The sequence below is a fragment of the Cyprinus carpio genome, chromosome B7 (genome assembly GCF_018340385.1).
Source record: "Cyprinus carpio isolate SPL01 chromosome B7, ASM1834038v1, whole genome shotgun sequence".
Taxonomy (NCBI): Eukaryota; Metazoa; Chordata; class Actinopteri; order Cypriniformes; family Cyprinidae; genus Cyprinus; species Cyprinus carpio.
This window is the reverse complement of record NC_056603.1, coordinates 5,347,553-5,491,731: the sequence shown is the minus strand read 5'-3', so window position 1 is coordinate 5,491,731 and position 144,179 is coordinate 5,347,553. Positions and strand designations below refer to the sequence as shown.

The following is a 144,179-nucleotide window of genomic DNA, read 5'->3' as shown; positions in this document are numbered from 1 at the left end:
GAGTTTGTAGCTCGATGTAAACAGTGTAGAGTCAGAGTATCTCCCTCAATCACAGGATCAACAGAACTCTCCAGAATCACATCACCATCTACACAACACAAGACATACATGCATGGAGGAAGATGATGGTGATACATATTGTACAGACTGTTGGGGACTGCCCCACTAATGCCGGTTCTTTGATGGTGTTAACCACTTCAGTACTCTGATCAGGGAGTCGGAGTCATCTAATGTCTTTCCACCATTTATTTAGGTGCAGGGTTTCACCATATACACACTGATATGCATTGAAGTTATGCATTGAAGGTATGCATTGAAGGTATTTTTTCGTCAGTAACTTTTCCCTGCACTTAGCGATGCTGCACAGGTGGAAACCATGTCACATTTGTGTAAGCTCTGCATGCGTAAACAATGACGCCTCACTTGCGCCAAACACGAATCACACTACCGGTTGCGTAGTGCATATTTACATAAAACAAGCTCTCACCAGATATAAAATAAAAGTATTATTATTAATAATAATAATAATCTAAATAGTATTAAAAGATATATGAAGAATTCACAACAACCGCCCCCACATTTGAGCAGCAAATGTGCAAGTTAAGGGAATTCTTTAGGAGTCTTTGGTTTCATCCTCAAAGGCTGGCAATCTAATGAGGCGAGCTACTGGCCTGGTATACACTTTGCCTTGAACACTGACGTCTGCTGTTCTCACACATCCATCATTGCTGACCACAGTCTTGGTAACTTTACCAATGGGCCACTGAGCCCTGGGAAGTTGTGGATCAATTATCAAAACCACTGATCCCACTGACAGAGAGTCTGATGTTCTGTGCCACGTCTGGCGTGTCTGTAGTGTGGGTAAGTAATTCCTTGTAAATTGAGTCCAAAACTGGTCCACAAGATTTTGACAATGGCGCCATCTGCGCCGCCCCATTTCTCCTGGAGCATATGCTACCTGTGGAAGTGATGCATCCCGCCGCCCCATGAGGAGAATGTTTGGTGTAATGGCGTCTAGATCTGCAACATCTGTGGAGACGTATCCAAGGGGCTTTGCATTTAAAATGCCCTCTACCTCTACTAATACTGTCGACAGGACATCTTCTGAGACAGACTGACTTCCAACTGCGACCTGTAGAGCAGCTTTGATGGAGCGGACCTCTCGCTCCCAAACACCACCAAAATGAGGAGCATTAGGCGGATTGAATTTGAAGGAGATCTGATAATCAGCTAGCTGCTCTTTTAAGTGGGATTCCATAGCAGTAAAGGCTTCACGCAGTTCTCGATCGGCACCACGAAAGTTTGTACCACAATCTGACCTGATCTCTTTTGGTCTGCCACGTCTGGCTATGAATCTTCGAAGAGCCAGCAGGAAGGCATCCACATCCAAGGAGTTGAGAAGCTCTATGTGAACAGCTCTAGTGGTGAGGCATTTGAAAATGACGCCCCAACGTTTCTCAACCCTTCTGCCTATTTTAACATGATAAGGACCGAAGCAGTCTACTCCAGTAGAATAGAACGGTGGACAGAGAAGTCTGAGCCGCTCTGGCGGCAGGTCTGCCATTTGTGGTACCTTAGGCTGAGATCTCCACCTTTGACAGGATGAACAATTAAGCTGGTGGTGTCTAACAGCTTGCCGCCCTCTCAAGATCCAGTATTGTCTCCGTAGTTCTGCATACACTCTTTCTGCACCTGGGTGCAATAAGCGTTCGTCAAAATCTTTAATGAGAAGCTTTGATGCTGGATGCCGTGAATCTAGCACAATAGGGTGAATCTGTTCAACATTTGGGCTTTCCAGTCTCCGTAAACGTCCTCCAACTCTGATTACATTAGTTACTGGATCCCACTCTGGAGCAAGACATATTAGTCGGCTGTGGTTTGGTATAGGTTTGTGTGCTTTGAGGGCTTTTGTCTCCTCTGGGAAGCTCTGAGCCTGACACTTCCTTAGTAGGATCAACTCTGCTTCACGAGGATCAATAAGCTGAGTGTTTGCTGAATCATCTGTCACTTGTTGCCATACCTGACGCATTGCTTCCACTAACTCTTTCCATGTGCTAAACTGACTGGCATCAGGAAGGGTATGATCTGGTTCCACAATGGTTAGGCCGCAGATAGTGGCACCTTTCAGTTCAGGTAACTCTTCTGACCTTGCCGGTTCAGGTCTCTTTGGCCAGTGCTCAGAACTCAGTTTTAGAAATGACGGTCCCTGACTCCAGAGTCCAGGCACAGTAGAACTTGAAAGAGGTTTACCTCTGGTGATATCATCCGCTGGGTTTTGCTGTGTGTTCACGTACCGCCAAGTACTGTGTTCTGTCAACTCCTGGATTTCTGAGACTCGTGTTCCAACAAAGACTTTAAACCTACAAGAGTCGGACTGAAGCCACTCCAGCACAGTTGTAGAATCTGTCCACAAAATTGTCTGCTGAATTGAGAGAGTGATCTCATCTTTCAGAAGCTTTGCTAACTGGGCTCCTGCTAGTGCTGCGCAGAGCTCCAAGTGAGGCATGGACTGTTGCCTCCTGGGAGCTACTCGTGATCTAGCCATAACGAAAGTGGTATGAATGGCATCTTGTGTGTACGCTACCAAGTAAGCCACAGCCCCATAGGCTCGTTCTGATGCGTCACAAAACACATGGAGGTCGTATTTTCGTCGTACATCATTGGGAACTGATGAGTAACAACGAGGAATTGTTATGGTGCTGAGATACTTTAACTCACTTTCCCATGTGTCCCAGGCAGCATAAAGATCTTGTGGCAGATTTGGGTCATCCCAATCTCTTCTTTTGGACCATGGTTGTTGAATGAGCACTTTTGCCCATGTGGTGAAAGGCACAGTGAACCTCAATGGGTCATACTGTGTTGCTAGCACTTGAAAGGCTGTTCTCATTGTTAGTGTGGCATGTTCGATGGGACAATATTGGTATACTAGTGTATCCACAGCAAAATTCCACCTGAGACCCAAAGTTGGCTCCATTGGATTAGTCCTGTTCTGTTCAAGCCATTGTTCTGCAGCTGAAGACCTTGCATCTGTAGGTAGATGAGAGATCACTGATGGCTGGTTGCTAGCCCATTCTCTGAGGTCAAATCCACCCAGAGCTAGCAGACTGTGCAGTTGATCAACTGTTAGCTTGGCCTCAGATGTGGTTGGAAAGCTTGCCAGATAGTTGTCCACATAAAAACTCCGCTGCACTACTTGTAAAGCACCTGGGTAACTCTCTTGGTTATTGCGAGCATGTTGTTGCACAGCAAAAATGGCACAACATGGGCTGCTGGTTGTACCAAACGGCAAGACTTCCCATTCATAGACCTCTGGACTGTTCTGATAGTGCAGATCTCGCCAGATGAAGCGGAGAAGAGGTCTGTCCTCAGGCAGCAAGCGGATCTGATGGAACATTCCACGGATATCTGCACTTACAGCCACATGGTGCTGACGGAATCTCAAGAGAACGCCCAACAATGATGGGCCAAGTGCAGGCCCTGGCAGAAGCTGATCATTCAGAGACAGACCTTGGTACCTGAATGAGCAATTGAAGACCAATCTTGATTTATCATTGTGACACACCAGATGATGGGGAATGTACCAGGCCTCCTCTGATTTGGTGACTTCTTCGGGTTGAAGCTCTGAAACATAGCCTGCCTTAATGAGCTTATTAATCTCACCAGAGTAGATAGCAGCTTTCTCGGGGTCTCTCTGAAGTTTCCTCTCTGTACTCCTCAGACTAGGCATGACAGACTGAATTGTGCTTTTGAGTTTCGGAGTACCAGGTTTGCACAGGAGGGGGGTGGCATAACGCTGAACATCATTTACCTGAATCCTCTGTGTCCTGCATTCGAGAAGTTTAATTGCTTCTTGATCTTCCCTGGATCGAACCACCAGTTTCTCATTCCGATAAGACAGGATGTCAAGTTGCCATAACTTCTTAACATTACAGTAAAGCAAGTCATTGGGACAGGCAGTTGACACGAAAAGACACTGATGCACTGAGCTGTGGCTTGGGGTTCTCTCCTCAGCCCCTTGTAGGGCCCATCCAAGGGCTGTGTGCACTGCAACGGGACCACCTTTGGTTCCTTGACGGACTGGCTTATCTGCTGTGATAAGATGGACATGGTCTGATCCTATTAGTACCAGTGGACGTACATTGTGGAAGGACTGTAACGGGAGCCCTCTGAGATGAGCGTACCATCTCTGAAGCCTCTGTACTGGATACGATTGCTCTACCAAGTCCAGACCTGAAGCTGTGAAGGCCCCCAGTATCTGGAAGCGCCTCTCTGGTTCACTCTTTGGGGAGATTTGCAAGTTAATCTTGGACCCCGAAAGGTGAGTGATGTCAGAATGTACCGTGCGCAGAGCCAATGTTTCAGGTTCACCTCTCAGCTGAAGCATTTGTACGGCCATTGGTAAGATCATGGTTCGCTGCGCTCCATCGTCCAGTACAGCGTAAGTCTCCACTGACCTGAATTTGCTGTGTAGCAACACTGGTACCACTTTAAGAAATACTCTGCAGGTTGCACTAGTAGGTGTGAGGTAAATACGACTCTCTGACATACCTGCTGTGTTAGTTGGATCATCACGTGCTATACGGTGTAGCACCTGTAGATGTATTCCACCACAGTCACTGCATGGCTTTTTGAGGTTACACATCTCTGGTTCATGTAGTCTCGCACATCGCCAGCATCGCTTCCCATCAGAAATCCACTTTTGCAGATCTACAACTGACTGCTCTTTGATGTTGTCACAGCGTGTGATGTAGTGCTCTTTACTGTTACAAAAGAGGCAGTGTACCTTGAGTGGTTTCCTTTGCTTGGGGTCTTTTGGACGGGTAGAGAGTGCAGTCTCAGCCGGAGATGCACCATGGTAAAGAACTAAACTTGGCACCTTTGGTTTTGCTGAGGGTTTCTCTTTCCCGACACCTGGAAGCCTCTCATGCTGGTAGCGCTGCACTAGTCGAATAGACAGTCTCTGCTGCTGTGCTTTGACTTGTAGCCATCCAGAAAAGTCTTGCAGATTGTAGGGGTTAAGACTTATGGAGTTGAGCTTCCCCTGCAGTTGAAGGAACTCAATGAAGCCATCTCGAAGATACTTTGGCAGCTTGCTAAGTAGTCGGTCCACGTGTGAACAACAATTGAGCTCCATCCCTCTGGGTCCCTCTAATGACAGCAGCATACTGACCAGGAGATGCACTCGCAAGGGAAAGCTCTGAAAGCTGTGACTATCATTGGGCTTAACATCTGGTGACGTAAGGATGGCTGCGATCTCACTTTGAGCCAGCTGATGTGGCTGACCGTACTGTAACTGAAGTGCTTGCATAGCTGCTGAATACGGATATGGATGATGCCGGCAAGACTGCCCTATCATTTGAGCTTCAGGCAGTTTAAGATGTTCCAGTAGTACATGGTATTTGTACTTCTCTGTTAGCTCTGGGTAAGGCTCAAGTAAATTGTCCAATGCCAGTTTCATATTAGCAAATTCTCTTTCACTGTCACTTGTGAAGTCAGGAATTTTAGGTTTAGGGGGACTATACAATGTTCGTTGGGATATACTACCACCTGGTGGAGCTGCAGGCTGGGCTGGCATCAGCTGTGGTGCAGCTGCTGCTGTGTTCACTGAAGGAACTAAACCAGGGATCACATTCTGAGAGGGTAATGTTGATGGCATCATTGTTTGGTATGGAGGGACATACGGTGTTGCATGATAGCCATACTGTGCCATGAGATGTTGATAGACAGGTGCTGGCGAAATCAGCTGTTGTGGCTTAAGGGGCTGGAATGATCGTTCAGTGTCATGAGTTAAAGCTTGTTCCTGACTGGGCAGGATTCTGTGAGAATGAGATGGGACAGGCTCATATAGTTGTGGTTGTGAGAGATGCGAAACAGGAGATGCTATGCCAGAGGAGACAGGGGAATACAGCAAATCTGTAGTTCGTGGATGACTTAGTTGGACTGGAGCAAATCCATGATTTCGACTCTGCATCTCTGCCTCAGGAACCGCATCTGTCCTATGTGACCTTTCCTCATGTCTCACTAATACGCTTACAGCATCCTGATCCACAACGTGTGGCACTGTGTGCCGTGAGAGTAAGGGTGGAGGGCTTGAAGTACAAGAAGGTGCAGGAGAAGACTGTGGTGATGATGCAACTGTCTGTACCCGTTCATTGTCCTCGTTTTCCTGTTCCTCCCTCAAGAATGATTTGATGTGTTCCATCATTTCGTCTCGGCGGTGCTTTCGTTTCTTAAGCTGATCTAATTTCCTGAGAAGATTGTCCATTTCATCTGTCTCCTCTTTCTCCTTCTCACTCATGGATTCCATTAATTTTGTTAATGAGTCCATACTCAATAAGCCTGCTTGACTTGGACTAGGCGTGGCTCGACGTATACCTTGACTGGATGCTGCATCTGCTTGACTTGTATACACTGCGGCTGCTGCTCCTCTATGCTCCTCCGACTCCCTCTGAACAGGACTGGAGGAAAGGGCAGGTCGGTGATGGAAGTCAAGGATGTAATCCTCAATGTGCCTGGGGGCTTGACATCGCCGTGATGGTCTAGCTTGAGGAGGAGATGTTTGTTTGCTATCTGATGACATTCTGAAGCAGTCAAGTTCCGGCTCGAAGGACCATATGTTGGGGACTGCCCCACTAATGCCGGTTCTTTAATGGTGTTAACCACTTCAGTACTCTGATCAGGGAGTCGGAGTCATCTAATGTCTCTCCACCATTTATTTAGGTGCAGGGTTTCACCATATACACACTGATATGCATTGAAGTTATGCATTGAAGGTATGCATTGAAGGTATTTTTTCGTCAGTAACTTTTCCCTGCACTTAGCGATGCTGCACAGGTGGAAACCGTGTCACATTTGTGTAAGCTCTGCATGCGTAAACAAATAAGCGTCACTTGCGCCAAACACGAATCACACTACCGGTTGCGTAGTGCATATTTACATAAAACAAGCTCTCACCAGATATAAAATAAAAGTATTATTATTAATAATAATAATAATAATCTAATAGTATTAAAAGATATATGAAGAATTCACAACACAGACATAGAAACATCTATTAAGATAAGGAAGGTAATATGTGTATTTTCTATTATTATTGATTTGAAATCTCGATATTTAGTGTTCAGAATAAGTGAAAATATGCTTCCAGAACCACAGAATAATCCACAACTACTCAGAATTAAAGCAGCCAATGTCTTTCTATTGTACCTAAACACATAACTAAATTCTTAAATATAGTTTAATCTAAAACAGATCATCTATTATATTTGATCTAGTTTGATATGTCATTCGACTCACCGTGAACAGTGATGTTGAGAGGATGACGTTTCTCTCCAGATTCAGACTGACACCAGTAAACTCCAGAGTCAGATGTGCTGAGAGAGACGATTTGACATGTAGATCCTGTTTGTTTTGAACAATCTTCTGTGTTTCTGTCTGTGTATCTTCTCACGGTCCATCCAGCAGAGTTCCTCTGATCCTCACAGCTCAGAGAGAGAGATTCAGACGAGAAGTGTTGACTTCTGCTGGGACTGACCACCAGAGAGACCTGCGACCACTGACCTGAGAAGAAGAAAACCCCACTCAGAATCAACAGCACACGTGTTGTGTAATAAAATCTGAAATTAAATAAAATTAAGATGAAATCGAGCTCTACATTTTATATCATGCATATATTATGAGTTTATTTGTTAGTGCTTTTGATCTGATCTAGACTGAGAAATAGAGGGAAGTGTTTCTGATGTTTTTTCACACCTTGTGTCAGAGACTGTACTGAAACACAAATACAGATGAACACAATCATAAATGCTGTGACACAGACTCACCAGTGATCCACAGTGTCTGTGTGCTACTGTTCTTTGTGTAATAGGCCGGTCGTCCTCTCTCTGCTCTGCACGTATAAACTCCTGTGTGCTGTAGAGCAGCAGGACTGAGAGTGTAAGAGCCTCCAGCTCCTCTGCTGCTGTCTGACAGACGATCGTCATCTCTGAACCAGCTGAACGTCCAGCCTGTAGAGGAGCCTGTAACCTCACAGATCAGAGTCACTGAGTCTCCTTCAGTCAGCCACGGCTGTGGAGACACTCGCACTGCTGCCTGAGCTTCAGCTGAACACAACATGAGATGAGTTATAGAGAGAGAAGCTGTTCACACTGATGATAATGAACACACACACAAACTCACCTGATACAGTCAGTGTAACAGCATCACTGCGCTGAGAGCGTTGTGTTCCCGTCTGTCCTGTACAGGTGTATTTACCGCTGTGAAAGACTTCAACACTCTGGTTCAACTCTTGTGTTGAGACTGAGTTATATTGGTAGTTTGTTCCCTCTGTTTCCCATCTGTACGTCCACTCAGTGTCTCCTCCCCACTTTATATCACATCTGAGAGTGACTGTTTCTCCTCTGAACACTCGTTCATCAGGTCGAACCGTCACCACAGCTTTAGGACTCACTGCACAAACACAGATTATTGCATTTATTTTTGATTCAAAGTTTTAGAAGTTCTGCAGATATAGTCTCTGATCTGTATGTTGTGTCAGATACTATGTTCTCTCTCACCTGTAACATTTACCCACAGTGCATCACTGTATTGTGTGTAGTAGACTGGTTTCCCTCTTCCAGCTCTACACCAGTACTGGCCTCCATCAGACACTGAATCAATCTTCACTCTGTAGGAGTTTGTTTGTGTCTTTGTCTCAGAGTTCAGTGTGTGTCTGTACCAGTAAAAGTCCCATCCAGTGGCTGGATTCATGCGACAGATCAAAGTCACTGTGTTTCCTGTCAGTACAGCTCCTGCAGGATCTGATGTGAGTTCAGGCTTTGGCTTCAGATCTGCAGGAGAACAAGAACACACTCAGATCCTGAAGAGTCAGAGTTCAGCTGTGTGGGACGAATCATTGAGTATGAGCCTCATGTAAGAGTTACAAACACAGTGTATTAACAAACAGGCATCTGTTTCCACATCTCACTGAGAGAAGATGCTGGACAAACTCCTTTCTCACCTATACATCTGTTCCTTTTCACCCATCCTTCACTTCACTCAGCTCTCTCAGAATGGTCATGACCAATATATAATATTCTAGATGACTGCAAGTGATATTCACAATCATGTTTGGTATCATTTGAAATATGTCAGTGTGACTGATACGATAATCTCAATCTTACAAGAAGTAGACTCTCAGTGTCTTTCAATCAAATCACCATCTGTCCCCAAAAGGTGTAAACTCTCCACGTATAGGCCTTGATCAATGCAAATTCCAATTTTTAGTTCCTGTCTCCATTTGGAGGATGTTTGTCTTGGTCTGAGTACTTAAGGACATGTTAAAAGTAGATCAGGGTGATTCTGTAGACAGATGAGCCTGCAGTGTGGAGTGTGTCTATATTCTTCATACCAAGGTTATTATAGCTTTGAATTTTTAAATTCGTTTTATTTTAATATCGTTTTCAAATTTGCTATAAAATTCAGATTAGTTTTTATTAGTTTCATTAATAATGTTGTTAGTTTTAGTTTAGTTTTTATTTTGTGAACGCATTTTTATTTAGTTTTTATATAGTTTAGTTTCAGTTTTAATCAAAGTTTATCAGAATTAACAGATCACTTCCAGAGTGCAGGCCAAAGAAAGACTTGGGCATAATTTATTCATTGTGAGGCAAACATCTAAATAGAGTGAGCCTCAACCTCTGATTATTGTAATATTATTCTAATTAAGTGTACATGGCATGATTATATAAAGTTTCCATTAGATGAAGTTAAGTTGGTCAGCTTAATTCTGTGGTCATGACCTCTGGTTAGATATTCTTATCTTAAGTGTGTTCAGATCTATGGGGACTAAATAATATATTCTAGATCGATATATTCTAGGTCCGGCCTTTTAGAATATGAGTCAGTCGCCTCTGTCTAATGACCAAGACTGACGAGTTTGTGAGTATGAGATCCGTATATCCAGCTGGTACAAGACTCATATTGTTATATGAATACGATTAAAAAGATACGATAAGATTAAAGAGTTAAATAGAATAATCAGATGTCTAGATATATTATACTATGAATGATCAATAATAATTGGCTTTCTAACCTAAAATCGAGGTAATAATAAAATGGAGTCAGATTAGAATTTAATTAAAATTAAATTTATTTGCGCACTGAAAAGACTGAATACACAGGAAACCTTCAGCCACCATTGGATACCTTTATTGGGCCAATAACTTCTGCTTTCCCGCAAAGCAGTGTACAGTATCTGTACTTCCGTTATTCCTTTACACCGGAGACTTCTCGGGAAAATATGGGAAAAACTTGAAATATGAAAGGCGTTAGTTAGGAGTTCAGACAAATAATGTTAATCTACTTACATTCGGGTTCTTTTGCGAGGGTTTTTCTGCATCTGCTTTAGATGGTGGCTTGCTCGCCGCAACTGCGATTATGTGTCCACACAAAATACATAACTGAAACATTTTCACTTAATATTTCGGTTTATGTCATTCCTTGGATAATTTGTGAGTACAATGTGTAAATTAAATCCCCGTATAGTTCAGCAATAAAAAGAGAAACAACGTGATTTTGTTTTTTATTTATATGGGGAAATGACATGGGCACAATGGACACAAGTCATTTTTTATATTAAATCTTTTTTACTACATGACAAATTTCACATCCATAAAGGCAAGTGGTCTGAAAAGAAACTAATTATCCAGTTCAAGAATAAAATGGCTTAATATTGAAACAATACAAAAAGCACAGCCGCGTAGTTCTACAGAACTTGAACTTCTACAATTATTTAAATTCCTCCATTCAGTTTCGCTTTAACTACATGTATACAGTGTTTTTACTTTGTGAATTATTTTTGATTATTTATGATTGATCATATTTTATTTTCGTTATAGGCTATATGCAATGTGATCTTTAAAAAATAGCTATGACCTGCGTTTTATATATACACACAAAAACTCTCACATACACTCAAAACAAAAATCTTTATATAAAAACAAAATATATAAAATTTTTTTTCTGAATAACAACAAAAAATAAAAAAACGGAAAATTATAGATCCCATTTTATTGATATTTCAATAGTAGCCTACAAGCTTATGTTGAACTATTCTTGTACATACAGGCGCTGTATGAAACAGGACATAAATTACTGAAGGAAAAGGCTTTCTGTTACTGTGGTGGTCACAAAATATAAAATATATTAGTAAATAATAGTTGAAATGTTATGTGTGTCAAGATGAGAGAATGTCTTTCTAAAATGTATTTTACATTGACGATTGATGTTCCCTGCTCAATCGATCGGTGTTTGATTGTTTTTCCCTTTTGGAGTGTTCGCCTGTTTGGGGAGGGGGCGCGCGCGCTGCTCAAACAATACACAGACTCTGATGATAGAAGCAGCAGCGGCTCCGTGTCCTGTGTATTATTTATACTTTTATCTCCCCTCATCAGGTATTGTACACATTAATGTTATAAGAATATGTTCTTGATATGTCAGAGAGTTATGACGAATGTAAATGAGAGTTTAAAGTGTTTAATGAGTTGTGTAAAAGTTCGCTTCAAGTTACGTCTGTGTGTCGCGTGTGCTAGGTATGCATTTCATGCTAATGATGGAGACCATGCGGTCTCAGGAAAGACGCGATATTAGAGGGAATCCACCAGTATGATTTGTTTTAGTGTAATAATGTGATTATTACAATTGTAAGTCTGCATATGAGCGTGAAGATAAGTGTGTTTGCACTCAAAATGTGTTCAAGAGAATAATTTTTGCTGACATATGAACACGTTGCATTGTCAGGGTTTATTTAAGTGTAAAACACAGGAAGAGTGGAAAATGTCACGTGTATATTATATGTTAGAGATTAGTATTTTATAGTGTTTAATTTGTGAACACAGTAGTCAGTGAAAGACTGTATATATGTACTTTTTTTTCTATATTGTGACTTCTCTTGAAGTGATGCTCTGTCATTTATTGACATATAAATGTATTTGAACTGTTTTAAATGGTAAAAAAACAATACACAGACTCTGATGATTGAAGCAGCAGTGGCTCCGTGTCCTGTGTATTATTTATACTTTTATTTCCCCTCATCAGGCGGTGAGGGTACTACATTACCACATGTAAATGTCTAAAACGTTTGTTTATTTTTTTAAATATATCTAACCAACTTCATCTAACTGCAATACAGACAGCAGACAGTGCACGAGAGACGTGGAATCAGTGACTGCAGTGCTCTGTTTTTAACTCCTTCCTCGAGATCAAGCGGCAAATCTGGCTGATTGGTATTCGGTAAGTTCATCTGAGATGCCAGACGCCTCTCCCAGAATGAGGACAAGGACAGACAGCAGCAGTCATCCTCTAATCGTGTTTGTGGCAGCTGTACAAGCGTCTGAGTGAACTCCATGCTGGTAGCGATAGCGCTTTACTATGCTGGCGGAAGTAAGAATACCCTGCTTCGTGTCAGAACGGAAGTTGTGTGACGTCATGTGAAAAGGGCCTATTGGGTGGACTTTACAGTCATTTGTGTAAAAAATAGAAATGTTTGCTCAGAAAAAGAATAAGCACATGGCACTGCACTTGTTAGATTATTTTATGCTCTCTGCCAGATGTTTTGTGCCTCTCTGCAATCCCTCTCCCCTTCTTACCCCTTTTCTTCTGTCTTGCTCCCTCCTCCCTTCTGTGTTCTCTTTCTATACCTCAATGTATGCGCACACATGCATATTTCCTCATGAGTTCAGATGTTCAGCCCAGGACGGGGGCTATAGGCCCGAAGGTTATTGAGTTCAGTCTGTCCTTCTGCTCAGAGTTGAAGTATCCTTGCCCAAGTGTATGCCTAATATGTCCAGAACTTCCTGGCCATACTTCCATTCTATATAACATACAGATGTACGGACTCTAGAGGCAGCAGGAGGGAAAACCCCTTGTTTGCTAGACATTCCTATATGATGTAGTGTACAATGCCTACTGGATAAACCACTACACCACCCCTTGCAATGCAACTATATAATGTGTGAATGTAATAATAAACGGGGAAGAAGTCTTGTGAGCAGACTAAAAGGCTTCATGTTCATTTACTTCTTTCCATGAGCTCATGCAAGGACTGAGAATGGTCGGACGGCATCGAAAAGATAAAGACAGAATTATGTGTTATTTAACAACACTAAATCACAGCATAAACTGTTTGGTCAAATAAGTTTGAATGCTGGTTGTTTGTGCAAAATATACATGAAATACTGAAACAGTGAACTTGCTACATACTATTAAAAGGTATTAGGAAGAAAAAGTATATACTAAGTTATGTTAAATAAACAAGAACAAAACTACAGTCATCATAATAAAGTAAGTTCAGGAGGACAATGAAATTCAACTCACCCTTCACTGAGAGAAAAACAGAGTCTGACTGTGATGAGTTTGGTCTCTCATCTCTCTGTCCTCTACACCAGTACTGACCCTGATCAGATGTAATTACTCCTCTGATAGTGAGAGTGTCTCTGTTTTCAGTGTAACGATCAGACGTCTGTAACATTACACTGTCTTTATACCACTCATATCTCCAGTTACTGTGAGACTCAATCACACACTTCAGAGTGACTGTCTCTCCAGTGAATACAGGACTGTCTGGAGTCACAGTCAGTGAAGATCTGGGTAAATCTGTGAAGAAAGAAGACGGAGCTCTTTCAGTGAACTCGTCAGAAACATGATCTGATCATCTGAGTTCCTGTATTTGTGTGACACTGATGTTAAAGAGGAGAGATGTGGAGAGGAGAGTGAAGGTCTCTCTTTCGTCTGATTCACTACAGGTTTAATGTGATTAGATCATTTTTATCTCTAATTTAATGGTGTTTTATATGTTATTCTGAGAACTTTGGGAGCTTGTAGATTCAATGTGTCTCATCTGAATAAATGATCACATATAGAGTTAAGTAGGACAATGATATTCAACTCACCCTTCACTGAGAGAAAAACAGCAAAGTTTGATTGTGATGAGACTGATCTTATCTGTCCTCTACACCAGTACTGACCCTGATCAGATGTAATTACTCCTCTGATAGTGAGAGTGTCTCTTTTTATAGTGTAACGATCAGACGTCTGTAACATTACACTGCTGTATGCACTGCCTATATACCACTCATATTTCCAGTCACTGTAATAAGGTTTTATCACACAGGTCAGGTTGACTGTCTCTCCAGTGAATACAGGACTGCCTGGAGTCACAGTCACTGTAGATCTGGGTAAATCTGTGAAGAAACACAAAAATATAGTGAGTCAAACAGTTTTTTTTTCTTATTCTGATTATAGTGAATATCCCCTGTAGAAACGGTCCATGTACGTTTTGATAGTTTGTTTTTCATTTGAAATGAAACCCGAAAAATTCCATTTTGTAAAAAAAAAAAAAAAAAAAAAAAAAAAAAAAGAACAAAACAGAAACGATTTTGCCTTGATTTTGCTCTTTTTTTTTTTTTTTTTTTTTGGTTCATGGGTAAACCACTCAAAATTCGTTTTCCCCTCGTCGGCGGTCATGACACGCCCCTTTCCGTCGATTGATCAACCAAATATGAGCCTGTGACGTCATCCTCTGTCCGTTCACCAAAATAATATCCCTCTACTGCTATATCAATATATCGTCTTTCTTCTGTGGGGGGGGGGGGGTGGCACCCGCTGGCAGACGAGCCACGAACACTTTTTTTTTATATGTTCTATATTTCATATATTTATATAATATATATTCGACAGTAAAATACATAATAAATAAATAAATAAAACTTTTTTCCCGAGGGTACGCACAGTTTTTTTTATTTATTTTTTTATGGAGGACCAAATGATCAGTGAGAGCAGAATGAATGTGCCACACGTTTCAAACTCAACTAAATGGTAAAATACATATATCAAGAGCATGCTCACAGATGAAAACAGAGAACAAAACAGCATTGGATGAAGTGGATTAGAGCCCTGAAGGGTCCTCAAATATAGGCCCTAGCCAGTCTTTTTTCCCCATTTCCACAAAACAGCTTATACTACTCTTTCAGCTATTAAAGTAGTTCAGTTTTGTATGTAATGGAAAAGTGAATATATTTCGTTTAGTTTTTTATAAATTTAATTTAGATAAACGTTTGGAGCATTTTTTTGTTCCTTAAATGTAAGGTCCTGTTTGAACTGTGTCCTGGCACAGGGCAGCGTTGTGTAGCTCACAAAGGGCAACTGAAAGATGTCAACAATGTTAAGAGTTGTCTAAAACTACTGAATGAGGTTGGTGAGAATGTTCCTCGCTTTGTGTCCTATCACTTGGATGATTTGCCATCAGTGACTTTTAATAACCTTGATGTCTCTTGCCTGGTTAGTAAGATTGATCGTCTAAGTGTAGAGTTGGTCTCCATGAAAAATACTGTGAGTAAGCAGTCGACTGAATGTGAGAACCTTCGTGGAATAACTACTGACATTAGTAAACGACTGTGTGTGTTTGAGCAACCCAGTGCCAGCAAGGGGAATGCAGCCACAACCATGTCCAGTGAAGAGGCCCAGCTCCATGGACCAAGTCACAGAGAGCCTGCACCCGGACCCTTGGACTTGCCCGTCATTGGGAGAGCTGGCGGGGGGAGTGAGGTAGCGATGTCACCTGCATGGAGCCGTGTAGTAAAGCATGGCAAGCGCAAGCAACGCTATGGAAAACCATCTACTGCTGCAGTACAGATCAAGACTAGTATGAATCCTCCCAGAGATAAGAAGACCTATGGAATAGTTGGAACTGGTGCAGTGGAAAACATACATGCAGTGACAACTAAGCGGGTGAGTGTGTTCGTGACAAAGCTTCCTCCTGACCTAGACTCAGAGACTCTGGTTAGATATTTAAAAGAACAACTGTCCAGAGATGTGACTTGTCAGAAGATTGGCACTGAGTATACTCGTTACAGTTCCTTCAAAGTTACAGCTGAATGCAAGGAAGTAGCAGAGATGTATGCACCGCAGCTGTGGCCAAAAGGGACCTATGTAAGGCGCTTCTATGAGAATCGCAAGCCTAGGGCTGCGGTAGGGGCAGGTATTGAAGCACCACTTGATGTAGAGATGAGTGCGCCTGAGTCAAGGGCATCCCATGCATCTTAAACAATGATAAACTGCTATGAGAGTTGTGTTTTATAACTCCCGCGGTCTGCAGCTTGGACAGGATGCTGGAGCGAGAGCCCAACGCACTGTTATTGACAAGCTCTTTGAGAATGCTGAAGTGGTGTGTTTGCAAGAGACTTTTTTAGCTATTCAAGATCTGGATAAACTTAACTCTGTGCATAATGATTTCCATGGTGCAGGGGAATCCACGACAGACCTAAATACCAGAATTCTGCGTGGCAGGATCCCAGGAGGTGTAGCCATATTCTGGCAAAAGAAATTTGACCCTTTTGTCACTGTGATCAGGTTAGATGTGGACTGGTGCATAGGAATTAAGGTGGTGCATAATAAGAATGTTTTTATAATCTTAAATATATACACTCCATATGAATGTCACAAAAATGAAAATGAGTACTTGAATAAGCTTGATTTTATAGGTTCTTACATAAGGGAAACTGAATATACATCCATATTTGTCTTGGGGGATCTGAATGCGGATATATCAGATATTAATTCACTTTTTGGTCAACACTTGACACAATTTTGCAAAGATAACAAGGTTATTTTGTCCACTAAGGAATTACTGCCAGCTGATAGCTATACACATGTGAGTGAAGCTTGGCATACTACATCCTGGTTGGACCACTGTATATCTACAGCTGATGCACATGATTGTATAAAGGAGGCTGAGATCCTATATGGTCTGGCCACGGCAAGTTACAATAATGACCTATGTGCAATGTATGATAGAATTGTGAACTGTTTAGTTGATGGAAGTGAACCACTAAGAAGTAAAGTGGGGAAACAACATATTGTAAGACCAGGGTGGAATGAATATGTCCATGATGTTCATATGGAGGCAAGAGATGCATTTAGAAGATGGGTCTTAGCAGGCAAACCTAGGCATGGCCCAGTCTGTGAGCACAAGGTACGGTCTAATGCTAGGTTCAAATATGCTGTGCGTTTTATAAAAAGAAATGAGCAGACTATGAGGGCAAACTCCATGGCGAAAAAGCTACAAACTAATGATGTTTATGAGTTCTGGAAGGAGGTGAAAGTGGTTAACAACAGCAAGATGCCACTGCCTTCTAGTATTGAGGGTATTACTGAACCTGAAAACATTGTAGAGCGATGGAGGAGACACTACGAGAACATTTTTAACTGTGTGAAGAGTGATGTATTTAACATAGGTGAGATACCTTACAGTGATGGTGTAGTCATCGGGCCGGAGGAAGTATGGTATGCTTTTGACAAACTTAAAATGAACAAAGCCTGTGGGCTGGATAGAATAACAGCAGAACATCTGAAATACGCTAGTCAAAGTATTTCAGTTTTACTTGCATTATGCTTTTCTGGGTTAATGAAGCATGGCATACTTCCTGGATCCATGTTATCTGTCTTGTTGGTTCCTGTAGTTAAAAATAAGACTGGTAAATTAACAAGTATAGATAACTATAGACCTATTTCACTTGCAAGTGTACTATCCAAGGTATTAGAGGGGATCCTTATGGATAGTCTTGCAGAATACATAGTATCAACAGATAATCAGTTTGGTTTTAAGAACAAGCATGGAACTGATCTGTGTATTTATGCACTTAAAGAAATTGTCCATAGGTACAGATCACGCAATAGCACAGTTTTTATGTGTTTCCTGGATGCGTCAAAGGCTTTTGATCGTATCAATCATGGGAAACTGTTTGGTAAACTACATGAGCGTGGTGTCCCCTCTTACCTAATCAGGATACTGCAGTTCTGGTACTCTCACCAAACTATGCAAGTCAGGTGGGGGATGAGTTTGTCATCACCCTTCTATGTCTCCAATGGAGTGCGGCAGGGCCTGTATATGTTTTAATGATGCCTCGTCTGCATCGTTCTTAAATGTTTAAGAACGATGGCTTATGTGGCTTATGATATGATTGGTTGAATGGTAAGCTCGCATCTGATTGGCTAAAGAGTACGACAGACCCACGTGGGAAGAGAGCTCTGCCAGGAAAGTCTCAAAAACACACACACACAAATCCGAGTGGATTCGTAGTAAATGACGATTTGTACATTCAGACACTCTCACATTTTAAACATTCAAAGGTTTTTGTGCACAGTTGTATATCTACGAATTGTGTTTTGCATTTGTGAAATGTATTTTATGAATATATAATTTTATTTTGCGCATGTGAATTGCTTTTTGTGAATATATTTTTTATTTCACGCACGGGAATTTTTTTTGTGTGTACGTGAATTAGGTTTCATGCATGTGAAATTGTCTACGCATGTGTGAATCGTGTTTTTTTGCGTGAATTATATTTGAGACTAATCTGCTTCCATACTTATGGCTCCACTAAACAATTACAACGAATAAGGAGAAGAAGAACGACAGCTCAAACCAACGTAGTTTGAACGATGGAGCTGCGACACAGGTAAGATGGTTTCGGGAAACAGTCGTGACTAGCTAGTTCGTTTCCATAACGATGCATCATACTATGGTGGTTAATCTGCGAGTTACGTAGTTGTACGGGAAACGCACCCCTGATTGGTTCGATCGTCTTTCATAGACATACATGATAGGAAATGTGTGTGTAGTTGGTGTAGGACGGAGTATGCAGCTCCTCCCCAGATGCAGCCCCGCCTCGATCTGCAGGCTGCAGCAGGGTGTACTTGGGCTGGACAGCAAATTTCTCAAAGTTTTTTTTTATTTTTATTTTTTTACAAATATTCTCTTTGTCGATAAATAAACTGGATGGAAACTTGGCAGTGGTTAAAGTAAATATCAAAGATGTCGATGGAAAGCCTTGTTACAATTTACATGACATTATAATAAACCAGAACCTCCACAAAAACACACTCAAGATCTGTAGGACTGTATCTTACAGAATAATGACAGAATAATGATATATGAACTGATTCAGTCCTCTTATAAGAACAGATGCTGCTGCTACAGAAGAGTACATGAAAAGTGTTGAGCCAAAAAATATTGTTTTAATGATCATTAAACAGATGTGAACATGAACACTCACCTGATACAGCCAGTGTAACAGCAGCACTGATGTGTGATCTCTGTGAGTCTGATCTCTCTCCTCTACAGCTGTATTTACCACTGTAAGACTCATAATCAGCTCTGAAACTGAACTCTGCTGTTGTTGTTGTTGTTGTTGTGTATGGATTGTGAGTGTCTCCATCTTTAAACCATCTGTATGTCCACTGAATGTTTCCTGCTCTCTGTATGTCACATGTGAGAGTGACTGTCTCTCCACTGAACACACGCTCATCTGGACTCACCTTCACTACAGGTTTTGGTCTCTCTGTATTAATACACATATGAGTAAATATTGATAAAAACAGCATCACAGTATCATGATCACTATTATAAACCTATGATAAAAATACTGCATTAAATTTAAGATCTGGTTTGATATTATATTAAATAAATCAAAACAAAACTTAATTAAATTAAAAAACTTAACAAAACATTGATATCCAGACTTAGACATAATTTATGTTCTTTTGTATTCACATATCACACTTATGGATTGTACAATATTTACATAATTTAAGAGCGTATAAAGAGTGCTGAACGTGACGTGATCATGAGACAGATTGAACTGTTTGTGTTTTGTTTTTAATACCATAAAGCAGCAGGCAGAATACAGCACTCCAAAAATGGTAAAAATGCATTTTATTAATTTGAAGGAATTTTCTGTATTTTTTTTTTTTACCTGTACTTTGTATTTTACACTGCATTGTGTTGTGTTCTAGGGTTAACAGAAATGCTGTTAAATTACTGGATAATGTCCTGACAGAAAATTACTAGTATCTCTCTCTCCCTCTCTCTCTCTCTCTAATGATGTTAAAAATATAAATATTGACAGCCAATCAAAACCTACTTATGAGAAACATACTGCATTCAATTAAAGATCTGGTTTACTTGTAAGTTTGTGTTGATTACATTAAAAAAAAAAAAAACTAAAAAAAACTAAAAACTTTGTAAAAACTACATAAAACATTATTCACATATTTTAAGAATGTCATAAACTCAGACTCAATCACACACTTCAGATTGACTCTCTTGAAATAAATAAATTTTCAGGAAAAATAATTATGTAAATGTTTTTACTAAACTATAGTTTATACATTATTTTAACTCATCTTTCATAACAGTGAAAATAATGACAAACTAATCCTGTTGTCCAGTAATGTTTATGATGAATCTGCAGATGTCAATCATTTAAATTATGACAATATTAAATTGTTTTAGACAAAATATTTCCTATTCCTTTTAGTAAACCCCTAAAACGTTGATGCATTAACTATCAAACATGTACTAACATGAAGTTAAGACTGTTGTTACAGCAGCTCCTATAGCTGCCGACGGGTTGGTTATACAACGCACTTTTTACACACATCAGCAATCTTGTAGTCCATGTCTACTTTTCTGTTTCTTTATTCACCAAATGCAAACATTAAACATACTTGAGAGACGGTGAACATCTACCTTGTGTGTGTGGTAAAAACTGTATGCGTTCCCCCACCAAGCCTACCTCCCTCTACGTGTAAAACACCGGTTTAAAAACACTCTGTGCACCTACTGCCCCCACCTGGTGACAGCCCGAAATACATTTACATTGACAATGGCTCCAACAACTGTTCCCTTTCAAGGGAACGAGACACTGCGTCCTCTAGGGGTCACTATGGGAACACCTCGTCGTGACCCGTGTCTGAAGCATACAAATGAAAAAACACCAACGAGTTGGCCGGCGACAGCCTCTGACGTCACTACCGGTGCGACTATAAAACAGGCACTGGGAAAACACGTCATTCTCTTCTTCGTCTTCACTGACTGTTTTGTTTGAAGCGTGCATCTGAAAGAACCGGTAAGAGCGCTCTTTCTCTGTCTATCATGGCGACTACTAGCAAGCGTTTAGACAATGTATGCATCCGTGTCGGCATTATTTGACACCCGATGACACACACGATCTTTACGTGATTTGTTTGGGTAAAGAGCACGCACGCGATGTCTTTGAGGAGGCAATCTGCGTGCATTGCGAGCGTTTATTCAAGGAAAAAGCTCCGCTCTCGTTCGTCTCTCTTTCCGAAAAAAAAAAGGCAGAAAAAAGGGCAGCCATCTGCTTCCCGCGGTTCAGGACCCGCCGCTGCTGAGGCACGAAGGAGAATGAGCTCGTGAGAATTTCAGGTGGATCTGTCTGAATGGTTTTAAAGAGGGACTTTCCCTTTCGCGCTCATAATGGCGTCGGACGAGAGAGAGCCTCGGGAGGATGATGTTATATCTTTAACACTTTCTGATACTGAGGTTAGTGCTCTGCTGGGTTTTTACCCAGGAAAAGCAGGAGATATTTGAGGATGGTGAAGAAGCTGAGGCTGAGCCTTTCTCAATTCTCCTGCTCTGCGTATGTAGAGCTGTTGGAGTTTATGGATCGCGCCTCGATGAGCGTTATCTTTCCGACCATAACCCTTCCAGCTCAGGTGAGCCTTCCATTTCTGCCTGATCTCCATACAGAGATCGAAAGGAAATGAAAGAGGCCGTTTTCTTCTCACATCCATCGGTTTCAGCATAAGAGTTTTGCCGACATCAAGGCGATGCGCGAAAACGGCTATGAGAGGATGCCCCCTGCAGAAAGAGCTTTCTTTCTGCAGGAGACATCCTCTCTTAATCTCCCTCCTTGCCATCTAAGCCCCTTCAAGCAATGCATCTTGCTTAAATGGCAGGGCATACGCAGCAGCAGGTCAGGCTGTGGCTTTATTACAAAATAAATGCTTCAAGCATATCAGACTGATCTGCTAAGAGACCTGGATAGAGGCGAAAGCCTTTTTCCTGATCAGGTAGCCAAGCTGCGCCGCACCACAGGCCTCTCTCAGGGCTACCAAGCAGGCCACCTCTGCCAAGCGCAGGACTATGGCGGCCATGGTGGTGGCGGAGAGACATCTGTGGATGAACCTGGCAGACATCGGGAAGAAAAAAAAAAAAAAAAAAGGCTTACTTCTCGATGCTCAGGTTTCGCCTTCTAAACTTTTCGGTATTTCCGTTGAGACGGTGATCGAGAAGTTCGGGGAGACGAAGGCGCACTCCGCTGCTTTCAGATCCTTCGTTCCACGAAGGTCCAGGTCTGAGCCCGAACAACATAGGGGTCCTGGCCTGTCTCGATCTGAGGATCAAAGACGGGCACAGAAGGCTAGTGTCGCGACTCACGCTCCTCCCCCACCTGCGGGCAGGGTTAAGAGGAATTGTGGGTCACAAGGGGGTAAGCAGAACCTAAGGGATGTGATCCAGACGAGGCAGCGTTCTCGTCTGAGTCAGAGTGATACTGAGGTATCTACTCGTTCCCTTTAGGGATTTTTAACTTCTGCTTTTATCCTCCCCTTCCTAATTCCCCTGTAACCACCAGCTCTCCACCTGATCGAGGTTAGGTGGAAACCTCTAACGCATAACAGTCTCCTATGCTGGACCTATAATGTTTTTGGCTGGTTCTATGTTCATAGCAAACCACCTTACTGATGGTCCGGACTAAAAGGAGGCGCCCCTTGAGCGGGGCTCCAGCGCAGGAGGGTGGGAGTATAAAAATAACCCTTTCTGTATATACTTATGTGTAAATTGCTGGTGGTTATGTCTACTAATAAACTCTGTGAGTTTCCTTTGCAGTGCTCAGTTACAGTGTTTACTAAATACTCGTCAGCACCAGCCATCCGGTTTCATGTTCCGGTATTAGGCGGCTGAGATCACAGGTTTCTGCGGGAGCCTCCTTGATCATCAGGCCTGGCACAGCACTGCAGGGAATTTCATGGATGTCCAGCCAGGTCACCCTGAGGGGTCTCCTGGCCGCTTAGGTGCTGTCGCATCCAGCGGGAAGTGAAGGTGGCAGTTACAGAAGTCTTCTTGTAAATGCTGCCTCAGGTGATGCTCCCCTCGCTAGAGGTTTATAAAATTTGAGCTTGCCTCTCCCGTGCGGTTCAGCGCCTCTGCGATGCTTAGGAACCTTTAGGTACACACGCTAAGCTCTGTGTACTTTCTGAAAACCACATGGTGGTCAGTGTGCACGTGAACACTTTGCGCACTTTCTAAAAATCCACATATTGGTAAGTGTGCACGCAAGACTCTGCGCACTTTCTGAAATCCTGTATGGTAAGGGTTACACGCTCCGCCTCGTTCCCTTCCTTGAGATGATTAGACCTTGGTTCCTTGGGCTCCATTCAGCCAGTGTGTATTTGTTTATACACTTCAAGCATCGCTTCCCTCAACATGAGGGGCTATTCGGGCGATTCTCGTGGTAGTTTAGCAGCGCTCCCCTTTTCCAAGAAGGGTCGCCTATGAGCGTGCTACTCTGGATTCAGGAGTTCTCCTCTCATATGAGACTGAGTTCACTGTTTTTCCCAGAGCGCTCCAGCATTATTTCCACAGATCGAGTTGATGACTCTCAAACATACTTTTTTGAGATGCACGATTCCATCTATGAGCTGCTCTATCAGAGTGCCACGAGAGCCCTTCCCTAGAACAGTATTTGAAAATCCATGATATGGTAAGTGTGCACGTGAAGTCTTTGCACACTTTCTGAAATCCACACTGTGGTAAGTTCGCACGCTAGTACTCTGCGTTCTTTCTAAAATCCTATATGGTGAGGGCTTCGCGCGGTTGCTTCGTGCCCTTTCTTGAGTTGGTAAAAGCCCCGTTTCATCTTGGGCGCCACTCCACCCATGTATCTTTGGATACCTATCTAAACAAGGTGTTGCTACTGGAGATCTGTTGAGACAGCTCCTTCAGCAAGCTTTTGCGGAAGCAAGCTGTAGCCCCTGTGTGACAGGCAAGACTTAGTATAAAATGCTAGGTTCCTAGCCGTATCCCTTTAAAGGAATCTTTCCTGATTCCAAGCCTTTAGCTCTACCACCGGGCCGAGGCCCTAACAATTAAGTTGGGTATGTAGCTTAGGCCTTTGGCCGTAAGGGGTATTGTCACAGACAGCCGTCTAAACGTCCCGGGGGCAACTCCCATTGAAATGGTAGAGTTGGTACTTAGTGTTCGCCATGATTCTGGCCTGCACTCCCCTCAGCATGGCGGAGTGGGTATACTGTTCCCCATAGCGACCCCTAGAGGACGCAGTTCGAAGTTCCCTTGAAAGGGAACGTCTCAGGTTACGAATGTAACCATGGTTCCCTGAGTAGGGAACGAGACACTGCGTCCTCTAGCTCCCTGCCATGCTTCGGACGCAAGCTTCAGACGAAGAAGTGAATGACATGTTTTCCCAGTGCCTGTCTTATAGTCGCACCGGTAGTGACGTCAGAGGCTGTCGCCGGCCAACTCGTTGGTGTTTTTTTCATTTGTATGCTTCAGACACGGGTCACGACGAGGTGTTCCCCATAGCGACCCCTAGAGGACGCAGTGTCTCGTTCCCTACTCAGGGAACCATGGTTACATTCGTAACCTGAGACGTTCTTCATGAATCCATATGATTTCAGTCATAGTTAAGATGCTCTTGATTAATAATTTGCTCATGTCTTCACTAATCATGAGTTCATGTTGAAGTAAGTATTAATTCAAGTGTTAGTACATTATTATTCATGTACCTTTATTGTAGTGTTACCTAGAGAGAGTTCAGTACAATGATATTCAACTCACCCTCCACAGTGAGAGAAACAGAGTTTGATTGTGATGAGATTGTTCCTTCATCTGTCCGTCCTTTACACATGTACTGACCCTGATCAGATGTAATTACTCCTCTGATAGTGAGAGTGTCTCTGTTTACAGTGTAACGATCAGACGTCTGTAACATTACACTGTCTTTATACCACTCATATATCCAGTCACTGTGATTAGACTCAATCACACAGGTCAGGTTGACTGTCTCTCCAGTGAATACAGGACTGTCTGGAGTCACAGTCAGTGAAGGTAAATCTGTGAACAGAAGAAAACAGGCTCTGAACTGAAAATCTGATGTAGCTGATAGTGATGCCATTATGATTAAAAGTAGATATGATATGATAAAAGTTGAAATAAATGTAAAATGTTTAATTCATTTCTTTGTTTTGTCAATTGTATTTTGAAATGAGAAAGTTATTAAAACATTATTGAACAGTTCCTGTTCTGGCGGTAGGTGGGATTGTTTTCAGTCAGAGGTTTCAATAAAGCATCTACATTTACATTTAATTATTTAGCAGAAGTTTTAGTCCAAAGCCACTTACAAATGAGAACCATCGAAGCAACAAAAGAGCATCAGTGTAAGAGATGTGACAAGTCCTGGTTAGTCTAACAAGACAAGTCTAACCAGAAAACAAGGAGACAGAAGAGAGAAAAAATAAATAAATAAATAAATAAATAAAAGACAACGCTAGTGTTAGAATTTTGTTTGTTTGTTTGTTTTTAAGAGCTCACGAAGCATATATATTATTTGTAATGGTGCAACATTGTAATTCTGACTATGGGTCACGAGGTCTACTACAGCTGTGCAGTTTTTGAATGTTTTTTGGTATTTAATTTTGCATAAATAGAATATCTTTTTGAATAGGTTTATTTATTTATTTTTGTTTATCTTTTGATGTACATTCTGTCTTTCATTCATGGAGATAACATGGACAATGAGTCTGTGTTGGTTTAGTGGTAGATTGCTGCCATAAAATAAAATAACATGAAATTTCAACTATAGCCACTAGATGACTGCAATGATCACTCCATGACTCTTTTAGCTTTATGTTGTGACATTATTAAAAATCATTTTTATAATAAGAAAAACAAAATTAATCTGTGTCAAAGTTCATTTTTTATTCATTTATGTATTTCAATTGTACTAAAGTAGCATTTTTGCAATTTTGTCACAATATTACTCTGTTGTGGATGTGTTACAATGTCACTCCTTCACTTATGTTCTCCACTGTAGGTTTTTTTTTTTTTTTGTTTGTTTGGTTTTCTTTTTTTTCAGCTCACTAGTGCTCTACATTGTGAATGTTTTATAGTTTTAACTTCCTTATGGACTTTTATTTGGTTTTGTTTCATGACTGTTGTCTTTGTTCTAGTTTCCTGCTCTCTTTACGTAGTTACACTGACAGTTCATTTGATCATCACACCTGTTCACCTTTTACTTCATTATCTGTGTAAACTTCAGTTCCTTTGTTTTCTCAGTTCATTGTCGGTTGTTGTTTGTGTTAAAGTGCACACTGTTATATGGACTTGGATACCCTTAAAAAAAATCTTGTGTTGAAACCTTGAGACTGTGACAGAGGGGAACTTTATTTATTTATTTATTTATTTATTTATCCACCCACCCATCATTTGGCATCTAAAATGACCCTGAACTGCACATTAGTCATTAATTACAGTGCACAGAGATTTTTACAATTTTACAACAAACTAACATTTTAAACTATTTTTTTTTTTTTATCAGTGTTTTAGCAGCATGAGGAACTGCACAGACAAATGATTCTGAGAGAAGGTGACTGACAGCAAAATATAGACATAAATCATCAGCAAAGAGATAAATGTGGGATCCTCATATGATCCATGTAGACAAATAAAGTACTACAACACAATTCACATTTGTTTAATAAATCAAATACTGCAGTACAGCACAGTACCTCGAGTGAGTCCAGCGTGGATGAAGGACATCAGCACTAAAAACCAGAAGAAACACAGATATGAAGCATTTCCATTCATTCAACACAATGCCGATCACTGAAACATGTCTAGAGTTTGAACTGAAAGTGTTTTTCTGTGTTTTGAAGCTCATCATGAGAACTGATGGTGGAGATTCTCCATCATTTAACATCAACACACACAATGACGTCACAGGACTCATGAACCGATACGAGAGTCGATTCACTGATGGATTCACTGCTGCCCAGAGAAGCACTTTCAACGAGAAGCACCCGGCTGCAGCCTGCATCTGGGGCGGGGCTGCACGTGTTGCCCCTAGTGATGGGTCGTTTGAACGATTCGTTCATTTTGAACGAATCTTTAATGTGACTCGTGAAGAACGAGTCGTCTTGGGGAGTGATTTGTTCAGTCGCGCACGCGCAAAAATCTATATGTTCTGTACTGGAATTAGTCTAGTTCACCTGTTTCAGTCAATGCAGTCTGAGCCGGAAAGAAAATTGATTAGTTCTTTTTTTATTTTATTTTATTAATGCCAAGGTACCAAAGATAAAAGTACAGAGAATCTCAATATTGCATACAAAGAAGTGGCATTACATGCAAAGCACCATTTACAGACGTATGTATATGTAGCAGTACTGTTTATTTCTGTCGGGTTATTTAATATGTAGGGGGAGTGCCCTTTAATTGCGTCCCTTCCGTATATAGGTTTTTTTTTATTTTTTTATTTTTTATTAATAGCAAATGAACAAATGTACATACAAAGTAGGTACTGAACAAATAATATTAGCAATTCTCCGAGGCAGACATATTGCAATTATAATCTGTAATACTGATGATATACATTAAATGTACAATCACGAATTGCAATAAGGGATAAAATAAAAATAAATAATAATAATAAAAAAACATTACAATAAAATAAAAGGAAAAAAATAAAAACAATAGAAGCAATTATAGATAAGTAATTTCTTACAAGGGGTAGCAAGGAGTTATAAGGCACTTAGCTCACTGAAGAACCTGGCAACTGTAGTAGCTTTTTTGTTTGAAAGAGCATCAAGAGAAGCAGCAAAAAAATTAAGTTCATTAGAAAAGTGAGGAAAGGATGGAGGGGTTTTCAGAAATCCGCATTTATAAATGAAGTATTTAGCAACTTCAAAAAGGTTGTTAACCAAGTAATGTTGTAAACAATCTTTCTTAAGCACACCAAACTTAATTTGTTTGTATTCAAGGGGATTTACCCATGTAATTATACATGACATTTTACTGCACAATTGAGTCCAAAACAACTTTGAGTAATTACAATAAAAAAATATATGTTCAGTGGTTTCAATATCAATTTCACAGAATTGACAAGAGTTTTCTCCAATATCAAATTTTGATTTGAGAAGTTCTTTAGATGGGTATATATCATTTATAATTTTAAACATGAAGTTCTTTCACTTTAGGGAGACTTGGAAAGGTAAGATAATTCATTCTCATTTCCTTCACCTCTTTATGGTTAAATTCTTTGAAAACATAATATCGTTTAATTCTATTTGGATGAAGTTTATTAATGAAGACACTTCTAATATATTTGTTGTTACATTTATGATCTCTAATAAACAATTCACCCAGACAAGGAGATGGGAGAGAGAATGTCACAGAGTAATGTGAAAGAATCCCTTTTACTAACAATACCATGTTTTTTGGTATGGCATTTACAACATTGTAAAACTCTTTAGGATGACATACAAATCCATGTTTTAAACAGAAATCCTTGTAATTGAGAACATTTCCATAACTATCCGTCAGGTCCAATAGGGAAATTATATTGAAACCAGTTTTCATAAAATAAAGATTTGTTATGGTGCAAAATAAAACGATTGTTCCAAATACAAGTTTTGTGTGGACTAAAATTGTGAGAAAATGCTAATTTCCAACATAGGAGGACTTGTTGATGGAACGCAGACAATTTAAGAGTCTTCCGTATATAGGGGTGTCGCTATGGGTTTTGTTCTGTCTGCATCATTTGAGCGAGACACCGTGTTTCCGGCGGGACGCGTTATTAGGCTTGTTTGAGATGAGCAAAATCTGCGCAGAACCGATTCACCGGTGATCACCGCGAGATGCATGCCGGTTAGAAAAGTGTCCGAATTACGTCCGCCTTGCTCTGATGTCATGCTGACGTGTGCCAAAAAACTCTCGCGACGGCGAGGCGGCTGTGCCGGATTGAGCAGTCGAGCGCTTTTATTTTTTTATCTGATTTGATGATCAAAAGCATGATGGGAAACAACTGACTGACGACACAGCTTAAAGCTCATTGGTTCAGACAACTGTGATGCTGCGTCCTCTTCTAAAATATTTTATTTTTTTATCTGATTTCATGTGATTATGTATTTAAATTATTCATGAATCTTCCCAAACACTATTACAGTGCGATATATGTGTGAGATATGTGATTGTTGTCATATTTCTATAAAAATCTAAAATACATGTTTGTATTAAAGTAAAAACTGATGATAAATACTGCTTTCGTATGGAATTAAATAGCAAGCACCTTGAGTGTCTTGTTCATCATATTTATTTTCATATAAAAGCAACAGAACTGAAATTATATCATGTTTATTAGCAACACAGCACGTGAGTGAGAATAACGCGATAGCTGCCTTTGATCTCGTAGGTATCTGTTCCACTTCGAGAGCTCAGAACTGTCCGTCTTGACTGCGTTTATTTCACTCCTACCCTCACTGCAGCCGCCTACTCTCGCCTACATTTCAGGCGAGGCGAGGCGCATCTCAAACAAGCCTAATGTTTGTATGGTAAGAGCTGTTGGCAGTGACTGTAGCATGATTTGCTCGTGGGCTTGTCTCACAGGGATTACATGGGTTTTCTTATTAAAGGTTGGACAGGGGGACTTTGTGGGATGCCGTCGATTTGATGCGTGTTTAGTACACAGCAGTTTTGGTGCCGTGTGGATCGCACTAACCGTTAACGAATATATGATTGCTAGTAGCCGGGCTGGCCAAATTCATATTTTGTTATATTTTTATATTTAAGGTGCGGGCCAACGTGCAAAGGGACGTTACAGTGGGCTCTGGGTTCATCTAAACCTCTATGCGGATGTTCCTTGTGCTGTCTGCATTGTTTTTGCTGCCGATTTCGACATCATCGGATTTGTCGCAGTGATAATATCCTGTTTTCAGGATCTAAAGTGAGACGGGACTGTATGAGTTTGTCTGCTCTATTGAACCGGCAGACGAGCATCATTAACTCTTTCAGCTCGCGTGTCGACGCGCTGTGCTTGTTCTCTCGTCCACTGGTCATGTTCATGGTGTTGAACGCGCTACATCAGCTGGACTATCGCAAGCCGTTTTAGCATTTAAAACTTGTTTTTGACTATCCATAAATATAATTTCGGATAGTCACAATTGTAATTCCAGATATCTATATTGCAATTATGACTCGTCGTAATTGGAATTAAGATATCTACAGTGTGATTATGACTAGCCGTAATATGCATTGAAGATATCTACAATGTCATTTTGACTAGTCACAATACACATTCCAGATATCTACAATGCTATTACGACTAGTCATAATCTTCCATTGACTTCCATTGAAAAATATTTGCAGATATCTTCAAATTAGTTTTGACTAGTCATAATCACAATTCAAGATATCTTTAAATATGATTTGCCTAGTCAAAACTCTAATTAAAGATATCTCAAACTACAATTTGACTAGTGATAATTCAATTAGAGATATCTTCAAATAAGTTTTTGACTAGTCGTAATCCCAATTCAAGATATCTTTAAATATGATTTGACTAGTCAAAATACAATTTAAGATATCTTTAATTCAAAATTTTTAAAGATATCCAAAATACATTTGTAGATATCTGCAATTCATTTATGACTAGTCAAATTACAGTTGTAGATATCTTGAATTGGAATTTTGACTAGGCAAATCATATTTAAAGATATCTTGAAATGGAATTATGACTATTCAAAACACATTTAAAGATATCTGCAATTTAATAATGGATATCCAAATCAGATTTTTGACTAGGAAGAATTATATTTAGAGATATCTGCATTTAGCCTTGTGACTAGGCGTAATTGCAATGTAGATATCTGGAATTAACAATTTGACTATTCAAAATACGTTTATAGATATCTACAATGTGCATGCAAATACACCTTTGTTGAGCCCCACCTTAAACATTTTATTTTACCAATCCTGGCTTGGAAACTGTTGTCATCCGCAGTTTTGTCTAAGAGTTGTATAATAAAGGTGCTGCGTCTTTGGGTGATTTTAAACTGTTTTATACAGAAGTAATTCAAAAGTATGGAAATAAAAATGTAGCTGGAGCATGTGTAAAAGTGGTAGGCTATACAGAGAGGACTTAAATAGGCTTTTGAACCTGTTTTATATCGTAATGTTGAGACGTGTGTGCTGTGGATTAAATTTTGTTAGCCTTTATTTACAAACAAACACATGTATAAACCTCATGTCAGCCGTTGCAACATTTAATATAATGTTAAAAGAATCAGTGTCTATTTACACTTAGTGCAATCCTGTCTTGTTGCCAGAGGCTAGTTACACTATCGCCCACCAACATGTGATTGAGATAGTTAACACTGATAAACGACGTAAACTCAGTATCAATTGTACTGGATTAGTGGTTAAAGTGTGTGCGTTTTGACGCAATCGACCCGAATTCGCGTCCGCCTTTTGCCAAATATTTTTTGTCCTTTTTCAAATCTCATATCGTATCGGAAAGGCATTTATTTTCAATAAAAATTAAGGAAACAATTAAAAGGTTGAAAAGAAATATTTGGTAGGGTTAGGGTAGGTGTAGGGAGGGCTTTATTGTCCCAGTAAGGTGGCATCTATTTAAAAAATTTAATTAAAATGATCATTTACACTCACCAAGTTATTATTGTGTACTGTTTTATAATGTACTACAATACTGAGGTGCAGATAATTGCCATTATTTGAAATAAGTAGTATAAATAGCAGAAAATCTTGCTATTTAAACATAGTGTAAATATAATCTATAATTATTTGCACTTAGTGTAAATGGCACATCGTTAAAAAAATACTGCTATTTTTACTTAGTGTAAAAAAAAATTCATTACTATTTACACTTAGTGTAAATAGCATCTATCGCTAAGAAAATATGCTATTTACACCTAGTGCAAATAGCCGCTGCATAAAAGAATACATTGGCGCTCATCACTGAACACAGCAGAATATCATCATCATGGACCTCTTGCTAAAATACAATACAATATTCCCACCTTGTGGGCTATTTATGGAAGCTCGTTTCCGCCACTACATAAAGAAATTAATAAATTAATTAATAAAGAAATAGCTACTTTCTATCTCAGTTATATATATATATATATATATATATATATATATATATATATATATATATATATATTGTCTCGCATTGTCTATATAGCTATCGCAATTCTGAGGAAAAACAGTCAGAATGAATGGTAAGATAAAATCTGCAAATTAGGCCTACCTTCATTTTTTTAAAGGTAGGACTATCTTTCTTTAAATAAATAAATAAATAAACATTGTTTTTCATTGTCTAAATATATAATAAATAAATTCAGATGAGCAGTTTGTGATTTTCTGCCTTTATTGAACATTACACTACATTTGGTCTGTTTTGCAACATGATTCAGTTAAAACGCAGCGCTATACATACATGCACGCTGGAGAACTTTTACCACACAAGGCTGCATCCAGATTCATTTAATAATCCACGAAGCACTTCATCCAGTATCTTTTCTCTCCGTGACAACAAAAGCAGACTTTTTTTATGTTATTAGCAGTTAGCAGACTAGGTGGGGAGGAGATGAGTAAATTTATTCTGATGTCACACAACAGCATTTCGATTAGGTGCAATTTCAATTCAGATATTTTAAACTATAATTGTGACTAGCCGAAACTGAATTAGAGATATCTCTAATTACATTTGTGGATGTATGACGCGTCTGTTGAAGATATCTATAAAGTAATTACAGATATCTTAAATGGAGTTTTGACTAGTCATAAAGTATTTAGAGATATCTTTAATCCTATTTCTTACTAGTGCAATTATAATTGCAGATATCTCTAATTGTCATTGTGACTAGTCGAATTATAATTATTACTATCCGAATTAGAATTGTGACCTATCCGAAATTATATTTATGGATAGTCAAACCAAGTTTTAAATGCTAAAACGGCTTGCGATAGCTGGACCGATGATTGCGGGCCGTTGGCGTGGTGCTTGTATCATCGATTATGTGCTGTGAGTAACCAATTTGAATCAAAAGCCTCCAGTGGCGTCCAAATATTAGATCAGCCACCTAACTGTCACCATTCCTTTCTGCAGTTTGTTTTCTTTAAACATTGATTTTCCTGTGAGTTGATTGTTGTTGTGTGGTTTATATTTTTCCTATTGATTTGAGTTGTGCTGGGTAAATTATCCATATATAATATATTTTGTGTGATTCAAGTTTATTTTTGTTTGTTTATTTCTTATGTGTGTGCAACCTAAGGGCAGCCTATAGAATGTGTTTTTCTTTGTGATATTGTTAGCGGTGTTTGCCCATTTCTGTCCATCCTAGCATTGTCGGGTGACCGGACGCGGCACCTTGATTCAACGAGTCAAACTGATGTGGCGAACTCTTTTAAAATTGTTTTAGATTGTCTGGGGCTCTGTTTAATGTTGTGGATATGATTGGTTTACTGCGTGTTTTGTTACTTTTTGTTTCTCTTACTTTCAGAATTGGGGCAGCTAGTTGCAGAAGATTAGCGTCTCTTCCCGATTGTGGTGGTGGGTTCTTTTCGCTCGAGTGCTGTGCTCACAGTGCGGTGTGGCGTGAGTGTGCACATATGATTGCTTTATCATTTCTGCCAAGGAGAGCCAGCGCCCCATTCTGAAGTGAGCGTTTGTGTGTCATTTTGTGTGTAGATTCTTTTGATTTATCGGTGTTGTCGTGTTAAATAAAATTTGATATTTTTCTCATTAATGAGAAAGTAGTTTTTTTTTGTTTTGTTTTTGTTTTACACTCAACCCATGTCTGATACCTGACTCTGATATAACGAACCTCTGAGCCTTGTTCTTGTTTAAAGGGTATTTTCCCCGGAAAGAGGCCCCGGGGTGGCGTAGTCAGTGACTCTCCTAAATTTTTAGTGTACCTCTAGTCTCAAGCCGCCACATATACATAAAAATGAATAATACTAAACGAAAGCTTCAACAAAATAAATTAAAAAGATTAAACCGCCTTAAAAAGATTAAACAGTTTTATCTGCTTTAAGATTTTTGGAAGATTAAATAGTTTGGATATACTGTTGAACCTCTTTTTTAAAAAAAAAACAATATATAAAGGGTTTTGACGAGTGAATTTACTGTGGTGAATATGAAATTTTGCAAGAAGTCATATTAGGTTAATAATAAAATATTCATTTAAATATTGGAGCACACTGCGATGGATATCATTAGAGAATTCAATCCAAAATAGCTGTGTGTGAGGACAGTCCCAAAAGATATGTATAGCAGTTTCATTAGGGTCACCACAAAAACAACAGCTTGTATCTATGTCTGATTTAAACCTTTTCTTTGTAACAATTTGAATGAGATTTCTCTAACCTTGTTAGTTATTATGAATTCCAAAGACAGAGTCCATACTTTTTTCCAATCAATACGATCAAACACATTCCTCCAATAAGACACCACATATGGAGTTGTTACAAGCTCCTTTTGAAAAAGATATCTTATCTTACAGTTACGTGATGAAGTATGTGACAAAAAGCATAGTTTTCTTCCTGGGATTTCAAATGGGTCTAAAGATAAAGATAAAGTGCTGGATGATCTAACAGAGTCCCTTAAAAGCAGAACAGCTCCTTTAGGAATAGCGTCCATGACAATGGTGAATTCTTTGGGAGTTACTGGAAAATTACATTTACATAAAAATTCTTTGTAACTTAAAATAATATCTTCCGAGTTAAATAATTGGGAAACAACCAAAAAAAAAATTCTCAAACCAGTTATTAAAAAACAAAGATTTTCTCTTATATAAAATGTCTTAATTGTTCCAAATGAAGTACCGGTGAGGGGTGCTTAAAAATTAATGACCATGCAAGTAATGCCTGTTTATGATATTTAGATAAATTGTAAGGGATTCTAGCAATATTATAATTACAGATCAATAGGAAAGTGAGACCACCTAATTTGGAAAAGTAGTAATTGGGGATAAAATTCCAGGTTGAGTTTGGACTACACAAAAACTGTCTAATCCAATTCATTTTGAAAGTGTTGTTCAAAGAAGAGAAATCAAGGAAATTAAACCCACCATAATCATATGTGTTCATTAATAAATACTCTTTATTACCTTTGTTACAACATTCAGTGTATAGAAAATAACCATCATGACAGAAATTCATACATTTATAAACTGTACGAAGTAAAAAGCTACAATTTGAGACCAGAAATGCAGTAACCATAAGAGTAAATAATAATTGATGATGATGATGACAATAATAATGACTATGCACCCGTTTGTAAGCAAGCTTGTAAATTAATTTCTCTATCCAATGCTGTCACGTGACAAAAGAACGAACGATAGGTTAAAGCCTTTTATACAGTCTTATTATTATTATTATTATTATTATTATTATTATTATTATTATTATTATTAATAAACAATACAAAAATTAAAACATTAAGGGAGTACACTTAAAATCATAAAGACAAAAAAATTAAAAATAATAGTACAGAGATTTGTTGCCAGGGTAACTCCAGTCTATGGTAAAAGCTTATGGGTCTGTCACGTGATTAAGGAACGACTCAAACCCGAAAGACTCATGAGATGAACTAATCAATTCTCTTTCTGGCTCAGACTGCATTGGTTACGCGTATGGGTCTGTCACGTGAAAAAGGAACGACTCAAACCCGAAGACTTGTCAGACAAGAGGTGAGATGAGCTAATCATAAGCTGCGTTTCCACCGCTGGAACTTTATCCAGGAACTAGGGACTTTGGGATGGTACTTGGTGTGTAAGGAACCAGGATCTAAATAAAGTTCTGGGTAAAAAAAATGCCCCTCAGAAAGTCCCTGCTGGCGAGGTACTTGTTCAAAGTTCCGGAACTTTCGGGGGCGGGCCTTGGGCGCTAAACAACATGCTGATTGGTTGAGTTTCACACAGCACACTGTGATTTCAACCACCATTTATTTGGATCATTTTCAAAATATTACTGTTATTGTGTCATGAAATGTAGTGTTAAAAGTATTTCAGGCGAGAATGTTGTTGTAAAAACTCAAATCTGTGGTTTATTTATAAAGACAACGCCTATTTAAAAATGTGTTTCGTCGATTTCGGAGACGGTCAGCTCCACGTGATCAGCAGGAGCTCAGTGCTCATGTATCCGCCTAGAGCAGTCTCAACTCGGCTAGACCTTCTGATATGTGCCGCTGGCTCTGATGTCTCTTTAATGGTTAAACATAAAATATAATTCATTTTGGGTAAATCTAACAGGTAATCTTTGGTCTGTATTCAATTTATCTATATGTTAAAATGAAAAAAAAAAGAAAATTGATATAATATTTCGTTTCATTGTTATGTAGGCTGTAATATACACATTACCATGAACTAAGTACATTTCTGCGGTTATTATATGTTTAAATGAAAACGAAAGGAGGCAGTGGTATTTCATATTCTATTTCGTCTTATTGTAAATATACAGTGAGGAAAACTTGAAGTAGCCAAGGCGAGCTGACTGATGTTATAAAGTACGCTGCTGTTTGCAGAATTACTGGACTTGCGTCCTCCCGTCCGCGGGAGATCACACTCCCGAGTCGAACTCGCAGAGTCCGAACTACCGAGGATGCAAGTCTGAAATTTGCATACATTGTATTGAGAAACACGCGCAGACCTACGTCACCAGACTATTTTCCTAATCTTCCCGGTACTTTAACAAAATAGCATGGCCCTGTGTGAAGAAGTGTTTGTCCCCCTGTTAAAACTGTGGTTTATCACACCTGAGTTCAATTTCTCTAGCCACACCCAGACCTGATTACTGCCACACCTGTTCACAATCAAGAAATCTCTTATATAGGACCTGCCTGACAAAGTGAAGTAGACCAAAAGATCCTCAAAAGCTAGACATCATGCTGAGATCCAAAGAAATTCAGAAACAAATGAGAAAGAAAGTAATTGAGATCTATCAGTCTGGAAAAGGTTATAAAGCCATTTCTAAAGCTTTGGGACTCCAGTGAACCACAGTGAGAGCCATTATTCACAAATGATAAAACATGGAACAGTGAAGAACCTTCCCAGGAATGGCCGGCCGACCAAAATTACCCCAAGAGCACAGCGACGACTTATCCAAGAGGTCACAAAAGACCCCACAACAACATTCGAAGAACCGCAGGCCTCACTTGCCTCAGTTAAGGTCAGTGTTCATGACTCCACCATAAGAAAGAGACTGGGCAAAAATGGTCTGCATGGCAGAGTTCCAAGACGAAAACTGCTGCTGAGCAAAAAGAACATAAAGGCCAGTTTTGCCAGAAAACATCTTGATGGGAAAATACTTTTGGGAAAATACTCTGTTTAAGTTTAACTTTTTGGAAGGTATGTGTCCCATTACGTCTGGTGTAAAAGTAACACATTTCAGAAAAAGAACATCATACCAACAGTAAAATATGGTGGTGGTAGTGTGATGGTCTGGGGCTGTTTTGCTGCTTCAGGACCTGGAAGACTTGCTGTGATAAATGAAACCATGAATTCTGCTATTTACCAAAAAATCCTGAAGGAGAATGTCCGGCCATCTGTTCGTGACCTCAAGCTGAAGCGAACTTGGGTTCTGCAGCAGGACAATGATCTGAAACACTCCAGCAAGTCCACCTCTGGATGGCTGAAGAAAAACAAAATGAAAACTTTGGAGTGGCCTAGTCAAAGTCCTGACCTGAATCCTATTGAGATGCTGTGGCATGAACTTAAAAAGGCGGTTCATGCTCCCAAACCCTCCAATGTGGCTGAATTACAACAATTCTGCATAGATGAGTGGACCAAAATTCCTCCACAGCGCTGTAACAGACTCATTGCAAATTATCGCAAACGCTTGATTGCAGTTGTTGCTGCTAAGGGTGGCCCAACCAGTTATTAGGTTTAGGGGCAAACACTTTTTCACACAGGGCCATGCAGTTTTGGATTTAGTTTTCCCTTAATAATAAAAACCTTCATTGCTGCCCAGAGAAGCACTTTCAACCACAACATACAACACATGGCCATATTCTCATCAACCAATGTGACGTCACACAGTCAAGCGCTGTCTCTTTAAGTCTTTGCTTGTTTTGAGTTTTCTTTTTAAATGAAACCTGAGCAATTTTCAATCTGGTTTCTGACCGCATCACAGCACAGAGACAGCGCTCATGAAGATAATCAATGATATTCAATTAAATACGATTCTGACAAAATATCAGTGCTGGTAAAACTCAATCTCAGTGCTGTGTTTGCAGAGCCGATCCTAGACTTCTGGGGGCCCAGCTCCTCAACTCCTTAACCTTTTCTTTCAGAGCAGTTTCACATGAACATGCTTGATAAATCATATCATATTTAATGAAAAACATTAGTTCTCACACTGAATAGCTGCGTTTCCACTGTGGGGCCAAAAGCGGGCGTGCTAGTGCGTGCCAGGGCCAGTCACGTTTCCACTGTCACTTCCGGGGCTTGATCGTACCTCGCCAGGGCTTCCTCGGGGCCAACGGCCAGGGTTTTTTGGCCCGACGAAAACCTTGGGCCAAAGCAGGCCAGCTGGGGCTAGAGGAGTGGTTATGAACAAAGGCAAAGTTTCTCCGCGTCTGGAGAGTGTCAGCGCCGCGGATCATTTCATAAAGCTACAGCTATAACACCAGCATTTAAAACTTTTTTAAATAAGTTGAGCTCAAAACTCACTCTTAGTCGGCAGCGAGTGTTTGAAATAACTTGATCCGATCCGATGTGGATTATAATCACCATAAAAGGCAGAAATATTTATAAGCGATGCAAAAGAATATGCACGCTAGGTATTAACGTTACCATAGTAAACATGGTAAATGCAACCACTTGAAGAAATCAGACGTCAGCTTCTTATTCTCATTAGTAGTAGTGTAGTAACATATTTTATCTGTCGTAAGTCTCATCTCAAGAGTTTAGCTCCACGTAGCCTATGTCATAAAAATATAATAATGGTTTTTGTTCGGGAGCTTTTATAAAAATAGATAAATTATCATTCATTCTAAATGTGATGTATGTGACTACAAATAAACAGAAACAGTCTCGACTGAATAAGCAGGCTATGTTCATAACGCTTCAGCGTTAAAAATAAATAAAATAGAAATACATTTATTTCTGACAAATTTTCAAGCCTGATAAATTAATTCATTATGCTCAATGTATCACTTATAGTAAAACATTGATGCTTTTAACAAAGCATGCAAACAAAAGGCCACTGTTATCATGTTCGTTTTGTGATGCCGCATGTTCCAGTGATTTATTTCTCATTAGTTTTCTGATAACTTCTTTTTGTAGGTGAAATGATTGGATTGCATGACATTGGAACTTTCGGGGGCGGGCCTTGGGCGCTAAACATGCTGATTGGTTGAGTTCACACAGCACTGTGATTTCAACCACCATTTATTTGGATCATTTTCAAAATATTACTGTTATTGTGTCATGAAATGTAGTTTTAAAAGTATTTCAGGCGAGAATGTTGTTTTAAAACTCAAATCTGTGGTTTATTTATAAAGACAACGCCTATTTAAAAATGTGTTTCGTCGATTTCATATACAAACATAAAAAATAAATCATCAGGAGCTCAGTGATCATGTATCCGCCTAGAACAGTCTCAACTCGGCTAGTCCTTCTGATATGTGCCGCTGGCTCTGATGTCTCTTTAATGTTTAAATATAAAATATAATTCATTTTGGGTAAATCTAACAGGTAATCTTTGGTCTGTATTCAATATGCTTTTAACAAAGCATGCAAACAAAAGGCCACTGTTATCATGTTCGTTTTGTGATGCCGCATGTTCCAGTGATTTATTTCTCATTAGTTTTCTGATAACTTCTTTTTGTAGGTGAAATGATTGGATTGCATGACATTGTTCCTGAGAGGCGTGTAAAGGGCAGGTTTTAGTGAAGCGCAGAGGAGCTTCTGGCCCAACTGTGGAAACGCAGCTCTATTTTGGCCTCGTGCCATTGGCCCGAGGCTATTAGCCCTGCCCGGCCCGTTTTAAGCCCTGGCTCGCACTGGCCCGACAGTGGAAAAGCGGCTAATGATATCCTGTTCTAGCCTGTATGCATGCATGAGGTAATGTAGATTTTTGTATATTTCTTTAATAATTCAAGTAGTCTTACGTGCACAAAATAATGCTTTTTTTGAATCATGTAGGGTGAATTCAGGTAGAGTGGGACATCAGGTTGAGTGGGACACTTAAGCTTTTGGGTACTGTAAAGGGTTAATTTTGTAAGCCAATCACAACAATTGTTACTGTGTTGTAGCTGAATGTCTATTGGATATGAAATAAAGGTTGTGATTGGTGTGACATCACAGATGTGGTCCGGTTGTTATTTTTCAAATTGCTTGACTCCTGGGACCTCACGGTAAGCCACCTGGCAAGTGTAAATCTATTTCAGAATAATAAGGTTGATAATTCTGTCACTTATGATGTAACAATAAAACTTTTACTTTTACATACATTTATACTGTCTGTGTATTAGAGATTAATAACAATGAGCATCTAACTGTATAAAATATTTGTGAAAATTAGATTCACAGCACTGTCCCACTCAACCTGACAGTGTTAGGTTGAGTGGGACAGTGCATTTCGGGTTGAGTGGGGACAGTTTTAGGGCTAATGCTAGCAAACAAAGTGCAGCCATTTCATGAACAAGAAGATAACATTTTAAAGTTATAAGTAATAATAATGTGTCTGAATATAAAATTTTTAGAATTTTTTTATTTTTCAATATACACAAGATGGCACCCATACAGAGAGGAGAGGGACAGAAAGAGAGAGAAAAAGGAGTGACAGGGCAATACAGAAAAGGAAAAGACAGCAAAGTAGGAAAGGAAGAAAACTAAACCAGTGGAGTGAAGAGAGAATGGCAGGGGCTATTGAAGAATATGAGCAGGAGGGTGACTGAAGGACACAAACCAAAATTAAGGTTTCTAGCCAGGGCATGGAACATCCCAAAATCAACACTGCAAAGGAGAGTGAAAGGGCTGGTGAGTGGCTACCGCCATGCCTCAGGTAAGAGCCCCCTGCTCTCAGCTCAGGCTGAGAGTGAATTGGCTAGCCTTGTTAAAATGTTAGCTGAAAGGCAGGAACGCAGTGATATACGGCGTATTGCGTTTCAGTACGCCAAAATTAATGGCATCCCTGGTTTTTCTGCCGGTCACTACTGGTTTGAGGGGTTCATGAAAAGGATTCCAAACCTGAGCCTCCGCAAGCCAGAATCACTGTCAGCTGCAAGGGCCTCTGGGATGAATCTCACAGTAGTTGAGCAATGGTTTCAGACCTACACGTCACTCCTCCACCACCTACAGATGCAGGAGATGCCATCTCACCTGTGGAACTGCGATGAATCCGGACTGCAGGACCATTTCATCTCAATAAAGGTTGTTGGGGTGACTGGCAAGTCCTGCTTCCAGGTAACATCAGGGGAAAAAGGAGAAACGACAACAGTCCTGGCTGGGTTCAATGCGGTTGGGACTTACACCCCCACAATGGTCATTTTTAAGGGAAAGAGGCTCAGGGCAGAGTGGCTGGAGGAACGACCAGAAAAAGCAATTATCCGCGTGTCAGATAATGGCTGGATAAACTCCCAGCTGTTTCTGGAGTGGGGCCAGCAGTTTGTCCAGCAGCTGCCTAAGGAGGATCCAAGACCCCATGTCCTGCTCTTAGATGGCCACTACAGCCATGTCTTCAATCTGGAATTCTTGGAGCTTATGAAGAAAAATAATATCCATGTAGTGAGCTATCCTCCCCACACCACCCACGCCCTCCAGCCAGCAGACAGATCGCTGTTTCGAAGCCTGAAAAACACACCATGGCAGGAACTGGGACGCAAGTGGACAAGGAAGACAGGCGGGAAGAAGCTTCCAAAACAGCTCTTCTTTTCTGTGTTCAGCCCCGCGTGGAAGAAGGCCCCCACTGTTAAGAATGCCCAAGCAGGTTTGACTCTTTTTAATCAGTTGTCTTGAATTATTTGTATAAAAAGATTAGCAGTAAGTGGATCATTGTTTTTACTGTCTTATTAACATTGCATCATTACATTATACATATTGCTCTTCTACAGGTTTCCGAGCCTCAGGGATGTTTCCTGTCTCCATGAAAGTCATTCCAACTGACCTTTTCTTGCCAAGCCAAACCACTGAAAGGGTGATTGAGGAAACATCAGAAACCCTTCTGTTGTCAGAGAAGGACATTTATTTTGGTGTGGAAGAAGTGCTGGCCTGATGAGGACGCGCATACCTCCACCCACGCAAAGGGGCCAGCCGCGCATACCTCCACCCTCACAAAGGGGCCAGCCCCCCTTGTCTCCACCCTCACAACTAGGCCAGCCCCCCATGCCTCAACCCTCACAACTAGACCAGCCCTTCATGCCTCCACCCTCACAACTGGGCCAGCCCCCCATGCCTCGACCCTCACAACTGGGACAGCCCCCCATGCCTCCACCCTCACAACTGGACCACCCTCTCTACCCAGCACTTCAACAGCTGAGTGGGCTTCCGTTGTGTAAGGTTCTCAGACCTTATTGAAGTACCTACAAGAGAGAGAGGGGAAAGAAGAGGATGATGGCGAGGCCACCCAGCTACCACCTAACAAGCCAGGAACACTTCAACTTTGTCCAGGCCAAAAGCAGACAAAAAGAAACCAAAAAACAACCAAAGTGCGTAAGCCTGCTGGTGTTCGCCCCCAAAAAGCTGCCGTTCCTGCCCTGCAAACAGTTCAGGGAAGTGACCCATGTACTGGTTGCAAGGGGGTCTATGGGGATGCAAGCGACCCAAAGGCCAATGAGGAATGGGTGGCTTGCTGCCACTGCCAACGGTGGTATCATGAGTCCTGCGGAGAGCTCAACGGACTTATGGATGACGATGACTTCATCTGTCTTGGATGTGTTCACTGAAGTTGTTAAAAGGTGGTAAAAGGATGTAGGCTTAATGAAAGTTCCATTCATTGAATGTAGAGTGAAGTTTACAATGTTACAATTTTTTGCATTAGTTCCAGAAATGCATTTTTTAAAAAATCCTTCCAAGTATTATTTAATTGAAGGTCTCCGTTGTTGTATTTTGCGCTTCATAATGCGCCACACATTTTCAATGCATATATTCTGGTTTTATTTACGTTTAACACAACGTCCCAACTTCATTGGAATTGGGGTTGTATTTCTCATGTTCATTTTAACCATAAAATAGTGTCCCACTTTCCCTAACAAAGTGTCCCACTCAACCTGATTGCTTCCAGTTTGCTGAAGAGGGTGTCAGATGGTGTTTAAAGATGAACAGTTTGTTAATAAATACATAAATTTGGAAAAAAATTTCACCATAGTGGCCTTCATTACAATCTATTTAAACAAAACACATACAATATTAATACATTCTAACTGATTTAGGTTGTTTAAAATACAATTTACCAAAAAGTGTCCCACTTTACCTGACTTCACCCTACCATAAGCATAGCTTTATCCACAATGGATAGTAGGCTAAAGACCTTGTTTTTTGTGAACAAAGAAAACATCATGATCATGTGTAATAAATCATGATGATGTACTCACCTACTTAATGTCTTAATTAAAGTGTTGTTCATCCATGAAGTCATGAATGAAAGACTATGAACTCATGTTAGTTCCTGATAATTCATGAGATATTAATGCATGAAGTAATGCATAATTCACACATTAATTTATGCATATATTCATGGTAATTCATGTTCCCTTGCCATAAAGTGTTACCAATGCATCCTTTCATATATCTCTGTGTGTGTGTGTGTGTGCATTGTGTGTGCATTGTCCATGTGTCAGTGTCACCAATTTATTTTTGTGGTGGTTCGGAATTTTGGAGTATTTTATTTGACAAATTATTAGAGCTGTTTTTTTTTTTTGTCTCAGAAATGTATTCCTGTGTGTGCGTGTGTGTGTGTGTGTGTGTGTGTGCTTGTGTGTGTGAGCATGATCATTTTGCATTGTGGATGTTTTTTTGCATTGTTGGAAGTGGCACATACAGACAGTGAGAGAAAGAGATGAAAGGATGCATTCTGATGTTCATGTCGTGTATTGGTACTCAATACAGAAAAAAAAAATAAACTGCTAATTTCTGTTAATTTTTGTTCTCTTACAGTTAGTAACTGAAGTGTAGATTAAATTTGTAGAATTATATGAAAAATAGATGATTGAAATAAATGATAAACTCTAAAGACTCCAACTTTTCTCTTTGTAACATCTTGTTCAGGTTTGATTCTATAATCATACTGTAACATTATTGAAAAAAAAGTTATTTTTTTTCAGAACCAAAATGGCTAAATTTTGACAAAAAGTAATTTTAATTGTTATAATTGTGATTTCAGAATATGTAGATATGAATCCAAAAATATATCTTTTAGTTAGTCAAATAGCAAACGGCAGATAGTAGGGCTCTGCAGCCATCTTGTGGTAAAAGTGATAATTTGTTATTTTTAAAACTCCATTTCCCAAAAGATGGGCAAAAATCTTACACTAAACCATGTCAAATTATCCATGTTATCATCATGAATAAAAGTTAGAAATCTGGGTCTTTTATTAAGTAAAAACATTAATAAACAGAGTAAAATTATGCTCGTTTTTTATTATTATTTTTTTAAGCATTATTTTGTTACAAAATTACATTTTGTTGCCTGGGATCTCTAGAGACCCCAAAGACCATGAGTGTACACCCCAAACGAAGACTGCATAAGGGTTAAACAATCCAAACCAACCAAACAACAAACAAAATGTACATTCAGCCCACCCAACATAATACACCCTCAGGAAAGGTAAAAAAAAAAATCAAAAAATAAAAGAACCGCCCAAGATAAACCATAATCCCCAGCTCCTTAACTAAGCAATACCAATGTAGAGCAAGACAAAGAAATGGTACACAACCAAATTATAATTTATATAGATCTTTTCTATAAGCACTCAAAAGTACTCTACATCGTGAGGGGGTCTCTCCTCGTCCACCACACCAGTGTGCAGCATACACCTGGATGATGTGACGGCAGCCATAGTGCGCCAGAACACCCCCCCACACACCAGCTTATTGGTGGAGAGGCAGAGTGATGAAGACAATCAGTAGATATGGGGATTATTAGGAGGCCCTGATGCTCAGAGGTCAATGGGTGAATTTGGCCGGGATGCTGAGGTCACAACTCTACTCTTTTCAAAACACATCCTGGGATTTTTAATGACCACAGAGAGTCAGGACCTCAGTTTAACGTCTCATCCGAAGGACAGTGCTTTTTGACAGTATAGTTTCCCCATTACTACACTGGGGCGTTAGGACCCACACAGACCACAGGCTGAGCACCCCCTGCTGGCCTCACTAACCCCTCTTCCAGCAGCAACCTAGTTTTCCAGGAGTCTCCGATCCAGCTACTGACCAGCTCAACCCTGCTTAGCTTCAGTGGGTGACCAGTCTTGGGCTGCAAGGGTGATATGGCTGCAAACCACCATAACCAACCCCAATAACAAACATTCAAACAAACACCTAAACCAAATCAACTTACAATAAAGCCAAATAATAATAATCAAAAAAAAAAAAAAAAAAAATCTAGCTCAAATACACACGTACACAAGTTACGAAGATACAGACACAACAGACGGACAACACAAATCAACAATGTACATTTACATTATTTACAGTTCAGCATTTATCAGACACTTTAATCCAAAACGACTTACAAATGAGGACAATGGAGCAAAAAATCAACAAAAGAGCAATGATATACAAGTGCTATAAAAAGTCTTAGTTAGTTTAACACAGAACACGCAGCGAGGGTTTTTTAAATAATAAATAAAAAGAAAGGGAAAAAAACAGAATAGAATAAGAATAGAGCAAGTTAGTGTTAGAGTGTTAGTGTTGTAAATTGTATAATAAATGAAAAGAAAACAGATATAATACAAAAAGATTAGAAAGCTAGTGTGTGTTTTTTTTTTAAAGAAAACAAGCAACAAATGAATAGAGTGCAAGTCTAAAAGGGACGTGTTTTTTTTAAGAATAGAATTACAATATAGAGTGCTAGAGTTAGAGGGTCAAATAAAGATGGAAGAGATGTGTTTTTAGTCGATTCTTGAAGATGGCTAAGGACTCAGCTGCTGGGATTGAGTTGGGCAGGTCATTCCACCAGGAGGGAAGAATTAATTTAAAAGTCCGTAAAAGTGAAGTGTGCTTCTTTGGGATGCACAATCAAGCAACGTTCACTTGCAGAACACAAGCTTCTAGAAGCACATAACTCTGAAGTAATGAATTCAGGTAAAGGGTGGCAGAACCAGTGGTGGTTTTGTATGCAAACCATCAATGCCTTGAATTTTATGCGAGCAGAGCTATTGTAGGCCAGTGCTAATTGATAAACAGAGGTGTGACGTGTATTCTTTTTGGTTCATTAAAAATTAATCTAGCTGCCGTGTTCTGGATTAACTGTAAAGGTTTGATAGAACTGGCTGGAAGACCTGCCAAGAGAGCATTGCAATAGTCCAGCCTGGACCAGAACAAGAGTTTGAACAAGGAGTTGTGAAGCATGTTCCGAAAAAGAAAGGGCCTGATCTTCTTGATGTTGAATAAAGCAAATCTGCAGGAGGCCCGGACCAGTTTTAGCAATGTGGTCTGAGAAAGTCAGCTGATAATCAATCATAACTCCAAGGTTTCTGGCTGTTTTTGAAGGAGTTATGGTGGATGTGTCTAACTGGATGCTGAAATTGTGATGAAACGAAAGGTTTGCTGGAACCACAAGCAGTTCTGTCTTGGCAAGGTTGAGTTTGAAGGGTGATGGTCCTTCATCCAGCAAGAAATGTCTGTTAGACAAGCTGAGATGCGAGCAGCTACCGTCGGATCATCAGGATGGAATGAGAGGTAGAGCTGAGTGTCATCAGCATAACAGTGATATGAAAACCCATGTTTCTGAATGACAGAACCTAACGATGCCATGTAGACAGAGAAGAGAAGTGGTCCAAGAACTGAGCTCTGAGGCACCCCAGTAGTTAGATGTTGCGACTTGGACACCTCACCTCTCCAAGATACTTTGAAGGACCTATCTGATAGGTAAAACTTTGTGTACTAACACAAATGACCAGCAGGTGGCCTCGGAACAAGAGACAACGGTTTTGTGTCTGCAAGGCAAGTGGTATTCAGAAAATAGCAAATTGAGGGCGTTCAAAGTGACAGTGCGCGATTGTGACCGAGTGAATAAGGATTTTGTGCAGGGTGGGGCGTGTATTTATTTCGCTCTATAAATAGCGTAAAGGTTAGTAGACGGCGTAACTTCCTGACGCTTTGACCCTTTCCGTCTCCTTCCGGTGTTGTGACCCCGAAGCGCCATAGCGAGGTGTGTGAGTGAGGCATTTGTGTGTAATTATACCAAGATGTTTAGTTTATTTTACATCGTTGATTCTGTGTTAAACCCAGGAAGGAAATCCTCGATGCAAGAGTGTGAGGCGCGTGGGCAATTTAATGGGGTGAGCGTCGAGTGTGTGGATGCCGTGTTTAACCTATAGCAACGAGCTGTATCACCCAGTCTATATTTCACTCTTGGATTACGGCAGAGGTATGGTATGCGCACGCGCGGTGTGTGTTAGGTTGGTAGGTTTGTCTTATTGCTAACATTCTATGTGTTATTATCAGATTATCTAACAATTCTGTAGTTTCGAATGTTTGATGCTGTATGGGATTTGCGTTCTAAGTAGTTTATTTGGATTTGTATTTTAGATACTAATATGGTTTGTTTGGTATTTATGTTCTGTTTTGTTTGTACTTGGCAGATCTTTCTTTGTGGAGTCCTATACAAATGGACCTCTGACGTCTAGGCCCTGCTGTTTTGTTTATGATTTATTTTTGTTATCTAAATTTTAAGTTTATGGTTATATACTGATTTTTCTGTTTTGACCTGACTTGTTTATTATTTTTGTAATTGATTTTATTATTTGAGTTTGGTTTAGACCAACCGCTGAGGTTTATGAGATGTGTAAAGGGGAGTTTTAATTCCTATCTTTTGTGTCTTAGGAGCCAGCCTGTGGTGGGAGTACTTTCCTTCGGGGTCATCTGGCCTTTCCTTCACTGCATGTGGCGTGAGATTTTCCTGCCACTACATGTGTATGATTTTGGGAGTGTAGAGTGGGTTTGTATTATTCACTACACTTTTCTTAAAGGGGTTTTGTTAATTTTCTTGAGAACTGTGCATGTGTGGTGTTTAAACTCTTATTTCTCCTTGGCAGGTCCGTGGCCCAGTGACATTCTCTTCTTCACACAGGCTTGGTCACTCCTATTGTAAGACTGGTGGGTTGTGATTTTTAATAATTGACCTAATGTCTATGTTTATTAAATTCTTATTCCTCCTTTTATAATATTCCCAATTAAAGCTGATTGTTGATTCAGAGGTTTATAACTCATTGTTAATAAAGGTATTAAGCTTGAATGTCACGTCTTCGTTCTTCTATCAAGTACTGTCTAATTGAACTTGTGTTGCTGTTATTTCCGTGGGTATATAACCCCGGTGGCGTAGTCGGTACCTAAGTGTGGCCTGACGCCACGATTGCACAAGCAACAATCCAGCGTTCCGAGACAGGAACCGATATACAAGCCACAGCAAAGCAGCAGCTGGCAACTTCTGTAAAACAACAAATAAACATTTTTCTTCTGCTTTCTGCTCACTCCCAGCATTTCTCCCCTTAAGAATTTACAAGATAAAACAAAATTTACCTTGCATGCGCATGACACTTACATAGCCTAACATTATAAACAGTGCCTGGACGCACCTAACTAATCTACAATTTCATAAAACAACAATAACATTAATCCAAATATGAGTTAATCCAAATTAAGTTCATTTCCCACAGACACCCACATTCTTTGTTTATAATTCACTTTCGTCTAAAAACCTTTAAAAATGACAAAACATACCTTTCCAGAGGAGTGAAGAAGATGCACAACCCAGTCTTGGGTTGCAGAGCGATGTGGCTGGTGACAACATCAAAAAAAAAAAAAAAAAAAAACAAACAACAAGGTTGCTGCTGGAGGAGGTGTTAGTGAGGCCAGCAGGGGGTGCTCACCCTGTGGTCTGTGTGGGTCCTAACGCCCCAGTGTAGTGATGAGGACACTGTACTGTAAAAAGCACCGTCCTTTGGATGAGATGTTAAACCGGGGTCCCGACTCTCTTTGGTCATTAAAAATCCCATGGCACTTCTTGTAGAGAGTAGGGGTGGTAACCCCGGTTGTCCCTGGCCAGAATTCCCTCCACTGGTCCTTGTCAATCATGGCCTCCTAATAATCCCTATTCATTGAATTGGGTCTATGACTCTCTCTCCTCTCCACCTGTAGCTGGTGTGTGGTAGAGGTCTTCACGGGTCCAAAAATTCGTGCCCGAACCCGAAAGAGACCCGTAATGTACTACACCGAACCGACCCGGACCCGTCTATTATTTCAAAAACCTGGACCCGGACCCATGTAGATCCGAGAAATGCCTACCCGGACCCGACCTGGACCCGTCTATTATTTGAAAGCTGGACCCGAACCCGCCGGCAAGACACAGACCCGACTGGACCCGATTGTCTTATATTCTACCTTAAATTGCTATTACAAGTCAATAAACCTGTGGCGAAAAATACAACTTTTTGTCTTACCTAATTTAAGGAGCCGTAGTCTCCCTTCCTTGTACCTGACTGCCTGTGATGCATTACAATCCTCCGACAAAGAAAGTTATCCATGTTATTCCTCTCGTTATTCCAAGTCCAAGCTTAATAATCCACTCATTATTTCAGCTTCAAAAGTCCACTTGATGTTACGGTGACGGATGACAAATGCAACTGTGCACATGTACATTCTGACTCGAGTTAACTCGCATAATAACTTCGACTGTTTGCCCTTTTGAACTATAGGCTAATAACGATTGCTCGTTTAGTGTCATGGCCGCTGACGTTATTTATTTGCTATGCTCTCTGTGCTCTCTGCTCTGCGTCGAGTCTGAATCTGACCACTAAAACTTTAAGATTAAACGGTTAATTTATATTATTATAAAAATGGGAGAAAATGTAAAGCGTAATGTAAAATAAAAAAGGCGCCACTGAAGATTGGCTCAAAACATTTTTACCACACGACCTGGTATGCTTTAAAAGATGCGATGTGCCAGTTTTTGCTGAATCAAACTTCAACAGTGCGTCACACGTATTAGTAATCTTCAGTGGCGCCTTTTCTTATTTTACATTACACTTTACATTTTCTCCCATTTTTATAATAATATAAATGAACCGTTTAATCTTAAAGTTTTAGTGGTCAGATTCAGACTCGACGCAGAGCATCCTTCATGCATATTGTAGACGAACATCAGAAAAAAGTTTTCAGAAAAGCACTTTTTTCTGATGTCTACAATATGCATGAAGGATGCCCAGACAGAAGAGGTGCCCGTAGGTGTTACCTCTTTACACTCGTTGTTTTTTTTTTTTAGCTTTTTTCACACATCGCTCATGAACATGTCCATTATTACCGTGCGTGCACTTGCATTAACTCTGAGTCTGCGCGCTCTGCTTCTAACGACAGAGAGAGAGAGAGAGAGAGAGAGATCGCTTTTTTTTTGGCTCACACTTCTCTTTCTTTTCCTAATTTTACAAGTTGCAAGTTACAAAAAAACAAGCAGTGTCTGATCACGGCCGGGTGTTTTCCGAGTCCGATGACTCAGATCGCACGGGTATAACACAATGTTAACAGGACCCGCGACCCGAAGTAATAGATTCGGACCCGACCCCGACCCGGCTGATCATTTAAAATATAGACCCGAACCCGTACGGGTCCCGGATCGGGTCCCGGGTTGACGGGTCTCGGGTGCACTGTGAAGACCTCTAGTGTGTGGTGGGCGCTGTGGCTGCCGTCGTATCATCCGGGTGGATGCTGCACACTGGTGGTGGTTGAGGAGAGACCCACACATGATTGTGTATAGCAATACACAATAAAGCGCTATATAAATTCATTCATTTATTCATTCATCGTCTTAACCCTCATGTTGTGTTCAGGTTATTTTGAACCGGAGAGAATTTTCTTTTTTCCAAAAATGCAAGTTAATTTTATGGAATTGGATGAAAACTTACTGACTTTGCTCAAACAGCGTTTAACAATAGCAAATCCCTTCACCATCTGCATTTTGATTTCGGCAAATCAGTTTGAGAGAATGCAAACAAAATGATTATTGATCATGAGCACAAACACAACATCCTAGGCAAGAAAATATGCAATCTACCCGAGGGAAGAAGTCTTTCACTATTGTAAGTTAATGTTAAATAGAGAAAAAAAAAATACAGATTTTTAAAATAGTGACTTCTAGCATTTATCGAAGCAAAATTCAAGCACCAAAAGCAGCCCACACTCTCTAAGTTCTCTTTCATTAAAAATATTAATAGGCAGTTACAGACACTACTAAAGGTAGTGACTATGTTGTTGGTGATCCTGAGTTTAATGTAGTTATATTTTATATTAGTTTTAAGGTTATGTGGCGAGCCTGAGTATAGTTTTACACATCAGACCAGTTTATTCTGTAAAGTATATTGATACGCAGAGTCAGGGTTCTTTGCACATTAAGCTGACAATAAATGTGGCACACCCAGTGTGTAAAAATGACACAGAGACAAACTGGTTAAAAATAAGTGAAAAAGTGTCTCAGAAAACAGAAGTTAGTTAGTATGGACAATTCATTTTCAGAGTCTATTAAAAGATAAAATACCAAACACCAAACTCATATTAACACAAATGCATCTGATTTAACTGAACTACATGAAATAAGAACAACAAGTATTTAAAAAAAAAACAAGCAAAAGCACATGTCCTCCATCTTTCACAAGCAGCACAGATAAAAGTTCTCTGAAACTCTGTATCTGATCCAAACATAACATATCATCACATTAATCTGAACAAAGAATACAATAAACAGCAAGATTCATAGAGCCTCCTACACACAGCACAACCATTCATTTATCTTCAGCTGAACACTGTTTTAAAAACAGAAAAACAGAAGATAGAGTAGAATATATTGAAATACTCACAGAGCATGAGAGGCAGTGCACTGGACCCCATTACTGACACATTAAACAGACTGTTTAAACAGTGATGCGCGTCGCTAAATCAGACACTTCCTGCATTTCACAGCTCAAGAAGAGATGAGGGAGGAGACACAACTCTCGACACAAAACACAGGACAGAAAAAAGAGATCCATTCTAGGAGATATTTATTCCTTTTAGAGCACGCAGAGAGTTAAAGTTGTTTTTGACTACTTGAAAGTCTGTTTCACAGAGAATGGTCTTCAGTAATTGTTTCCTCACACTGCATTGTTTTGTTGTCTGCACCTCCTCACTGCCAAAGCCTCACAAGATTCTGGACAGATCATACGAGTACCCATACCAAGTAAATAAAATCCCCCCCCCCACCCCGCCCCGCAGAAGGAGTCATGAGCTGACTTCTAATGTAGGCCTGTTCATGTAAGGCCTGCTCTTATCTGAGTTTTCTCTCATCAACAATTACAGACAGCGGCGGACTTAGTGAGTTTAGAGTTTAGAGTTTATTTAAACCTTCAAAACTTATGTAAGTAATTAATAAACCTGATGCTGTTCTAAAGCCATATTAAGCTACTTTTTTTTTTTCCCTCCGGATCACAAAATAAGACATTATTAAATAAAATTGCACTTATCCATTTAATGCATTGCAACCTTCTTCAATCTTTTTACAAAAATAATTTAATTCTTATTAAATTATCCCATACAACTCATTCCATATTCCAAATAATCATACGATAGGGTTTGCAGAAAAACAAAATGAAAATGTAATCTTTTATTAAAGGGTTAGTTCACCCCAAAGGCAACAAACTCCAGTCACCACATTCATGCATTTGTATGAGAGCGCAGCAGTTTGCGCCGGAGCACACAGGAAAAGCACACGAAACACAATACTTTCTTCTCTGAGGTTAAGATATCCGTTCTGAGAAGTCAGGATTATACAGCCTAGAAAATGTGCAAATAGCACTCCGTCTATAATTACTAAAAGCTGTCATTCACTTCAGTTAATCGTGATCTCAAGACGTCTTGCTAATCAGTGAAGCTGTCTGCACTGCACAGTCAACTTCTTATTTACATCGTATCTGCACGTTGTTATAATGAGAGGATTCGTGAGCTGGTAGAACAAAACCTCTGTGTTTTGAGTGGTGACTGAACATTTGACACTTCCAGAACACAAATACACAGTGTAGCATTTGCCAGATATGTTTCGCCAATATCAGATGGGGCCCCTGAGAAAACAGAGACTCTTAAATCTGATATTAGACAGGGTTTCTAAGAAGGGGAAGTAAATGAAAATGACATGCACATGTTGCTGCTTTTGCTCTTGTGGTAGTATTTTGAGGTTTATGAAACTAAAGATGAAGAATAAGAATAACTATCTTCCCCGCTCTGGTTAAAACTATAGAGCAAAAACAGAGCAGGCGTCAAACCACAATCATCAGCTCAACCTTTATTAGGCCTCTTAACACTTCTGTCATTTTCATCCACACAACGCTTCTTCTAAAGTTAGCAATGCACAAATAACAATGTGTCTTCAGTGATGAGCTGAAAAAAGCCGGTGCAACACGTGAAAATGTGAGGCATAGTGCCATAACTGAGAATTTTTAATTTTTTACTACATATGGCCTACATATGAACAATGAGGCCCACGATAGACAAAAACAACAAAATGCTGTGACTTCCACTATAAGGTACCTCAGCTACCAAACACAACAGTGAGAGAAGCGTCTGCAGAACTCACTGAACATTGATGCTACGATTATATTAGAGATGTTACCATTTTTATGGTTATCAAATCTCTGCAAACAAACTAATTATAATAATTGAGGAACATAATAAGGATTGCATATTTTATAAATATGCAACCCGTTTAACCACTTCAAGCATGATTCTGTAGCCAGGGGTCTCCAACCTTATTCCATTCGGGAGCTACTTTTTAAAAATGACAGCGGCTGAGAGCTACCAATCCGTTATAAAGTAACTTAAATCTCTTAAATAATGTTTCAATCCAAACTGTTATAAGATCACGGCGTTGTTCAAATATGCTGGAAAATATTAAAAAAAGTACTGACACACACACACTGAAATAATTTTTATGACAAAAACCAACAAACTAAAAATTGAATAAAAGTACAATGCTATTTATTTTTTTTTTTTTTTTTTTTGCCTAAACAGTGAAATAAAACATTTAAAAAATCATGGCCAGATTTTAAACTAACAAAAAATATTCATAAATATTCATAACATGTTATCTACTGACATTTACCAACGTTACATATTCAAATAAAGTTTTGACCATTTAAAAAAATAGAGTATATATATATATATATATATATATATATATATATATATATATATATACACACATTTTTTTTTTCATTAAATTTTATCTGCTCCATAAAACCAGTTCTACATAAAGCTAATGTGCATTCTAAAAATCTCAACTCCTCTGATAACAAGGTAGAATGAATTTGTAAATCCACAGTCTTATGAACTGCAGAACAGAGGTGTTTCCATGGTAACCTCTGTAAACAAAGCTGCTGAGGGAAGAAGGAAAGAAAATGCAATCAAAATTTTCTGAAGACATTCGGTTTCCTATTATGCATTCATACAAATAATGAAAATCATATATTCTCCAACATAATACTCCCAAAAAATTCTACCAAAGCTCAACTTTACACACAAACAAAACTACAACACGCGATAATCCTGCATGAGACTCTTAATAAGTTTGATTAAAGCTGAACTGTATTTACTGTGAGTTTTTCAATTCGCGATAATCAGATACGGGTTTAATGATAATTAAAATAAATAACGGGATCATTAAAAATAACCTCACGGCCTACATGTCAAAATGTCCTCAGCAGGGCGCGATTCTAGGAATTTCTCATTTCAGGGGGCTCAGCCCCAAACGAGGGTATAAAATATATAGAGAGCTAAATTTATATACTAAAAAGAGCAATATTCCACTGTATTGCATAGATAGGTATAGCATATAACTGAATAAGCCACCGACAAGTCTTTATGATCACACACACACACACACACACACACACGTATACACCTGTTTACTGTACAAACACAAAACTTTACTGTTTGCATTTCTTGTAGAAACCTCTTTAAATCTTTCCTTCGCTCAAGAATGCAAACCTCTGTGCCACACGCACTAACAGCTACACTACTACTGTGTGACACGTGCTGGAGGAAGGGGGTTGGGTTTGACGTTTGGAGGGAAGTTCACTGATTGGCTTGGAACATATTCAGACTCCAGCCAATAGGAGACGGGCACGCTTTCTGAATTATTGTTCATTCTTTGAACTGTGTTGTAACCAGTGTTTTGTTGCTAAATTTAGCAACTTTTCAGACAACCCTAGCAACTTTTTCTTCCAAAAGCACCTAGCAACAAATTTTGAGAAGCACCCCCCGGGCTGCAGCCTGCAGATCGAGGCGGGGCTGCACCTGGGGCTGGGCTGCACATGTCGCCCTGCCCCATTCCTACTCTGATTGGTTCGATCGTCTTTCAAAGGCATGCATGATAGGAAATGTGTGCGTAGTTGGTGTAGGACAGAGTATGTTGTTTAAAAAGCTAAAAATGCTGTGGAGTTTTACAAAGCCTTCATTATAATGCACAGAAGAAATATAAAAATATGTTAAATAAATATGTTAAATAAACCTGAAATAAATAAATAAATAAATAAATAAATAAATAAAACATTAACCTGTAACTCGCCATGTCCCTGAAATGATTGTTTTGCTAAATTAAACTGATCTTTAGGCTAACAGATGAACAACCAACTACATTTAATAAATTAATTGGGTTTATTATCCACAGTAGGAGGATCAAATAGAAGAATGAATTATGAATTAAATAATTTTTGTAAATTTGATCATTTCATATCATCGGAGTATGAGAAAGTATTGTTTTAATTTATATAGCATGATAAGACAATTATTTAATTTTATTGTTACGTATAATTATCTGCAACAGGCTAATGTGTCTGCTGTGTGCTATTTCAATTTTTATGAAACTTTAATTTTCTTTACTACATTGCAAAGCATAGGCTTTTCCTCCCTTTTTATTTCAGGCAAATATGCTGTTCCTCATTATTTTAAAGTGAAGAAATCGAGAAACTTTTATTTCTACCGGCCAGTGATGATTCTGAAAGGACATACCAGTAATCTGTTGCTATAGTAACGAACGCAATTTCATGCGCATCATGGTCTTATTTTAGTGCAGTTGTCTCACAGCCACTGCAGACAAATATTGAGATAAACTTTATAAAGTATCATCTATTTATATTAAATTGGTATCTTCTCCGAGACCAATTTTGTGACCATTATTGAGCCGATTCTTTTCATTCAGCTGGAATGCTTAACGTGGCTTAATGCATTAAAAGTTTTTTTTTTTTTTTTTTTTTTTAAAAAAGACCAAACTCAGTAAACACATTACTAATAAAGTATTCTATTCACAGACAAGCAGGTGAGTCCAGAATAAGAATGCAATGCGTTTAATTACGTGTTAAGCATTTTCCTCCCATAAAAAAACCATAGCCTAAAAGGAAAACGCTTAACCGTGGTGTAAATGCATTAAAAAACGTGTTTTAAAAATACCAAACTCAGTAAACATTTTTAATAAAACATTGTATTAACAGATAAGCAGGTAATGAGAGGAAAATGCTTAACACTTAATTAATCGCGTTGAGTTCGAATTCTGCGCTCATATCTGCTTGTCTGTGAATAGAATGCTTTATTAATAATTTGATTACTGAGTTTGGCCTTTTTAAAACACAGTTTTAATGCATTAAGTCACGTACTTTCACGTTAAGCGTGTTTTACAATGTCCCAGTGATTCATTCATGAATTCGACTGGTCCATAAGATTAAACTTGCAGCAGATAACATCTCGTGATTCAATAAATCAGACATAGTGAGTCAAGTTAACAATAAACAACTGTGCATTATAATGAAGGCTTTGTAAAACAGCACAGCATTTTTAGCTTTTTAAACAAACTACGCACACATTTCATATCATGCATGTCTATGAAAGACGATCGAACCAATCAGAGTAGGTATGGGGCGGGGCGACACGTGCAGCCCCGCCTCAGATGCAGCCCCGCCTCGATCTGCAGGCTGCAGCCGGGTGTACTTGACAAATTTAGCAATTTTTAAAAATTTATTTGGCAACTTTTAGCAAATTTTGATAAGTGACTCAAAGGCATAATTTTCTATCCAAATTACACAAAAAGAGGAAACCAAAGATGCCTAGCAGTACACAAATCACATGAATTGAGTTAGCTGCTATTTGCAATTATTGAATTTAAAGAGCAGGTCATATGGTATTTTAAAGTGTCCCAATATTGTATTGGAGTCCCCTACATCAGGTTTAAATGCATCTAAGGTCAGAAAACATTGTAATTTTCTCAGAATATACATTTAATATTAGAGTCATTTGCCAATGATCAGGAAAATGATTCGTTTCAAGCAAGTTCGGAGCAAGCCCCTCCCCTCTGCTCTGATTGGTCAGCTGGCCAAACCTGTTGTGATTGGCACAGAGAGGAGTCCTTGAGCCAGTTAGCCAGCGCTACCATTGACAAAGCACCTTTACATAAAACAATAATATAGTCAATCCGTTCTTATAATGACATAAAATACAAAAAAACTTATGCAAGCGAATCGTGCCCACAGCTAAAGTTTAGCTGCTAAACTGTGAACACTAGGTGGATACGTTAGCCTAGTGCTAATTTGACTAACTGATTAAACAATACAGTTTGTAAACCAAAATATGTCTACTGTAATGTTTGAAGAACGACAGACAAAAGACGCTTGGTCTTAACTTTTAATCAGAACGCAGAACAGTTGTATCACAGGAGCACCAGCCCAAAATCACTCGTCTCCTCTCCCGCATTAACCCTGTAACTGCCAGTGCAGCACAATAAACAGCAATTTCACAATTATTATAAAGTCTGTGTGCTACACTACATTCTTTATTATTAAACAAAGTAATTAGAACAACGTCAGTCTACAATAATCGACATATTCTTAGGTTCACTGCGAATTTTTAGAACTAACTTACTTCAGTAAGACAGTAATATCGTGCTTTACCTGGAAACCTAAAGCTGCACTTAAGAAGATTAGAAGCCAACGAAGATAAAAGCCCAGATTAGAGAAGCAGTTCTTGATAAAATGACAAGCACACAACAAAAGGCTCGAACTTGTATTTCTGTGGTATACTTGAACACCGCGTCTTCTCAACATGATGTAAACGCACTAATAGCAAACGTGTGTTTGTGGGCAGATTTCGCGGGCAGGCGGGGGGATTATGCAAATGTGTTACCCAGTGACGTACACCGGGAACAGGCAAAAGAGTCGAAACTATAACGACTCGTTTTACGGCGATTCAGAACCGACTCTCTCTTTTGAGAGACAATATCTTATTTATCATGCACTTTTTTGATTAACAACTTTGCAGATTGTTTTCATTTAAGTCGATAGCTACGTTATAAACTGCAAAAGAGAGATTTTTCAAAAACCCATATGACCTGCTCTTTAATAATAATAATAATAATAATTTAATATGATACTCTTTGTTAGTAGCTTGTACCTGCAATTGGTGATCAGTTAGTACACTGTAAGGAAAATGGAAAAGATAGTAGTAATTTTCCAGGACAATATCCATTATCACCCGGAAACACAATGCGTAATTTAAAATGCAGATATAAAACAATACGGAAAATCTTTCATATTAACATAGTAGATTGTGCCCTGTTTTTACAGACTTTTCTCAGATTGTAGCATATAAACTACTTAAAACACTCCTTAAAGCAATAATTGTTGAAAATGTGTAGAATTTCTAGTTTACTATCTATAAACTAGTTTTTTTTTTTTATTGTTTTTTTTAAATTGTAATCATTAGTTTTTTTTTTTTTTTTCTTTTTTTTTTTTTTTTTTTTTTTTTTTTTTTTTTTTTTTTTTTTTTGTTTTTTTTTTTTTTTTTTTTTTTTTTTTTTTTTTTTTTTTTTTTTTTTTTTTTTTTTTTTTTTTTTGTTTTTTTTTTTTTTTTTTTTTTTTTTTTTTTTTTTTTTTTTTTTTTTTTTTTTTTTTTTTTTTTTTTTTTTGTTTGTTTTTTTTTTTTTTTTTTTTTTTTTTTTTTTTTTTTTTTTTTTTTTTTTTTTTTTAAATTGTTTCATGTAAGTGTTCAATAATTCAATGCATTTAAAAATGCAGTTATTTATATTTTAATATTATATTATGCAATATTTTACAAAGAAATCTAAATTAACATATATAAAAATATTTTTTTTGGCCAACACTTATTTTAGGTTGTGACAATTTTGCTTCGTGATTACGCAATGACGTCATTGCGAAATGACATCACAACGTCATTTAGCAACTTTTAGCAACAAATCAACCTTCCATTAGCAACTTTCTCTGAAAATTAGTTGGCAACACTTATTATATATTATAATGAGTGGAAGAGGCAAAACCGGTTGAAAAGGCCCGAGCCAAGGCCAAGACTCTCGCTCCTCCAGAGCTGGACTGCAGTTCCCCGTCGGTCGTGTTTTAAAGGCTTCTCCGCAAAGGCAACTATGCCGAGCGCGTCGGTGCCGGTGCTCCGGTGTATTTGGCCGCTGTGCTCGAGTATCTCACCGCGGAGATCCTGGAGTTGGCTGGAAACGCCGCTCGGGACAACAAGAAGACCCGTATCATCCCCCGTCACCTGCAGCTGGCGGTGCGCAACGACGAGGAGCTGAACAAACTCCTGGGCGGAGTGACCATCGCTCAGGGCGCGTGCTGCCCAAGAAGACCGAGAAACCAGCCAAGGCCAAGTAAACTAGTGAAGTTTCTCTTCAAACTAAAGGCTCTTTTAAGAGCCACCTATTTTCTCTGTGCGAGAGCGATTTCCTTCATCTGATCACGATCATTGATATGAAAATCTGAATAATTATATATAGTTTTTAAAATACAGTAGCAAATAACAGTATAAATTAATGATAAATACATGTGGAGAGTGGTTTTTAGTCTTTATTAATCTTGAAATAATGTTAATTAAAATAAAAAAAAAGTGCAGTCGCAGCAAACAAATATATTTTTTCAAATTGTGTATTTGCTTTATAGTGCTAAAACAATTTTCGATGAAAATAACATGCTGTGATGTATTTGTCTAGTAGTGTACTTTTATTTAGGTTATAATTAATAACTTTGGTCACAATGTATTAAAAAGATACTCGGCTTTATTGTTAAAAAGATGGCCAATTAAATAATGCATACAAATGTTTAACAAAATCTATATATTTATTTCTTTTTTTTTAGTTCCATACGTCCAACTCTTCTCATTCTGTAGAAATTACAGGAACAATTATGGGTCTTTGTGCATAAATTTATGAATCTTAGGCCTGTTTTTGTCGTTACTTGTAAACAAAGAGAAACAAAGGACATTTGTGCGGGAACCACAAACAGTCGCCACTTGATTGAAAACGAGACGCACAGCCATTGGCCAGTTGTCATTTTGAAACGCCAGACAATAACCAATCGAATTCCTTGAAGCTGTCCAATCAGCGTATGGCAGCCCCGCGCTTAAGACCCTGTTTACACTAGTGTGTTTTCATTTTAAAACGCATAACTTTTGCTATGGTTAGGCATATTGTTTACACTACTACAGCGTATTCGTGAAGTGTAAACGTATAAGATTATGCTATGCTAGATTATATTACTTTATAAACGTGTTAACTTGTCATCTGCGTTTGAAATATTAACTTTATTCTGTATTAAAAAATCTGTATATAGATGTAATACTTTGTACCTTGAGACTTGCGTTTACGCCAATTACTTAAAAAAAATTATGAAATATTAACGGTATTTCTGCTTGCGAATATATTCACAAGCAGAATCTTATAAGCATAATCTTATACGTTTACACTTCATTTAAATCAAGTCACGTTTCCAAAGTAATGCTACGAGAAAATAAAGGCAACGTGGAAACAATGTTAAGTTACATTAATGAGACATCAGCAGTCTCTAAAGAAAATGTACCATGTTTTTACTATGGTAAATATAAGTTAACGGTAGCGTTTATAATTAAACCACAGTAGTCACAAATTTACTGTTGTCTGCCCTGCTGAAAAAAACAATAGAAACCATTACAGAATTTGTAATGGTTTTAATGGTTCTAATGGGAATCTAATGTTTTAAGGGACTAATGTCTCTGTTTTAATGGACACTGTAATGGTCTCTGTTGGTCTCTATTGGTAATTTGCTTTCTTCTATTGGTGGCATGTATTGTCTATTGGATACCATTAAGGACCAACAGAACACCTTTGGAAACTTCTGGTGGTATCTACTGGACACCAGTAGAAATCATTATGACTCCAATAAATTAAGTGGTTTCTTTGGAAAACTGTAATGGTCTTAGTGGGTAGGCTAGACTGCTGAAAAAAAAAAAAAAATAATAAAATAAATGAACACACAAACAATAGAAACCATTACAGAATTTGTAATGGTTTTAATGGTTCTAATGGGAATTCTGTTGGTTTTAATGGACATTGTAATGGTCCTTATGGGTCTCTATTTGTAATTTGCTTTCTCTTATTTGTGGCATGTATTGGTCTATTGGATACCGTTAAGGACCAATAGAACACTTTGGAAACTTCTGCTGGTACCCACCCAGCACCAGACGTCATTCGGACATCGTTTTTTTTTTTTTTTTTTTTTTTTGCTAAATCTCGCTAAATCTCGGCCCGTCATGGCCTTCTTTTAGATCAAAAATTGACGTTGAAAGTTGGTCTTTGCTTGTTTCGTCGGGATTTGGTCCAAATTTTGCCCTAAACTCAGCAATGGTCTTGTTTTGTCTGTCTGATTTGGTTCAAATATGAGCCCCAAATCTATGTTTAATATTAGGTTTTTGTTTTGGTCCATCTGATTTGGTCCAAATTTAGGCCAAAATAAATGTTGAAATAACAGTGAAATTCTGCGTGACTTACTACCGTGCTGTAATTGGCACGCGCGCTGAACTGGAGCGGAGGACGTCACCATGGAAACGAGGCGGCAGCCCAACCGTCAAGCAGCTGAACGCTGACTCTCAATGTGGTTTTCTTTTCACTATTGTTTTTTAGGTAAGTTTCGTCTATATAATTACACAAATAGTACATTAAAGTGTTTCTGACACTTTATTTAATGTAAATGATACGCTTCCGTTTAATATGTTACTTTATAGAAATGGTTTAGTGTCGTCAGAAAAAGTCCGTTAGCATCTCCACTGTAAGGCTAACTACAAGAGGTAACGATAAACTTGAGCTCTTATTTATTAAGTTTGGGCTTTTAACGTCATCTTATGTGTAGATGAGCGCTCGTCTCTCTCTGTCATCTCTCTCTCTCTCTCTCTCTCTCTCTATATATATATCTTAACGGATGAATGGAAGTAAGCTAATTAATTTAACCTAAAAGTATGCACTGTACAGTTAACGTTACGTTACATCACTTACAATGGGCTGAAACCTTCCGGTTTTGATCTTTCATAGTAAACAACATAAATACCACTTATTCTGTTATTTCAGAAGTGCCAGAAAAGAAAAAAACCCTCTATGACACAGGAGATGTTCCTGATTTAAAATTTCTGAAGGGAGATAATGAAAACACAGACACACACACACACACACACACAGAGAGACACACAGAAACACACACACACACACACACACACACACATATATATATATAGATATAGATATATATATATGTGTGTGTGTGTTTGTTTGCTTGTTAGTTATTTTGATGTCCACGCTGTAGGAGCATTACTAAATTAGTAAAACTAAAATGTTTAAGTCTTTTTTTTTGTATATATTCTGTCAATTTTTTTTTTTTCTTTTCTGCATTTCACCTCTGCTATAGTTTATTTGTAATAAACCTGTCATTGTATAATGAATATTGTTGTGTCTCTGTGACAGTATGCTTATGTTCCTAGGTTCTTCCATGCTGATGGCTGTGCTCTAGAGTCATATCTCCTGTCGAAGAACATTTTTAGACATTATGAAACCATGAAAAGTAAGTAATTCCTCAAACATACATACACTACCATTCAAAAATGTAAGGGTCAGATTTGTAAAAATAAATATTTTATGCTCACCACTGCTGCATTTATTTGATTAAAATACAGTAAAATAGTAATATTGTGAAATTACCATTTTATAACTATTTTCTATTTCAGTATGTTTTAAAAAGTGATCAAAGCTGAAATTTTCAGCATCATTACTCCAGTCTCCAGTGTCACATAATCCTTCAAATATTAGTCCATTCTAATAAAGTGCAAGAAGCTCTTACAAATATTAATGTAAATAGTAATTTTTTCCTTTGGTGATTTTGTATTGTATACCCAGAATGCAATGCACAATGAAGTAGATTCCAATTCTCTAACTCCAAGCTACACACTCTCACACCGTGTCTACACTGGACGCACCAAAGTGACTTGAAAATCATTTGAACTTTGTCAGTACATCATAAATAGAAACAAGGCATCAGTTTACCGTCTGTGATTTGTTGGTTGTGCCATGCCACATCCAGTGTAGAGAGCATTACTGATTCTAATAGGCTCTGTTGTATTTGTTGTGCCGTCCAGTGTAGACACAGGTGTTAGACCCCTTTATTAAATATCATTACATATGATTCATGTATGATGCCATTCATCACTGATAGATCTTTTCTATTTCATCGATAAACCACAAGGTAACTGTAACATATTTAAACAATATTAATAAGAATAAATAAAAATGCATCTGTGACTTACTGTAATATTGCTTCTTTATTTTTCAGTGGGTTGAAAGTTCTTATTAAACACATAGCTTTATTCTCATCTCTGTGCATTTTCAGACATTGTGCATATTTCTGAATCAAATTTTTTTTAACTTTTTAACATCATAATATTGGTTGTCTTCTCTTTTGTCAGAGTTTAGCTCCAACCCCAGTTAAGCAGATCGGGGCAGCTGATCAAGGATCACCAGAAACTCTTCAGAACATTGGTCCTCCAGCCCAGGACTGGACACCAGTGTTGTAAGTCATTAATCTAGAAGTCATCCTGCCTCTTTGAAGTGTCATGTTCAGAATATATTACAGGAGATCTCTCATGTCTCTTAAGGTCCACTTACATGAAGAGTTTTGCTCCAACCCTGCATTGCACCTGAACACATTAATCAAGGTCTTCAGTTTTAAACCAACTATTAGTGTTGTCACGGTACCAAAATTTCAGTACCAAAGCAAAACACAAAAACATACTAATTAATTTTTTATTATTATTATTATTATTAGCTGCACTTATACTAACAATTAACACTTATACTAACAATTAAACTAACAAAACAGCGTTCATTTCAATCCGACATTCAAATGTTTATCAGGATTATATAAACAATTATATATATCCTGATAAACATACACAGAATGACAGTCAATCACTGATCTTTATGGAACTGCTTTTTATGTTTTAATAATAATTACTTTATTGTAATGAAACAATAAAGGGATTTTACAATGGATTTGTTTTTTTTTTTTTTTTTTTTTACTTGAATGCTTTTGTTCAATGTAAAATAAAAAGTGAATTATTATTAAGAAAAGAACTGCAGGAAAAGATGCAATGTTGCTCTTTGATTTTTGCTTTGGAACCTTTAGAAAACTTTAAACCTGATTTTTCTCAAAATTGACTTTGCCAACTCTTTCAACTTCAAACTGGTGTAGCTCACCTGCTCATTTTGTCAGATTTCAACAAATTATACATCATTTTGAAGGATTATTAATGAGAATAATAATAATAATAAAAAAAAATTGCTCATTGTGACTTATTTTGCCAGCACAGGTCACACATGCTAATTATTTCCACTTTTGAGAGTGGTCAGATTTAAGTCCTGAGATTAGTCCATCAGTTCTTGAATTCAATTTGTTTATATTGTGGTGTGTGTGTGTGGTGTGTGTGTTTGAAACAAGAGTGTCTGTCTCAGAAGCTGAAGAAAAGAGGCCACACCTCAGAGGAATAAAGCGCTTCCTAAGGGTACGGAAATACCTGGCTGAGAAGATCAGTGACCAAAACCAAAAGGATAAAACTGTCAGTGGTAAGTATTTACATATCCATATCTGAAATGTAAATTACTACAACCCTCTTATATGATTTGAAGTGAATAGAGACTATGTACCATAAAAAGTAGACAATTTAATATTCAAGACTATTTGTGACCCTGGACCACAAAAAACCATGTTATACGGGTATTTTTTTTTTTAAATTTAGATTTTATATCAATAATATTAAGAATTAATTTTCCATTAAGTATGGTTTGTTCAGGAGGACAATATTTGTCGGAGACTACAACCATTTGAAAACTCTGGAATCTGAGGGTGCAAAAAAATCTAAATATTGCGAAAACTATTTAAAGTCCAAAGCAAAGCATTTTATTAAATCAAAAATAAGTTTTGATACATTTATGGTATGAAATTTACAAAATATATTCATGGAACATGATTCTTTACTTAAAATCCTAATGATTTTTGGCATGAAAAGAAAAAATCGATAATTTCGTCCCATACAATGTTTTGTTTGTCTATTGCTATAAATAAACCCAGCAACTTAAAACTGCTTTTGTGCTGCAGGGACACATTTATTCACTCACTCATAACAACAAAACAACCACTGAACTACACCTAAACCATTGAGATATTCAACACAGCGGACAATAATTAATGACAATATGCATCTATTAAAGCATGCGCATAAGAAAAATTAAAAATTATCTGCCTTTAAAAAATGTTGTCCATTACACATTTTATAAACATAAAATGTGTAATGGACAAAAAGTTCATATCTGTCAAGAATTTGAATCTGCTCAAAGTGCCCCAAAGTGTTGGACGAATTTAATCATGATGATGTGTGTTTGTCAACAACTAAGTTTTTGCAAACTTTTTTTGAGATTGCCATAGAAATATGTATGGATAATCTCACATACTGTTAATGTTGGTTTAAGTGGTACATTGTCCTAACAAATTTTCCTTCTCTTTTGCAGGTCTAAGACAGCTACAATGAAGCCACAAATGCAGTTCATAGTTCCCTGTATTTCTATAATGCATTAATGAATAACAATAATAATTTTAAAAAAAATTTAATGTCAAGGTTTTTGTGTTAATTCCAGCTATGTTTGAGTATTCTGTGAATAATTTTGATTTAGGTACATATTCTTAATTCTTTTCAAAACAACCTGAACTGTTTGCTATTGAAAGGTTGGTATTCAGTTTAAAATAAATAAAAATGATATTCTTGACAAAACCTGTGTATAGTTGTATGATTAATAATTTAAAATTATTTAATTAATCAATGGCCTAATTACCCTTCAGTTATCAGGTTAACATTCAAATCAGAACCAATACAAACACTGCAACGGAAACCATTAAATATTTGCAAATAAAAACCAATAGAAACTTGTAATGGAACCATCAGAACCAATACAAAACTGTGATGGAAACCATTAAATGTGCCAAATAAAGACCAATACAAAAGCTTGTAATGGAACCATCAGAACCATTACAAAAACTGTGATGGAAACCATTATGTGCAAATCGTGACCAATACAGATTTGTAATGGAAACCTATACAAACCAATGAATCCTAATGGAATATGCCCAAAAACACACTACGTAATGGAGACCATTTGGTAATGGTTTTAATGGTTAATTGCTGATGGTTTGTAATGGTTCTCTATTTAACAGACCGAAACTGTCCAGTCCCGCGATAGGCAAACGCAAAAACAAACGTAGACGTCATGAAATGTTCTTTAACATCATAAACCATAAAATGTAGTCAGCATTCTACTATGGTTTATTTTTATAATAGGTAAACACAGGTCACAAGTTAAGACGGTCACATTTCCTTGATTCAGCAGCTGCACAATGTGACGCAGAGAGTCCTGTGTTCAATCCAGAAATCTGTAGCTGAATCAGTGTAGATTGGTAGCTCGGTGGTGCATTACTGTCGTCTCGCGGCGCGCCGTCTTTTAGGGCGTATTCGAATAACTTGAATATTGTTAATTGCCACCTGCCTACTGCTCAGATTTACCAAAATGGCGCTACGCTGATGTGGAGAGACACAGAGGAGAGGAATTTTTGAATAAAGTCGTTATTTTTGTTTTCTTCGTATACATAAAGTATTCTCATTGCTTCATAACGTCACGGTTGAATCATTGATGACAGATTGACTATTCTGACGATGTTTTTTATACTTTCCTGGACCTTGACACTGTTATTTATTTGGAAGTCTATGGGACAGTCTCAAGCCTCCCTGTTTTCATCCAAAATATCTTAAATTGTGTTCCGAAGACGAAGGAAGCTTTTACGGGTTTGGAACGACATGAGGGTAAGTGATTGACAACATTTTCATTTTGCGGTGGAGTAACCCTTTAAAGTTGTGCAGAATTGGAGGCAGAAACCTCAAAGACGGTACCAGACGGATGCTGGACAGGTGGTGTCAATACTCAATAAGTTACAACGCTAATCAGAAATTTTAAAAATAACTCCTTCACTGTTCGTTTTGAAATGTCAAACATTTTCCGCAATTGTTAATCACCTCAATCTGTATTATCAGTTTTAGGGTTTTTAAAAATATCCCTCATGTCCAGATTCAACATGAAGAAAGAGGCATTTGAAAAGACTGCACTGTTCTCGGACATTAGAGGTGTGTGTATAAAACACATTTACCAGAGAGCTTCTCTCTTTTTTAACACATTGAATGGTGATACACTATATATAGATATATATATATATATATATATATATATATATATATATATATACTATTATATATATATATATATCTCGTTCTTGTTCTTAGTAGTCATCCAAGCAAAACAGAATGACTCCCTGTCACAGTTAAAGTAATGTAAAAAAAAAAAAAAAAAATATATATATATAATATGACCAACAAAAGGGTTAATCTTTTTTTTTTTTTTTTTGTTTTTTCTCTTATTTGGCAGATGCTGTGATGACCAGCTTCCTTGGACTTGAGGAAGCAGTTTTATTTGCTAAAATAAGTAAACCAACAAAAGGGTTAATCTTTTTTTTTTTTTTTTTTTTTTTTTTATTAAGTTATTTAAGATGTTTTTTTTTTTTCATTTTATATATTTATTATCTTAAGTTGTCAAAAATTCCAGATTTGTTTTAATCATAATATTTATATTTAAGTGTATTGTATTTACAATATTTAATTTTATCATTAATTATTTTGTATTTTTATAATTTTGTATTGTCTTAAGTTGTCCAAGTTGTTAACAATGTTATTTTTCTAAAAAGCTGTATATTTAATTTGTTTGGATGGATTGCCATTAGCGTATACATGTAGTTTATTATTTAAAATTAACTTAAGTGTCTTAAAATAATAAAATTTAATTTAAATGTATTTTCAAAGCATGCTAAGTTAAAGTATAAGAAATAAAAGCTTTAAAAGTTTCTTTTTCAAAATGTTTAAAGTAATTTTGAAAAGTAAAGATACACAAGATTTGCTTTACAAAGTAAATATTGCTGATAAATATGAGTAACGGTTCTTTTAGCAATTATATATTAAACTTGTGTGTGTTATTGTAAAACTTGTATGTTTTTAAATATTTCATAAAATATTAAGCAATGTTTAAACCCCTTTTATTTCCTCAATCGATCATTGGCTGACAAACTTGACGTAACAGGTGATGTAGTAGAACCGCAAATGATCGTGGTTTCACACAGTATGGCAAGCCATTTTAGCATTTAAAACTTGGTTTTGACTATCCATAAATATAATTTCGGATAGTCACAATTGTGATAGATACCTATATTGCAATTATGACTCGTCGTAATTGCAACTAAGATATCTACAATGTGATTATGACTAGTCATAATATGCATTGAAGATATCTACAATTTAGTTTTGTCTAGTCATAATACACATTCCAGATATCTACAATGCTATTACGACTAGACATAATCTTCCATTGAAAAATATTTTCAGATATCTTCAATTGAGTTTTGACTTAGTCATAATTCCAATTCAAGATATCTTTAAATATGATTTGCCTAGTCCAAATTCTAATAAGAGATATCTCAAATTACAATTTGACTAGTGATAATTCAATTAGAGATATCTTCAAAGGAGTTTTGACTAGTCGTAATCCCAATTCAAGATATCTTTAAATATGATTTGACTAGTCAAAATACAATTTAAGATATCTCTAATTCCAAATTTTTAAAGATATCCAAAATACATTTGTAGATATCTGCAATTCATTTATGACTAGTCAAATTACAGTTGTAGATATCTTGAATTGGAATTTTGACCTGGCAAATCATATTTAAGGATATCTTGAATTGGAATTTTGACTCTTCAAAACCCATTTAAAGAGATCTGCAATTTAATTATGGATATCCCAATCAGATTTTTGACTAGGAAGAACTATATTTAGGGATATCTGTGACTAGGCGTAATTGCAATGTAGATATCTGGAATTAACAATTTGACTAGTCAAAATATGTTCATAGATATCTACAATGTGCATGCAAATACACCTCTGTTGAGCCCCACCTTAAACATTTTACTTAACCAATCCTAGCTTGGAAACTGTTGGTCCTGCGTCTTTGGGTGATTTTAAACTGTTTTATACAAAAGTAATTCAAAAGTTTGGAAATAAAAAATGTAGCTGGAGCATGCGTAAAAGTGGTAGGCTATACAGAGAGGACTTAAATAGGCTTTTGTCCTGTTTTATATCGTAATGTTGAGACGTGTGTGCTGTGGATTAAATTTTGTTAGCCTTTATTTACAAACGAACACATGTATAAACCTCATGTCAGCAGTTGCAACATTTGATATAATGTTAAAAGTATCAGTGTCTATTTACACTAAGTGCAAGCCTGCCTTGTTGTCAGAGGCTAGTTACACTATCGCCCACCAACATGTGATATAAATAACAAAAAATGATAAAACAAGACCAAACTAACAACAGTTTAAATTGAAAACTTTTTAAAGCAAAAGACTCCTAACTCAATACACCCGAGTTCGCGACCCGCCTTTTGCCAAACATTTTTTCTCCTTTTTCAAATCTCATATCGTATCGGAAAGGCATTTATTTTCAATAAAAATTAAGGAAATAATTAAAAAGTTGAAAATAAACACTGGGTAGGGTTAGGGTAGGTGTAGGGAGGGCTTTATTGTCCCAGTAAGGTGGCATCCATTTAAAAATTGATGATAAAAATGATAATTTACACTCCACTATGTTATTATTTGCATACTGTTTTGTAATGTACTACAATACAGAGGTGCAGATAATTGCCACTATTTGAAATAAGTAGTAGTATAAATAGCAGAAAATCTTGCTATTTTTATCATAGTGTAAAATATAATTATAGCTATTTGCACTTAGTGTAAATGGCACATCATTAAAAAATACTGCTATTTTCACTTAGTGTAAAGAGAATCCATTGCTATTTGCACTTAGTGTAAATAAAAAGCATCTATCGCTAAGAAAATATGCTATTGTACACCTAGTGCAAATATCTGCTGCCTAAAAGAACACATTGGCGCTCATCACTGAACACAGCAGAATATCATCGTCATGGATCTCTTGCTATAATACAATACAATACTCCCACCTCGTGGGCTATTTATGGAAGCTCGTTTCCGCCACTAAATAAAGAAATTAATTAATAAAGAAATTAATAAAGAAATAGCAACTTTTTAACTCACAGTTATAAAATTTATATCTCGCATTGTCTATATATCGCAATTCTGAGAAAAAAAGTCAGAATAACTGGTAAGATAAAAGCTGCAAATTACAAAATTGCGTCTATTGAAGATATCTATAAAGTAATTACAGATATCTTAAATGGAGTTTTGACTAGTCATAAAGTATTTAGAGATATCTCTAATCCGATTTCTTACTAGTGCAATTATAATTGCAGATATCTGTAATTGTCATTGTGACTAGTCGAATTATAATTATAACTATCCAAATTACAATTGTGACTATCCGAAATTATATTTATGGATAGTCAAACCAAGTTTTAAATGCTAAAACGGCTTGCGATACTTTTGTCCTGTTTTATATCGTAATGTTGAGACGTGTGTGCTGTGGATTAAATTTTGATAGCCTTTATTTACAAATGAACACATGTATAAGCCTCCTGTCAGCGTTGCAACATTTGATATAATGTTAAAAGAATCAGTGTCTATTTACACTAAGTGCAAGCCTGCCTTGTTGTCAGAGACTAACACTGTCGCCCACCGACATCTGATTGGGATAGTTAACACTGATAAACAACGCTAAACTAGCATCGGTTGCAGTGGATTAGTAGTTAAAGTATGTGCTTTTTAGAGAAGGGTCTGGCTGCAGACTAGCGGTCTTGCAGTCTTTATTTTTTTTATTTTGTTCTATTTATTGATAACTTTTTGTTTGAATCTCTCAACATTTTACAACAGTAGCCAGGTGGTGAAGACAAGAAAAAAGAAACTAAATTACAATGTCACTTGCAATCGCCACTTGCACTCTCCGCTACCTGTGACGTCACTTGCAATCAACACAAATCGTGCATGTTGCCAATAGAGACAAGACACTGTGGTGGTGATTAAACGATTAAAATTAAATTATTAGGCCTACTACTATAACGTACAGGGTCCTGCAAGAAAAAGACAAGACCGGCAAATCCGTGGCCACAGAACAGCAGAATATGAACGCAATGCACAAAACACTTAACATGGCTTAATGTATTAAGATACATTAAGTTCAATTAAAAGACCAAATTCGATATATAGTTATTATTAAATGTACTACAAGGCAAGCAGATGGCTATGAACACAATGCGCAAACTGTGTCCTCCCATTCAGCAAAACACTTAATGTGGCCTAATAACAGACTAAGATGATAAAGACAATTCAGTAGGCCTAGCCTATATGTCTTGTTGTTGACTCAACGCATATACAGACCAGCAAATATGAACGTGCATTATGAAATGCATTAAGTGATTTTAAAAGGATCAACTCCGTACAGGCAAGCAGACGAGTACAGAACGCAGTGCATTAAATTGTACATTAAACGTTTTCCTCCTATAGAAAATCATTATAAATAAAACACATAATGTAGCCTAATGGACAAAGACAGTGATATAAACGAGTTGTAGACAGTTTATTCTATATGGAAAAATGCTTAACGCAAAACTTTGCGTGTTGCGTTTATTCTGTGCTCACCTGCTTGCCTGTACATATTAGTTATGTATTTTAATAATGTAGAGAAGCATACTGAGTTTGGCCTTCATCATCTTAGTCCATTATGCCACATTTTGCGGTATGTGAGGAAAATACTATATACATATTCATTATATTAATGAACTGTATATTTAATTTGATATTTTAATAGCATCTTAATACATTAAGCCATGTTAAGTGTTTATGTTTTTCTACAGGAGGAAAACGCTTAGCGAGAGACTTTGCGCAAACGTTCATATTCTGGTGTTCTGGCCACGGATTTGCCGGTCTTGTCTTTTTCTTGAAGGACCCTGTACGTTATAGTACTAAATTAGTTTTAATCGTTTAATCACCACCACAGCTTCTTGTCTCCATTGGCAACATGCACGATTTGTGTCGATTGCAAGTGTCGCAGGTAGCAGAGAGTGCAAGTAGCGATTGCAAGTGACATTGTAATTTAGTTTCTTTTTTCTTGTCTTCGCCACCTGGCTACTGTTGTAAAATGTTGGGAAATTCATACAAAAAGTAATAAAAAATTCAACAAAATTAAAAAATAAAGACTGCAACTGATGTCACTAGCAGAACTGCAAGTGTCTGAGAGTGCAAGTCTGAGAGTGCGTTTCTGAAAACGTCTGTCTCCAGTGATGAACTGGCGGTTGAATGTCCATTGATTTTCAGGGGGAATCGTTTGATTGTTCCTGCAGAAACGCCTCATCCACCTGGTGCAGGAGGGACATCAGGGGCTGGTTCGAACCAAACAGCGTCTGAGAGAGCTGTATTGGTGGCCGCGAATGGACGATCTTGTTCAAACGATCCTGTCTGCATGTGTGACCTGCCAGGCCAGTGATAAATCGGCCAAAACATTTACAGCTCCAATGCAGCCAGTGGAGTTCCCAAAAGGCCCATTTCAACATGTTGCTATTGATATAGTAGGACCTTTCGAAAAGGGAGCTACTGATTGTAAGTTTGCAATAACACTGATTGACTATTTCAGCAAACGGCTAGAAGTTGGTTTTGCTTCATCAGTAACAACAGAGACTGTTCTGAAATTTCTGACCACTATCTTTGCTCGAGAAGGAAACCCCTGCACCATCACGACAGACAATGGGCTGCAGTTCATTTTGTCTAAATTTGCTGATTTTGTGAAAACACACAGGGAATAAAGCACATAAAGACCAGTGTTTATCACCCTCAGACTAATGGGACCATCAAACAGTTCAACAGGGTGCTTAAAGAGTGTTTTCAAGCAGCTGAAGTGGCGTGTAAGCCCTGGAAATCTGCAGTCCTGACCATGCTGAAGAGCTATCGAGCGACACCCCATGCTACAACGGGTGAGACCCCTTTTCTGCTCTTGAGAGGCTGACCTATGAGAACAAAGTTGTTCTTCTGCCTGAGGATACCCCTGATCAATTTGCTCAGGTTAGAGCTCGTGTGACACAAAGACAGAACAAAAGTAAACAATACACCGAACGTAAAAGAGGATCTAAATTTCTGCTTTGAGTTCGGATAGGGGCTTGAGACAGAGACGCCCACCTTTGTGGACTCAAGACTATGTGTTGGATTAATGTGTCTGAAGAGAAAGAAATAAGTCAGACCAAGAAGATATGTAAAGGGTGTAGGCGGATCACTGCCCTATTAAAAAAAAAAAAAAGTGAATATACACTTAATCACGAAATGTTTGATGAACGTTATTCTTTGTTATGTTAAAAGGAAAAAGTGTGCTAGAATCTTTCATTATGCTCCGTTAAAATGCCTATTTGAAATAGACTGTTGCTTGAATGCATAAGAGGTCATTTGAATATGCTTATTTGAGATAAGTTGTTGTTTGAGTAAAGACTTGAATAAGGTAACAATCTTAAAAGAGTAGTAATTCTGTTTGAGTAACGGTGGAGATGTTGTGTTGAGAAGCATACAATATTTGATGTTCAATTCATATTAATTGCTAAGTATAACGCTAATGTGGAACTGCACCACTAGGGGCTCTAGTGAGGAATTGTGTTTAGTAATGTGATGAAGAAGAATAAAGTTGAGGATGTAAGTTGTACACCACGTGGAGTGTGTTCTGTTAAAGTGTAAAAACACCACAAATGTGCCTTAATTTTTTATTTTATTTTTTACTACCTATGGCCTCAGAAAAATGAGGCCCACTATATAGAAACAACCAACAAAATGCTGTGACTTCCATTACAAGGTACATCTACAAACCACAGCACTGACAGAAACATCTGCAGAACTCACTTTGACTGAACATTCATATTTGTCCCTTCTCCCCCACAACTGTACTTAGACTGTACTTAGCTCTGTGTGTTTGACTCTGTCCCATCATAATGTACTTCTAGAGAGACTGGGAAAGGGGTTTCTGGGATGGTCCTCAAATGGTTCAAGTCAGAAGGGAGAGGTTATTATGTGACTATATGAGAGCATAAAGTCTAAGCATCAATGCACTGATGAAATTAACAGTTAGATATGCCAGTTAGTGAATCAAAGAGAAACCTGAAGTCATTGCATTTGGAAACAAAGATGAAGTTCTCAAGGTGAATGCATATCTTAACTCAAGGAACCAAACAACAAGAAATCAATGAAGAATCTTGATGTGATTCTGGAGTCAGATCTTAGTTTCAGTCGTCATGTCAAAGAAACAAGTAAACCAGCATACTATCATCTCAAAAACATTGCAAGAAATTGTTGTTTCTAGTCAAGACTTTATCAGCAGCAGGGTGGACTATTGTAATTAACTCCTGACCGTCCTTCCCAAGAAGACCATTAGACAGCTGCAGCTCATCCAGATTCTGACTAGAACCAGAAAATCTGACACCAGTCCTCTGGTCTTTATGCTTCCAGTGACATTTAAGATTTTTTTTTAAATATTATTACTCATTTATAAATCACTCCGATGACCTCAATACATTGCAGATATGCTCACTGAATATAAGCCTAACTGACCTCAGATCATCAGGATCAAGTCAATAGAAATAGCAAGGGTTCACTCCAAACAAGGGGCGTCTGCTTTTATGCTGCACGCAGCTGGAACCAGCTTCCAGAAGAGATCAGATGAGCTAAAACAGTAACCACATTTACATCCAGACTGAAAACACATCTGTCCAGCTGTTAATTTACTGAATGAGCTCTGTGCTGCATTCCAATGATTGCATTTTATTATATACAGGTCCTTCTCAAAAAATTAGCATATTGTGAAAAAGTTCATTATTTTCCATAATGTAATGATAAAAATTAAACTTTCATATATTTTAGATTCATTGCACACCAACTGAAATAGGTCTTTTTATATATTGTTTTAAATACTGATGATTTTGGCATACAGCTCATGAAAACCCAAAATTCCTATCTCAAAAAATTAGCATATCATGAAAAGGTTCTCTAAACAAGCTATTAACCTAATCATCTGAATCAACGAATTAACTCTAAACACCTGCAAAAGATTCCTGAGGCTTTTAAAAACTCCCAGCCTGGTTCATTACTCAAAACCACAATCATGGGTAAGACTGCCGACCTGACTGCTGTCCAGAAGGCCATCATTGACACCCTCAAGCGAGAGGGTAAGACACAGAAAGAAATTTCTGAACGAATAGGCTGTTCCCAGAGTGCTGTATCAAGGCACCTCAGTGGGAAGTCTGTGGGAAGGAAAAAGTGTGGCAAAAAATGCTGGACAACGAGAAGAGGTGACCGGACCCTGAGGAAGATTGTGGAGAAGGACCGATTCCAGACCTTGGGGGACCTGCGGAAGCAGTGGACTGAGTCTGGAGTAGAAACATCCAGAGCCACCGTGCACAGGCGTGTGCTTTTGAACCAGAAACAGCGGCAGAAGCGCCTGACCTGGGCTACAGAGAAGCAGCACTGGACTGTTGCTCAGTGGTCCAAAGTACTTTTTTCGGATGAAAGCAAATTTTGCATGTCATTCGGAAATCAAGGTGCCAGAGTCTGGAGGAAGACTGGGGAGAAGTAAATGCCAAAATGCCTGAACTCCAGTGTCAAGTACCCACAGTCAGTGATGGTCTGGGGTGCCATGTCAGCTGCTGGTGTTGGTCCACTGTGTTTTATCAAGGGCAGGGTCAATGCAGCTAGCTATCAGGAGATTTTGGAGCACTTCATGCTTCCATCTGCTGAAAAGCTTTATGGAGATGAAGATTTCGTTTTTCAGCACGATCTGGCACCTGCTCACAGTGCCAAAACCACTGGTAAATGGTTTACTGACCACGGTATTACTGTGCTCAATTGGCCTGCCAACTCTCCTGACCTGAACCCCATAGAGAATCTGTGGGATATTGTGAAGAGAAAGTTGAGAGACGCAAGACCCAACACTCTGGATGAGCTTAAGGCCGCTATCGAAGCATCCTGGGCCTCCATAACACCTCAGCAGTGCCACAGGCTGATTGCCTCCATGCCACGCCGCATTGAAGCAGTCATTTCTGCAAAAGGATTCCCGACCAAGTATTGAGTGCATAACTGAACATAATTATTTGAAGGTTGACTTTTTTTTGTATTAAAAACACTTTTCTTTTATTGGTCGGATGAAATATGCTAATTTTTTGAGATAGGAATTTTGGGTTTTCATGAGCTGTATGCCAAAATCATCAGTATTAAAACAATAAAAGACCTGAAATATTTCAGTTGGTGTGCAATGAATCTAAAATATATGAAAGTTTAATTTTTATCATTACATTATGGAAAATAATGAACTTTTTCACAATATGCTAATTTTTTGAGAAGGACCTGTATGTATCCTCGTTTTTTTTTTTTTTTAATTCTTAACTGTTTTAATTCATTTTAAATCATTTTAAAATTAATATTCTTTGCTTTTATTGTAGTGATTATTTTCAATGATCATTTAATTTTAATTATTATTTTATGTAAAGCACTTCTTTGTGTAGGCTACGAAATATACTATATAAATAAACTCGCCTTGCTCAAGGGCACTTCAGCCATGGCTATTGAGGGTGGAAGAGAGCACTGTTCATTCACTCCCCCTCACCTACAACTCCTGCCAGCACCGAGACTCGAACCGGCGACTTTCGGGTAACTAGTCCAACTCCCTAACCATTAGGCCATAGCTGCCACCCCCCACAGCTGACATGTTTTATATATATAAAACATGTCAGTCTGTTCTGTGTCTCAGTTGTGTTTTGCTTTCTTCCCTGTGACCTAGTTTGTGTCAGTGTTCTGATTAGTTCATTCATCCCTCCTGTTGTAATAATTTGTCTTTCAATTCAATTTACCATTATTTTTATTATTTTTCAAGTAATATTTTTTTTTCGTTCAAAACATTGATAAATATAAATATTTTTCATTAAGAGCTCAACTAAGACATATTTGTTTTGACGAATGTAAAATATCAAGGTTAAGTTAAATTAACTCATATTATTAAGTTTATCTCCTGACCACGCCCCCACACTGCTGCTGCGAGTCCGTTAACGTCACCGTGATTGTGTGTGAATTCAAGAAGCTGTGGATGAGAAGGTGGAAACTTTGTTTTAGATAAGTTAGTTCTATGAGCGCTCTTTTCCGTTATTTACCTTTTGTCGCTCTTTCTTTTGCTCGAGAGACTGTTTGTGATCTGCGGAAACTGTTGTTTGTCTAAACGATGGGACATTTCTCATGCATTAGCTAACTTAGCTAGTTTTCTCACGCGCCTGCAGCAGACAAACCTAGCTCGAACCCCAGGCCAGTGAGCTCTACTGACATTTTATTCACCTCTTCCTATTTCTTTTTCACTCTATGTTGTTTGTGAAGAGTGTAAGTTAGTTTTACTCATACAGCAGCTGTGATTCCAGCGGAGGAGAGACGATGGTGGTGCTACTATGATGAGTGCAATAATTCAATGACCACGATTAATAGACATGGCTGTTGTTCGAAAGAGTAGGTTTAAATTAATTAAAGGGATAGTTCACCCAAAAATTAAAATTTGACGTTTATCTGCTTACCCCCAGGGCATCCAAGATGTAAGTGACTTTGTTTCTTCAGTAGAACACAAACAAAGATTTTTAACTCAAAGCGTTGCAGTCTGTCAGTCTTATAATGGAAGTGGATGGGAATCATGGCTTTGAGAGTCAAAAAAACATACACCAACAAAACCAAATTAAACCCTGCGGCTTGTGATGATACATTGATGTGTAAAGACATGAAACGATTGGTCTGTGCAAGAAACTGAACAGTATTAATATAGTTTTTTACCACAATGTCCGAACTGTCGCAGACTTATAAGTGCATTACCGCCACCTATCTCTCAAATGTACCATTGACTCTCTATCTTCAATATCAATTAGGAGTGTTAATGGTCCACTTGAGAGATAGTTGGCAGGAATGCACTTATAAGTCTGTGATCTGCCATAAAGCAAGAAGAAGAAGAAGAAGACACGTCACGCGCCAGCTGTTGAGAATGTGCTCAGGACAGTTCAAATACAAAAAACAGATGAATATACTTCTGTTCTATCTGGGTTCAGAGTCCTCTTAACGACTGTCTTGTTTAGGAAGTAAGAAGAAATGGAAGAGATGCTTTGTAAGTGTAAGTATGGCCCTCATAACTGTGAAAAGCGAGCACAGCTATATAAACATTATCCCCTGGTTTCAAAGACAAGGCTTAAGGCTAGTCCCAGACTCAAATTCATGTTCAAACTGTCTTAGCTGAAAATATCTTGTACTGAAACATCTTAAAATATGTCAGTGCCATTGTCTTGTCTCAAGATGTACACCAGTAAAGTTCTTAAGGCATTTTAATAAAAGTTATTTAAATATCCTGATTTAACTAAGGCCTAGTCCTGGCTTAAGCTAAGCCCTGTCTGTGAAACCCTGTTTCTTTGTTCAAACATGGAAGTTATACAAGAACGGAACAATTTTATTGTTCACATCAGGCATTTACATACATTTAAATCACTTTATGCACTAAAAACATAAACTTATGCCACCTTCACTACAAAACTCCAGATCAGCTGTATGTCATGTGGGTTAACTGAGACCTGTTCTGAGGAGCATCACTTTATTGACTGGCACACTGCACAATTAAATATAAACCCTTAAGTAAGATTGTCCTCATGAAGACTATAACTTTAATGTTTGCTCTTCACAGAAGCCTGACATCACCCAGATGGTATTTCAAAGATCAGCTCTTTTTACAGTAAACCAGGTTCGTATAAGTGCATTCATCCCATGCTGTAATTGCCATAATTACAAGATTCCAACTTGGAAAAAGCATTCATGATTTTTTTTGCTGAGAATGTGAGAACTGACTTCACACATCTGCTAAAAATGACACCGAGACAAACTGGTTAAAGATAACTGAAAAAACAGAAGTTAAACCTCTCCCCCCCTAACAAATCTGCCAAAACAAATTTGCCAAAATGTGTGATTTTTTGGACTACTATATGGATAATTCATTTTCAATAAGAGTGGCAGAAAGAATGAAAAGTGATCGAGAAACTTGTGTGTTTCACAGCTCTTCTCAAACTCTCTGAATCTCTAACAGAGAAACTATTTAAAGATACAATACCATACAACACCAAACTCATATTACAAACCCGATTCCAAAAAAGTTGGGACACTGTACAAATTGTGAATAAAAACAGAGTACAATGATGTGGAAGTTTCAAATTTCAATATTTTATTCAGAATACAACATAGATGACATATCAAATGTTTAAACTGAGAAAATGTATAATTTTAAGGGAAAAATAAGTTGATTTTAAATTTCATGGCATCAACACATCTCAATAAATCTGGGACAAGGCCAAGTTTACCACTGTGTGGCATCCCTTCTTCTTTTTATAACAGTCTGCAAACGTCTGGGGACGGAGGAGACAAGTTGCTCAAGTTTAGGAATAGGAATGTTGTCCCATTCTTGTCTAATACAGGCTTCTAGTTGCTCAACTGTCTTAGGTCTTCTTTGTCACATCTTCCTCTTTATTATGATGCGCCAAATGTTTTCTATGGGTGAAAGATCAGGACTGCAGGCTGGCCATTTCAGTACCTGGATCCTTCTTCTATGCAGCCATGATGTTGTAATTGATGCATTATGTGGTCTGGCATTGTCATGTTGGAAAATGCAAGGTCTTCCCTGAAAGAGACGACGTCTGGATGGGAGCATATGTTGTTCTAGAACTTGGATATACCTTTCAGCATTGATGGTGCCTTTCCAGATGTGTAAGCTGCCCATGCCACACGCACTCATGCAACCCCATACCATCAGAGATGCAGGCTTCTGAACTGAGCACTGATAACAACTTGGGTTGTCCTTGTCCTCTTTAGTCCAGATAACATGGCGTCCCAGTTTTCCAAAAAGAACTTCAAATTTTTATTCGTCTGACCACAGAACAGTTTTCCACTTTGCCACAGTCCATTTTAAATGAGCCTTGGCCCAGAGAAAACACCTGCGCTTAGATATGGATTCTTTTTTGACCTATAGAGTTTTAGCTGGCAACGGCGAATGGCACGGTGGATTGTATTCACAGACAATGTTTTCTGGAAGTATTCCTGAGCCCATGTTGTGATTTCCATTACAGTAGCATTCCTGTATGTGATGCAGTGCTGTCTAAGGGCCCAAAGATCACGGGCATCCAGTATGGTTTTCCGGCCTTGACCCTTACGCACAGAGATTGTTCCAGATTCTCTGAATCTTTGGATGATATTATGCACTGTAGATGATGATAACTTCAAACTCTTTGCAATTTTTCTCGGAGAAACTCCTTTCTGATATTGCTCCACTATTTTTTGCCGCAGCATTGGGGGAATTGGTGATCCTCTGCCCATCTTGACTTCTGAGAGACACTGCCACTCTGAGAAGCTCTTTTTATACCCAATCATGTTTCCAATTGACCTAATAAGTTGCAAAATGGTCCTCCAGCTGTTCCTTATATGTACATTTAACTTTTCCGGCCTCTTATCGCTACCTGTCCCAACTTATTTGGAATGTGTAGCTCTCATGAAATCCAAAATGAGCCAATATTTGGCATGACATTTCAAAATGTCTCACTTTCAACATTTGATATGTTATTTATATTCTATTGTGAATAAAATCTAAGTTTATGAGATTTGTAAATTATTCCATTCCTTTTTTACTCACAATTTGTACAGTGTCCCAACTTTTTTGGAATCGGGTTTGTAACACAAATACATCTGATTGAACTGAACTGCTGAAAATAAGAAGAAAGAGTATCACATCATAAACAGCAAAAGCACGTCCACATGGCCTCCATCTTTCACATGCAGCAAAAATAAATGCATTTTCTCTGAAACTCTGTATCTGATCCAAACATAACATATCATTACATTACATGTATCTGAACAATAAAGAATATGATCAACAGCAAGATTCATAGAGCCTCCTACACACAATAATTCATTTATCTTCAGCTGAATACTGTTAATAACAGAAAAACTGAAGATAGAGTAGAATATAATGAAATACTCACAGAGCATGAGAGGCAGTGCACTGGACCCCATACTGACACATTAACAGACTGTTTTTAAACAGTGATGCGTCGCTAAATCAGACACTTCCTGCATTTCACAGCTCAAGAAGAGATGAGGGAGGAGACACAACTCTACACAGAAACACAAAACAGGAAGAAAAAGAGATCCATTCTAAGATATTTAGCTGCTGTTTCAGTGCATGCAAGTTGTTTAAGCTGTTTTTTTACTTGAAAAGACTGTTTCACAGAGAATGTCTTCAGTAATTGTTCTCACACTGCATTATTTTGTTGTTCACAGCCAGAGCAGCAATAATGTACAGTATGTGAAAAATAATGTGTTTTAACCTTAAACCACATAAACACATTTCATTACACCAAATACACAAAATAATGTTCTTTCTTTGGCAACATCACATGACCCCTTTAACACATGTTAGACTGCACCCCATAAACACAATCACGACTAGAGAAAAAAAAAAAAAACACCCCTTACAGATATTTTACTTCTCTTTTGGTATGGTCACACTATCAGAGACAAAATATGAAGATCAACACATGTATAAATGACTTAAAGTGAATATACTGTCACACACAAGTGACAGATCAAGTCTATAACATGATATTGATTCAGACTAGATGGAGCGACGAGCCTCCACAACAATATTCAAAATGTTTATTTCTTCTCTAAAATGAGTTACAAGAGAGCAGTTACTTAGTCCAGGAGACTCTTGTGTATCTTCAGCAGGATTCTTTATTGAGAACAAGCTGTTTGTCGCTGCAGTCAATCAGTCTAAAGCAGTGAAACACTGGAGTTTAATATACATTTTAGAGAGCAGTTGTTACAGGTCAAGACAAGCTTTTTTAACTTTAAAGCATGCAACGCAGCAATGGGACGCTTGCCACATCTTCACAGACTGGAGCAGGACCACCAAAAGTCATCACAGACAAAAGGTGATCGTCTCAGGTTTGACTATCGATATGCAGAACAAGAACTGACAGAAGCCTCTCACTAGAAATGTTGCTTCAGCAGCTGCTATTACTGCTGCTTTACTGTCAAAAAAATAAGAAAACAGAGACTCTTAAATCTGATATTAGACAGGGCTTCTAAGAAGGGTGAAGTAAATAAAATTGACATGCACATGTTGCTGGGCATCTTTTGCTCTTGTGGTAGTATTTTGAGGTTTATGAAACTAAAGATGCAGAATAAGAATAACTATCTTCCCCGCTCTGGTTAAAACTATAGAGCAGAAATAGAGCAGACGTCAAACTACAATCATCAGCTCAACCTTTATTAGTCCTCTTAACACTTCTGTCATTTTCTCACCACAAGCAGCTTCTAAAGTTAGCAATGCACAAATAACAATGTGTCTTATTTTATTTTATTTTTTACTACCTACGGTCTCAGAAAAATGAGACCCACTATATAGAAACAACCAACAGAATGCTGTGACTTCCATTACAAGGTACATCTACAAACCACACCACTGACAGAAACATCTGCAGAACTCACTTTGACTCAACATTCTTCCTTCATATTTGTCCCTTCTCCCCCACAACTGTACTTAGACTGTAAAGGCCAAAATATATAATAACAAAATAATATAATAAATAAATATTATAATAGTGGTCATGATCTACAGATAATGTTGCTTTATTTTGCTCCCAATATGAGAGGAGAAAACACAAGCACGAGCTGCTCGTGCAGGAGCACAGACGTCACCCACCTCATCGCAAAGGCTGTGTCCGCATCTAAGGAGAGGAGTATGGCAAGCCAAAAGGGTCAGAATTACGCCTAGATTAAACGCGTTTACATACAAAACGCCTGATATTTTTTACGGCGTTTAAAACAGTATTAGCACCGTCAAATATGTCGTCCTGATAGCAGACGCCGTAAAAAACGCCATTTTGAATGCACAAAAGCGCGCGTTATTTACAGCGTTTTCCTTGTAGTATAATGAGCCACGCCTGCTGATTTCCACAGCCAGTAATATTGAACTGTTCTCACCAAATCAATGACGAACAGAACCAGACCAGACTAATTTACCACAGATCGTTTAAGCGGAAGCAGTGCCTGTGAACTGATAGGAAATATTAAGTAACTTTTTGTATATTTTCATCTCTACAAACATTGAACATAGGCGATTCCACATCTTTATCCTACTTGAATGTAATTGTTAATTATTTAACAATTATAAACCCTAGTTTATATATCATTTACAACCCAAATACCTTTTATGTATATAAATAAGTGCTGGTTCAAAATATTCAATTAGCTTTGAGTAATTTAATTTCCAATACAAGAAATCATACATGATAACGGAAGTCAGAGAGTGTGTAAAGCTGTGCAGCTACAGAAGTTGGAGGCAATGGGCCTTAGTCTTTTTGAACCCTATACACCGCTACAACCGCTGGTCCCGCTCCAAACTGATTCTTGTATACGGGGAGTTTATTTGCGGTTTAACAAACAAATATACGGTGACGCATTGCTTCCACACATATAATTTTTTTCCGCTCACTCCACAAAAATGATAATAAATAGTTGTGTAGTTAAAACGACATATTTTCTCGTAATAATGAGATGTTACGTCCTTAAAACGACATATTTCTTTCTCAACAACATGTCATAAAAACAATATGATTTTCCCGTTATAGATTACATAATGTGAGCAAGCTAAGCGAGCTTGTCCAAGCTGCTGTCGCCGTGGTCCTGACATAAAAGAGCATCTGCACGCTGCTGAAATTATAAGAATACACTGTTTTAAATGTATTGTAATATTTTTACGGTAACGTCATGTTTATTAGGATTAATCTCCAATCTTACTACAATATTCTATCCAATAACTGCATTCAGATCAAGAGGATATGACATGATCAAATCAAACCATTTTTTTTAACAATACTCTGGGCTAGGAATATTTCTTTATTTGAGTGACTCAGGTTTGATTTAACGACAAATCTAAATACGAACAAAAAGAAATAAAGAGAAATGACAGTTTGATTTTATTATTATTACATCACTATTATTAATATTTCGTTCTGTCTGAAAAACGGAAAAACGAAAATGAAGCTATATTTTTTGTTTGTGGATAAAAAATGAGCTTATGCATTTGTGCGTGAGCGGCCCTGAAACGCCACTTTTCAACTCAGCCTGTCTTTACTGTCTGTCCCATTAAAGCAGAATAAGAGTTCATCTGATGTACAGCTCTTCAAATTAGTCACATCGTTTCTTCATATTGTTTGGCTGTTGCGACTATATTTCTTGCAAATATAAATCTCATATAAAGAGCAACACTGCACTTCTCGGGTCGGCGGCGTCTGAGATCCTTATCTGCATTGTCCTCGCCGAACACCCACGCTCAGCGCAGCCTATTCCTTACAAAGCCTGGAATTTAACCCAGGCCCAAAAATTCGATGCGATGCGCGGCTCGATTCAGGTAAATATAGCAATGTATAGTCAATAATATATAATAATCAGACTAAAAATGGGCCTAGTGGCACCCACGCATGTGAAAGAAATATTAAAGAATAGTCTAAGCTTATTTTTTTTTACCCACGGAAAAAAACAAACAAACCAAAAAAAAACCATCTAGCTTAATTTCATTTTTCCGTTTCTCAAACAAAACGAAATGACAATAACAACAACAACAACAATAATAATAGGCTAATAATTATAAAATCAAACCGTTTGTCACTCAAATAAATAAAATATAAAAAACAAATTTTTTTTAACAGCAGAGAGAAGTGCATGTGGGAGACGTAATACAATTGCACGTGCATGTCAGTGCTGCTATATTGTTAGCTAAAACTTTTTAAAGGCTCAAATGAAATAAAATAACATTTTAAAATGCCCAACTTTACAGCAGAAAAAAAAACAAGTTTACAGCCTGGTTCAAAAAAAGATTTTGGTCTATATTGCTAATTTTGCCCTTCATGAAAACTGTGAGGGGGGTGAATTTTTTTTATAACTCATCCGTTTAAATTATATTAAGCCTTAAAGTTCTGCATAATTAAGGGCGTGGCCACTTGAGTGACAGGTGGATTGCCGCTGCCGACAATGCCGTCGTGCTAGGTGGGCGTGGCTTCAGCAATCAGCTCCCGCCTTTTTGCCCATTTTCGATTTTCCGGGAGAGTCGTGCGGTGACGCGCTGCCAAGATGGTGACGGGCCGCTCCGCACACTTTAAGCTTCAAAACCGCTCTTTAGGATTCTGTGGGTGACGTCAAGGACACTACGTCCATATTTTTATACAGTCTATGGTAGGGAAGAAGGAAAGCAAATGCAATCGAAACTTTTCTGAAGACATTCGGTTTCCTATTATGCATTCATATACAAATAATGAAATCATATATTCTTTAATATAATTTCCCTCAGCAGTCTGCCTTTGGTCATTTTTTCACACAAACGAAACTACTCCACGTGTTGCGTCTGCGTGAGACTCTTAATAACTTTGATTAAAGCTGAACTGTATTTACTGAGAGTTTTTCAAATCGCGATAATCAAATACGGGTTTAATGATAATTAAAATAAATAACGGGATCATTAAAATAACCTCACGGCCTACATGTCAAAATGTCTCAGCAGGGGCGATTCTAGGATTTCTCATTTCAGGGGGGCTCAGCCCCCAACGAGGGTATAAAATATATAGAGAGCTAAATTTATATACTAAAAAGAGCAGTATTCCACTGTATTGCATAGATAGGTATAGCATATAACTGAATAAGCCACCGACAAGTCTTCATGATCACACACACACACACACACACACACACACACACACACACACACATACACATACACCTGTTTACTGTACAAACACAAAACTTTACTGTTTGCATTTCTTGTAGAAACCTCTTTCCTTCGCTCAAGAATGCAAACCTCTGTGCCACACACACTACAGCTACACTACTACTGTGTGACACGTGCTGGAGGAAGGGGGTTGGGTTTGACGTTTGGAGGGAAGTTCACTGATTGGCTTGGAACATATTCAGACTCCAGCCAATAGGAGACTGGCACGGTTTCTTTTTAAAAGTAACGTCGCAGCTTTCTGGAGACAGGGGTAGCTGCAGTCTGGAGCAATGGGCGTGTCAAAAGGTTTCTCATTGGTCAAAGGAGTTTTACTGTTTTGGCCAATCAGCGGTAAATATACATTTACATAATTTCTTTAGACAAGAGAAGGTGGCGGCGATAAGACATGGTGTAATTATTCATCATATGTTTATCTATACTTTATATACCACAAATATGTATATTAAGATAAGTTTGTTACAATACGATCATAATTTTTCCTTTGCGTTATATCTTGCAGCTTTAGTAATTAGTTTATTGTTGTTGACAGACATACTGTATGTACAGTGAGACAAAATGATGAGCGCATCTGCATCGAAGCTCTCAGAGCTGATAGTATATAACTGCGTCCTTTTTGTGCAATACAGTACAGAATACATCCTGTAAGTGTAATAATTATTACCACCTCTGCTATTACAACTGAACTAAGATCAATTCACAATCTATGATAGAGACGATTAGACAAAAAAAAAAAAAAAAAAAACTAATTTAGAGTTTGTTTCTATCTTTCTGCTAGGTGTCCAACTAATGCAGAGTATATCCAACACACTGGTTGTGAAGTACGCTTTCCAGAGAAATATAGAAGGAAATGACTGTAAGTTACATTGTTTTTAATCCATTGATTTATCTCTATCAACATAATCACACACAGTATTGTAGTAACAATATATTGTAATTTTTCTTTGCTGGAAAATGACAATCAGTCAAATTTGTGTTTTTAGCACACCTGACACATCCCTAAACCGGAAATTTAAATCAGAACGTGCACCACTTGCAGGTTATTATAGCATATGTAAGCACACTGCCATATGCATCATATATTTTTGCACTGTTAATCAATTTTACATTTTCACTTAGTGCAGGTCCATGTAAGGAAGATACTGTACTACAGATATTTAAATCTTTTTTTGTATCTACTCCACTTTTTCACTGTCTGACCATCATCTTAATGTTTATGCAGTTCAATGTTTTTATTATTTTTTATATCTAAAGCACCTTGTTCAATAAGTATTTAGATGTTTCTCATATCTCTCAGGGTCTAAGCATGATCTGTTTCTGTTGTTCTGATGAAGGAAACTTGTGTTGGGGAAGATTCAGTGTCTGTTGAGAACCATGTGAATGTGCTACAAAAGTGAGTATCAGAAAACACCTCCAGACACCTGGACTGTCAAAGACCACACGGCAGGAACATTCTCCTGGAGACGCTGAGAAAGCACGGAAGGAATGTCTGTGGAGGATGTACTCAAAACACCCATACTTAAGAACACCTGCTGGAGTGAGAATAGTAAAATAAATAATTAACTGTAAAATATCTTGTTTCAAATCTTTTCATGTAATATTTTATTATTCTTTACCCTTTTAGCCCATCTGTTAAAAATTTAAAACTATAGTTTTAGAAAACAATGTAAGATTTATCAGTGTATAGAAGAACAGGAAATGCATTGTATATTGTGACCCTTATACATTAGCTGCTGATTGTTTTTGCAGTTCTGCACTGTATGTACAGTAGCTACACTGTCTGAGCCAAAGAGGATGGAACAGAATTTGATGAATTTGAAAAGCGTTTCTTTTTTTAAAATTATTATTATTTTTATTTATTTATTTTATGAAGGGGGACCCTGCTACACTCTTTCCTTCCATACAGCTGATGGATACTGACTGTAAAATGGCGATCACAGGAGCAGGGCTCAGTGTGGTGACAGAAGATGGAATAGACGTGTGTCAGTGCACCAGCCTTGATGAAGCCTTCATAACAGCCTTCTGGATGTATTCTGCCTTCAACATTGCATATCCACCACACCTGAGAAAGACACTGACTTTCCTTCAGAGACACATTCTCAACATTAGAAGATGGACACAAGCACTGCCAGTAACTTTACTCTGAATGATCAGCCTTTTGTATTAGATCCTCATGCCTCAACTGTACCATTACACAAAGTGCACTCGAAGGACATTCACTCTTTTGAAGTTAATCGCACATGCACATGAACCAAATTTTAGTATAACCTGTGGTATAGATGAGTGCCAGTCAACTTCTCTTGTGATTCCATTCTTTTAGAAACCATGCACAGGAAGCATATGTACTTTAGGTACTCAGTGAAGAGTCAGCAGTACAGTTATATTATAATATATTGGAGAAGGGTCTGGCTGCAGACTTGCACTCTCAGACACTTGTGCTTCCGCTAGTGACAACACTTACAGTCTTTTTTATTTTGTATTTAGTTCTACTTATTGGTTACTTCTTGTTTGAATCTAACATTTGTGTTTTCTCTTGTGTAGGTATGGTTGACTGGAAGTCTGTCAGTCCAGATGTGAGGAGGACACACAGAGTGAGTTTGAGCTCAGCAGATGTGATGGCTGTAGATACTGTGGTCATGGAAAGAAGGGGGTCTTCACAGATATCTATCTATCTATTTTTTTTTTACAGAGGTTTTGAAGGTACTTACAAAAGTAATTTAAAATAATATTCTTAATATCATTAACGCCGTTTTTACCTTGGAAGAATTAAATTTGGTTTTATAGGATCATGTTGAATGTATGGCATCCTTTTAAGCTGCAATTAAGAGTATATGGCTCGCCAGCCTTTTTTTTTTTTTTTTTTTTTTTTAACAGCCATCTTTCGCATTAAATTTTGGCATGCCCCCTACCTTTCTTTTCACCAATGAGAAACCTTTTGGCACGCCCATTGCTCCAGGCTGCAGCTACCCCTACTAGGCTGGATGGGAGACTTCTGGAAAACTAGGTTGCTGCTGGACGAGGTGTTAGCAGGGGGTGCTCACCCTGTGGTCTGTGTGGGTCCATGTAGTGATGGGGACACTATACTGTCAAAAAGCACCATCCTTCAGATGAGACATTAAACTGAGGTCCTGACTCTCTGTGGTCATTAAAAATCCCAGGATGTCTTTGGAAAAGAGTCGAGGTGTTACCTCAGCATCCTGGCCACATTCACCCATTGACCTCTGAGCATCTTGGCCTCCTAACAATCCTCATATCTACTGATTGGCTTTTCATACTTTTCTGGACCTTGACACTGTTATTTATTTGGCAGTTTATGAGACAGTCTCAAGCCTCACGATTTTCATCCAAAATATCATAAATTGTTTTCCGAAGACGGAACGACATGAGGGTAAGTGATTAATGACACAATTTTCATTTTGCGGTGGAGTATCCCTTTAATATGTTTGCCACAAGCAGGGAAACACACACACACACACACACACACACACACACAATGCACATTATTAATCAAAAATTAAGTTTTGATATATTTACAGTAGGAAATTTACAAAATATCTTCATGGAACATGATATCAATGTATTTTTTGGCTATTGCTACAAAAATACCCCAGGGTCATAAATGTTCTTGATCCTAAGAAAGAGACATTGCTTTGATGACAACACCCTGTTCACCATGAGTTCATAATGCCAAAGTCAGAACGAGCAGATGAGATTGAATTCAGTTTTGATTTCTATGTTTTAATACTCATAATGTAGTTACTGTATTTTTTTTATTATTTTTTTCTTCTTCGTAGGTCAGTTTAGTTACAGTGTCCAGTATCCGCTCAGAGGCTGAGTAGTGGAATGAATCCGTGACACGTTTCGATGCATAAAACAGAAGGTTTTATTCATAACGGGAAAAGTAACAACAAAGACAAATGATGACAGTAAAGTATAAAACAGAAAATACACAAAATTTAAATTAAACAAACGAAACAAAACGGTCAACAGAAAGTGAGTGCTCCAGCTACTCACCCTCTTACTATCTCAACACCGGAAAACTAACAGGTACATATGCACCTAAACCCAAGTGACGTAGCAAAACAGGAAATGACAATCAGCATCAGAAAAGAATTACATTTTATCTGTGGCTAAAATGATCCTAGGTTAAGAATTCTGAAAAAGTCCTACAAACAAAACAGAAATGTTTGTTTTTCATGTGTTTACTTATTAAAATATAAACTCTTAATTATTAACACTTAACTGCAGCAAAAAAAACAAAACAAAAAAAAAAGACCACCTGCATATACAGTATAACAAAATCAAATATATGAATGTAAAAAGCAGTATACATGAAAATAAACAAAAGCAAGGAAATCATGTCTCACTGTGTTGACAAAAACACAGGAACTATATCATAACACACACACACAAATACATTGTTTTTACATCTAATAATCAAACGCTATTTTATTCTATTGTTGCTGCACAGCAATTCTATAATAATGTGATAACTTTAGAGCAGTTTCACCTGTAACTGTGTTAAACATAAGTGCTCACTAGAGAAGAAAATACTTTTAGAGATGCAGATAATATTGTATTAATATTTCAGTCAAGCACGAGTGTAAGCAGTTCACTCAGATTCATTTCTGAAGCAATGCAAGTGTCACTGTGTCTGCTGCTGTGAATCTCTTTCAGCCGTCTGTTGTCTTCACTGCACTCAGGGACCTTTAACAGATAAAACAGATACAAGATGATGCAGCTCATCATCTTTGAGCTCATTCTGACGATTTAGTTTTAAGATCACAATAAGCCACTTAAAGCAGATTTATAATGTAAAATAATCATTATATGTGACCTGTGCTGGCAAAATGAGTCAGAATGTGCACGTATGGAAGAATATTCAGGACCATTTTCAAAAGGAAATGCAAATTGCATTTTCATGCGTTTTCCGTATGCATAAATTGTGACAATCCAAAAGCAATTGTAAATCTTGACTTACTGTTTGCATTTTCACTTTCGTGAACGTGCAGTGGCTGTCAAATTTCAAATGAAAAAGCAAAGTCTATTTGCAACTGAAATATTCCATGGCTTATGAGTTATGAGCCTATCATAATTAACAATATTAGTTACAATGTCTGCTTTTTCACTCTCTCTGCGTAATCTGCCAAAACTCAAGTGGAATTGCAATTCCTTTTGTATTTGAATGTCCGATGTCAACACGGAAAGCTGTCAATCAATGTGAGGGGTGGGACTATACTATGGGGTGTGTTTGTATCAGAAGTGCGAGATCCTGATACATAGAATTACAGTAAGTAGTTTTAAAAAAAAATAAAAAATTCATATATTATTTTGAAGGTATTTTAATGGAGAATGTGAAAATCAAAATAACTCATTTTTTTGAAAAACCTGCTCATTGTGACTCATTACATATGCCACAAGCTGCAGGAACGAGTGCAAATTATGAGCTGATAGTCAGTTATAAATGATCTAAATCATATTGTAAGATTACTGTACATTGTAACAGAATTCTTACGTGTTTTATTCTTCTTCCTCATTGGTTGAGCATAGGTTCCATCACCAGCATCAGCACCTGAAGAACACAAATAATCAATAACTATAAAATGATATTAAATTGTAAGATTTTTACATTTCCTCAATGACTATAACGTGACTTCAGGAATCATAGTGATGTGTAGCAGAAACGGTGATGGTTCATATTAAAGGTCAGTGGTTGGACTGTAATAGTGATGAAGCTTGTCTTGTGTTTCTCTCACCTCTGTCTGTGTTGTGCTTCAGTTCAGAGTACAAAGTGTCTCCAGACTCACTGCTCTTTCCTGATACAGAACAACAGACATTTGAACAACCCAGTCTCATTGGAAATACGTGCCTCTACATACATTTCTGGCAAACACTGTAGTTATGCACCTTATGCCACATTTCGCAGCAGTTTCAAATGTTCAGTTCAAGATGTGTGTGGCGCTAAAACACACTTTAATACGTGACTGTGGCATGTTTTTTATTACGTTGAGCTAAACTTATCAATGAGAAAACTCACGCATATGAAGCTGCACATGTGACGAAAACGTTTCAAAAGTACCAGTTTTCAAATCGTAAAGGATGTTAAATTTGTTTTGAAGTCATAACTTCATATTCTGCAAGTAATTGTGTAAATATTCTGCCTTTTTTAATCAAAAATCTGTACCTGTAAATCATTCTTTGTGTGAAAAATAATAAAAGTTTAACAATTCGTCTAACTCTCGCATGCTTTTTAAAACATTTTGCTCGCTCCCCTCCTGCATCATCTCTAATAGCTGACGACTTTGCCACATTTTTCTTTAATAAAATTAAAAACATCAGTGCACAATTTTCCACACCACAATCCGTCAAGCACATCTCACCAGCAAACATACACTCATTCACATCCTTCTCTTCACTCTCTGAGGCAGAAGTCTCCAAACTCATCCTTTCTAATCATCCAACTACTTGTACGCTTGATCCTATTCCATCTCATCTCCCTTCAAGCCATTTCTCCTGCAGTTGTACCTGCACTCACTCATGTCACATCATTAACATATCCCTCCACACTGGTGTTTTTCCCTCAACATTTAGACAGGCTCATATAACTCCACTACTTAAGAAACACCTTCAACCCATCTCGTTTAGAAAACTACAGACCAGTTTCCCTTCTTCCTTTCATTGCAAAAACACTTGAACGAGCTGTGCTCAAACAAGTCTCTGCTTTTCTCACACAGAACAACCTCCTTGACAGCAACCAATCTGGTTTCAGAAGTGGACATTCAACTGAGACTGCCTTGCTCACAGTTGTTGAAGCCCTAAGACTGGCAAGAGCGGAATCCAAATCTTCAATACTTATCTTGCTTGATCTGTCCACTGCTTTTGACACTGTTAACCACCAGATCCTCCTGTCAACCCTACTGACAAAGGGCATCTCAGGAACCGCACTCCAGTGGTTTGAGTCTTACCTATCAGATAGGTCTTTAGTATCATGGAGAGGTGAGGTGTCCAAGTCGCAATATCTAACTACTGGGGTGCCTCAGGGCTCAGTTCTTGGACCACTTCTCTGTCCACATGGCATCATTAGGTTCTGTCATTCAGAAACATGGCTTTTCATACCACTATGCTGATGACACTCAACTCTTACCTTCACCTCTCATTCCATCCTGATGATTCCGACTGTAACTGCTCGCATCTCAGTTGTTAACAGACATTTCTTGCTGGATGAAGGACCATCACCTTCAACTCAACCATTGCCAAGACAGAACCTGCGTGTGGTTCCAGCAAACCCATCGTTTCATTACAATTTTCAGCATTCCAGTACAGCAGCACATAGGCAACATCAACCATAACTCCTTCAAAAACAGCCAGAAACCTTGGAGTTATGATTGATGATCAGCTGACTTTCTCAGACCACATTGCTAAAACTGTGCAGTCCTGCAGATTTGCTTTATTCAACATCAAGAAGATTAGGCCCTTTCTTTCAGAACATGCTGCACAACTCCTTGTTCAACCTCTTGTTCTGTCCAGGCTGTACTATTGCAATGCTCTCTTGGCAGGTCTTCCAGCCAATTCTATCAAACCGAAAATAATACACGTCACACCTCTGTTTATCAATTTGCACTAGCTACCAATAGCTGCTCGCATAAAATTCAAGGCATTGATGTTTGCATACAAAACAACCACTGGCTCTGCACCCCTTTACCTAAATCCATTACTTCTGAGTTATGTGACCTCTAGAAGCTTGCATTCTGCAAGTGAATGTTTCTTGATTGTGCATCCCAAAGAAGCCCAAACAAACATTTAATTTAGAAGTCACTTTTACGGACTTCTAAATTAAATGTTCCCTCCTGGTGGAATGACCTGCCCAACTCAATCCGAGCAGCTGAGTCCTTAGCCAAATAAAAGAACTAACAAAAAACCTCTTCCATCTTTATTTGACCCTCTAACTTCAGCACTCACTAACCAAAATATATATTTTAAAAAAAAAAAAAACAAAAAAATATAAGTACCAATCATCTTTCCTTTCTTTATTATATAACATCTTTCTTCTTCACATATTATAAAACAAAAAAAAAAAGCACAAAAAAAAAAAAAAAAAACCTCTAACACTAGCTTACCCTACTCTTCTTTTTATTCTGTTTTCTTTTTTATTCATTATATTATTTAAAAGCCCTTGCTACGTGAACTGTGTTAAGCTAACTGAGAAGTGTTATAGCACTTGTATATCATTGCTCTTTTGTTGATTTTGATTGCTTCCATTGTCCTCATTTGTAAGTCACTTTGGATAAAAGCATCTGCTAAATGACTAAATGTAAATGTAAAGTTGTCGGAGTTACTGCCTCTTATGTTTATTTCGACTGGAAACTGCAGTAAATCATACATATAGGTAACAATGTATGTAGAGGCATGTATTTCCAATGAGCATGTGTTGCATTTTAACTACAGTAGGACCGGAGATTAAAGTAACTCAGGGTTAGATGTAACACTGTCAGAAAGGAGTTGAGGCGATGTCATCAATATCATACACTCCATTCACACTTTTAATGTTACAGAAGAAGTGGCATGTGAATGTGAGCAACACTGTAGATTTTATGACCAAAAAAATGAAAGAAAGTGATTTTTTTCTATTAAGATTACATGAGCTAAAGTAGCTGTTTCTCTAGTTTAATGTAATATTTTGCATTCATGCTAACTTAAAACCCACACGCTAAAACAGTTAGCTATGTTATGTCTGTTTGGGGTGAGGATAGTTGTAACAGTTCATTAAAAATGTAACAACCAACTTCTTATGATGATTCCAATGAGTCCAGTTATCCAATCACATCAAGGACTTTTTTCAAATGTGTTTCCATCATAGTTTATGCGCATATCTTCTTATTGGATAACAGCACTATCTGCCTTAAATGAGCACATATACTTTTTTTGTGCACGTGTTTACAGTTTATGGACATCTTAACATTTCCATCCAGCCTTTTTTGTGATATTCCAAAATTCACGTAAAAATAGGTGGATGGCAATACAGCTAGTGACTGAATACAGTACACACACACACACACACACACACACACAGCAACTGTTTTTGTGCTAAATTTGAAGTCCTAAAATGAATACAATATAATGTTTTGTCACTTTAAATGGTTGACTTTATTCAAAACTGATTATTATTTGTTCTTCAAACAAGTTTTTGCATAAATTGGAAGTGTGGGTCTTATTTCAGCAAATTACTTCACACTGTTACATCTCACCCCAGCAGTGGGAACACTTTGTATTTGACGTTAACTCACATTATCTGTGTTTCTCAGTCCAAGTGAGTTTTCTTTGTAGTAGACAAATGTGATCACCGTATATCAAAGTTTGAGAGATCTAGCACAAACAAGCACTGAGTTACTGATGCTCAAACACAAAGTGTTACTTTCATCCCTGGACTCCTCTAATAACTGATCATATGAGGAAGGAGCGATGGTTCAAACCACAAAGAAACAACAGAAGAGTAGCCTACTCTACTCAGCAGGTTCTGTTAAAATATTTAGATTATTTTACATATGACGACAATTCAGATCATCTCTTTATTTACCTCTTTGTTTGTCTTTAGATTTCATTTCAATGAGAAAATCACGAAGTCCAGCCCCTATCATGAAAAACAAGAGTTTGGTTATCTGACTTTTTATAGTCTGGCCTGTTTTATCATCTCTGATCCAAGTTTGAAATGCTCAGTCTCAACTTCAGTAAAAACAGATGTGATTTTTGTGTTACATTATTGAAATTAAGTTGTATGAATTTGCTCTATCAGTTCTTTTTAAAATTATAAATGATTTGATGTTATAAAATGATTCTATCTGAGTTAAATGTGATGAATCATTGTGTTTAGATGCAGTTTGCTGTGTTTACCTTTACCCTTGTTCTTCTTTTTGTCCTGAAAATCAATCTGTGCATAAACCAGATCACTGGGTCCTGCAGTATTAATATCTAATACAGAACAGAGGATCAGTCCGATTACTCAGAACATACTGGAAATATTGTAATAATAAAAACAGCATCTAACCTTTGCTTTTGGGTTTCTTTCCTTTTTTTCTGACTTCTGAGTATGTCACATTATTTGGCTCTGCCATGCTATCATCTGGAAAACAATTATTAATAATAATGAAATATTAGAAAGAATAATAATTCATTAATTAGGAATGTATTAATGTACTGACGATGATTATACTAAAATCTTTTTTTTAAATTGAACCAATTATGTAATCATTGAGATTGTGGTAATTAAATTGATTGACTGATTTATTTATTATTTATTTATGGCCCTGTATGTATTGTATGTGAACATAGGTACTGTTTGTGTAATGTTATGTTAGTGTTGACCTGCCGGGGGGACTACGGATGAAAAATAGCCCTTGGCTAAATCCGGTACAATAGATGAAATGGAAATTTTATGTTAAAAATTGCGCATGGTCCCTTTATAAAAAAAAAAAAAAATATATATATATATATATATATATATATATATATATATATATATATATATATATATATATATATATATATATATATATATAAAAAATTAAAACCTTTACAGGTGAAGTGAAGAGGGTTTATTATTTTTACCTTTGTCCATCTTTTTCTTGTTTTTCTTGAAAGTGACCTCTGAATATGTGACATCTGCCAGTGGACCATCTTTAGAAAAAGACAACATTATTGAATAAACGATATTTGCTTATTTTGAATTATATGCGTTTAGATCAGGTTTAAGACTCAACCTTTGTCTCTCTTATTCACTTAAGTCACAACATCACAAATCTGATCTGAATCTGCTGGACAGCAAACAAGGAGGATAAAAGGTAAAAAGCAAAGTAGTCTTGCAGAGGAAAAAAATAATGTATAAAGCTTAAAGTGATAGTGAAATATATTTTGAGGAATACTGGTGTCCAAACAACATTGAACCCCACTGACTTTTATTGTATGGAGAAAAAAAAAAATGTTTTTGTAAATATGTATATTATGCACACACACACAAAAATGAATCTGTCGATAGATAGATAGATAGAAAGACAGACAGACAGATAGACAGATAGACACACACACACACACACACACACACACACACACACACACACACACACACACACACACACACACATAACTATCCCTATGTAATTAGTTAGTGAGGCTGACCAGACTGTAGAGGAGAGTTTTCTGGTTGAGATTCTGCAGATTGATTTGGGACTGATGTCTGGTTAATGTTACGCTGCTGATCTATAATAGAAACAGAGAGCACTTATGGTCACTCAAGAGTATCTGCAGTGATTACACTGACTCTTTATGCTGATATTTAGATCTCCTCATGAGCCTTTATTCATAAAACTGTATCTCTTTCATGTGTTTCTGGTTCAGTTGTATTAATCATGTCATGAACTGCTCCACACCTTTGTTCTTCTTGTATCTCCACCAGCAGCAGCAGTGAGATGAAGATCAACAAGCAAACACTCGATCCCACAACCACAGCAGTGACCAGAAGAGAAGATGAAGCTGTGAGACAGGAGAACACACACATGCAGATCTGATCGTGAGTCACATACTGTATGATATTATTATAAAGGTACATAAAATCACTCGTTATTCCCAGACTCACCTCTGACTGAGATCCAGCTGTGCAGTGACTCTCCTCTCTCTGTTTTACAGTAGTAGAAACCCTCATGTGACTTTGAGACAGTCGTGATGCTCATCTCTCCTGTCGTCTGATTCTGGACGAGGGATCCGTCTTTATAGAAATCAGCTCTGAGGATCGAGGAGTTTGTAGATCGATGTAAACAGTGTAGAGTCAGAGTATGTCCCTCAATCACAGGATCAACAGAACTCTCCAGAATCACTTCACCATCTACACAACACACAAAAAATGTGTGTTTACTGCTAATGGTAAAAATATATCAAAATACATAGCTAAAAATGTTATGAAATCTTATGAACTGAATTTTACTTAATACTTCCTGTGCTTTATGGACTAGTCCAACCCAAGCACAAAGGTCCATCCCTAACCCTAACCACCGGTGTAAAAACATTTTAAAAAAATATACAAATGAGATCGTACAAATTCATCCGGCCAAAAACTGTACATTTAAATAACAAGAGACTGTCAGATGAATGTGGACAGGTTTAACCTCACTATAATAGATGAAACTCATCACATAGTTGTATAGCAGTGTCAGTCTATGATCGGCTGTACAGAAAACAATTAGAGGAAAAAGTGTGTAAACTTTGTAATTAGGAGATTAGAAAGTGTGTAGCTGTTGTGATTAGAAACAGGACTCACCGTGAACAGTGATGTTGAGAGGATGACGTTTCTCTCCAGATTCAGACTGACACCAGTAAACTCCAGAGTCAGATGTGCTGAGAGAGACGATTTGACATGTAGATCCTGTTTGTTTTGAACAATCTTCTGTGTTTCTGTCTGTGTATCTTCTCACGGTCCATCCAGCAGAGAGTCCTCTGATCCTCACAGCTCAGAGAGAGAGAGTCAGACGAGAAGTGTTGACTTCTGCTGGGACTGACCACCAGAGAGACCTGCGACCACTGACCTGAGAAGAAGAAAACCCCGCTCAGAATCAACAGCACACGTGTTGTGTAATAAAATCTGTAATTAAGTAAAATTAAGTTGAAATTGAGCTCTAAATTTTAAAATAAGAAGGGTTATATCATGCATATATTATGAGTGTGTATTTGACAGTGTTTTTGATCTGATCTAGACTGAGAAATAGAGGGAAGTGTTTCTGATGTTTTTGCACACCTTGTGTCAGAGACTGTACTGAAACACAAATACAGATGAACACAATCATAAATGCTGTGACACAGACTCACCAGTGATCCACAGTGTCTGTGTGCTGCTGTTCTTTGTGTAATAGGTCGGTCGTCCTCTCTCCTGCTCTGCAGTATAAACTCCTGTGTGCTGTAGAGCAGCAGGACTGAGAGTGTAAGAGCCTCCAGCTCCTCTGCGGCTGTCCTGACAGACGATCATCATCTCTGAACCAGCTGAACGTCCAGCCCTGTAGAGGAGCCTGTAACCTCACAGATCAGAGTCACTGAGTCCTCCTTCAGTCAGCCACGGCTGTGGAGACACTCGCACTGCTGCCTGAGCTTCAGCTGAACACAACATGAGAGTGTTTATAGAGAGAGAAGCTGTTCACACTGATGATAATGAACACCACACACAACTCACCTGATACAGTCAGTTGTAACAGCATCACTGCGCTGAGAGCGTTGTGTTCCCATCTGTCCTCTACAGCTGTATTTACCGGCTGTGAAAGTCTTTAACACTGCTGATGTTCAGCTCTTGTGTTTCTTGAGACTCTGAGTTATTTTGGTTGTTTGTTCCCTGTGTTTCCCATCTGTACGTCCACTCAGTGTCTCCTCCCCACTTTATATCACATCTGAGAGCGACGTTTCTCCTCTGAACACTCGTTCATCAGGTCGAACCGTCACCACAGCTTTAGGAAACTCTGCACAAACACAGATTATTGCATTTATTTTAGATACAGTTTTAGAAGTTCTGTAGATATTGTCTCTGATCTGTATGTTGTGTCAGATACTATGTTCTCTCTCACCTGTAACATTTACCCACAGTGCATCACTGTATTGTGTGTAGTAGACCTCTTCCAACTCGCTTCCAGCTCTACCCAGTACTGGCCTCCATCAGACACTGAATCAATCTTCACTCTGTAGGAGTTTGTTTTGTGTCTTTGTCTACAGAGTTCAGTGTGTGTTTGTACCAGTAAAAGTCCCATCCAGTGGCTGGGATTCATGTTACAGCTCAAATAAGTCAACTGTGTGAACCTGTCAGTGCAGCTCCTGCAGGATCTGATGTGAGTTCAGGCTTTGGCTTCAGATCTGCAGGAGAACAAGAACACACTCAGATGCTGAAGATACTTTATTGGTGCATAAAGCACATGGTTACAGGGACTGCAGGATGTTTTTGAATAAGATGCAGGTATTTTTCTGATGAAATAGAATAGAAACTACTTTGTAGCAAATTCACTATCTACTTGTTTTCTATATAAACATTAGCTCTCTCTATTCCACTTCTATCCACCTTTTTCCTCAACACGGAAGTAAGCCTATGGGTGAGACTTCCGGTTCATTAGCTGCTAGAGGTAAATACCGAGGAGAATAGCAACGTGTAGTAAACGGTAAAACTGTTTGCAGTACAAACCAGTGTGTTGTTAATTAAGATAACAGATTAAAATTAATATGATAGGACACATCAATTGTCAATATCAAGCAGCAAAACGAACTGTTTTAAAAATAGCTGGACGCAAATGAGACCGGAAGCTAGACCCATAGAATTTACAAATGACGGCGCCCATTTTTACGTCAGGAAAAAGGTGCATATACTTTTTATTATTTTTATTTATTTAAAAGAAAACAAAACACAACATTGCTACGTGTACTGTGTTAGTCTAACTTGACTGGTCTTAGCACGTTCATATTGTTGCTCTTTTGTTGGTTTGTTTGCTCCTATCGTCCTCATTTGTAAGTCAGTTTGGATGTGCCTGCTTAATGATTAAATGCAGATGTAAGTGTTTGTTGTTGTTTTACTCACCATAATAATGAGATTTATTTGTGGTTACTCTTCCTGTGAGGATGATGGTCTCTACATCTCTCTCTGTCCTCTACACCATACTGACCCTGATCAGATGTAATTACTCCTCTGATAGTGAGAGTGTTTCTGTTTACAGTGTAACGATCAGACGACTGTAACATTACACTGTCTGTATACCACTCATATCTCCACTCAGGTGTCTGGTAATATGTCCAGTCAGATCTCCAGCCATATGTTTGGTAATTTCTCCGTCTCCAGTTACTGTGAGACTCAATCACACACTTCAGGTTGACTCTCTCTCCAGTGAATACAGGACTGTCTGGAGTCACAGTCAGTGTAGATCTGGGTGAAATCTGAGCGTAAGAAAAGAAGACGGAGTGCTCTTTTCACCTTACCTGGGTGAACTAGACAAAAACATAATCTGATCATCTGAGTTCCTGTATTTGTGTGACACTGATGTTAAAGAGGAGAGTGATGGTCTCTCTTTCGTCTGATTCACTGCAGGTTTAATGCGATTCAACATCAGATAATCTCAAACTGTCATGAGACTTGTGACTTGACAATGAATGTGTGTTGTTTTTATAATTTTTTTTTATTAATCTTTCACTTAATGGTGTTAAACATACAGTAGCGTGTTTGTGTGGGGTCCGTGAGCCGGGGGCAACAGCTAATAATTGCCTGTCGGTAAACATGTCAAACCAACAATCAAAGACTATAGATTTTAGATTAGGATTAGGAATCTTTTAGGATTTTTAAAATTGGTCTCAGACGACCAAATCGTGGCCAAAATCGCACAGTGTGCGCTGGGATTTAAAGATCATACATGAACAGTGTTGGGGAGTAACTAGTTACATATAATTACATAATTTAATTACAAAATAAATGTAACTGTAATCTGTTTACAGTTACTGAAGGCAAAAAAAAAATGTGTTAATTAAAATGACAGTTACTTATGCAAATGTTTAACGATTCCAAAGGGGTTACAACATATCTGAATATGATCACACACATACAGATTTGATTGATTTCTTTCCCAAACTGCACTGACCGCAATAAAATATGAGACACCAATGTTTCAGGAGTATAGGACACAGAATAGCACACACGCTTATTTGATAAATGTTTTATTTCCTATTTGGGTTTATGTATATGCTTTATTTTTTTAAATTAACTGTTTGTGTCAAAGGCATTGTTAGATGCCAGTGTTTCCTGTCATAGCTATGCAAATATTTGATTTCAAAAACCGTATCATAGCTATTAAACTATATCTTATTATTATGAATTAAAATCTGTATTTAACCTCTTATCTTAATTCCAGTGATGAAGGGTTTTGAAAGTCTGTCAGTAGTTAGTGACTGCTACTGTAAGGTTAACCCTGCCTGCTTTAAATGATTCAAAATAATCAACAGCTGAAAGCATTTGTTAGAAATTTACAAAAGTAATCAAAAAGTTATCAAATGTAATCAGTTACATTACCTTAATAAAGTAATTGAAATAGTTACATTACTTATTACATTTTAAATAGAGTAACTTGCAATCTGTAACCTGTTAAATTTCCAAACTAACCTTCCCAACACTGTTCAAATAATAAAGTGAGTTCAGGAGGACAATAATATTCAACTCACCCTTCACTGACAGATAAACAGAGATTGATTGTGATGAGTTTGGTCTCTCATCTCTCCGTCCTCTACACCAGTACTGACCCTGATCAGATGTAATTACTCCTCTGATAGTGAGAGTGTCTCTGTTTACAGTGTAACGATCAGACGTCTGTAACATTACACTGTCTTTATACCACTCATATCTCCAGTCACTGTGAGACCTTATCACACACTTCAGAGTGACTCTCTCTCCAGTGAATACAGGACTGTCTGGAGTCACAGTCAGTGTAGATCTGGGTAAATCTGAGAAGAAACAAAATTTGACTCAAAACACACAAGACGTGAGTTTGCAGTGCAGAGTGACAATCATATGACAAAATATCATGAAGGTGTTATAAAACAAATCCATATGAATCTAGCAGTTTAATCCAAGTCTTGAGAAGAGATATGATCACTTTATATGATAAACAGATTGTAATTTAAGCTTTTATTCACATATTCACATGCTTTTTGGATCTTCTGAGTTTTGGTTTCCTGGACTTTTAATGGAGGAACAGAAAGCTCTCAGGTTTTATTTAGGTTTTCTTAATCTGTGTTTTTTAAAGACTACCCAAAGTCTTCTGGGTTGTTTGGAAGCACATGAGGCAGAGTAAATGATGTGTGTGTAATAATAAACTGCATTCAGCTCTAAAACAATCACTGATCACTGCACAGCATCTGTCCTGTAAAGAAACATCTGACACACTTCTGCATCTGAACAGAATCATAGTGTTGCTTTCGTCAATGAATATTATGATTAAACATCATCGTTAACGAACCTTTATCACGTGACGGGGACTCGACGCAGACGAGAAGCGCAGGTGTAAATGCACTGGTCAATGTGACGATGACTATAATTAAATGTATAATGCAATAAGTAGTTGATGAATAAAAAAACGAGACTAAATGTGGTTTTTACAAATAAAAACTATGCTAAAAAATGTCTCTTCATTTTCGTTGACGAAAACGAGACGAAACCGGCACAAAATGTGTTATAACATTATTTTGTCTCCGTTTAGTTGCGTTATTATTATTATTTTGCAGTATTTCTGTTTCCTGCGTCTCACTTCAGGGCTGCATCAGGTCACACTGCACAGACGCGCGATCGACGTCACTACCTTGCGGCATTATGAAGAAGATGACAACAAAAAAGTTAAGCAGGATTTATAATTTCACCTGGTTCCACTGACTGCGAGCACTCCTTCCCAAACGGACGAGGCTTTTATACTTGTCACGTTCGCTGTTGTACTATTCTTTGAAACGACAGGGGAGCGACGAGGAGTAATTGTCCTCTAAAACCGTCGGGAATCACCGGTGAGAAGAAGTCATTTGCCAGTACAAGTCTGAATGAATGAGTTGATGAATTAATTATTTCTTTATGTACAAACTTAAAACAATCTTAAACTATTGGCTGTATTACACATCAAACACAAGACAACTTTAAGCAAATAGTGTATAATTAATATCTAAATGAATTCTAATTCTATTTTATACTATACAAAAAATAAAACGTACTTCAAATAAGAAGCCTTGGACAAACTCTGCAAAAAAAATAAAAAATTCCCCTTCACCTTATGGAGTTTGAACTTCATATTAAACTGCTTTTGTTTCACACAAATGGCAACACAGATGTGCATGTTCGGCTCGAATCGCCCTGAACTCGTGCGTGTTCGGCTATAATCGCCCTGAACTCGTGCGTGTTCGTCTAGAATCGCCCTGAACTCGTGCGTGTTCGTCTATAATCGCCCTGAACTCGTGCGTGTTCGTCTAGAATCGCCCTGAACTCGTGCGTGTTCGTCTAGAATCGCCCTGAACTCGTGCGTGTTCGTCTAGAATCGCCCTGAACTCGTGCGCGTGTTCGGCTAGAATCGCCCAGAACTCGTGCGTTGGTTCGGCTAGAATCGCCTCGTGCAACTCGTGCGTGTTCGGCTAGAATCGCCCTGAACTCGTTTGTGCTCGGCTAGAATCGCCCTGAACTCGTGCGTGTTCGGCTAGAATCGCCCTGAACTCGTTTGTGCTCGGCTAGAATCGCCCTGAACTCGTGCATGTTCGGCTAGAATCACCCTGAAATCGTTTGTGCTCGGCTAGAATCGCCCTGAACTCGTGCATGTTCGGCTAGAATCGCCCTGAACTCGTGCATGTTCGGATGCGAAACTATGCGGAAAGTTAAAAAAAAATGCTGTGAACTCTGCCACAAGAAATTAGTTAGCGCGTACTCAAAGCGAACATCCAGCAACACCGCGATGATGTCATATTTTCCGCACTCACCCAAGCGAACTTGTGGACGCGTCGCATATAAATCAGCCTTGACACAGAGAAAGGGACCGATGGCCGGCCAGCCGGGGTTTGTCTTTGAGAGAAAAATTTGCAGATTTTATTTTATTTATTGTTTTTATTTATTTTATTTAAATTTATGTATGTGTACTTCTAACATGTTTGGTTGGTAAAATAATTGTAAATTCAAATCAGAGAGTCTTCCGTGTCTGGAATGGATGTGTCTATAAGGTAACAATAATATAATAAGATAACCTTGTTAGAAATGGGTTTGGCTAAAAGAAAATGTTGGTTTCGTCTATACTACTAGGTACTTTTATTATATTGACTGGGTTAAATTGAATGGCATTGCTAAAAAGTCATCAGTTTTCATCGACTAAAACTAGACTAAAAAGAGTATGAATGTGACTAAAACTAATAAAAACTGAAATGACAACTTCACACAAAGACTAGACTAAAATTTAAATTAAAACAGGCCGCCAAAAACAACACTAATCACGACTAAAAGTGAATTGATTCAGTCGTCTTATAAAACAGACAGATGTGGCTCATACAGAGGAGCGTAAGAAAAGATCTGAGCTACAAACATACACTGCTGTTCAAACATCTGGGATCAGTAAGATTTTGTTATATATATATATATATAGATATATATATATATATATATATATATATATATAAATTAACACATTTACTCAGCAAGGATGTGCTCAACTGATTAAAAGTGAGAGTAAAGAATTGTTAGAAAAGATTTCTAGATCATAATAACATAATCTGACTGTGAGCATGAAAGAGGAGTCAAACTGAGATCAGATGTACCTGGTTATCAACTCAATCTGTTTGTTTTGAGATGATGTAATGAAAAATGAACAGCCTCACCTGATACTGTCAGTGTAACTCCGTCACTCATCTGTGTGTGTGTTGGTGCTTGTGTCTGAGTTCCTCTACAGCTGTACACACCACTATGAGACCAATCCACAGATGAGATTTTATAGTTCTGGTCTCGTCCTATGATATAATCTTGTTTGTGGTCTTTATACCAGCTGTACTGCCAGACTCCTGTCTGCTGTATGTGACATGTGAGAGTGACCGTCTCTCCTCTGAACACACGTCTATCAGGATCAACATCAACTACAGGTTTGGGTCTCACTGTGAAATGAGCAAAAACACACTTCACACGTCTGAAAATATTTCAGATGATCTGTGGTGCCTAAATTATTATTATTATCATTATTATTTTATTTGACATTTAGTTTAACTGACAACACATTGTTAATGTATGATAGTAATTATCATGTTTTATAACAAATGCATCAAGTTATCTTCCATTAAAAAAGTATAGAAAGTAAAATAGCTCTGACCTTTTACTGTAATCTTAACTGTATTACTGAACTCGCTGTAGTAGTTTCCTCGTTGTGCTCTGCACCTGTACTCTCCTTCATCAGAGACGCTCACAGACTCGAGTGTTTTAGTTTCATCACCCGTGGATTCAGGGTTTGAGTCTTTGCTCCAGAGAATTGTCCATCCAGTTAACTGTCCCACATCACAGCTCAGAGTAACTCTGTCTCCAGTGAACACTGAACTCTGGGGGTTTACAGTCAGAGCCGGCTTCGGTTTATCTGTGAGTGTACAGTGATGCAGTGTTGAGTTCACTTATAGGTGTTATACTTATTGATCATATTATTGTCAAGGGTTGCTGGGGAAAGGAGCTCAAAAGAGACAGATAATCAAACAAACAGAGTCTTTAATAAATTTTTATGAGAGAACAGGAGAAAAACAACCACTTAACACGACAGAGACAGGACAAAGAGACTGAGGAAAGGCAGGGCTATGAATTCTAAACCAATCGATGGACTAATATGATGATTGTTGAACACAGGTGAAACTAATGAACTAATCAAGCAACACAGGAAAACTAGGTCAAGGCAGGGCGAACAGAAACACAGAACATAAACATGACAATTATAGTCTTCTGTCTTCACTTCTCATATATTTATTTTTAATTTGTGTTTATATATTTTGTTTTGCACATACAAATATTGTTTATTTTTATTTCTAGATGGAAATCCCAGTGCTTACAAGGTTACGAAGAATAATCTTAAAGTCTCAGGTCTAAGGCCGGGTTCACACCGCAAGCTGCAGCAGAGCAGAAGCAGCGCGTTAGCAGCAGGTAGGCAGAGCGGAAGCAGCGCGCGGCTGTTTTGCTTTCACACCGGCAGCGGAGGCAGCGCGCAACTGAACAGCGGATTTTGGACAGAGTACTGTCAACTGGTTCCAGTTGAATCAATTTTGTTTTGTTTTTTCTTGAAGAGAACAATAATTCTACAATTTCACACATTGGTTTTATGTAGCCAACACATGTTTTCTGCTGAACATTCCAATGTATTAGAGGAAAGTGGCAGGCTTTTGAGGTTGCGATGAACCTAGAACTGTAAGTACTTTGACAATTTTAAACATATAATAATAATAATAATAATAATAATAATAATAATAATAATAATAATAATACAAATATTTATTATTTATATTTTTAATATATATATATATATATATATATATATATCCGAATTATATTTATTATATTAGCTCTTACCTCCATAAAAAAACTCTTTTTATATGTTGATACACAGAATATCTGAATTTAAATCATATACATTTTTAATGTCATTTGCTAAAAACACAGTAGATATCATTAATGCAAATTTTGGGGAAAATTACTTTTTCGTGTCAGTACATGTGTATTTTGCCCATGATCATTGTCACTTTATCTTCTATACATATTTTTAATATTAATTTTCTTTCCTAACATACTCCAGTTCTTGTTAAAAACATCTTAGATGTGCTTATTTTGTGCATTTAGAGCACTTTTGTGTGTGAAATCATATTTATTTTGTCCATCAAAGGTGTACTTTCACTTTAAAACTGAGCATCAGCAGTGCAGCAAAAATAGACCCAGCGCCGAAACGATCGCGGCACTGCTGCTCTGCTCTGCTCCTGCAACGCTCTGCCGCGCAGCCTCTGCGTGCGGTGTGAACGCTCTCATCTGTTAACATAGGCACCGAAAAAAATACGCGCTGCTTCTGCTCTGCTGCCGCTTGCGGTGTGAACCCGGCCTAAGGCTTTGGTTCTGTCACTTTGTCATTGCTGGCTATAGATTGTCAATTATTTGTAAAAAAGGTCAAACCAATCACATTTCAGTTTGCAGATGAATGCCAAAAATGAATAGATCAGATGCAAGTGGTAATCATTTTAAACGCTGAAGTAAATATGAGTTTTTCAGCCTTGAACCTACATTTCTCGTAAAACACTTCTAAAAATATATCACACATCATAAGTTTGAAAGTATTAGTAAAAGAGTAAGCAGTTGTGTGATCATTAATGACGACAAAACATCTATTTTCTATGTAGCACACAACTCATTTACTACTAAAACTAGATCACTTTTTACATTTCTCTGTCTGCATGCTTATAATACTGTACATCTATTTGAAAAACATATTCTGGACATTAAGACTCAATGTTGAGACTGAAGCTCTCACCTGATACTGTCAGTGTAACTCCGTCACTCATCTGTGTGTGTGTTGGTGCTTGTGTCTGAGTTCCTCTACAGCTGTACACACCACTATGAGACGGATCCACAGATGAGATTTTATAGTTCTGGTCTCGTCCTATGATATAATCTTGTTTTCTGTCTTTATACCAGCTGTACTGCCAGACTCCTGTCTGCTGTATGTGACATGTGAGAGTGACCGTCTCTCCTCTGAACACACGTCTTTCAGGATCAACATCAACTACAGGTTTGGGTCTCACTGTGAAACGAGCAAAAAACACACTTCACACGTCTGAAAATATTTCAGATGATCTGTGCAGCCTAAATTATTATTATTATTATTATTATTATTATTTTAATTGACATTGTTTAACTGACAACACATTCTCTTCCATTAAAAAAATATAGATAGAAAGTATAGAAAGTAAGAGAGCTCTTGACCTTTTACTGTAATCGTAACTGCAGTACTGAACTCGCTGTAGTAGTTTCCTTGTTGTGCTCTGCACCAGTAATTTCCTTCATCAGAGACGCTCACAGACTCGATTTTTTTAGTTTCATCACCCGTGGATTCAGGGTTTGAGTCTTTTCTCCAGAGAATTGTCCATCCAGTTAACTGTCCCACATCACAGCTCAGAGTAACTCTGTCTCCAGTGAACACTGAACTCTGGGGTTTTACAGTCAGAGCCGGCTTCGGTTTATCTGTGAGTGTACAGTGATGCAGTGTAACGGCTAGTGAAACGGAAGTTTAACATATTATAAGGAAGTACGTCATCATACCTACTTTCGCATTGCAAAAAAAGGTGGATACAGAAACAACCAACAAAATGCTGTCACTTCCATTACAGTACATCTACAGACCACACCACTGACAGAAACATCTGCAGAACTCACTTTGACTGAACACTGAGGGACGTTTCCATTTTTGTGGTTATCAAATCTCGGCAAACATAAACAAATTAGAATAATTCAGACACATAAGGGTTACATATTTATAAATATGCAATCTGTAAGGTTGGAAGAACCTCAGACACTTTGATCTCCTGAGATATGAACAATACAAACAGAGTGAATTAACATCTGTTTCCACATCTCACTGAGAGAAGATGCAGGAAAGCTTCTTTCTCACATATTCTTCCTTCATATTTGTCCCTTCTCCCCCACAACTGTACTTAGACTGTAAAGGCCAAAAGGGAAATTCTGTTCACGTCAACTGGTTGTTGTTCAACCAACCTAAATTTTGGTGGGTGGTTTATTGTAATATAATCTAGCTAAGTGTACATGAGAAACCATGACATGACTATACCAAACTCAGTGGTGGAGGTAACGAATTACAAACTACTCACGTTACTGTAATTAAGTAGGTTTTTTCGGGTAGGCTGCTCGTACTTTTTTGAGTATATTTTTAAAACTGTACTTTTACTTGTAGGCTACTTAAGTACAAATTGAGCAAAATCTACTTCGTTATAGTTCGTTACTGAGTACGCCCACAATTTGAATTAATATTAAACCTTTTGACGGCACTTCAGCAGCCAACAAAGAGATCTGATCGTGTAGGGACCAATAACAGCCCTGATATCTGAGTAAGTTCATTTAACTGAGAGTATGTTCCTGATTAAGACTCAAGACATTCTCAACAGAGCGACGAATCGACGAGTCACTATGGAAACGGACGCTAAGAAAAAGCGCGCCAAGCTGTTTCTTTCTGTTTCTTTTATTCATTAGTTGTTTACATGCTTAGTGCATATCGCCACCTAATTGATGGCTGTGCATTCATATTTTTTTTTTTTTTTTCGTTTAATCTTTAATACTTGAGAATAAGCATTATATTGTTTGTTTGATGCTAATTATATATTGAGTCATATCAGATATGTATTTTGATTTAGAATTTAGACATTATAGAAAATGCCGATCCGTGTGTGTGAGGATAATATAAAATGTAATAAATAAATATATATAATATAATAAATTAAACCTTACCTTGTCATAGTGTTCTAAGTACGTTTTGGGCTAAATGAATTATTTAAGCCCCATATACACGAGAGAACCCAATTATTCATTTTCCCACTTTAGCAAGTTAACAAATATTCATTGTTTTGTTTATAACCCGCTAATAAAAACGTGGTGGACTGAACTGGACAGGCAATTTGAAGCGTGGTCTTGAGTGTGTCATTTCTGTCTGAACTGAACAGGTGAGTTGAAGCCATGGCCTTGAGTGCGGCATGTGATGCAGTGTTCAGTTTAAGCACGCAATCCTTTAGATTCACCCTCGGCTTGTGACAGCTGAAGAGGATCTTGAGAAATGTGTGATCGCATCGCCGATTGCTCTTGAAAAACTTAAAGATGAAGTAGCTACGAAATAAAAATATCCAAACTTTTTCAGACTCCTGCACTCACGCTGCCCACTGGCTCGGCTACTTCAGAAAGTTGAACTGAAAAACTTATTCATGACAGTGTTTTACATTCAAATTGCCCTTAAAATTAAAGTGAAAAGTACTTAAAAGGCATCTGGAATGCAATAAAGTAATTTTTAAAGCTGTTTGTACAGCATTTGCTGCATGGATAAAAAATAAATAAAAAATAAATGGCTAATAAATAATTCACATATCAGACAAAATTGCGTTGCAGCAAATCCTTTAAATTTTTAGGTATTCAGAACAAAGCAAAATAAAAATCTGAAAATATTAGCAGCTATACAATTATAGGACACAGTTTTACATATAGGCCATTACAATTTGTTTTATTTTTTTTAATTGTACAGAATTATAAAATAAAACGCAAATCATAATCGGGCTTGTTTTAGGCTTTTCCTTATTTTAATATTTAAGACATACATCGATTATCGTGATGGAAAAAATGACTCGTCATCTCCTCATTGGTTGTGCCTTTAGAGAGAAATGCATGTATTACATAATGAAAGAGTTTCTATTTATGATTTGACTTATTTCTTTTTAAAGTATTATTTAAAGCTTATATATATAAGCATAATCTAAGAGGAAAATGAGAAACAAGAGACCAAAAAATGCAGATGAGCTGAAGGCCACTGTCAAAGAAACCTCCATACCCCCTCAGCAGTGCCACAAACTGATCACCTCCATGCCACGCCGAATTGAGGCAGTAATTAAAGAAAAAGGAGCCCTTACCAAGTATTGAGCTCATGTATACTTTCCAACATACTTTCCAGAAGGCCAACAATTCACTAAAAAGTTTTTTTTATTTTTTTTTTTTTATTGGTCTTTATGAAGTATTCTAATTTGTTGAATTGGTGGGTTTTTGTTAAATGTGAGCCAAAATCATTACAATTAAAAGAACCAAAGACTTAAAGTACTTCAGTCTGTATGCATTAAATTTATTTAATACACGAGTTTCACAATTTGAGTTGAATTACTGAAATAAATGAACTTTATTCTAATTTATTGAGATTTTAGTTTATTGAGAAGAACCCGTATATTTGTAACGGTGCAACAGTGCTAAATCTTACTATGAGGTCTACGATGTACACTTAATAGGTTTTGGTGTCTCCCCACAGCCCACATTTATTTTGTTTTCTGTAATATCAGTCATCATATATATATATATATATATATACTACAGCTGTGCAGTTTTGAATGTTTTTTGGTATTTCATTTTGCATAAATAGAATATATTTTTGAATAGGTTTATTTATTTCTTTTATTTTATTTTATTTTATTTTATTTTATTTTTTATTTATCTTTTGATGTACATTCTATCTTTCATTCATGGAGATAACATGGACAATGAGTCTGTGTTGGTTTAGTGGTAGATTGCTGCCATAAAATAAAATAACATGAAATTTCAACTATAGCCACTAGATGACTGCAATGATCCCTCCATGACTCTTTTAACTTTATGTTGAGACTTTATTAAAAATCATTTTTATAATAAGAAAAACAAAATTAATCTTTGTCAAAGTTTATTTTTTATTCATTTATTTATTTCAATTGTACTAAAGTACAATTTTTGCAATTATGTCACAATATTACTCTGTTGTGGATGTGTTACGATGTCAGTCCTGTTGAGACTGTGACAGAAGGGAACTTTATTTATTTGTTTATTTATTTATTTATTTATTTATTTATTTATTTATTTATTTATTTATCCACCCATCATTTGAAATCTAAAATGACCCTGAACTTCACATTAGCCTTAATTACACACAGTCATTAATTAGTGTACATTTTTACAACAAACTAACATTTTAACCTATTTTTTTTATATCAGTGTTTTGGCAGCATGAGGAACTGCACAGACAAATGATTCTGAGAGAAGGTGAATAACAGCAAAATATAGACATAAATAATCAGCAAAGAGACAAATGTGGGATCCTCATATGATCCATGTAGACAAATAAAGTACTACAACACAATTCACATTTGTTTAATAAATCAAATACTGCAGTACAGCACAGTACCTTGAGTGAGTCCAGCGTGGATGAAGGACATCAGCACTAAAAACAGAAGAAACAGATATGAAGCATTTCCATTCATTCAACACAATGCAGATCACTGAAACACGTCTAGAGTTTGAACTGAAAGTGTTTTTCTGTGTTTTGAAGCTCATCATGAGAGACTGATGGTGGAGATTCTCCAATCATTTAACATCAACACACACAATGACGTCACAGGACTCATGAACGATACGAGAGTCGATTCACTGATGGATTCACTGCTGCCCAGAGAAGCACTTTCAACCACAACATACAACACATGACCATATTCTCATCAACCAATGTGACGTCACACAGTCAAGTTCTGTCTCTTTAAGTGTTTTCTTTATAAATGAACCCTGAGCAATTTTCTATCTGGTTTCTGACCGCATCACAGCACAGAGACAGCGCTCATGAAGATAATCAATGATATTCAATTAAATACTGATTCTGACAAAATATCAGTGCTGGTAAACTCAATCTCAGGGCTGTGTTTACAGAGCGATCCTAGACTTCTGGAGCCCTCGCTCCCAAACTCCTTTTCTTTCAGAGCAGAAATAATAAAATAAACAATTTAGCCTATAATAGCCTATTATACAGAAATTGATTAAAGTAATCAAATGTACAAATACATCACTGCATAGAGTTCACCATATAAATTAAACAAATTAATTCATAAAGTTATGAACAATATTAAGTGAAGAGCAGTGATTAATTCTCTTCTTTTCTTTAGTTGTTTGATTAACAGATGATGACAGACAGCGTCAGGTTTATACAGCAGGATGCTGTCACAGATCTAATATACTGACTAGCTTTCAATTACTTTATAAAATGTTAATGTTTAAGACATAACTGACTGTGTTTAGTGAAAACTCACCAAGACAGACATTTTGACTCAGAGTAGCCTATATTTGTCCGTGTTTCACTCCGTCTTGAATCGCGCTCACGGAAAGAGCTTGAGAAACTGCAGCTCAGTGCTTTGAACTCATTTTTTAGTATCGAGCAAGAACACAGGAGACTGTATACGACATTCATGATTTCATAACCACTGACCAAAAACAAAACTGAAATTAAATCATCTTTGAGAGGAAGGGGCCTCCTGGTGTTTCGGGGCCCTACACAACATGTGATCTTTGTGTATAGGATCGGCTCTGTGTGTTTGACTCTGTCCATCATAATGTACTTCTAGAGAGACTGGAGGGTTTTCTGGGATGGTCCTCAAATGGTTCAAGTCAGAAGGGAGAGGTTATTATGTGACTATATGAGAGCATAAGTCTAAGCATCAATGCACTGATGAAATTAACAGTTAGATATGCCAGTTAGTGAATCAAAGAGAAACCTGAAGTCATTGCATTTGGAAACAAAGATGAAGTTCTCAAGGTGAATGCATATCTTAACTCAAGAACCAAACAACAAGAAATCAAGGCAAGAATCTTGATGTGATTCTGGAGTCAGATCTTAGTTTCAGTCGTCGTGTCAAAGCAAAAACTAAATCAGCATACTATCATCTCAAAAACATTGCAAGAAATGTTTTGTTTCTAGTCAAGACTTAGAGAAACTCGTTCATGATTTATCAGCAGCAGGGTGGACTATTGTAATTAACTCCTGACCGGTCTTCCCAAGAAGACCATTAGACAGCTGCAGCTCATCCAGATTCTGACTAGAACCAGAAAATCTGACACCAGTCCTCTGGTCTTTATGCTTCCAGTGACATTTAGGATTGATTTTAAAGTATTATTACTCGTTTATAAATCACTCAATGGCCGACGACCTTAATACACTGCAGATATGCTCACTGAATATAAGCCTAACTGACCTCAGATCATCAGGATCAAGTCAGTAGAAATAGCAAGGGTTCACTCCAAACAAGAAGAGATCAGATGAGCTAAAACAGTAGCCACATTTACATCCAGACTCAAAACACATCTGTCCAGCTGTTCATTTACTGAATGAGCTCTGTGCTATGTCCCTATGATTGAACTGTATTATATATGTATCCTCGTTTTTTTTTTTAATTCTTAACTGTTTTAATTAATTTTAAATAATTTAAAACTATATATTATTTGCTTTTATTGTAGTGATTATTTTTAAGATTATTTTAATTTTAATTATTATCTTATGTAAAGCACTTTGAATTACCATTGTGTAGGCTATGAAATATATTTTATAAATAAACTCTCCTTGCCTTTATACTGTAATAAAATTGGTCGTCAAATTAACATTAACTTACTGGTAACAATTATCCAGTAGTTGCTGTCATTCATTCAACAGTAAAATTGCTGTCGTCAAATTGTACTATTCACTGTATTTTTTTTTACCATGTCAAAGTACAGTATTACACTGTTGATTTTTAATAATACTGTATAGTATTATACACTTATGAAATGTTATTTTAATTTCTTTTATAGTGCTACTGTATAACGTTTAGAATTTGTAGAAAACCTGTAAAAGTGCTCTTTCAGCTGCTGATGGGAAATAGGAAAAAGAACAATTGAAGCTTTAAGAGCACAAAGGCTTTATTTAAAATTTTTAAACAATACATTAGTAAAAAATAATGACATGATAAAAATCAAAACAATTAAAAGACTAACAATTTATGATTAATCATTAAAAATCACAGAACAATACACCAGTAATAATAATAGCATATAATACAACAATAAAATATGTTTTAAAAAGACTAAAGAACAATTTATAATTAAGAATTAAAATAACAGTGACATGATGCAACAAAAATCTGTTTTTAAACACGACTAATTAACAATTTATAATTAATAATTAAAATGAGTGAACAATTAATGCGAAAATGAATAGGTAATATACAAACTTACATATTAGACAGTAGAACAAAGAGAGAAGCTGAACAAAGAAAGAAGGTGAGGATGAAGGCCAGGTGAGGAGGGCTGGTGTCGTGGAAAAAGTCACACTTTTGATAATCCTGCAAGAAATGATAAGCACAAATCAATCACTGAGGCCAAACATACAACTAATCATCAAAAACCTCACATTATCAACACCTTTAAATGATGGGCAAAAGCTTGTGCATAGGGCCCCGCAGCGACTGAAATTGTACTTTTTTTTTTTTTTAATTAATATTTTTAACTCAAAAGTAAACATACATACAATGTACATTTTGGTGGACAACTGCAATCACAAAACAAAAAAATTTGTAGATCATCTTGGTAACCACACACAGTATTAAGAGTCAATGGTTCACAGACTTTTGAACGGGGTCATATTTAATAAATTATTTATTTATTTATTATTTATTTAATAAATTATTTATTTATTTATTAGCTATTTTTTTTTTTTTTTTTTTTTTCTTGTGGACTTAATGTAAACATCCTTTATATAAAATATCTTACCCAGGACAGTACTAATTAAAAAAATAATTTTGTATGATCTCTTATTTTGTTAATTTTTCACAGATTCTACAAGGGGTTCACAAACTTTCAGTCTGCACTGTAAATGTATTTATCATCTATTTTCAGTAAGATTTATTAAATAATATATTTCTGCTATTTTCTTTTTAACTTCAATCATGCCCAACAACAGATACCAGTTTCGGGCAATTCACTCCTTGATTTGCTTCATAAAAGCTTGCATGTTGAGAAACATGTTTATAATGCATTATTTTCAATGCATTTATTGTTAGTGTGGCCCTTAAATTATTAGTTCACTTACACATGAAAATTACCTCAAGCTTTACTCACCCTCAAGCCATCCTAGGTGTGTATGCCTTTCTTTTTTCTGATGAACACAGTCAGAGATATATTAATAAATATCCTGATGCATCCAAGCTTTATAATGGCAGTGAACGGGAGCAACGAGTATGAAGCTGAAAGAAAGTGTCTCCATCCACGACTGCAGGGGGTTAATAAAGGCCTTCTTATGCAAAGTGATGCATTTGTGTAAAAAAATATCCATATACTTTAAAGAAATGTTACAGTTATAATTAAAAAAATATATACAAATTATGTGAGTTATACAACGCATATTTGTCAAATGAAAACTGTGAAGGGAAAAGAATTACATTTTAAAACAGATTTCAAATTTTTTCACAAACGTTTGGTTATTTCTGGCCTTTCCCAGCATTTTTAAGATTTTTCTAAATACAGATTCAGACACAAATAATTTTGAGATTACTATAGATATTGGCTCCATTGCATGCCCCTATTATTACTCTTATCTTAATGATTCTGCCAGTCATATTGTGCAAAATCCCTAATGAAAGATGAAACTTGTGGGTTTAAGGCTGTGGTTTTCCTCCCAACAATCCTCCCGCTCTTTCTGCTCACCTGGAACTCAGAATTGCATTTTGAATTTTCTTTCTGGGAGGTTCCAGGTGAACTTTCTGCTCACCTGGAACTCAGAATTGCATTTTGAATTTTCGAAGAAACCTGTAAATACAAAAAAAAAAGAAAAAAAAAAGATCTGTGATCACAATATGTAGCATCATCTCTAATAAGTCATGTCACAATAAGGGATAAGCTCTAAACATTCATTTATGCAAAAGCCCATTGAAAAAGTGACGTGACATACAGCCAAGTATGGTGACCCATACTCAGAATTCGTGCTCTGCATTAAACCCATCCAAAGTGCACACACACACACACCGTGAACACACACACACGCCATGAACACACACCCGGAGCAGTGGGCAGCCATTTATGCTGCGGTGCCCGGGGAGCAGTTGGGGGTTCGGTGGCTTGCTCAAGGACACCTCAGTCGTGTTATAGCCAGTGTTCTGTCGATTTGTCCTACCCTGTCAGATTTTCATACCTCCCACTAAAACAGTGGATAGTACAATTTGACAACAAAAAATGCTACTGTAAAGTTATGGCTTATTAACGTCTACACCTACCATAACCCTAAACCTAGCCTTACAGTAATGCAAATACAGTAATTATGTGTTATATTTGCGGTTGTAGCTAGAAGGGATACAGCTACAGGAAACCAACAATAAATATTTTTTTCTACCAATTAGATTGCGTTTTTATTAAGTTTTCATCTACCCCAACCCTAAACCTACCCTTACAGTAATGCAGATACATTAAATATTGTTGTTTAGCGTGAGAAAAAGGATGCGATATTGATGTGCGCATATGCAGTAAACCCTGGTAGGAAAATCTGACGGGTAGGATAAAATGTCAGGACACCGGCCCAAGACTCAAACCCACAACCTTAGGGACAGTATACCGTACATACATTTTCAATGGAGGGACAGAAAGCTCTCGGACTAAATCTAAAATATCTTAAACTGTGTTCCGAAGATGAACGGAGGTCTTACGGGTTTGGAACGACATGAGGGTGAGTCATTAATGACATAATTTTCACTTTTGGCTGAACTAACCCTTTAAACCTATTAGCTAGAATTAGCTAGAATGTCTGTATGCATGAAAATATTAATATTTATTACTCACCAGATGAAGCATGTTTCCAGGTCGCAGAGAAGACACAATGTTTCCGACGTTACAGGAAAAACTCTTTCAAATGCATTCTCTTGCACCTCCCACTGACAGAAATTAAGTGTTAATGCATGGCACCCAGTCCTGATTTTTTTTTTTTTTTATGTAGGCATATCAGTTTTACCTGCAAAATTCTGTGTGTTGTTTTTCGCGGTCAGTTTGCACTGCTGTATTTTTTATTTACATTCATTGAAAATTTCCCAGAATTCATTGAAAATCTACAGTGACATACCGTCAACCGTGTACACAGTACTCAGCTGTTGAGAATACAATATAATACTGTGAAAACAACCAAATCTACAGTAACACACTGTACACAGCTTATACAGCAAGAAACTGTTGAGATCAACAGTATAATACTGTGTAAACAACAGAAATCATTTACAGTCAGTCTGTTCTGTGTCTCATTTGTGTTTTGCTTTCTTCCCTGTGACCTAGTTTTGCCTGTGTTGTGATTAGTTCATTCATCTCCTGTTGTTTCAATTATCCTCATTTGTGTCTGTTACTTAAAGGGGTCATCGGATGTCCATTTTCCACAAGTTGATATGATTCTTTAGGGTCTTACTTTGGTTAAAATTTCCTAGTGGTAGTGTAAAAAACACCCTTTTTACCCTGTCAAAATCAGCTCTGTTTTCAGCACTTTGTTCAAGTCCATGTTGCTTTAAATGCTAATGATCTCTGCTGACCCCGCCTCTCTCTTCTGGGGGGGTGACAAGCAGACTGTAAACTGCAACCGAGAAACTTGCTTACTAGCATATATTAGGAAAGGTGATTTGCAAAGATTCATAAAAAACCCTTGTACTCACTTATTCTGTATATGAAGCTGGATCACGAATGATTCGCGTGAACTTAAATGCATTTAGGCAGATCAGGGATCGGTGCATTTCCTGCAAAAACGAAAGTAAACGTTAATCCTCTGCTTCTTCAGCGGCTTAGATTTCTGGAGTAAATGACGACTGCTATGTTCATTATTACATCCAACAACAAAACACCTCAATCACTTAATCGGAGACATTCTTGTCTTCCCCTGCACAGGAGTCGACACAATGACGGACAGCTCACAGCTCTCTCAGGGCGGGTCTAGAGAAGCACCCGGCTGCAGCCTGCAGATCGAGGCGGGGCTGCATCTGGGGCGGGGCTGCACGTGTAGCCCCGCCCCATACCTACTCTGATGGGTTTGATTGTCTTTAATAGACATACATGATAGGAAATGTGTGCGTGGTTGCTGTAGGATGGAGTATGTTGTTTAAAAAGCTAAAAACACTGTGCAGATTTATTAAGCCTTCATTATAATGCACAGAAGAAAAAAAATAACATTAGCCTGTAACACGCAATGTCCCTGAAATGTTTGTTTTGTTAAATTAAACTGATCTTTAGGCTAACAGACTAACAACCCAGTACATTAAGTAAATGAACTGGGTTGATTATCCACAGTGGGAGGATCAGGTCTTCAGATAGAAGAATGAATTATGAATTAAATAATTTTTGTAAATTTTATTATTTCATATCATCAGAGTATGAGAAAGGAAATGAAAAGGATGTATCATTATTGTTTTAATTTAAATAGCATGACAAGACAATTATTGTTACATATAATCAGTTGATAAATGGCACCGCAATAGGCTAATGTGTCTGCTGTGTGCCATTTCAATTTTTATGAAACTTTAATTTTCTTTACTACATTGCATAGCATAGACTTTTCCTCCCCTTTATTTCACAGGAAAATATGCTGCTCCTCATTATTTTAAAGTGAAGAAATCGAGAAAACTTTATTTCTACCGGCCAGTGATGATTCTGAAAGGACATAGCTGTAATCTGTTGTGCAATTGCATGCGCATCATGCTCTTATTTTAGTGCAGTTGTCTCACAGCCACTGTGGTCAAATATTGAGATAAACTTTATAAAGTATTATCTATTTATATTAAATTAATATATTAAAATTGGTACATTCTCCGATACCTCATATCTGCTCATATCTGCCTGTCAATAAAAAGAATTATTAATAATTAATTTGTTTACTGAGTTTGATCTTTTTAAAACACAGGTTTAATGCAATAAGCCACGTACTTTCACATTAAGCGTTTTAGAATGTCCCAGTGATTCATTCATGAATTCGACTGGTCCAGAAGATTAAACTTGCAGCAGCTAACATCTCATGATTCAATAAATCAGACATAGTCAGTCAAGTTAACAATAAACAACTGTGCATTATAATGAAGGCTTTGTAAAACTGCACAGCGTTTTTAGCTTTTTAAAAAACATACTCTGTCCTACCACAGACTGTATCGTGGGAGGGACGTGCAGAAATACATCATTTGACAGGAGTCCTCAGAGCAGCATGCTTTGAGGAAAGGGATTTTAAAATTGGATGTAAAAAAAACACTGGGTGGATTTTATCATTATGTGGTGGGGGTTAACACACTTCCAACCACATGTATGTAGGACAACAAACAAAGGAATTTGCATCTGATGACCACTTGTAAAAGTCCGCAGTCTACTTCCGTGTTTGTTCGTTTAATTTTTTATTTGTTTTTTTTTCTTGACTTGTTTTTGTTTTTTTATAATATTTTGTTTTTTGCGCTGTTGTTGTTTTTCTTTTTTTGGTTTTTCTTTGTTTTTTTTTTTTTTTTTCTTTTGTTTTTAATTATTTGTTTTCATTTCTTTTTTTCTGTTTTTTGTTTTTTTTTTTTGTTGGGTTTTTTTGCTATTATTTGTTTTGTTTTTTTTTTCTTGTTATTGCGTGTTGTTGTTTTTTGTGTTTTTTTTTTCGTTTTTTTTGTTCCTTTTTTTGTTCATTTTTTTTTTAATTTTATGATTTTTCCTTTTTTTTTGTTATTATTTTTTGTTTCATTTGTTCTTTTTTTATTTTTGTGTTTTTTTTTTTGTGTTTTTTCTTTTCTTTGTGTTTTTTTTTTTTTCTTTTTGTGTGTTTGCTTTTTTTTTTTTGTTTGTTTTTGTTGTTACTGTCTTTTTGTTGACTTGTTTCTTTTTTTTTTTTATTTTTTTTTGTTTTTTTCGTTTTTTTGTTTTTTGATATTTTTTTTTTTTTGCTTTTTTTGTATTTTTGTTATTTTTTGGTTTTTTTTGTATTCTTTTTATTGTTTTTTTTTTTTGTTTTTTTTTTCTTTTTTTTTTATTAATTTATCGTTTTTTTTTTTTTTTTTTTTTTTATTAATTTTTTTGTGCTTTTTTCTTTTGTTATTTTTTTTTTTTTTTATTCCTTTTTTTTTCTTTGGTGTTTTTTTTCTTTTTGGGTTTTTTTTTTTTTTTTTTTGTTTTCTTCTTTTATTTTGTCAATTTTTTTGTGCTGTTGTTGTTTTTTTTTTATGTTGTTTATTTTTCTTTTTTTTTTTTTAGTGTTTGTGGTTTATTTTTTTTTTTTTTTTTATTGCCTTTTTTTTTTTTGTTTTTTTTTGTTTTTTTTTTTTTTTTTTGTTTTTTTTTTTTTTTGTGAAAATTTTTTTTTTTTCTGTTAATGTTTTTTGTTCGTTTTGTTTTTTTTCTTTTTTTTTTTTTTTTGTTTGTTTGTTTTTTTTGTTTATTTTTCTTTGTGATTTTGATATTTTTTTTTATTTTTTTTTTTAATTTTGTTTGTTTATATTTTTGTTTTTGTTTTTTTGTATTTTTTGTTTTTCTTTTTAACTTTTTTTTTTTTTTGTTTCCTTTTGTGTTCCGGTCTTTTTTATTGTTTTTTTATGTTTCGTTTTTGTTTTATTTTTCTTTTTTTTTCTTTTTTTCGTCTCTTTTTTTTTTTTTTTTTTTGTTTTTTCTTTTCTTATTTTTTTTTTGTTTGTTTTCTGATATGATATTTTTTGTTTTTTTTCTTTATTTTTTTTTTGTCCTTGTTTTTTAAGGTTTTTTTGTTTTTCTTATGTGTACGTGTGTCATTGCCCACCTCCATGTTGCATTACCTTTTGTGAGAAATAAAAAGGGACCATTGTTCGAGACACTTCAGCATATAAAAGCAAGAAGAGTGTATGTATGTGTGTGTGTGTGCAGTTATATATATAAATATAGTTTATATATTATAATATATATCTCTATATATATATATAGATATATATATCCTTATCTATTATACCACACTAGCAAACACACACTACAAAGCAAAATAAACAAATTGGTGATCATTGTTACACACTACTGCTGCCTTCATGACTACAAACCACATCAGGTCAAAAAAGTGTTTGAGAAACACAAAGCCACTTCTGTTTGAGGTTGCCATCAAACATAACTGTGACATAGTAGCCAAAGAAATTGAAGACTTAGGTGTTTTACATTAAGTATATTTTAAATGAACAAACCAGTCAGTTTCAAAGTGACTCAGAAAGGGAACCAGCAGCAACTGACATCAGTGCTTTTGCTCTTCACAATGTAAATGGACTCAATCAAACTAAAAAAAAAAGATGTGGTCTGAGTAAGTTTCATTTCTAGGTCCTTTAGCAGGTCTGAGAGCTATTGAGGTGTTACTCAAATAAACTATGCGTGAAAACACCCTTAAACCATTAAACCAAATTCAAAAACAACTGGCAGAAATGTAGCTCGAGCACTGTTTTCACTCAAAACATTTCACCCCCCCAAAATAATGTTCTGTAACAATAAATATGTTGTTCATTAGGGAAGTTGTGGCCCCTGGTGGTTAGAGAGTTTGAATCTTAACCCTCAGGTTGTGGGGTGGAGTCTCAGGCTGGCAATACCACGACTGAGGTGCCCTTGAGCAAGGCACCGAACCCCAAACTGCTCCCCGGGCGCCGCAGCATAAATGATACCCACTGCTCCGTGTGTGTGTTCATTGCTATGTGTGTGCACTTTGGATGGTGCTCTGCATTTAACCCATCCAAGTGCACACACACAGCAGTGAGAAGTGAACACACACCCGGAGCAGTGGGCAGCTATATATCCAGCGCCTGGCGAGCAACTGGGGGTTCAGTGCCTTGCTCAAGGGCACTTCAGCCATGGGAATTGAGGGTGGAAGAGAGCGCTGTTCATCACTCCCTCCCACCTACAACTCATGCCAGCACCCGAGACTCGAATCTGCAACCTTCGGTTACAAGTCCAAATCGGTGGCAGGAAAGGCCACAGCTGCCCCCACTGGTCCACTTGAGAGATAGGTGGCAGGAATGCGATCTGCTGTAAAGCAAAGAAGAAGAAGAAGACACGTCACGCGCCAGCTGTTGAGAATGTGCCCAGAACAGTTCAAATAGAAAAAACAGATGAATATACTTCTGTTCTATCTGGGTTCAGAGTCCTCTTAACGACTGTCTTGTTTTGGAAGGAAGAAGAAATGGGAAGAGATGCTTTGTAAGTGTAAGTATGGCCCTCATAACTGTGAAAAGAGGAGCCACAGCTATATAAACATTCCCCCCTGTTTCAAAGACAAGGCTTAAGGCTAGTCCCAGACTCAAATTCATGTTCAAGCTGTCTCAGTTGAAAAATATCTTGTACTGGAACATCTTAAAATATGTCAGTGCCATTGTCGTGACTCAAGGTGTACCAGTAAAGTTCTTAAGGCATTTTTATAAAAGTTATTTAAATATCCTGATTTAACTAAGGCCTAGTCCTGGCTTCAGCTAAGCCCTGTCTGTTGAAAACCCTGTTTCTTTGTCAAACATGGAAGTTATACAAGAACGGAACAATTCTATTGTTCACATCAGCATGTACATACATTTAAATCACTTTATGCACTAAAAACATAAACTTATGCCACCTTCACAGCAGAACTCCAGATCAGCTGTATGTCATGTGGGTTAACTGAGACCTGTTCTGAGGAGCATCACTTTATTGACTGGCACACTGCACAATTATTATAAAACCTTAGTCAGATCCCCTTATGAAGACGCTGTAACTTTAATGTTTGCTCTTCACAGAAAAGTTGTCAACGACAAGCTTGACATCACCCAGATGGTATTTCAAAGATCATCTCTTTTAACAGTAAACCAGGTTCGTATAAGTGCATTTATCCCATGTTGTAATTGCCATAATTACAAGATTCCAATTTGGAAGAAGCATTCATGTCCTTGTAGAACTCATAATTATCATCTGTAATCTGGGAATTTTCTGAGAGCTTCTACTTGTATCACGTGACTGTACCTGACTGCTGCAGATTATTTAGGCATTGATAGTGCTGTCATAGAAACGCACAGTTTCTGGTTCAAGGGACATGAACAGCTCCAAGCAGAACACAGGTGTGAACGCAGCATATGATCTTGAGTATTTGACAAACAGCATATCTATCTGACTTGATAATGTCTTTGTTGATCTGTTTCTTCCTCTGTTGATCCACGCTGTGCAGTTTTACAAAGCCTTCATTATAATGCACAGTTGTTTATTGTTAATTCCACAACTAAACCCATCTAGAGTGGAAATCATTGGAAGAAAACTTTGTAATGGATGAACCGACCGATCTAATAGTCCTTTATTTGTTTGCTTTTTTCTTCATTTTCTAGTTTAACAAATTGGAAAAATAAAACCAATTATATAGATTTAACTTGGAAAAACAATATATTTGTCTATGAAAACTATTTTATAAAACCTAGCACAAAGTGTATTTTTTCTAGTTGAAGAATGTCAATTAATTTAAATTCTATTTGTGACCTAAACCAACAATATATATAATTTTTTTTTTTTAGATCAAAAATAGAATTTATATTATTTTTAGATCAAAAATAGAATTTATATTAATTGACATTCTTCAACTAGAAAAAATACACTTTGTGCTAGGTTTTTATAAAATAGTTTTCATAGACGTAGAAAATATCGTTTAGGCCATGTATTTATTTTTTCATTGGCTCAAGTTAGGCTCAATAGTTATAGATGTGAATCATTAACCTAATATTTTTCTTTAACTTGATGAATGTCAACATTTTTACAGTGTGGAACATGTTCATATTTTAATGTGATGAACTACAGCTGTGTTTTTTTTTTTTTTTTTTTTTTTTTTCTGAGAATGTGAGAACTGACTTCACACATCTGCTAAAAATGACACAGAGACAACTGATAAAGATAACTGAAAAAACAGAAGTTAAATCTTTCCCCCCCTTCTTCTTCTTCTTCTTCTTGTTCTTTTTTTTGGCAGATGTCATTTGTTTGATATATTGTGTTTAATGCAATGAAATTCAATCATTTTTAAGTGTGATTTTTGGACCACTTTGGACACTATATGGATAATTCATTTTCAATAAGAGGGGCAGAAAGAATGAAAAGTGATCGAGAAAACTTGTGTGTTTCACCGCTCTTCTCAAACTCTCTGAAACTCTAACGGAGAAACTATTTAAAGATACAATACCATACAACACCAAACTCATATTAACACAAATACATCTGACTGAACTGAACTGCTGAAAATAAGAAGAAAGAGTATCACATCAGATAACCAGCAAAAGCACATGTCCACAGAGCCTCCATCTTTCACAAGCAGCAGCACAGATAAATGCATGTTCTCTGAAACTCTGTATCTGATCCACACGTAACATATCATCACATTAATCTGAACAATAAACAATACGATAAACAGCAAGATTCACAGAGCCTCCTACACACAATCATTATTTATCTTCAGCTGAATACTGTTAATAACAGAAAAACTGAAGATAGAGTAGAATATAATGAAATACTCACAGAGCATGAGAGGCAGTGCACTGGACCCCATACTGACACATTAACAGACTGTTTTAACAGTGATGCGACGCTAAATCAGACACTTCCTGCATTTCACAATACAAGAAGAGGTGAGGGAGGAGACACAACTCTACACAGAAACACAAAAACAGAAGAAAAAGAGATCCATTCTAAGATATTAAGCTGCTCTTTCAGTGCATGCAAGTTGTTAAAGCTGTTTTTCACAGAGAATGTCTTCAGTAATTGTTCTCACACTGCATTCTTTTGTTGTTCACAGCCAGAGCTGCACACATTACAGACAGACCAGTGAATAAAGTAAAACCATGAGGTGAATAATGTAGGCCTGTTCATGTAAGTCCTGCTCTTATTTGAGTTATTCTCACATCAACAATTGCAGCGGCTCGGTTAATGACAACTAATCTGCTTTACACAATGACGGATATAATGAACAAGTGATCAAATGTATCTGGTTATTAAATTCTGGTTCTATTTATATCATATAAAAAGACCTAGCACCAATTAAAACATTGTTCCTGTAATACAATCAGACAAAAAATTTGCAACAACTTTGCTGTCATGAAAGTATTATTGCATACATATTGCATGCATGAACATATTTCATATATAAAGACTTTGCAGCAGCAATAACCCAGAATCAAAACCCAGTCTGATTGTTGCCATAAAAATATATGACGAAATTAAACAGAGAGCCTAAGTTTAAAAGGGTGGTTGATTGTGATTTCACTTTTTAAACTTTAGTTAGTGTGTAATGTTGCTGGTAGGGACTACAACAAGCATCTTCACGGGTTGGTGACATCACAAACCCTGCAATTTACATAAACCCCGCCCCCAGGAACATGCAACAAAGGGGGCGAGGCCATGCTGCGCTGCTTTAGAGAAGAGTGACGTGACATACAGCCAAGTATGGTGATCCATACTCAGAATTCGTGCTCTGCATTTAACCCATCCAAAGGAGCAGTTGGGGGTTCGGTGCCTTCCTCAAGGGCACCTCAGTCATGGTATGGCCGGCCCGAGACTCAAACACTGATGATTCAAACGCGAGTTTTGTGCAGTGTAGAGTAGCACTTGTTGTTTGTCGTTTCCCTGTTCACAAATGCAGACATGGTTTTATGTTTACGCGATGTGATGCAACGCAACGTGTAAAAAGACAGTATAAGTCATTATAATCAGTAATTATGTCCCCACTGGATGCAACAAATGCCTCGGTTTTGTCTGGTCACGCTGGGAGACACAGCATCACAGTATGTTAAGGGGCCTAACATTTGCGTCACACGCTTGACTCTTGTGTATCTTCAGCAGGATTCTTTATTGAGAACAAGCTGTTTGTCGCTGCAGTCATTCAGTCTAAAGCAGTGAAACACTGGAGTTTAATATACATTTTAGAGAGCAGTTGTTACAGGTCAAGACAAGCTTTTTTAAGCTTTAAAGCATGCAAAGCAGCAATGGGACGCTTGCCACAACTTCAAAGACTGGAGCAGGACCACCAAAAGTCATCACAGACAAAAGGTGATCGTCTCAGGTTGGACTATCGATATGCAGAACAAGAACTGACAGAAGCCTCTCACTAGAAATGTTGCTTCAGCAGCTGCTATTACTGCTGCTTTACTGTCAAATAAAATATAAGAAAACAGAGACTCTTAAATCTGATATTAGACAGGGTTTCTAAGAAGGGGAAGTAAATAAAATTGACATGCACATGTTGCTGGGCATCTTTTGCTCTTGTGGTAGTATTTTGAGGTTTATGAAACTAAAGATGCAGAATAAGAATAAACTATCTTTCCCCACTCTGGTTAAAACTATAGAGCAGAAATAGAGCAGACGTCAATCTACAATCATCAGCTCAACCTTTATTAGGCTTCTTAACACTTCTGGCATTTTCTCACTACAGGCATCTTCTAAAGTTAGCAATGCTCAAATAACAATGTGTCTTTAATTTTTATTTTATTTTTTACTTCCTACGTCCTTAGAAAAATGAGGCCCACTATATAGAAACAACCAACAGAATGCTGTGACTTCCATTACAAGGTACATCTACAAACCACAGCACTGACAGAAACATCTGCAGAACTCACTTTGACTCAACATTCTTCCTTCATATTTGTCCCTTCTCCCCCACAACTGTACTTATACTGTAAAGTCCAAAATATATAATAAAAAATAATATAATAAAAATATAATAGTGGTCATGACTGCTGACTACAGATAATGTTGCATTATTTTGCTCCAAATATGAGAGGAGAAAACACAAGCACGAGCTGCTCGTGCAGGAGCACAGACGTCATCGAGCTCATCGTCAAGGCAGTGTCCGCATCTAAAGGGCCGTCACACTGCACTTTTCTTCTTCTTCTTCTTTGATGTTTAACGGCGGTTGGCATCCAACTTCAATGGTGCATTACCGCCCCCTACTGTACTGGAGTGTGAACCGGAGCTAGACAGAGAGTATCTAAAACTAAAATGGAGACTTCCAACTCTCTTCCCCCACCCTTTAATTAATAGCTAATAAAGATTTCCAAAATTGTATTCTATATTCTATTTGCTATCCCTGTGTCCTTCAGGAAGGTAAATAAATGAGTAGGGATATCATTTGAAGTTAATCCCAGAAGTTCCTTAAGTGAATTCCCTTGCACCCCCAAATTCCTTATGTTTTCTTTCATCTTTATCATTTGTCGATCATATTTTTGGCATTCAAGTACCACATGTTCAACAGATTCAATACTGTCACAAAATTCACATCTTCCTGTTACATGCTTACCTAAAATATGTAAGCACTTATTTAACCCACAATGTCAAATCCTTAACCTAGTGAAAATTATTTCTTCCCTTCGACTCCTTCCAGTGATCCTCTCTGTCCCAACCTTCTGTTGTATTCTGTATAAATGTCTCCCTTTCTCCTCTCTATCCCAACCACTCTGCCACTTTTTCATAATTTCCATCCAGATTTTTGTTTTAGCTTCTGTTTCACTTATTAAGATTAATATTTCCACATCTTCTCTTTTACTGGCTTGTTTTGCCAAACCATCTACAATTTCATTTCCTTTAACACCAACATGAGCTGGTAGCCATGTAAATTTTACCTTCACCCCCAACTGAGAAATCCTTGTGTAACATTCTAGTACCTCATATACTATGTCTAGTCTTGATTTTGACTTAAATTATTGCAAACTCTTTAGTACTGCACTAGAGTCTGAACAAATTACAACTTTATCCAGTCTTGTTTCTTCTACCCACTGTAGAGCCATCCAGATACCCATCAATTCCACTGTAAATACAGATATTTGATCAGACAGTCTCTTCAGTCTCAAATCCACTATAGGTTCCACAAACAACCATGGTGGTCTGACAGGCAACGGAACCTGTTGGACTAAATTCTATACCCTCTAAACCCAAGTCTTTTCCACAATAGCACCACATACCCATCCAAAACTCTGACTTTTAACCCTTTTGTGCTCCCAGCAAACCTGCATTACTACTCTAGTTGGGTGGGACCTACCATGTCCTTGTAGGTTTGCCCAATAGTTAGCTGCCAACCGTTCCCTCCTTAAATGTAAAGGCATCTCACCCATCTCTACTTGCAACGCCACTGCAGGTGATGTCCGAAAAGCCCCACTGCATATCCTAAGTGCTTGAGTTTGTATTACTTCCAGTTTAGCCAGTGTAGTTTTTGCTGCACCTCTATATGCTATACAACCATAATCTATAACAGACTTAATCAGTGAAACATATATCTCCCTCAGTGATTGCCTGCTCGCCCCCAGTCCATTCCTGTCAGACACCTCATCACATTTAATACTTTTTTACACTTTACTAAAACTTTCTCTATGTGACCTGCCCATGTTAACCTAGCATCAAAAACCATTCCCAAAAACCTAAATGACTCTACTTTCTCCAGAACATGTCCATATAATTTAAGATTAATTTCCTCCCCTATCTTTTTCCTTGTAAAGAAAACCACTTGAGATTTTTCCTTTGAAAATCTAAAACCCCATCTCATTGACCATCGTTCTACCTGTTCTATTGCTTCCTGAACCTTACTTACTGTGTATTTATGTTTCTTCCCTCTTCCACAAGGCCCCGTCATCTGCAAACAGCGATCTTCCAATCCCAGGCCCTACATCTGAAAATACATCATTTATCATGATGATTAAAGAGCAGTGGGTGATGATAACACTACCCTGAGGTGTTCCATTTTCTACCATATAACTACCAGATAATTCTTTCCCAATTCTCACCCGAATAAAGCGTTCGTACAGGAAATCCTTTACCCAGTAAAGGCCCTCCCTCCTATTCCCAAAAGATGTAATTTAATCAACATCCCCTCTTTCCACATCATATCATACGCTTTCTCAACGTCAAGGAAGACTGCCACCATTGATTCCCTATTAACCTGGGATTTCCTAATTTCATCTTCCAGGCACAGTACTGGATCCATTGTTCCTCTTCCCTTCCTGAATCCACTTTGATAAGAATCAATTAATTCTCTTTTCTCCAAAAAAAATAGACCAGTCTGTCTGTTACCATATGTTCCATAATTTTACCTATATGGGATGTCAGTGCAATTGGTCTATAACTATTAGGTTTTGCAAGATCCTTCCCTGGTTTCCTAATAGGAACTACAATTGCTTCCTTCCAACTTTTTGGAAGTTGTCCTTCCTCCCATACTCTATTATATAATCTAAGCAGTCTTCCTAACGCAATCTCACCCATAAAAGTCAACATAGCATAACACAGTTCGTCTCCTCCTGGTGCTGTCATCCTGCCCGTTTAATTGCTCTCTCCATCTCTGCCTTAGAAAAATGGTGCACTCAATGCATCATCCACTTCCTCTCTTTTTCCAAAGACCCCAGGATAAGTCCTCAATGTCCTTTCCCTTCCTTTCTTCCATTCTCCCTCTAGATTATCAGAGCTATGTATTACTACAAAAGCTTTTGCCATCATCTCTGCCTTCTCCTTGTCAGTCACAGCTTTCTCCTCCCCACTCACCATTACAGGGTAAACCCTTTCCCTCCTTTCCCCACCTATCCTCCTTATCATCCCCCACACTTCTCCCACAGTTGTCATTCTACCTATTGAGCTGCAGAACTGATGCCAATAATCTCTCTTAGCCTGTTGAATAGTCTTTCTTACTAATGCTTGAGCTCTTTTATATTGAATTAAATGCTCAAAATGATGTGTCCGTCTCAACTGCCTAAAAGCCCTATTCCTATTTCTTACTACTTCTCCACATTTCTCTGTCCACCATGGAACTGCTTTCCTTCTCCTTATTCCAGAGCTCTTAGGAATAGTTTCATCTGCCACCCCTTTAATAATTTCCTGGAAACTACTGTATTCTCTGTCAATATCCAGATCTCTAACCTCCTCATCTAACCTTTCATCACAAAGCTCCTTAAATTTTGCCCAATTTGCCTTACCAAACATCCATCTCCTTCCTCCCTCTTCAGACCGTATGGAAGGCCGTTTCAGCATAAAAACGTTCCAGCGTTACTCGTCGTAATTATATTTTTACTAGTAACAATTAAATTAAAGAACTCTATAATTTAATTTGTACTAGTAACAATTACAATTATAGAGCTCTATAATTCAACTTTTACTAGTAACAATTATGATTGTAGAGCTCTCTAATTCGGTGTTTACTAGTAACAATAACAATTATAGAGCTCTACAATTAAATTTGTACTAGTAACAATTACAATTACAGAGCTCTATAATTCAATTTTTACTAGTAACAATTATGATTATAGAGCTCTCTAATTTAATTGTTACTAGTAACAATTCCAATTAGAGAGCTCTACAATTCATTTATTACTAGTCATATGTCTCCATTGACTTCCATTCATTTTTAATTATAGAGCTCTGTAATTCAATTGTTACTAGTAACAATTACAATTATAGAGCTCTCTAATTGAATTCTTACTAGTAACAATTACAATTATAGAGCTCTCTAATTTAATTCTTACTAGTAACAATTGAATTACAGAGCTCTTCAATTGATGTATTACTAGTAAAAATACACATTAAAGATATGTGTAATTGCATAATTGCAGAGCTCTATAATTGAATTAGAGAGCTCTCTAATCGTAATTGTTATAGTAACAATTGAATTACAGAGCTCTCTAATCATAATTGTTACTTGTAACAATTCAATTAGACAGCTCTGTAATTCAATTATAGAACTCTATAATCAAATTGTTACTAGAAAAAATTCAATTGTAGAGTTCTCTAATTGCAATTCTTACTAGTAATAATTAAATTACAGAGCTCTCTAATTGAATTGTTACTAGTAAGAATTAAGTTACAGAGCTCCATAATTTAGTTCTTACTAGTAACAATTAGAATTAGAGAGCTCTGTAATTGCAATCTTACTAGTACAAATTGAATTACAGAGCTCTACAATAGCAAGTCTTACTAGTAACAATTGCATTACAGAGCTCTGTATTCGGCGACATATCATTATGCTAATCGTGCCTTATGCATATTCAACCAAGTAGGGGTAACTGCAGCCTGGAGCAAGGGGCGTGGCGGAAGGTGGGGGGCGTGCCAAAAGGTAATTTGAAAGTTGGCTGTTAAAAAAAAATAAAAAAAAAAAAAAACCTGGCGAGCCATATTCTTAATCGCCTACAGATTAAAATGAAGCAATAAATTCAATATAATCTTATAAAACCAAATTAAATTCTTGCAAGGTAAAAATGGCGTTAATGATATTAAGAATATTATTTTGAAATACTTTTGAAAGTATCTTCAAAACTTCTGCATGGCGCGGGTTACTGACGTCATCACCACCGCAAGTTTAAGTCTTGATGTATTAATAATCAAAAACCAAATTACAATTATTTTTTGCGAATACAAACGTCTCTTAGAGTCGCACTAGCTGTTCTTAAGTTATAAAGTCAAAAGTTGTATTTGTTAACATTGTTCTTGTTCACTTCACAGTGCATAAACTAAACAACGAACAGCTGTATTTTTATTAACTAACAAAGTTTAATAAATACTGTATCAAATGTATTGCTCATAGTTAATGTTAGTTAATACATCAATGTCAACAAATGAAACCTTAAAGTGTTACCCTAAAAACTAGGTTTTGCCTGATAGAGAAAAATATATAGTTGACAAAACAACTAAATAATCAAATTTAAAAATTAGTCAGAAGTTTAGTAACCGTATGTTACCTGACATTAACCAATTAAGCAAACAGACAGCTTTATCCACTAAAACATTTATTTCGCTTTCAGTTTCAGTCGCAAATTCAAGTAAAAGATAGATAGATGGATAGATAGATAGATAGATAGATAGATAAACCATTCATTCATTCATTCATTCATTCTGTAGTAGCAGTCCACAGAACAGAATCCAGCAAACTCTTTGCCTGAATAGAAAGCTGTGAAGACCCCCTTCTTTCCAAGACCACACTATCTACAGCCACTCTGTATGTCTTCCTCACATCTGGACTGACAGACTTCCAGTCAATGATACCTACACAAGAGAAAAAAAACGAATGTTGAGAGATTCAAACAAGAAGTATCCAATAAGTAGAATAAAATATAAAATAAAAAAGACTTTAAGTGTTGTCACTAGCGGAAGAACAAGTGTCTGAGAGTGCAAGTCTGCAGCCTGACCCCGCTCTATTATATTATAATACAACTGTTTTGCTGACTCTGCACTGATACAGTCATTTTTGTTACCAAAAGGACCAAAAATGAAGTACATATGCTTCCTGTGCATGTTTTCTAAAAGAATGGAATCACAAGAAAAGTTGACTGGCACTCATCTATACCACAGGTTGAGGTTATACTAATTTTTGGTTCATGTGCATGTACAACTCCAACATGTTGAATTAACTTCAAAAGAGTGAATGTCCTTCGAGTGCACTTTGGGCAATTGTACAGTTGAGGCATGAGGATCTAATACAAAAGACTAATCATTCAGAGGAAAGTTATTGGCAATGCTTGTCTCCATCTTCTAATGTTGACAATGTGCCTCTGAAGGAAAGTCAGTGGTCTTTCTCAGGTGTGGTGGATATGCAATGTTGAAGGCAGAATACATCCAGAAGGCTGTTATGAAGGCTTCATCAAGGCTGGTGCACTGACACACGTCTATTCCATCTTCTGTCACCACACTGAGCCCTCCTCCTATGATCGCCATTTTACAGTCAGTATCCATCAGTTGTATGGTAAGAAAGGGTGTAGCAGGGTCCCCCTACATAAAATAAATACAAAAAAATAATAATAATTAAAAAAAAGAAAAAAAAAAAAAGAAAAAAATATTATTATTATTATTATTATTTTTTTTTTTCAAATTCATCAGATTCTGTTCCATCTTCTTTGGCTCAGACAGTGTAGCTACATACAGTGCAGAACTGCAAAAACTATTAGAAGCTAATGTATAAGAGTCACAATATATGATGCATTTCATGTTCTTGTAAACACTGATAAATCTTACATTGTTTTCTAAAACTATTGCTTTAAATTTTTAACAGATGGGCTAAAAGGGTACAGAAGAATAAAATATTACATCAAAATATTTGAAACAAGATATTTCACAATTTTTTTTTTTACTATACTCACTCCAGCAGGTGTCCTTAAGTATGGGTGTTTTTTGAGTACCTCCTCAACAGACATTCCTTCCGTGCTTTCTCAGCGTCTCCGGGAGAATGTTCCTGCCCTGTGGTCTTTGACAGTCCAGGTGTCTGGAGGTGTTTTCTGATACTCACTTTGTAGCACATTCACATGGGCCTCAACAGACACTGAATCCTCCCCAACACAAGTTTCCTTCACCAGAACAACAGAAACAGATCATGCTTAGACCATGACAGATAATGACAACTAAGACAGAAACATCTAAATACTTATTGAACAAGGTGCTTTAGATATAAAAATAATAAATAAAAAATAAAAACATTGAACTGCATAAACATTAAGATGATGGTCTGGCAGTGAAAAATAAAAGTGGAGTATATACAAAAAAAGATTTAAATATCTGTAGTATCTTCCTTACATTGACCTGCACTAAATGAAAATGTAAAATTAATTAGCAGTGCAAAAATAAATTATTCATATGGCAGTGTGCTTACATATGCTACACTAGCTGGCTTTTGACACAAACCTGCAAGTGGTGCAACGTTCTGCTTTACATTACGGTTAAGGGATGTGTCAGCTGTGCTAAAAACACTGATTTGGCTGTTTGTCATTTTCCAGCAAATAAAAACATTACAATATATTGTTACTTTATCGTGTGTGGTTATGTTGATAGAGATAAATCAATGGATTAAAAACAATGTAACTTACACAGTCATTTCCTTTTATATTTCTCTGGAAAGGGTACTTCACAACCAGTGTGTTTGCAACTTGAATATACTCTGCATTAGTTGGATACCTAGCAGAAAGGTAGAAACAAACTCTAAATTAGTTTTTATTTTTGTATTTTGTCTAATCGTCTTCATAGATTGTGAATTGATCTTAGTACAGTTGTAATAGCAGAGGTGGTTGTAATTATTATACCTACAGGATGTATTGCACAAAAAGGACGCAGATACAAACTACCGACTCTGAGGGCTTCACCTTCGATGCAGATGCGCTCATCGTTTTGTCTCACTGTACATATGTCTGTCAACAACAATAAACTATGATAAAATTATGATCGTATTGTAACAAGCTACACCTAATATACATATTGGTGGTATATAAAGTATAGATAAACGTATGATGAATAATTACACCACGTCTTATTGCTGTCACCTTCTCGTCTAAAGGAAATTACGTAAATGTATATTTACCGCTGATTGGCCAACAGAGTAAAAACTCTTTTTACCAATGAGAAACCTTTTGGCACGCCCCCTACCTTTTGGCACGCCCATTGCTCCATGCTGCAGCCACACCTGTCTCTCCTAATGTGGGACACTGAAAGTCTATGATAAAAGTCCCAAAATCTATGATAATGATGATAGTAATAGTAATGATAATAATAATAATAATGATATTGATAATAATAATGATCATAATAATAAAAGGTCTGAAAAGGCCAAAGTCTATGATAAAGGCCAAAATCTATGATAATGATGATAGTAATAATAATGATAATGAAAATCGTCTAGTAATTCTCTTGGTTATGGATGGATTGATTGATAATTGAACATCATCAGACAAATAATACAATATGATAGTTGTTATGCATTTATTACAAAGAACATTAGCCAACTATTTCATAGGCTAGGTTTATTAATATATAATATATATTTTTATATAAAAGAGTTAAATGCACAGTCAGAATTCCTCACTGTTGTCTTGTTCATTTTACGTAACAACAAACACACATGCAACCACAACAGGCATAAGCTTATTTGAAGGCAAAATATAAAATCTTGCAACCTGGAGAAAAAAAAGGAAAAAAAAACACTTTGAACAAACTTTAGGCTAGATTTAAACCTTGAGTCACAATTTATAAAAAAGTTTTAAGACTATTTGGCCTAATGTTTTTCTATTTAACTAAACAAACAAACACAATCATTCTATTATTGCATAACAATACTAAACACTGTAAATATTTTAAAAAATTAATTTATACTCCTTAATATCAAGTTTGTCAAAAAACACTTTGGGTGGCTTTCACACAAGGTCCCCTCCTTTCTGATGATTGCTACAGTCTCATATGACTGGATGGCACCACAGGGGTGATTTTGATGACAGATTCGATAATCCATAGTTTCACTGACATTCATGTATTTATGCGTGACCTACAAACACTAAACCTTGGGTTGGTCCCACATTAGGCAACCCATTTAGGGCATTTCACCCTATATTATGTCCAGTGATATGGAGTGTTCTTGGCTCTTAGCTTTACCAATATACAAAGGTGAATGAATATAAACGACTAAATATAGGCTTTCATCTCAGGCATCATCTTAATTTTGCTTTAATGGTGAACATGATTAATATGTTACCTAAGTCTGTAAATATTTTCAGGATACTTTAGAACCACGCTACAGGGCTTTTATTTTTGAAACGCACTTTTGTAGGCGGGAAATCTGCAATCTGTTTTGCATCTCATGAATAGGAGTTTCTACTAGTAATAATACAATTATAGAGCTCTGTAATTAGAATTGTTACTAGTAAGAATTTAATTAAAGAGCTCTCTAATTCAGTTTTTACTAGTAACAATTACAATTAGAGAGCTCTATAATTCAGTTTTTACTAGTAACAATTGAATTAGAGAGCGCACTCTAGTGGAATTGTAGAGCTCTGCAATTGGATTATTACTAGTAACAATTGAATTACAGAGCTCTGCAATTGAATTCTTACTAGTAATAAATGAATTGTAGAGCTCTCTAATTGGAATTGTTACTAGTAAAAACTGAATTATAGAGCTCTACAATTCAGTTGTTACTAGTAAGAATACAATTGCAGAGCTCTATAATTCAATTAGAGAGCTCTACAATCATAATTGTTACTAGTAAAAATTGAATTATAGAGCTCTATAATTGTAATTGTTACTAGTACAAATTAAATTATAGAGCTCTTTAATTTAATTGTTACTAGTAAAAAATATAATTACGACGAGTAACCGCTAGAACGTTTTATGCTGAAAACGGCCCTCCCATATCTACAATGTCATTTTGATTAGTCACAATACACATTCCAGATATCTACAATGCTATAATTACGACTAGTCATAATCTTCCATTGACTTCCATTGAAAAATATTTGCAGACATCTTCAAAGTAGTTTTTGACTAGTCGTAATTCCAATCAAGAATCTCTTTAAAATATGATTTGCCTAGTCAAAACTCTGATAAAGATATCTCAAACTACAATTTGCCTAGTGATAATTTCAATTAGAGATATCTTCAAATGAGTTTTGACTAGTCGTAATCCCAATTCAAGATATCTTTAAATATGATTTTGGGACTAGTCAAAATACAATTTAAGATATCTTTAATTCAAAAATTTTAAAGATATCCAAAACTACATTTGTAGATATCTGCATTTCATTTATGACTAGTCAAATTACAGTATGTAGATATTCTTGAATTGGAAATTTTGACTAGGCAAATCATATTTAAAGATATCTTGAATGGGAATTACGACTAGTCAAAAACCCAAGTTAAAGATATCTGCAATTTATTTATGGATATCCCCCAGTCAGATTTTTGACTAGGAAGAACGTTTGATTTAGAGATAGTCTGCATTTAGCTTGTGACTAGGCGTAACTGCAATGTAGATATATCCGGAATTAAACAATTTGACTAGTCAAAAAACGTTTATAGATATCTACAATGTGCATGCAAATACACCTTTATTGAGCCCAACCTTATACGTTTTATTTAACCAATCCTGGGCTTGGAAACTGTTGTCATTCGCAGTTTGTCAAGAGTTGTATATATAAAAGTCTTGCGTCTTTGGGTGATATTAAACTGTTTTATATTGTTTTTTAAAAAGTAATTCAAAAGTATGGAAAATAAAAATGTAGCTGGAGCATGTGTAAAAAGTGGTAGGCTATATACAGAGAGGACTTAAAATAAGGCTTTTGAACCTGTTTATATCGTAATGTTGAGAACGTGTGTGCTGTGGATTAAATTTTTGTTAGCCTTTATTTACAAACGAAACACATGTATAAACCTCATGTCAGCCGTTGCAACATTTGATATAATGTTAAAAGAATCAGTGTCTACTAAGTGCAATCCTGCCTTGTTGTCAGAGGCTAGTTACACTATCGCCCGCTAACATGTGATTTGGAATAGTCAACACTCTAAATAAACGACGCAAACTCAGTATCAGTTGTAGTGCATCAGTGGTTAAAATGTGTGCTCTTTGAAGCAATCGACCCGAGTTCCCGCGTCCGCCTTTGCCAAATATTTTTCGTCCTTTTTCAAATCTCATATCGTATCGGAAAAGCATTTATTTTCAATAAAAATTAAGGAAATAATAAAAGGTTTGAAAATAAACATTGGGTAGGTGTAGGGAGGGCTTTATTTGTCCCAGTAAGGTGGCATCTATTTAAAAAAATGAATTAAAAATGATCAGTTTTACACTCACCAAGTTATTATTGTGTACTGTTTTATAATGTACTACAATACCTGAGGTGCAGATAATTGCCATTATTTGAAATAAGTAGTATAAATAGCAGACAATCTTGCTATTTTAACAGTGTATATTCAATCTATAATTATTTGCACTTAGTGTAAATACTGGCACATCGTTAAAAAAAAATACTGCTATTTTCACTTAGTGTAAAGAGAATCCATTGCTATTTTCACTTAGTGTAAATAGCATCTATCGCTAAGAAAATAATATGCTATTTACACCTAGTGCAAAATAGCCGCTGCATAAAATAATACATTGGTGCTCTATGGAAGGCCGTTTCAGCATAAAATCGTTCCAGAGTTACTCGTCATAATTATATTTTTACTAGTAACAATTAAATTAAAGAGCTCTATAATTTAATTTGTACTAGTAACAATAACAATTATAGAGCTCTATAATTTATTTTTACTAGTAACAATTATGATTGTAGAGCTCTCTAATTGAATTATAGAGCTCTGCAATTGTATTCTTATTAGAATTGTTACTAGTAAGAATTGAATTAAAGAGCTCTCTAATTCAGTTTTTACTAGTAACAATTACAATTAGAGAGCTCTATATTTCAGTTTTTACTAGTAACAATTCCAATTAGAGAGCTCTACAATTCATTTATTACTAGTAAGAATTCAATTGCAGAGCTCTGTAATTCAATTGTTACTAGTAATAATCCAATTGCAGAGCTCTACAATTCCACTAGAGAGCTCTCTAATTCAATTGTTTATTTTATGTAGGGGGACCCTGCTACACCCTTTCCTACCATACAACTGATGGATACTGACTGTAAAATGGCAATCATAGGAGGAGGGTTCAGTGTGGTGACAGAAGATGGAATAGACATGTGCCAGTGCACCAGCCTTGATGAAGCCTTCATACCAGCCTTCTGGATGTATTTTGCTTTCAACATTGCATATCCAACACACCTGAGAAAGACACTGACTTTCCTTCAGAGGCACATTGTCAACATTAGAAGATGGAGACAAGCACTGCCAGTAACTTTACTCTGAATGATTAGTCTTTTGTATCAGATCCTCATGCCTCAACTCTACTATTGCCCAAAATGGACATTCACTCTTTTGAAGTTAATCCAACATGTTGGGGTTGTACATGCACATTAATCAAACATTAGTATAACCTGTGGTATAGATGAGTGCCAGTCAACTTTTCTTGTGATTCCATTCTTTTAGAAAACATGAACAGGAAGCATATGTACTTCATTTTTGGTCCTTTTGGTAACAAAAACGACTGTCTTAGTGCTGAGTCAGCAATACAGTTGTATTATAATATAATAGAGCGGGGTCAGGCTGCAGACTTGCACTCTCAGACACTTGTGCTTCCGCTAGTGACAACACTTAAAGTCTTTTTTTTTTATATTTTATTCTACTTATTGGATACTTCTTGTTTGAGTAATCTCTCAACATTCGTTTTTTTTTTTTTTGTGTAGGTATCATTGACTGGGAAGTCTGTCAGTCCAGATGTGAGGAAGACATACAGAGTGGCTGTAGATACTGTAGCCATGGAAAGAAGGGGGTCTTCACAGCTTTCTATTCAGACAAAGAGTTTGCTGGATTCTGTTCTGTGGACTGCTACTACAGAATGAATGAATGAATGAGTGGTTTATCTATCTATCTATCTATCTATCTGTCTATCCATCTATCTATCTTTTACTTGAATTGGCGACTGAAACTGAAAGCGAAATAAATGTTTTAGTGGATAAAGCTGTCTGTTTGCTTAATTGGTTAATGTCAGGTAACATAAGGTTACTAAACTTCTGACTAATTTTTAAATTTGATTATTTAGTGGTTTTGTCAACTATATATTTTTCTCTATCAGGCAAAACCTAATTTTCAGGATAACACTTTACAATAAGGTTTCATTTGTTGACATTGATGTATTAACTAACATTAACTATGAGCAATACATTTGATACAGTATTTATTAAACTTTGTTAGTTAATAAAAATACAGCTGTTCGTTGTTTAGTTTATGCACTGTGAAGTGAACAAGAACAATGTTAACAAATACAACTTTTGACTTTAACTTAAGAACAGCTAGTGCGACTCTAAGAGACGTTTGTATTCGCAAAAAATAATTGTAATTTGTTTTTGATTATTAATAAATCAAGACTTAAACTTGCGGTGGTGATGACGTCAGTAACCCGCGGCATGCAGAAGTTTTGAAGGTACTTTCAAAAGTAATTTAAAATAATATTCTTAAATATCATTATCGCCGTTTTTACCTTGCAAGAATTTAATTCGGTTTTATAAGATTATATTGAATTTATTGCTTCATTTTAATGTGTAGGCGATTAAGAGTATGGCTCGCCAGGTTTTTTTTTGTTTTTTTTTTTTTAATTTTTTTTTTTAACAGCCAACTTTTGCATTACCTTTTGGCACGCCCCCTACCTTTCGTTTCACCAATGAGAAACCTTTTGGCACGCCCCCACCTTCCGCCACGCCCCCACCCTTTGGCACGCCCATTGCTCCAGGCTGCAGTTATCCCTACTTGGTTGAATATGCATAAGGCACGATTACCATAATGATATGTCGCTGAATACAGAGCTCTGTAATGCAATTGTTACTAGTAAGAATTGCTATTGTAGAGCTCTGTAATTCAATTTGTACTAGTAAGATTGCAATTACAGAGCTCTCTAATTCTAATTGTTTACTAGTAAGAACTGAATTATGGAGCTCTGTAACTTAATTCTTACTAGTAACAATTCAATTGGAGAGCTCTGTAATTTAATTATAGAGCTCTATAATCAAATTGTTACTAGTAACAATTGAATTAGAGAGCTCTATACTTTAATTATTACTAGTAAGCATTGCAATTAGAGAGCTCTACGATTGAATTCTTACTAGTAACAATTTGATTATAGAGCTCTATAATTGAATTACAGAGCTGTCTAATTGAATTGTTACTAGTAACAATTATGATTAGAGAGCTCTGTAATTCAATTGTTACTAGTAACAATTACAATTAGAGAGCTCTCTAATTCATTTGTTACTAGTAACAATTCAATTAGAGAGCTCTGTAATTCAATTATAGAGCTCTGCAATTACACATATCTTTAATGTGTATTTTTACTAGTAATAAATCAATTGAAGAGCTCTGTAATTCAATTGTTACTAGTAAGAATTCAATTAGAGAGCTCTATAATTGTAATTGTTACTAGTAAGAATTGAATTACAGAGCTCTATAATTGTAATTGTTACTAGTAAGAATTCAATTAGAGAGCTCTATAATCCCAATTGTCACTAGTAACAATTGAATTACAGAGCTCTATAATTAAAAATGAATGGAAGTCAATGGAGACATATGACTAGTAATAAATGAATTGTAGAGCTCTCTAATTGGAATTGTTACTAGCAACAATTGAATTAGAGAGCTCTATAATCATAATTGTTACTAGTAAAAATTGAATTATAGAGCTCTGTAATTGTAATTGTTACTAGTACAAATTTAATTGTAGAGCTCTATAATTGTTATTGTTACTAGTAAAAACCGAATTAGAGAGCTCTACAATCATAATTGTTACTAGTAAAAATTGAATTATAGAGCTCTATAATTGTAATTGTTACTAGTACAAATTAAATTATAGAGCTCTTTAATTTAATTGTTACTAGTAAAAATATAATTACGACGAGTAACGCTGGAATGTTTTTATGCTGAAACGGCCTTCCATAAAATACAATTTAAGATATCTTTAATTCAAATTTTTTAAAGATATCCAAAATACATTTGTAGATATCTGCAATTCATTTATGACTAGTCAAATTACAGTTGTAGATATCTTGAATTGGAATTATGACTATTCAAAACCCATTTAAAGATATCTGCAATTTAATTATGGATATCCAAATCAGATTTTTGACTAGGAAGAACTATATTTAGAGATATCTGCATTTAGCTTTGTGATTAGGCGTAATTGCAATGTAGATATCTGGAATTAACAATTTGACTAGTCAAAATACGTTTATAGATATCTACAATGTGCATGCAAATACACCTTTGTTGAGCCCCACCTTAAACATTTTATTTAACCAATCCTGTCTTGGAAACTGTTGTCATCCGCAGTTTTGTCTAAGAGTTGTATAATAAAAGTCCTGCATCTTTGGGTGATTTTAAACTGTTTTATACAGAAGTAATTCAAAAGTATGGAAATAAAAATGTAGCTGGAGCATGTGTAAAAGTGGTAGGCTATACAGAGAGGACTTAAATAGGCTTTTGAGACCTGTTTTATATCGTAATGTTGAGACGTGTGTGCTGTGGATTAAATTTTGTTAGCGCTTTATTTACAAACAAACACATGTATAAACCTCATGTCAGCCGTTGCAACATTTAATATAATGTTAAAAGAATCAGTGTCTATTTACACTAAGTGCAATCCTGCCTTGTTTCCAGAGGCTAGTCACACTATCGCCCACCAACATGTGATTGGAATAGTCAACACTCATAAACGACGCAAACTCAGTATCAGTTGTAGTGGATAAGTGGTTAAAAAGTGTGTGCGTTTTTGACGCAATCGACCCGAGTTTTCGCGTCCTCGCTGCCTTTTGCCAAATATTTTTTGTCCTTTTTCAAATCTCATATCGTATCGGAAAAGGCATTTATTTTCAATAAAAATTAAGGAAATAATTAAAAGGTTGAAAATAAACATTGGGTAGGTGTAGGGAGGGCTTTAATTGTCCCAGTAAGGTGGCATCCATTTTAAAAAATTGAATTAAAATGATCATTTACACTCACCAAGTTTATAATTGTGTACTGTTTTATAATGTACTACAATACTGAGGTGCAGATAATTGCCATTATTTGAAATAAGTAGTATAAATAGCAGAAAATCTTGGTATTTTAACATAGTGTAAATATAATCTATAATTATTTGCACTTAGTGTAAATGGCACATCGTTAAAAAAATACTGCTATTTTCACTTAGTGTAAAAAAAATCCATTACTATTTTCACTTAGTGTAAATAGCATCTATCGCTAAGAAAATATACTATTTACACCTAGTGCAAATAGCCGCTGCATAAAAGAATACATTGGCGCTCATCACTGAACACAGCAGAATATCATCATCATGGACCTCTTGCTAAAATACATTACAATACTCCCACCTTGTGG

At 37.0% G+C, this 144,179-nt stretch overlaps 2 protein-coding genes, 2 long non-coding RNA genes and 1 pseudogene across 4 annotated transcripts in view; 1 reads left to right on the top strand and 4 right to left on the bottom strand.

Annotated features, from left to right (window-relative positions):
- LOC109049354 (Fc receptor-like protein 5) overlaps positions 1-19,392 on the bottom strand; it is a 20,870-nt gene extending 1,478 nt beyond the window's left edge. The window contains exons 1-6 of the mRNA XM_042726719.1: positions 19,092-19,392; positions 8,556-8,828; positions 8,179-8,448; positions 7,824-8,102; positions 7,297-7,560; positions 1-88 (exon numbers count right to left, since the gene is read on the bottom strand). The exon at positions 1-88 is cut by the window's left edge and continues 158 nt beyond it. Of these exons, the coding sequence (XP_042582653.1) occupies positions 1-88; positions 7,297-7,560; positions 7,824-8,102; positions 8,179-8,448; positions 8,556-8,828; positions 19,092-19,392 (1,475 nt within the window). The remainder of the gene's footprint in view (positions 89-7,296; positions 7,561-7,823; positions 8,103-8,178; positions 8,449-8,555; positions 8,829-19,091) is intronic.
- Positions 19,393-24,662: 5,270 nt separating this feature from the next.
- On the bottom strand, positions 24,663-81,645 carry LOC109076007 (obscurin-like). Its single transcript, XM_042726718.1, has 3 exons — positions 81,591-81,645; positions 26,647-26,682; positions 24,663-24,973 (listed from the first exon to the last, which is right to left on the bottom strand). The coding sequence occupies exons 1-3, from the start codon at positions 81,619-81,621 to the stop codon at positions 24,663-24,665; spliced, it is 378 nt and encodes a 125-aa protein (XP_042582652.1). The 5' UTR covers positions 81,622-81,645.
- On the top strand, positions 61,953-62,974 carry LOC122137816. The gene is made up of 3 exons (XR_006155086.1): positions 61,953-62,059; positions 62,161-62,223; positions 62,908-62,974. It is a non-coding gene; the product is annotated as an uncharacterized LOC122137816 (long non-coding RNA).
- A 15,349-nt stretch (positions 81,646-96,994) lies between the features above and the next one.
- Positions 96,995-126,098, bottom strand: LOC109076030 (annotated as a pseudogene).
- A 7,699-nt stretch (positions 126,099-133,797) lies between these two features.
- LOC122137817 lies at positions 133,798-135,300 on the bottom strand. Its single transcript, XR_006155087.1, has 3 exons — positions 135,272-135,300; positions 134,552-134,755; positions 133,798-134,183 (listed from the first exon to the last, which is right to left on the bottom strand). It is a non-coding gene; the product is annotated as an uncharacterized LOC122137817 (long non-coding RNA).
- Between the last annotated feature and the right edge of the window lie 8,879 nt (positions 135,301-144,179).

Excerpts from the sequence above, each read along its gene's own strand:
- LOC109076007 (XM_042726718.1), bottom strand. The coding sequence starts at position 81,621 with ATGGGGTCCAGTGCACTGCCTCTCATGCTCT. Across the intron at positions 26,683-81,590 it reads TGCACTGCCTCTCATGCTCT|TGCTGATGTCCTTCATCCAC; the intron begins GTGAGTATTTCA and ends TCTGGTTTTTAG. Across the intron at positions 24,974-26,646 it reads CCACGCTGGACTCACTCGAG|ATTTACCTTCACTGACTGTG; the intron begins GTACTGTGCTGT and ends TTCTGTTCACAG.